Below are 142340 nucleotides of genomic sequence, written 5' to 3'. Positions count from 1 at the left end.
ACGCTCTACCGCTGAGCCAACCAGCCAGGGCTACATCCTTTATGTATTGAACTTCCAGATATAAAGGAAAAAAAAATTGAAAATCACTGTGACACACACGCTTCAACAACAATGTACAATTATTTATTTTTAAAGAGGTAAGCTCATGTGCCAAATGTATGGAATGAAATGCTATAAAGCAGAAGTATCTAGTAGATGACCTAAGTAACCTTGATTAGCTAGAACACAGAAGCGTTTCAAGGGCTATCTCTGCCAGCAAGGAATTTGAGAAATGAGGTATAAACATGGATATTTGCTGTAGGGTTGGGGGGGAGTGTCCAGCAGTGAAAGAAGGGGAAATACTTCAATACTAATAATTCAAAACAAAAGAGAAGTCTGATGCTCCTGGCATCAGGCCAGTTTGTGATTCTAGCTGAGTAAGATTCTTATCCTCATGTAAGAATGGAAGTTAGTGTGGTTATCAACGTTTTCCATGCCTGTGCCGCTTACCATCACCAGATTGGACAAAGACAAAGCAGTGTGTGCAGTTTGGGTTTATTTTAATGTAGTCTAAATTATGAGGACTTGTTTGAGAGAATTTTATTGTTGTTTGTTTGTTTGTTTTGTTGAAGAGATGTTTGAAGTCAGGGGTTTGGGAGGTTAAAAGGCTTTCAGAAGCCCAATTTACTAAACACACGGGGGCCTAAGAGATTGTGCTTTCTTGCTGGTCCGATGAAACCTCTGAATAGACTAAGCTTGAAATCCTAGGGGAAAGGAACTTTTGTTGCAGGAAGTGAACATTTCAGGCTTGTACCAGGCACATGAATGGAGTTCATAGCAATTTCTTTAAGCTTAATGGAGTTAAAGATTTTGAGGAGTTGCCATACTGTTTTGGTAGAAATAAAGTCTAAATTTCAAAAGACATATTTTGATGAATATGAAGCATACTTTTAAGTTTCTGAGGCTACTTTTGGTGTGCAAAACTCAAGATATGTTTTAATTACCAAAAATCTCTTCTACCTGTGCAGCTTGGTTAATTTCAAAGACCTGAAAGGAATCTGTGCCATTAAAAAAGACACAATTTTGCACAACTAAATAGAACAACTAAGTGAAACAACGAGTTGATGCTTCTCTCTCTCCTTTTTCTTCCCTTGCTCTCTCCTTTCATTTCCCTTTCTCTCTCAAATCAATAAAATTAAAAAACAAAAAAAAGACACAATTTAATTAGAATTTGAGAAGTGTCATATGAATCACAAAATTGTCCTAAATTTCATCCACACTGCCTCGCTTTCACGGAGCTGCTTAAATACAGGCTGATGGCAACTGTCAATAACAAAAATTTGGAGCAGAAATTCAGCTATTTACTGCTTGAATACAATCCAGCTGTCTCAAGAATTGCTCAGTTGAATATGTAACTGTTTTGTCATTGACAATCAAAATTAATCAATGAGTTTTTGCTTTAGATAAGTACCTTTCAGGACCAGAAATACTCTGACATCATCTGCATGTGAAATCTTGCCAGACAGGCAGACACTTTTGGCTGCAAGGAATGGGCATCTGTCCCCAATTCAATGCCAGCAATGCCAGCTCAAAGCCCAGCTGATTCAGATAATTGTAGAATCTGACATTGAAGCAAAGAACTGGAAGCAGTGTGGGAAATATCTAAATATTGCTTAGCATAATATTTTATAAGGATTAAATGAACAATACAAACTTTTAATTATTAGTCTGTCCCTTAGGACCTTGAAATTTCTAGCATATTATAACAACAAGGCCTTTGAGTTAAGCCTAACCAAAAGATATGAGTCTTCCCGACTTTTGGTAGGCTATATGTGCATTTTTTTTTTAATTTTTTTTAATTTATTTATTCACTTTAGAGGAGAGAGAGAAAGAGAGAGAGAGAGAGAGAGAGAAGGGGGGAGGAGCAGGAAGCATCAACTCCCATATGTGCCGTGACCAGGCAAGCCCAGGGTTTCGAACCGGCGACCTCAGCATTTCCAGGTCGACACTTTATCCACTGCACCACCACAGGTCAGGCTATATGTGCATTTTTTATTTATAGTTGAATAAATTATTTTGAAGAACTATGTATGTTATTCTAAAAAAAAATTCATAGTTTGGAATATCACTAGGAGAGTATTCAGACTGTATACATATGGGATTCTGATTACCCATAAAATGTGGACATCACTATTAAGAAGAATTAGGAAAGACTTCTCATGTGAACATGACTAGCTATAGTAGTATTTTTTCTTTTTGTCTTTAAAATTATTTAAGAGCTACAAGAATAAAAACACAACCTACATCCTCAACCCCACCCCCCAAATCACAAACTATTTTCTTTTTTTTGAAAACTAGGATACAAATATGCTTCTCAGATTCTAAAACATCCATAAAATTTGCCAAAAGTAGCAGAGATGGAATAGAAATTGTGTGGGAGAAAGAAGAAATAGAGATAGAACTGAATAGCAAGAAGGCCCAGCTAGACAGTGTTAGCAAAAGGATAACTCCTGAAGGTAAGGAACACACTCTGAGTTACAAAAACTTTATTCTTTGTTTGTAAAAGAGGATGTGGAAATGGGGCAAGCAAGCCATGCTGGCAACAAGAGACCCTGTATCCCATTTGATTCAAAAAGACAGTGTAAAAGAGGTTGCACAAAGGGCACACAGGAGAAGCAGATCTGCTTCTCCACTCCTCCCCCTCTCCTTTCTCTTACTCTCTCTCTCTCTCTCTTCTTCTCCCACAGCCATGGCTGGATTGAAGCAAGTTGGCCCCAGGTGTTGGGGATGGTTCATGGCCTTGCCTCAGGTGCTAAAATAGCTCAGTTGCCAAGCAATGGAGCAACGCCCCAGATGGGTGGAGCATCGCCCCCTAGTGGGCCTGCTGGGTGGATTCCTATCAGGATGCATGCGGGAGTCTGTCTCTCTGCCTCCCCACTTCTCACTTAAGGGGAAAATAAAGAATTACACAGATAATCCATATCTGCAAGAAGCGATCTATTCTGTGGCAGCAGAGAAGAGACCCCTGATCTTGGTGAAAACTAGCTCCTTCCCACCTATGCTAGAGCAGGGCCAGGAAAACACACTCCATTCAGTGATGAGATATAAGAAAGGAAGTAGGTAGCACAGCACCAATATAAAACAACCACAAGAGAAATTTTGGGGGAAAGGGGACAAAATTTAGCATATAAAGAACACTTTCTTTACCAATAAAATGTTGCTATGGCAGATAAATTTTTTGAAAAGTCTATTTCCTTGAATTGGGGGGTGGTGGTGGATGAGGCAATCACCTGTATAAAAAGAAAATTATAAAACAAATGCAGTAATTTAAGGAAGATACAGTAAGATAACTGGAGGTAGTGAAATGAAAGAAGAATTCAGAAGAGAAGCAGTAGAAAAAAAAAACCCATCATGGAAATGAATACAAAATTAGAAGGAAAGTGAGAAAGAAAAGACACTTGAGGAAAAATAGTAATGTGGAGAAAAGAAATGAGAAAAACAAGCAAAATAAAATGAAAAATCAAGTAAAACAGGTAAGAAACAAAATAATATAGAAAACAGGCAAAGGAGGATTTTTTTTCCAACTTATAATTGGTGCCCCTAAAAAAAAGATGCAAAATAATGGAATAAAACAAATATTTAAAAATATAATTGAAAAAAACTTTGCTCAATTAGAAGAAAACCTACTTCTCTTTATTGAAAGAACATATTCTATGCCAGGGACATTTTACCAGGTATAGCTACTAACTACAAAGAGAAGAAAATAATCTTTGGGAGAAGGTTACAAATAATAAGTTACTTATGGCCCTAGCTGGTTGGCTCAGTTGTAGAACATTGACCCGGCATGTGGATGTCCCAGGTTGGATTCCTGGTCATGGCACATAGGTGAAGTGCCCATCTGCTTCTCCCCCACCCCTTCTCTCTCTCTCTCTCTCTCTCTCTCTCTCTCTCTCTTTCTCCTCCCAGTCATGGATGGATTGATTCGAACACATTGCCCTGGGCTCTAAGGATGACTCTGTGGAGCCTTTACCTCAGGTGCTAAAAATAGTTCAGTTGCACACATGGACCCCCAGAAGGACAGAGTACTGGCCCCAAATGGAGGTTGCTAGATAGATCACCGTCAGGGCACATGCAAGAATCTGTCTCTGTATCTCCCCTCCTCTGACTTAATTTTTTAAAAAATCACCTATGAAGGGGAAATGGGCTCTCAGATTTTCGCACAGCAACACTCATTACAAGGAGACCCTGGAGTAACATATACAAGATACTCAAATAAAAAAAAAACGAACACAAAGACTTTATGTCTAGCCAACTGGCTTTCAATATAATTCAACAGACAGATTTTAATATGCAAAACCCCAGGTAACATTGTACCTATTAGCTTTTCTTAAGAAAACTACTAAAAGATGAACTTTAGACTAAAAAAATGGCAAAGCTACAGCAAAAGGATTGCAAGTGAACGTTGTAAAGTCAAATGGAACCCTTCCATTGAGCCCTCTGAAATTCATCCACAGTCAGCCAAATTCCCTATATCCTCAACCCGAATATTTCATTCACCTTCTTGCTCTAGAAACCTGGCTCTCTCCCCTGAGGATACTGCTTCCCCTGCAACCATGTTGTGTAGTGGCTATTTCTTCTCCCAGAGTCCTCATGCACCTGGGCCCATGGGTGGGGTAGGTCACCTCCTTGCTCTTAAACTGTCACTTTCAGACTTTTCTCACTCTCCCCTCAAAATTCTCCACCTTTAAATCTCATGTTATCAGATTAGTTCACCCAGTGATACTCATTTATGCTGCCTTCTATTGGCCTTGGTTCATGCTCTCTTGTTTTTTGTGGGGTTTTTTTTTTGGCATATGTTTATTTTTATTAATAATTATTAATTCCATCACTTAAATTTTTTCTTTAATTTACTTTTCAATTACAGTTGACATAAAATATTATGTTAGTTTCAAGTGTATTAAATAGTGATTAGACATTTACATACCTTACAAAGTGATCACCCCAATAAGTCTACCATACATAGTTATTACAGCATTATTGACTATATTCCTTATGGTGTTTTTTAAATTTTTTAATTTTTAAAATTAATTTTAGAAGTGAGAGGGTTGGGGGAGACCAGAAGGGAGAAAGAAAAGGAAAAAGAAACAGTGAGAAACGTCACTTTAGTTGTTCATTGATTGCTTCTCATATGTGCCTTGACCAGGGATCTAAGCTGAGCCAGTGAGTGATTCCTTGCTCAAGCCAGAGACCTTGGGCTCAAGCCAGTGACCTTACAATCTTGTTAACGATCTCACGCTCAAGCCAACAAACCCACAAGCTTAGCACCAGCAACCTTGGGGTTTCAAACTAGGGCCCTCAGCATTCTGGATTGACGCATAATCCACTGTGCCACCACTGGTCAGACCCCATGACTATTTTTATAACTGGCAATTTGTACTTCTAAATCCCTTTCACCCTTTCACCCATCCCTCCAGTACCTCTCCCATCTGGATACTGTCAGTTTGTTTTCTTCATCTATGAGTTTGTTTCTGTTTTGTTTATTTGCTTTGTTTTTTAGATTTACATATAGGTGAAATCATATGGTACTTGCCTTTGTCTTATTTCACTTAGCATAATACCCTCTAGGTCCATTTGTTGTCACAAATGGTGAGTTTTCATTCTTTTTTATGGCTAATAATCCATTGTGTGTATGTACCAATCTTCTTTACGCATTTGTCTATCGATAGACACTTAGACTGCTTCCATATCTTGACTATTGTAAATAATGCTGCCTTGTTTTTTAATGATATTAAATCCAGTCTAATTATCTCACTTTAGTCTTAATTATTGGTGATTGCAATAAATATTTTAGGTAATACTTCCAACACCATACTCTCTCAGTTTTTTTTAACTCCTCTACTCAAATGATGTTCTTCAGGATATGTCGGTCACTCACCCCATAGTCACGATCTAGACCTTGTCATTATCAATAACTTCATAATCTTAATTTCATCATTCTATTCTTTTGTGTGTGTGTGTGTGTGTGTGTGTGTGTGTGTGTGTGTGTAAGAGAGAGAGAGAGAGACAGGAAAGGAGAGAGATGAGAAGCATCAATTCATAGTTGTGGTACTTTAGTTATTCCTGATTGCTTCTCATATGAGTCTTGACTGGGGGTGGGGGTGGGTCCAGCCAAACCAGTGACCCCTTGCTCTTCATGCTAGTGACCTTGGGCTCAAGCCAGTGACCTTGGGCTTCAAGCCAGCAACCTTTGGGCTCAAGCCAGTAACCATTGGGTCATGTTGATGACCTCACATTCAAGCCGGCACCCTCAGGGTTTTGAACCTGGATCCTCAGTATCCCAGGTCAATGCTCTATCCACTGCACCACCACCAGTCAGGCATCATCATGCTATTTTCAGACATCTCACTTATTATCTTTCAAATTTACTTTCTTTCATAGCCCAACTCCAACAATCCTTTGATCCCTAATCAAGGGAAAAAATGACACATATAAACAGTTATTCATTTTGGCATTGTTCTCAACAGATAAATATTAGAAACAAACTACATGTACATCTTTAAAGGTCTGGTTCAACAAGTTATTTCAGGAAAGGGGCAGTTACTGGAAACAGGAAACAGGTAACTGTATGGAGAGGACTGTCTGATGAGAGCTGCCACCTTCAGACCGGAGGCAACCAGCCTCTGCAGACTCAGCATTAGGGAACCGTGGGAATAAGTTCCAAATCTCTCTTTCTACTCTCTCCTGTGTTGGATAAGAAAATGGCAAAAATAAGTTGTGGCAGATCTAATCTCTAGAACAGGGGTCGGGAACATTTTTGGCTGAGAGAGCCATGAACGCCACATATTGTAAATGTAATTCCGTGAGAGCCATACAATGACCCGTGTACGTTACACATTATCCAATAAAAATTTGGTGTTGTCCCGAGTACAGCTGTGATTGGCTCCGGCCACCCACAACCATGAACACGAGCAGTGGGAAATGAACAGATTGTAATACATGAGAATATTTTATATTTTTAACATTTTTTTTTATTAAAGATTTGTCTGCGAGTCAGATGCAGCCATCAAAAGAGCCCCATCTGGCTCATGAGCCATAGGTTTCCGACCCCTGCTCTAGACTCTTCAACATTTGTTATAAAGAATAAATTTGATCTCAAAATGCTTACAGGGAAAAATGGCTACATTTTTGTTTTGTCTTGTTCTTTTGTTCTAGGGGTTTATTTTGTTTTGTTTTTACAGAACAATGTGTATACTATTCCATTTTGCAAAGCAACTGTATTGGATGAAATCTTTGAGCACCTTCTCAGACTACGACCACTCCTTTGATGAGCTCCTTGAGTTGGCCAAAGTTGAAACCCTGGGCCTACATGGCCTTTACTCCCTCCACAATGAGCCTTATTGGCAGTGAACCATCACTCTAGAGTTGGATGGAATGCCACACTGTGGAGCATGGGATCAGCGTCCTGAGTGGCTTCTAAGGGCTGAAAATATAGGGAGTTTCTGCCTGTGGGGTGAAACTTAGCCAGAGGGAAATGAGTGGCAGGAGGGATCTGAGCAGAAAAATTCCCTCCTTCCCCTCCTTCCTACTCTGGGTGTGGGTTCTTTGTTCAGCCTTTCCAGAAGAACCTTGCATGCCAAGTGGGCACACTTGCCTTGCCAATCCAGCTGTGAAATGGTGGCCAGTACGGTGACACATCACATTGCACATTGCTTTGCCTCTTTATTACCTTTCATCAATTGTTTCCTCGTTGTCAGTATCTGCAGCTTGCACTTCCCAAATAAAGTGGCTACACTTTAATCCTTGTGTCTGGTTCTCCTGTCTAGAGGATCCAAGCCAAGGACATGAGAAAACTAGATATTGAGGCTATATCTGCATTTTTGGTGAATGTGTATACACCTAAGCCAGTGGTAGTCAACCTGGTCCCTACTGCCCACTAGTGGGCATTCCAGCTTTCACGGTGGGTGGTAGTGGAGCAACCAAAGTATAAATAAAAAAATAGATTTAACTATAGTAAGTTGTTTAATAAAGATTTATTCTGCCAAACTTAGCGAAAATCCAACATAAAGTACTTGGTAAGTAATTATTATTATATGCTTTAACTTGCTGTAACTCTGCTTTATAAATTTTATAAAGTAAAGTTACTTCCCTACTTTATAAATCACCATTACTATGGAACCAGTGGGTGGTTAGAAAATTTTACTACTAACAGAGATACAAAAGTGGGCGGTAGGTATAAAAAGGTTGACTACCCCTGCCCTAAGCCCTTGTTTGAAAATGCATAGAAATGTAGCAAAGATACACATCAGACCTTAAACAGTGGTCTGCTTCGGCAGCTTACATTTTTTACTGATCATGTGTTACTTTTGTATATTGAACTATATACCATAAAATCATGAAATATCAATATATTACCAACCCTAGCGTTTGCTCCCCTGCTTTGCTCTTTTGCAGGCTTTAGTGTATTAACAAATCATTGTATTTCTCAGGCAAAATTAGTCTATAACAGTCCTAAATTTTTCAATCTGGGTGTGACAGTTGATCACTCCCCCTACTCAGAGACTGTCAGACACAGCCACCGCCACCACGCCAGCACCCCCTCACACTTCCTCCTTGCTGGCAGACCCCATTATGTCTGTATTTACCCTTCCAGTGGTTTCCCTTGTCATCTTGGGAGTGTGAGGAGCAGCCCTCTCTGCACTCAAAAACGTACAGAGAAGCCAATCAGAGCTATGATATCATCAAGGCGACCGTGAGATCCCCCCGCAAAGTCTTGATCTGTAAATAAAAAATGAGCTCACTGTTTGACATTTTTAATTAGGTATTTCATTGATTGTCTTCAAAAGCATCGTTGGCTGACTGTATGTATATGTATGTATGTGTGTGTGTATCTAATTTTATACACACTACTGTATACATACATACATGTATAATCTGGTGTCGTGTATCTCACTAGAGGCTGAGGTAGTATTTATCTTATTTCTCTCCCTACTCTCAGCCCCTAACATGATACTTGCTCATGGTAGGCACTCAACAAACATTTCTAGAATTGAACTGATTAGATCCATTCATCTCAATCTACAATTTACATATTACACATCTGGTAGTAATTTAAGTAATAGCAGAGAAGGGAAGGTACACAAAATAAAATTCAAATCACTTCTTATCCAAAAAGTTTAAGGCTATCCATAAAGTTACTGTCAGAAACCATCATCGAACTGCATTATTTAAATCCTTATCATATTGCCTTGGATATTCTAGAAGATAGCAACAAACTTGAATGCAAATTGAAAGATTACACTCCTGTTTCCATAATATTTCCAGAAATCACCAATTAAATACAACTTTAAAAAGAATTCTCTTCTTAATATGGTAATCTTAGTGTGTGAAGTGTGTAAGGCAGATATTACAACAACAGAAACTAACAAGTCACCAACAAAGAATGAAGGTTGGTGGTGGAAGTAGCAGTTGCCACATGTGAGAGCCATGACCTAAATCAAGGCTTTCCTCCTAACCCTGGTCCGACAGCCTCCCCCTGTAGGAGCCCCAGACTGCAGTGACAAACCGCCAGCTGTAAATTACAGGCATGAATGGGTCGACACAGCCAGATGACGTTCATTTACACAATTTCTTTTGTCTTGGGACCTGTGTGCCAGGATATGTTCTATGTGCTTGGAATTCAGCAGTGAATCAAAGGGATCAAGACCTCCAGCCACATGGAGTTTATGTTCTAGAACTGGGGGAAGTGGCTGGGAGGGGCAGTTACCAAAATTTTCAAAAATTCATTTTAGCCTTTAGTTTTCTAGCAAGACTAACTCTGAAAAATAAATAAATAAATAAATAAAAAGAGCTTGTCAAAGCAACAAAGTTCTGTTATTTCCTTCCCCCATCACTCTTTCTAGTCCTGCCTAGTCCTGTTTCCATTGTACGTGACAGGTTTCTCACCCTCCACCCCTTCAAACGACTAGCACTGGGCGCTGTGTATAGTCCACCGAACGAATCTCAAGCTCTTGGGATGGAGCCCTCTAATCTGTTTTCTTTTTGTTGTTGTTATTTCCTTTTTTTAAAAAAAAATTATTGGTTGATTTTAGAGAGAAAGAGAAATATTAATCCCTTCCTGTAAGTGCCCTGACCAGGCGGCCGGGGGGTGGGGGTGTACTGGCACCTCTGTGCATTGGAATGATACTCTAACCAACTGAGCTATCTGGCCAGGACCGCTGTTGTTATTTTCTAAAAAACGAAAGGCAGAAACCGTGGGCCAAACTGAAAACATGAGGTTAGTGTGTTCCAAAAGGAAAATTTATTTTAAAAGTGCCTGGGTGCAGGGAGGCTGAGACCAGCAAAGGGTGTCAGCCCCGAGGGATGGATTGAGAAGGGTTTATAGGGATTAGTCAAAGGGAATTTGGCAAAGGCAGCTGCATCTGACTCAACCGTCCCTTATCAGCATCCAGCTGCAAGGGAGGTAGGTCTGAGTCGGATTACTGAGTAAGCAAGTCCTTCTTCCTCCTTCAGGCCTGCATTGTTCTTAAGAAAGATGGTGGCTAAGTAGCCTATTTATCTATGAAAAAGCTCTTCAGATGGTTCAGATAATTAGCCAGCCTGCTTTGGTCCTTTCTCTCTTCCTTGTTCCCGCCTATCAAAATCTAACTGATTTGTGTCTGTCTCCGGAACATGCTCACTGCTAATGTGTTACCTTATTGTAATAACTTCATAATACTAGTACTCTCTCATATTTGCAGAGTGCTTTTGTGCTAACAGTTTCAGATGTATTAACAGAGTGTGTTCACATACAGTAACAATTTTGTTTACATCGCTACCTCAGGAGACAGGGAGAGCAGGTTTTATTTTCCTTTTTGTACTCCTAAAGAGACTGAACCTCAGTGCAGTTGAATTCTTTGCCCAGGGTTGCTCAGCCGAGTCTGGCACGCGAATCCTTCCAGCTTCTTAACTGGGCTATTTCCCCTGTCTTTTTGTGCTGCTCTCTTCAGATAAGAGTTGGGATTGTTTTTATAACATTTCATTATAACTCTAATATTGGAAATGCCAGGTACCAGAGTGGGCTGATGGAAAAGATTCCTGTACTGAGTCCATCTTTAGTGTCTTAAGTCAACTAGATAGATTTTCTGTTCCACCTTAAGGTAGAGCCAGTGCCACCAGACTTATTATCAAGTAATTGAGGACTAATTTCAGCTAACTGATACAGCCTGTGGGCCAGTGCACCTGGGCTAGTTCTGTCCCAGTGCTGCTGCTGGCTCCCATCTGAACATTCTAGCTGTGGTGAGCCAATTGCTCCTCCCACATGCAGCCCTCCATGCAAAAGTCAGCATCCAGATGGTCCCACTCCTTCCTCCCCTCTTCTCATATCTGATATTGGTAGGGCGACCATATAACATATTGTCCGAGCCAGAGCAATTTTGAGAGAAAACGAGGACATTGTTAATAGTTATGGCAGCACAGCTGCTGTAAGCCAGGACTGCGCTGCGTAACGCAGGACCCTGCTTATCACTCCCAAGTAAAAGGGGAAGACTTTTAAAGAAACAATTGACCGAATTAAACTCTGTTGTTCTTCCTTGGTCTGTTCCTAATAAAGGTTCCAGCACATACAAGTGTCTCCTTACATCACACCAAAAGCAAATATTCCCGAGAAGTCGCATGCTGTCGAATGCACAGGAACATTTGCTAATTAAGAAAACTGAATTTTTTGGAAACATTAAAAAAAAAAACACCTTCTCATCTCTTATGTAAGGTTGTAGAATTCAAATTTTCTCTAACAGTTTCTTACTAGATAGTAATCTACACTGGTCCTGGTTGCAGGTAGTAGAATATTGCATTCTCACAGAACCCTGTGGGTGGAGCCAAGTCACACAGAGACACCTGATGGGATTCCGCCTCCTTAAGGCAGGGAACTACACAGAATGATGCTCACTCTGGCAAGAAACCCATACAGAACATTTACCTTGTGTTTTAATATTATAAAATGACATACACTCATTGTGGAAAAAAAATGGAAAAATATAAAAAAGTTAAAAGCAGGAATGCAAATCATCCATAATCATCAGCTCAAAAATAACTATTACTAAAATTCTGATATATTTATTTGAAAATATCTGTACTTATATAGCTTTGTTTACTTCTTGTGGTCATAATATAATGAAATATATTTTGCCTTTCACAAATTATATTCATGTATTTCCTCGTGTTATAAAAGGTTTTCAGCGTAATTTTAAGTAACTGCGCAGTTATCCATAATGTAGAGAACATCTTGTTTATGTAACTATTACCAACTTGTAGGCCATTGAGGTTGTTTCCAACATCTTTTATAAATAATGCTACAATGATCACTTTATATTACAAGTTTTTCTGTACTTCATGTTATTTCTTGAAGCAAGAAATTATCTTAAAATATATTAACGTTTATAAGATTCTTCTTAAATATTACAAAATGCCTTCCAGCAGGTTTTTGGCCAGTTTATACATCTATAAACAATGAACATGACCTTCACCAGCACAGAATATTTTTATATGTGAAACATCATATGTTTTTCTTATTGCATTTTCTTGTTTTTTATTCATATACTGGATAACTGATTATATTTTTATTCCATAAATTATTTGTTTGTATCACTTTTACACCACAATTTTTACTAATAACACAAGTTAGAAATATGTATAGCATACTTCAGAAAGTTCTTGATGTTCATATTTTATAAAACTTACAAAATGGTACACTAAGAATTATTTCATGAATTATGGAATAAGAACAATATACAATTTTCTACAGAAAGAATTTAAAACATAAGTATATAAGCAACAAAATAGTGAAAACCAGTGTGATCCTAATATCAATTTCCATTCTAGGCAAGAATTGGCAAAACGGAGTAAGGGAGGCAGCTAAGTCAGTGCTCTCGGTCCTCGTGTGTGTGTGTCAAATTCTGTAGTCACTGGTTAGTTTTCTAAATGTCTTCCTCAGTGTACGAATATTTAATCATTATGCCTCCTGCTGTCAGAGCTGAAGCAGGTATTATTGTGATCTTTACTGATAAGAAAACGAGTTTAGTAAGACACATAACTTGCTCAAGATCACAAATCTGGTAAGGAATCAAGCCCTTTTCTGATTCAAAACTTCACGTTCTTAACTAAGAGACATTGATAAGAGTGTGGTGGTTACGAGGGGAGGGGGGAATGGGAGAGGGAAAGGGGGTGGGGAGGGGCACAAAGAAAACAAGATAGAAGGTGACAGAGGACAATCTGACTTTAGGTGGTGGGTATGCAACATAATTGAACGACAAAATAACCTGGACTTGTTATCTTTGAATATATGTATCCTGATTTATTGATGTCACTCCATTAAAAAAATAAAATTATTAAAAAAAAACAAACAAAAAAAAAAACTTCACATTCTTTCCATTAACATGCTTTTTACCTGAATCAGATGTTTAAAAAGCATTCAGGAAAAGGAGGAAGCAAGAGACCTGAAAATTTTACTAAATTAGCAGCCATTAAGTATTAGAGATGCTTTAGCCAGACTACGCTATGTGTCAGTAACATGAAAATGTTCATTTCATATGCTCTAGATTATAATTTTCAATTTTTATAAAAATTCCCACCCATCCACAGCCTGATTCTTTTAGCTACTGTTTTACCTGAAAAGCAGTAGAGCACAATGGTTAGGAGTGCAGGTTCTGGAATCCATCTTCCTGAGCTTTAATCCCAGCTCTTCTGTTTGCCACCCTGTAACCAAGGAACATTACTCAAATGTTCGGTGCCCTCAGTTTTATCATTTATATAAAAATAAAAGAGGGGGGATATGATCATAGTACCGCATAGAGTTGTAGGGAGGAATAGGTGAGATAATACAGATAAAGCACTTGAAGCGCTGCATGGCACAAAATAATCAAGTAATGCTGGTTGTTGTCGTCATTATATGTATTCATTTGTTTAAATTCTTGAAAACCCTGTGACCCAATGACAGTCCTACTGTGATTCCCCTTTATGATGAAAAAAAAACCCACAAAAAAGTGATACTGATTATGAAAACATGACATATGATACTGTTCAAACCTAAAATAGAAAAATAGATTTCTGGCTATAGGTGTTAACCGGATTTGGAAAACATAAAACAATGTGTTTCCACATCAGTGAAATATAAAAATATAAAAAGTTAATAAAAATAAATTACATGTCACTGTCAAAGTACAAAAATAAGTAACATCAGACACTAACATGAAGTTTTTGTCAACATGAAATGTGAAAGAAATATTGTAGAGATCTTTAATGGTTTTCTTTGTATCGTAAAGTCTCAGGAAAAAGACTGTCACCAAACCTAGAGGAGTGACAGGGATGCTGACAAGTTGCAGTCATTGTCTTTTGTGCTATTTAAATACAATTCATCTCTATTCTTAACAGGCCTGAATGGTTGATCTCAGATACCTGTCACTCGTATTGGTAAATAATAAATACATTTAAAACATTTTCTGCAACAATATACATCTTCAAAAGTGCACACACATCCACTTTTTTTTTAATCAATCTTTATCCTGAGAACAGCATACATCAAAATCCTAGAGGAAGTCAGTATAACTAAATTATTTTTATGAGTGCTGTCTTTAAGAAATAAGACATTGGGGGAAATAGTAGTTACACTCATCTTCTTCCACCTCCTTCCCTAAGATAGGGAAGACCTTAGCTAAGCCCTGTCCTTGGAACCCCCAGACCTGGCTCAGGAAGGAAAGTGAGTGGGAGCTAAAGACTGTTGCAATGTGGAGAACTAGAAGAACTTACCAATGAATGGCAATCCATCTGTGAGATGCCTAGAGAAAGAGGAGATGGTGGTCAATGAGGGAAGAGAAAAAATGCAGATGTTGGGGGGAGAAATACAAGGGATGGATATAAATAGAGGGCTAAAATTTATGCAAGCCACAGCAGATAGGTAAGATACACCTATTTCAAAAGGAAATTATACTACTGAAGATCTCTGGGTTATGTTGGAAACAAATAAAATGGCTTTTTTTTTTTTTTAGCATGAGAGAGACAGAGACAGAGAGAAAGAGAGGAAAGGAGAGAGATGAGAAGCATCAACTTGTAGTTGCAGCACTTTTGTTGTTTATTGATTGCTTCTCATACATGCCTTGACCAGAAGGTTCCAACTAAGCCAGTGACACCCTTGCTTAAGCCAGCAACCCTGAGCTCCAGCCAGCAACCTTGGGTTTCAAGCCAGTGACCATGGGGTCATGACAATGATCCCAGGCTCAAGCTGGTGACCCCATGCTCAAGATGATGATGCTGCACTCAAGCTGGCAACCTTAAGGTTTCAAACTTAGGACCTCAGCATCCCAGATTGACTCTCTATCCACTGCACCAGCACAAGTCAGGCTCTTATTTTTTTTAAGAGAGAGTAAGAAGCATCAACTAATATTTGCTTCACTTTAGTTTCCTTTTGATTGCTTCTCTCATGTGCCTTGACCAAGGGGTTCAAGTCAGCAACCCCTTGCTCAAGCCAGTGACCTTGGGCTCAAGCCAGCAATCCAGGGCTTTGAGTCAGAGACCTTGGGATTATGATGATTCCATGCTCAAACCAATGAGCCTGTGTTCAAGCTGGTGTCCTTGGGGTTTTGAACTGGGAACTTCAGCATCCTGGGTGGATGCCCTATCCACTGTAACACCACTGGCCAGGATGAAATGGCTTATTTCTAAAAGCACTGAACTATTAAGTATGAGACAAGAGAAATAGAGTATAGCAAAAAATACAAAAGTGAGATTCTTAGATAACTTATTGTTTTGTGCTTCAATAATTACATGCTGCACAGCAAGCAATCTACTTATCTATATATATGAACTTGACCTGTGGTTTCTCCTGCTTATGATCTACAGGAGTGATTTAAGAGCTAGGACATCTATAGTTGCAATCTGGAGAGGTGAGTGTTACCATCAAACAGCTTAGCTACTGTTCTTGGATGTGACCTCCATGTATCTAGAGGACCATTTCACTTCCTAAATTCACTTCAGCTGTCTTAAAGATTGTTGAATTTCAAGTTTGCATTGAGTCTCCCTGAGAAGTGAAATATTGTCTATAGAGAAGGAAAGAAGATGTGATGGGTGAGGATGAAGAATGGACCATGTGAGAGAGTAGATTTGCTAATACAGTTTAGAGAGACTGACTTGTTCCTCCTGATGGAGACTCGTCAGTGACCTGACCCCCGGAAGTGCCCTGAGTACCACACGATTTCACACTTTCAGATATAGCACAGTGTAATAGCTCCCTGCATAGCAAGAACTTGTTTGTCTCCCCTTCCAGACAGTGAACTGCTGTTTTGTGTGCACGAGAGAGAGAGAGACAGAGAACAAGAGACAGAACGAGAGAGAGAGAGAGAGAGAGAGAGGAAAGATGAGAAGTATCACCTCGTTGTTGCTTGACTTTAGTTGTTCATTGGTTGCTTCTCCAGACAGTGAATTTCCTGAAGGAAGTAATAGAGTCTTCTCTGTCTTGTATTCCTAGCTCCTAGCACCGAGCCTGGTACATCGCCCTTAACATCTATTTACTAAATAAAGGAACAAAATGCTCAGATATATTTTTTTAATGTATGAAATTATTTTGCTTATGAAACTTTCTGAAGACCTATAAGTAAAGTGAAATGCACTTTTTTGTGCTCAAAATCTCTTCCACCCCCATTGTCAGTCAGAGGAAATTTATGTAATCTGATTATTTACTATGTCACCAAATCTCCAAAGTTGGACACAGACTGGAGGGTTGAATCCATTAAAAGAGACAGAAGGGGATTGTAATACTTTACACAAGTGATAAACTAATACAAATAAAGGTAAAGGCTATTAAAAAGTCACATCTTGGAATTAACCCTGAAGTAGGCATTCTTAACTGGGGTGCATGAATTAGCAAGTCTGAGGATGGACATGAGGGTGCATATCTGTGAACCACGGAAAAAATCACAGTCAAAATGAAGTATATGAATACAGGGGTAGGCAAAAGTAAGTTTACAGTTGTTCACATGGAAAAAGACATGTAAGTTATGATTGTTACAATAGCTTTATTAACTCTATTTTGCATAGTTACAACTCTAAACCTACTTTTGCTCACCCGTATATGCATTTTGAAAGGTAGGCAGTCCATATCTCTCAGTAGATTCTCAAAGGTGTTATGACCCAAAAATAATACAGTTCATTAATGCAGGGAAACACTGGCAGAAACATGAAAAGAAATGAACACACAGATGTCCACCACAGCATTGTTTGAAAGTGAAAAATTGGAAACAGTCTAAATGGACTTCAATTAAGGGAGTGTCGGGCGTGTACATAAAACATGTGATATGCAGCATACATTGCACAGCATATTGTCTAGGGGAAGAGCAGATGAACACACAGCATGTATCATATGTTCTCATTTATAGAAAATAATATACATCTATCCAGGCACGAAAAATGTCTGGAAAGACAGTCACCAGATGATAACAGTTATTGTTGATAGTGAATGTTTTTGTTTTTTGTTTTTACACGATCTGAATTGTTTAATATTTTAGAGTGAGGCTGTTGTCATTTTAACAAACCAATAATACTGTTTTCAAGAATTGGATGGGTTAGTCAGAGTAGCAAGTTTCAATCTTTTTCAACTCATGGCACACATAAACTAATTACTAAAATTCTGTGCAACACCAAAAAAATATATTTTTTGTAGATCTGACCAAAAAGAAAAAATATATAATTTTTATTCATTGACACCAGATGGCTATGTTGTCTTGGCTGTTTTTTTGTCATCCTTTTATTTGACACTCTAAGGTAGGGGTCTCAAACTCAACTCAGCATGTGGGCCGCAGAGCAAGATCACAGCCGTTCGGCGGGCCGCACTAGGTCTACAAAAGGCAACTGTTATGCAACACTTTTCTCACTGCAGTTGAAAACAAAAAAAAAATCAGTACAACAAGCACAATCGTACATGCAGTTTACTCAGTGTCACAAAACGACCAGAAACTGTAGTTCGCATCACAACTGCTGTTAACTAAGCTAATATCTAGCTAAGATGCTAGAGAAATGAAAAATACAAGTAGGCCCCTAGGTTTACTTAATTTTATCCAAAATATTTTGAACTTCGTGGATTAGTCTGTGGGCTGCACAAAATTGTTTGGCGGGTCGCATGCGGCCCGCGGGCCGAGAGTTTGAGACCCATGCTCTAAGGGAAAAGAAGTCAGTGTTTCTGACTAAATAGTCAGGTATTGCATGTTTTTAAAACTCTTGTTCCTGGCCAATGGCTCAGTCGATAGAGTTTTGGTCCAGCATATGGACGTCCCAGGTTCAATTCCCAGTCAGGGCACACAGGAGAAGTGACCATCTGCTTCTCCCACCTCCCTCTCTCCCTTCTCTCCCTCTCCCCCTCCTGCAGCCAGTGACTCAATATGTTTGAGCATGGCTCCAGGCACTGAGGATAACTCCATTGGAGCACATCAGCCTCAGGTACTAAAAATAGCTCAGTATTTGAGCATCAACCCCGGATGGGGTTGGTGGGTGGATCCTGATCAGGACACATGCCGGAGTCTGCATCACTATCTCCCCTCCTCTCATCTAAAAAAAAAAAAAAAAAAAAAAAAATTTCTTGCAGTACAATGGTAAAAAATCACTGAGTTAGAGAAATGTAAGAAAGGCAGAAGCATGATTGGCAACTAACAGAAACTTGGAAATTATTCATCTTAAAGTCAGCTTCAGAGAGGTCCCTGCTGCCCTCCAAGTAGACGACAGAGTGGGAGGAATCATAAGACTGACGCAGCATGACAATTCCTATGGCTGGGTTCAGGCACATTCAAAAGAAGTAGCGACTGGCCTTGGAAGTTCCCAACTCTGTACAGCTCACTGTGAGCTGGTCTTCCTGTGAAGACACAAGAGCTCCATACAAGAATTAAATAAACCATGTGTGTCAGAGTTAGAGACAATTGCGTATCATCACACGTGGCCGTGCCAGTCAGCCTGGCACGTGGCATAACCAGTTCCTGCAAGGACTCTCGCTGCTCATCTTCTGAAGCAGGTTAGGCTCTTCTTTCCTCCTAAGTGGACAAAGACCTGCTTTCAACCTTATGTTTGAAGGTTCACTGTGAGTGAGATTCAAACTCTTCTCAGAAAGTCTACCTACGGATGTATATTTGCCAGAACTAGGTGCGACCCTCTCAATGTCTCTCATTGAAGCTCTCTGGTTTGCTGTCACAGGAATCTGCCCCCAAAGCTATGCATTTTTAAAATGTTCCTTTGCTTGGTGTGTCCAAGCTTGTACATCCTGGAGTAATATTTGAGATGGGTGAGAAAAATGCTTTTCTTTTGCCAAGTGATAGTACAATTATGAAAGGGAAAACAGTTTGAGGAGAAAATCTATATTAGGAAGTTGTGGATCTGGAAAAATTATTCAGTTAATCTCTTTACTTCCTTTAACTCTCATTTGTACTCCAGTTTGAAGAATGCTTTAGCCTACCTCATTCATTCATAGATATGGAAACTAAGACCCAGTGCAGCAGCCCAGCCAAGACTAGAACCTAAGTCTTCCAACGTGTAGACCAATGGGTTTTTAGCTCTACCACACTGTCTTTTATTGTAACCTTGGATAAATCCATTCTCTCATCAATGCTTATTTTTCTCATGTGCAAATGAGAGGGACAGACTAGTTGATTTCAATGCTGTATACCTTTCCTTTTCTCTTCCTGATCGACTCTCCAGGCTTCACTCTGTTCTGGGCCCCTCAAGGTAGATATGTTTAAACTTCATCACACTGGGGCCCTAGACCTCTAGCTTCTGGTTGGGTGCAGCCAAAGGGAGGACCTGGCAGGACCTTTGAAAGAAGATGGGGAGTAAGATTGGACCATTTGTTCACCTAGCCCCTTGCTTGTTACTGTGAGATGCCTGTGACCTGCTCTTGATGGCCACAAACCCGATCCAGCATTCTTTTCATTCAGTTACCCTCTCCAGGTGCTGCTACCTTCTCCCTCCCCTCTCTCATTCAGGCATAGGGACAGTAACATTTTCTCAGGTCATTCCACCCTCTGGTCCCCTCACTCACATCCTGTCCCAACAATTTCCTGTGTAGATTAAATCGTTTATGCAAGAAGGGAGAGGGACCAGAGGCAACTTAATATTCTCAATTTCCTTCCTTAATTCTTTAAAAGTTTTTTTTTTTTTTTTTTACAGAGACAGAGAGTGAATCAGAGAGAGGGATAGACAGGGACAGACAGACAGGAACGGAGAGCGATGAGAAGCATCAATCATTAGTTTTTCATTGCGCGTTGTAACACCTTAGTTGTTCATTGATTGCTTTCTCATATGTGCCTTGACCGTGGGCCTTCAGCAGACTGAGTAACCCCTTGCTGGAGCCAGTGACCTTGGGTTCAAGCTGGTGGGCTTTTGCTCAAACCAGATGAGCCCACACTCAAGCTGGTGAGCTGGGGTCTCGAACCTGGGTCTTCCGCATCCCAGTCCGACGCTCTATCCACTGCGCCACTGCCTGATCAGGCTCTTTAAAAGTTTTTTGAAAGGGCAAATCAATGATGTCACTCTGCACATATTTTCAAAATCTTGACCAAGCTAAATGTAAAAGCAAGCTATAAACAAAACAAAAAAAAATTTTTAAGTGAGGAAGGATTTTTTTTAACTTGTTCTTTTGAAAAATTTTAGACTTAGAGAAAAGTTGCAACAATAGTATAGAGTCCCCACATACTCTTCACTTAGCTTCTCATAACATCAACATCTTACCTAACCGCACGCAGTTCATGGTCAAAACCAGAAAGTGAGCATTGATACAATACAATTAACTATTAATATGTTCAGGCCTTATCCAAATCTTACCAGTTGTCCCATTAAATGCCCGTTTTCTGATCCAAGATCCAGTTATCATGTTTCCTTATTTTCATCCAATGTGTGACAGTTCCTCAATCTTTATCTTTTATGACCTTGACACTTTTGAAGAGTATTTGGTCAATTGTTTTTTAGAATGTCCCTCAATGTATGTTTGTCTGTTTTCTCATGATTAGTTCAGGTTGTGCATTTGGAGCAAGAATATCATAGAAGTGAGGTTACGCTCTTCTCAGTGCATCATTGTAAGAGTCCTGATGTCACTATGACTTATTACTGGGGAATTTGATTTTGATCATTTGGTCGTACAGTGTTGGCCAGGTTTCCGCTCTATAAAGTTACTATTTTTCTCTTTGTAACTGAAACTATCTTGTGAGGAGATACTTTGAGACAATTGTAGATATCCTATTTCTCAACATTTTTACCCTCACTACTTTTAGTGCCTTTTACTGATCCTTGTCTTTGCCTTATGGTGATAATTTTATTATTTATTTATTGATTGATTGATTGAGAGAAAGAGGGGGAGAAGTGGAAAGCATTCACTTGTAGTAGCAAGGATAAATACAGAAAAACCCCCACAATTAAACTTCTTCTAAAAGGATTTGCAGAAGGGAAGCCCAAGACAAAGAAACAACCACTTAGTTTTCTACCATAAGGGAAAGAAAATTTGTATAAAACTTAATTTTTTCTTTTATCTTTTTATAAAAAGATGATGCTATCTAAGGAATAGTAACCTTGTCAGCACACAAATACCCCTGTTACTAAAGGCAGGATTTATGTTTTTATAGCATGCCATGAGGCCTACTAGAAGTTGAGTGCTATGTGTGCTTTTTACAATGCAATTTTGTGTCTAATTAAGAATCTGGGTGAAAGACAGCATGAGAGAGAACATGAGTCATCCCAAAACTATCAGGTAAGCAGGGGGTGGTAAGGAGTGAGGAAAGCATATGCTCAATTCTCAATTTACGTCAACTCTTATGTCGCAGAAATATTAAAGTATATCAGAATCGGCTCTATGATACTACCTTAACAATGGATCTGAAGAGCCACATCTCTCATGTACAACGCTACTGGGATTTAGTCATTAGAATGCCTTTTCAGGACTTTCATAATTTAATTTTTACCAAGAATCATATCCCCTATTTCAGAAGGGCATTCGAGGGCAAGAGCCCCAAGGCACCTTCTGAGACACAAAAGTAATATCATTTCCAAGATCATCACCCATAAACATTTCCTGTAGTCATCCTTTCCTTACACTGTTATTTTAAGGGTTGTGCAGTAAATGTGTTGCTAGCCAACTGAGTGCTCAGCACCATGTCTGGAACAATGTGATGCTTTGGAGTAGTCAACAGGAAGTAGAAGAAATCCATTTATAGCTGTCTCTATCCATTTTCAAGTATTTTGTTGCTATTTAATGTGCCATAATCTCCTACTCTAGATTTCCTTGAGATCAGTATAATAAAATAAAATGTGGGAGGTAATGTTACAGATAGATTGCCTGAAAGAACCATTCAAACCCTTACTCCAAGTCCTGAGTTAGTTAGCTACTGAAACTCAGAAGAGGGGCGACCACACAGAATGCAAATGTAGCATTCCACACTACAGACAGAATGCAAAGTTGGTACTCAGGGCTCCCTAAATGATATCTGTGCTCAGCTTTCTGGAATATTGAAAAAACTAAACCTCCCTAAGAATAATATGGAGCCCTTTTTTTTATTTTTTTACTCTATAAAAACCATTTATATAAAAAAAAGATGGGCTAAACCTCTGAATCAAAAAACATGTTCACTAACCTACTCCACAAATATTCGTAGGGTACCAGATTCTTCTCTAGGCATTGGGTCCAGAGCAATGAACAAAACAGTCATGGAAGCTGTCTTCATGACATTTATAATCATGAGAAAACGCGGAAGTCTCCATGGTTTCTTATCAAATATATTCATTCAATATACAGTATATTTATTGAACTGGCAGTCCTCTGTTTTCACCAGTGAACAAAACAGACAACCCCCTGCCCTCATGAAACTTCTAGTAAAGATAAATAGACAATGCACACAATAATTGTGTGAACAATATGATCTGCACGGTGGGACAAAAGTAGGTTTACCATTATGAATACATTAAACAGTTTTTTCTTGTATTACTTATTCATTATTGTATTATTTTCCACACGAACAACTGTGAACCTCCTTTGCCCCACCCTGCATTCAAAGGAGATAAGTGATGCAGATGAAAAGCAGAAGTAGAGCAGAGTGTAGGGCTGGGTGTGCTATGGGGAGGGAGCACTCCATAAACGCAGAGTCAGCAGCAATTTTAAGTGGGGCAATCAGTTCATCCAGAAGATATTTGAGGAAGATGTGAAAGAGATGAGGGAGACAGCCCCTCAGAGACCTGGAGCAACAGCATTCCAGGCAGAAAGACTGGCTATTCTTAAGGCTTTGAAATGGGGCCATGTCTGATATATTCAAGGGAGGAAAGGAGACAAGTGTGGCTGCAATGGGGTCCATAGGTTTGGCGAGAAGAGAAGGAAATGAGCCCAGAGATGAAATGGGCACAGGTCCTGAAAGAGCTTGCAGACGTGAGCTCTTACTCTGAGAGAAATCAAGAGCCATTGAGGGGTTTTGAGCGGAGGAGTGACTTGAGTCACCTGACTCACCTTTAATAGGACCATTCTGCCTTTTTGTCAGACAGACTGGAGGGAGCAAGTGGAGAAGCAGGGAGAGGCGCTTGGAGAAGAGGGGATGGTGGCTCTGACACAGTGGGAGCCGGGAGACAGGATGAGAGATGAACTTGAGGGCCCAGGGTCTGAGTGTGCTTTGAAGGGGACAGCCAACAGGATTTGCTGAAAGAGTGAGCTGTGGTATGAGAGAAAGAGTTGCTGGGGCTGACTCCAAAGCGTTCGGCCTTGTGGAAGGAAGGAGTGTTCAACTGAGATGAAAGATCGCAGGTAGAGCAGATTCTAGGGAAAGGATCTGGAGCTGTAGGCATGTTGGGTTTGAGATGTTTCTGTGAATATCAAGTGTTAGGTCTGTATTTGGGTAAATTATCTGAGCAGGGGCCTTAAATTTGGAAGTGACGTCAAATATAATTTTTATTGTGTGTGATTAATATGAAAATATACATATTATTTTTAAAAAGAAAACATTATATAGAATAAAACTGAAGTTCTCCTTCACTCTCTTACTCCAAACCCACTACTGTCCCCAGTAGTAATCACTGTTAAGGAGCAATTGTGCATTAAGAAACTAAAAAGACTCGATGCACCATACCTGAGAACCAGAACCAACCACTGTTTTTCATTTCCATGTGTATTTTACCACATAAGAAAAAGTGTTTTAGAATTGCCTAAGTATTTATGAATAGGATTTTTCCTGTTTACCTGTATTCCCTTTACCTACATAGTACTGCAGTAGTTTTCAGAATGGCTACTTTCTACCATGATGGTGGTGAACAGTGGTGGGATTCAAATACCGTAATTTAACAACTAGTTCTCTGCCTTAATGACCGTTCTAAGTATAAAAAAATATACACCAAAAGGTAGTTTATTATTTCATGCGTTTAATACTTAAATAAGAATAAAAGAGGTACACAATACTAGATTATGCTATAAGAGTTTTAAAATATTAATAAAAAAATCTTAAATAATATCTGACAAAAAAAACAATAAAACTGTTATTTAAGATATTTCCAATGACAGTTTGTCACCCCCTGGTTGTTTGGCACCTTTTCTCTTTATGTTATATGTTTGTTTACTGAGGTAACAAATGCGAGGGAATTAAAATGTAGTAGTATTTCATCAAAGGTATAATGAGCTTTATTAAATGAATAAATAAACATTACAAACATAGTTCCATCATATTTTGTTTACCTATGAATGGAATGAACTTTACTATTAGTGCTTACGCTGTTGTGCAGATGAATGTTAAACAGAGAGTAAAGAATGTAAATTTGTGATTTCCACATTGGGCTGCTTCCCAGGTGCCCACCTTAGAGAGAACCTTGATTACAAGTGCCATTTTAACAACTGGTTTCCCGAACTTAACAAAAAATTAGCTATCGGCTCTGCCGAACCAGTGCAAACCGGCTGAATCCCACCATTGTTGGTGAAGTAACAATATTATACAGCTGTTTGGAATAAACAATATACTTAGATTTGCATGCCTTTACGTGTGAGATTAAACTGATCTTTAATTAGTTTTATATTGCATATTTTTAGAAATCTGGAATGTATCTGAGCTAAGCAGTACTCTCTATTTAAGGACTATTATTGATTATATAGTACAGGATACATTTTAAATGCCATAGTAATAATTTTCTAGCTCTAAGCTTTCATCCTAAAATAGCACAAAGTTTCTACACCTTCCATTAGAAAAAGATAACCTTCAGAATTTGAACTAATGCATTTCTGTTTTGTTGAGTTGGCAATTACTCTATGGAAGGAAAGTTATGATGACTCCTCAAATATCCATTTTCTTATGAGTTTAGAGCTTCAGCAGTAATAAAATGCAGTCTTCTTCCTAGGAGTTCACTATTTCTCCTCTGAAATCACAGAGAAAAAAAGTGAGGAGCTTTTCTATCATTTTGTTTGATTTTTGGCAGAGTTCTTTCTGTACCTCCACACGTCTGGATAGACAAATGACTTACCCCAGTCAGCTGCTGGTTATGCGGTCACTGAGCCATTAGGGAAACCAGTAAACAGGAAAAATCAGGAGAGAGTACAGCATGCATTCTCAAGAAACTTACAGTCCCACTGAGCTAATAAAAATTTACCTGTAGGAAAAAAAATATCACTGTGAGTTGTTCTCAGACCAACAGAACCAAGGTATTTTGCTGTGAAAAAAAGAAATAATGAATGAATGTTCTCAACTGAAAGTTTACTCTATGAATTTTTCTTGAAACTTTCGTACTAACTACTGTCTTTTTTTCTACAGAGATCCAGCACATAGCAAAGTAAATAAGTCCCAGAAACAAGTATTAACAGAAAAACTGAGGATTAGCTCATCATACTTAGTTCAACAACTTGATTTCACAGGGCACATGAGTTCCTACTTGTGATTTTACTTTGCATCTATTTTTGCTGATAAAATGTTCTTATTCACAAGATCAAATAAAATATATTAAGCCTGAGTGGTGGTGGTGCAGTGGATAGAATGTTGACCTGGACTGCTGAGGACTCAGGTTCGAGACATTGAGGTCACTGGCCTGAGCACAGGCTCACCAGCTTGAGTGCAGGCTCACCAGCTTGAATAAGGGATCATAGACATGACCATGGTTGCAGGCTTGAGCCCAAAGGTCACTGGCTTGCAGCCTAAGGAAGGCACTGGCTTGAGCCAGGGGGTCACTGGCTCAGCTGGAACCCCCCATCAAGCACATAGAGAAAGCAATCAATGAACAACTAAAGTGCCAAAACTGCTCGTTAATGCTTCTCATCTCTATCCCTTCTTGTCTGTCTGTCCCTGTGTGTCTGTCTGTCTCTCTCAATAAATAAATAAAGTATATTAAAATGATGTGGCACATAACTGACCTGTGCTGGCTCAGTGGATAGAGCATTGACCTGGAATGCTGAGGTTGCTGGTTCAAGGAAGCCTGGTCAAGACACATGCAAGCCTGACCAGGCAGTAGTGCAGTGGATAGAGCATCAGACTGGGATGCGGAGACCCAGGTTTGAGACTCCGAGGTCGCCAGCTTGAGCACAGGCTCATCTGGCGTGAGCAAAAAAGCTCACCAGCTTGGACCCAAGATCGCTGGCTTGAGCAAGGGGTTACTCGGTCTGCTGTAGCCCCACAGTCAAGGTACATATGAGAAAGCAATCAATGAACAACTAAGGTGTCACAACAAAAAACTGATTGATGCTTCTCATCTCTCTCTGCTCCTGTCTGTTTGTCCCTGTCTCTGACTCTCTCTCTGTCTCTGTAGATTAAAAAAAAAAGACACATGCAAGAAGCAACTACTATGAGTTTATGCTTCCCACTACTTCCCCACTGCCTCTTTCTCTCTCTCTCTCCTCTCTAAGAAAAAATAAAATGTATGTGGCACAGTCCAAAAAACTGTGTCACTTGAAAAATTTGAAATCATATTCTGGAATTCTTGTTTTCATAAGCAAATGGGCTCAAAGAGCAAAGCAAAGGTTATATCTAATGTCTCTTTCCTCCTCCTTCTCTCTCTCCCCCAACTTCCTCTTCTCCTCCACCCTCCAGTGGCAGTTTCCCTCTGGGTTCTCTTTCTCTCCATCCTTCTTCTGCATTCCACCCAGTCACCACCCCAGTTCATACCAGAGCAACCCTAATAACCATCATACTGATTCTCTTCTTATAGTTCCTGCGCACTCAAATCTATCGGTCACCCTTCTCACAGACTCGCCTTTCTGCAACACAGATCTTTTTCAAGCCCTTTTCCTGTTCAAAATATTTACTGATTTCTTATTTCATTTAATAATGTCCAAAAGTCAGAATCAAATTCTTTAAAATACAATAATGTCTGGTCTTTGGTTAAATTTAAATACAAAGTTTTGTATATACATAACTATGTACAACCAAGCACTCAAAAGAAATTTGGCAAAAGATCTCTCACATTAATGGCATCAGTAGATCACTTTAAAATGAACGTGGGCTTTTAAAATAATAGGCTCTCCTTTTGGAAATGGTGGGTGGTACTTACTTAAACTTGTTTTCTGTTCCCTTAAGAAACAAAGGTTGATTTATCTTGACATCTATAGATTGAATGTCAGTATTCCCATCACTTAGAAATGATCAGCTTTTATTTTTTATGAATTGTCCTGCCACTGTAGGTTTACTAGAATCAAAAACAAATGTGTTTTAAAAGTGTATTTGTTTATCAGGACTGTTGAAAATCAGAGCAATCAGGATCACATAACTTGATGCTTGCTGTCAAAAGAAAATATGACTGGTAGTGTTATTTCAAAGAGCCCTGAAATGGCCTAAGTGTTTATCATATTGTCTTGTTGTTAATTATAGAAGTTAAAATATGTTCTGCAGAAGTCAATAAAGATGAACTTCATACCAAATAATTATCACCCCTTTAGGGTAGCATGATAGAGAACCGCTCCATTCTGTATATGTTGTTCTACTCGTTTTTTAATAAGCATGGATACTTTTAGAATCTGGAAACACATCTATTTTAAAAAATCAACTTCAAAGCATTCTTCTAAGAGTCATATGAACAGCTAACTTTGCAATTTGGTGTTTGTTAAATATTTTGAAAAAGGACTATACTGGCTTGTCCCTGCTAATGAGTTAGTTTCTTTATTTATTTTAGAGAGAGAGGGAGGGAGAGAGAGAAAGAGACAGGAAAATCTGTCCCTGTATGTGCCCTGATGGGATCAAACGGGCAACCTCTGCGCTTCAGGATGATGCTCTAACCCAGGGATCCCCAAACTATGCCTGCGGGCCGCATGCGGCCCCCTGAGGCCATTTATCCACCCCCCTCCGCACTTCCGGAAGGGGCACCTCTTTCATTGGTGGTCAGTGAGAGGAGCATAGTTCCCATTGAAATACGGGTCAGTTTGTTGATTTAAATTTACTTGTTCTTTATTTTACATATTGTATTTGTTCCCGTTTTGTTTTTTTACTTTAAAATAAGATATGTGCAGTGTGCATAGGGATTTGTTCATAGTTTTTTTTTTTATAGTCCGGCCCTCCAATGGTCTGAGGGACAGTGAACTGGCCCCCCTGTGTAAAAAGTTTGGGGACCCCTGCTCTAACCAACTGAGCTATCTGGCTAAGGCATGAGTTAATTTCTAAATGACATTTTTCAGTACCTGTTTGAAATAGTCACCAGGCTCAGAGCTCAACAATGGAGAAGTTCATTCATTCAATCTAATGATGGTTGAATAATTTGAATTTAGAATATTATCTCAACCATTAATTAATCATTCCTCAAAACAGCCTGATGGGAGAGGTGAACACAATCACCCCTGTCTCAAAGTGAAGCCAGCCCCAGTGCTCCATAGAAGAGTCAGATCTCCAGTTACACGGTTTATGACTGCCACATTTTCAGGGCTACGGCACGTCCAATAAAAGACGCAAGCATGAAAATTGAAAACAGAAACAGAAACAAAAAACCCAATGGTTCCATCTCATAAGCATTTGAGTTTAGATTTACTAAAATTGTATAGTATTGATAAGTCTTGAAAATCTTTATAAATGCAACATCAGGTCTATTGTACCACTTTTCATGGCAACCGAAATATAAAATACACAGCATTGTATCTATTCTTTTAAAATGTTCACAAGTCCCCCCAAATGTACTAACAGGAGTGTCATAGAGAATATGTATTATGCCCAGGGCTCCGTGCTGGAGCCATAAACTGGGGTGAGGCAAGAAATCAGACACCTGCAACTGACTTTGCTCTGAGGGACGTACAGTTGGATAAAGAAGCCAGCCCGATGCGTGTGAAACTTAAGAATACTATAGGAAAACGTTTAAATGTGTATATTCCCAACTTTAGAAGAAGCATTTTCTCTTACATCTTTCTCCACAAAAACACGTTTTATATAGTCATTTTATTTAAACTTAAGGTACACGGTACACATGTTACTTTAGAAGGTTGGAAATCGGTCCTGAAATTATTTCATTATTTAAAGAACATTCTCTCGAACTCTCCCTTTCAAGAAGAAAAATTTGGAGGCATAATCTAAGAGAAAACATCTTGAATGATTAAAAAATGTTCCTAGCTGACCACGGAAAGCTAACAAAGGTAATGAATCCGTGTGTAATCATTTTGCACTACACTAAGCCATCTCACATAATATTCTCTATGCTCTCCTAGAAGACTCTCTCAAACATGCACGGGTGCTGCTTTTAATGGGAAAGCATTCTCAATACCTCTCCAATGAGTGTAAATCCCGTTCACATTCTTGTCTGCCCCAGTTTATGACTTCATAAGAATTTATTCTGCGTTTTAAGCACACACAGACTGTCCTGATTTCCTTTTTTGGCTGGTAGAGCCTCTTCAGAACTCTTTAGGGGGGAAATGGCTGTTTCTGTCTTGATCCCAGGGCAAAGTCAAAATGAAAATAACAAACATAAATGGCCCAACCTCCTTCACGTCACCTCCGACTTCTCATTCAAAGGGGTACTTGGGGCGGCAGGTGGAGTTATAATTATAGATTAGAAAAAAGCCACGTCAGCAGCTGCTGCCTCTGTCTGTTCCCAGCTATAACCGTCACCAGTGGGCAAACTGGCATAAACAGGCTTCCACAAGTGGAAAATCATTTAACCCCTGTACTTGTCTGGGTCCGCCCAGTAGCCAGAGAACAGAAAGAAAATCTGACTGTGCATGAGCAAAGGGTGAAACCGGGAGTGCACCCCAACCTGTCAGGGAAAGCCTGAAGATTTTCTTTCCTGTCGGAGACTCCAAATCAAACAAATAGGTTAGTACACAAAGAGTGTACCTCTGCGTTTTCATTCTGACCTCTCATCTATCCGGTCTTTGTTTTTCTGACAGAGCTTAACGAGGAGGCTGAACTGTTGTTCCATGATAGAAAGCTATTTGAGGATTGTTGTTTAAAACTACTATGAGAACAAATTATGAAATGCACTAAATTTATTATGGTTCTCTTGCAATTTTGGCTGTATTCACATTAGACAAATAGACAAGGTAAAGATGGAAATATGAAACCGGTTTTGTGGCATGAGTCCCATCCTTTCGTAATTCCACTTACTCATGCCAAGAGGCCTTGAATTTTGTTTTTTTTTTTTTTAATTAAAATCAGTAATGTTGAAGGCTTAAGTTTGTGATTACAAAAAAATAATAATAATACTGTGAATATAGTTCCAGAATTTTATTTCCTTGGGGAAATGTGCAAATTAGAGTTGGATTGTTTTCCAAGCTCTGAATAAAAGCAGAACATTTTCTTATTTTTAGTAAAATGTGTCCTGTCGGCTACTTTATACAAGAAAATTGGCTAGAGGATTTATTCCTTGTGCCTCACACAATGCTATCTAAATCTCTATAATTTCCATCTACATTGCTCCATAAGACGCTCCTCATAAATCCCTTTGAGAAAACCGGAAGGTTTCAAAAAGAATATCTTATTCTGTCTGTGTGTGCTCCATATTAGAGAGTGGTTGAGCAGGATTTTCAAACAAAAATTAGCTTTGAGTCATCTTCTCAAAACTTAAATGTTTAATTTCTCAGTGGAAAGCAATGGAATTCCCGAGAACTCACTGAAAACTGACCGATGGGGCCCAGCTCTCATCCCCACATCCATGGAACAGATCCAAGTGGAAAGAGTCCTAAATAATGGCCTCATTTTCTTTTGTTCGGCTCCAAACTGAAAGCGAACCATCCCTAAGCATTCTGTGCTACACTCTTCAATGGGAAAGAGCACCTTTCTTAGAACCACTGCGGCCCAACATCCTGTCCACCTTTTGAAGTACCTAGAGTGTTAACTATGCCCTGGGTGCTCCATTTGAGAGGCACTCACATCCAACTAAAACCAGCAAAAATAACCCATCCATTAAGTTCTCACAAGGGGCATGCTTCTTTCTAACAATATCTCCTGATTTCTGAGAGCCATAAATTCCCTTTAGGAAGTTTAAGGGTGAAATAAATACCTCTTTACATTCTTTAGCAAATAAAGACCCAAAGAATAAGTTTAGCCAATGCTTTTGAAAATGTCAGTCACTATAGCATATTAATACCCTAAATCTTCCTGTGGGTTAAGAAAGGAGAAAGTCTATGATAAGAAACATTATAACATATCCATATATCTCATTTACTCATTCAAATATTTACGGAGCAATGGCTATATAATCTAAAAATAATACTTAGAAATTAAGGCAAGCTTACAATATCTAATGTTACTCTTTCCAGAGGTGCTTTCCCTCTTTTATTTCACTAAACAATTTAGCACCAAAGTGGTAGTTATCTCTAAATCCAAATTGTACAAACCGAGAAAGGCATAAAAAGGGGAGATGGCTGACTGGTGGTTGGTGTGGGTTTCCTTTAAGATGCAGATTTATGCTGGGTCTTAAACATGGCTTCTTACTTGTATTTTGTCTTCTTGCTCTTCTAGAAAAACATTATCCAAGATGACTGTCACTTACTCCAGTAAAGTAGCCAATGCGACTTTTTTTGGATTTCATAGGTTACTCCTCAAATGGAGAGGCAGCATCTACAAACTACTATACAGGGAATTCATTGTTTTTGCTGTTTTTTACACAGCGATAAGTTTGGTGTACAGGTACTTTGCTTTGCATGCCTCCTACAGTGGCCATAAAATGTCACGTGAGAAGAATACAGTCTCAAAAATCTGAGCCCTGTGGTTACTGCTGACTTTTGCATATGTAACTTCCTTGGCAAGATTCTTTCTGTTGCCTTCTCCCTGGAGTAAGGTATTTTAATCCACACCAACCATTTTTAGGATGTTAAATAGACTCTAACCATCATGTTCAGGGGGTTCTCATTCGAGCCCCACACAAAGTGATCATGATGAGGTATTAGCCGTGTGTCAAGAATGTTGATATGGGCACAAAATGGAAGATTTATACTTAGATCCTTGCTACATAATGATTTAGAATGACAAAGCCCAAACATGAATAATTATGTGTGCCTCTCTCAACTATGTCGCTCATAATTTGAATTAAGAGCTTGTACCAACTACCTATGTAATTAACATGTTTGTGAATAGTGCCTACCAGGCATAGACACCTGGTACAGGAACTTTCCTTCCTTTTGCCTGGAATGCCTAGATCTTATCCACGATGGTGCACACCAACCTTACCAATACCTCAACCAAAGAAAAGACCTGGAAATAATTTATTTTCTTTATATCTTCTCATTTTGGAGCATGTTATATTTATAAAAGATGTTTATTCCTTTTAACTTCACAAACTATGTCAGATTGACAAAATTTGAGCACTATTACGTCCAAGAAATACTTTTATGACTAAAAATTATAGTCTTAATAAAATTTTATCAGCATTATAAAAGAGAAGTTTTATGAGTTTCTTTTTAATTTTTATTTATTGTTTTTAGCAAGAGAGAAATGGAGAGAGAGAGAGGAAGAAAAAGAGAGAAAGAGAGAGAGAGACAGGAACATCATTCTGTTCCTGTATGTGCCCTGACTGGGGATCGAACTGGCAACCTCTGTACTTAGGGACGATGACACCCGAGCTATCCAGCCAGGGAGTGAGATTTTTAAAAATTAAATTGATCACATACATTTTTTCTCTGAAGAGAATTAAAACTTAAAATAAAAATGCTAAAGGTTTTTGAGGCTGTATTTCCACCTTTTCTATGTATATCAGTTTGTTATTTTCCTTCTGCATACAAATGAACAAATTTGTATAGCATTGCTCTCACCTACGTTCTTCCTTGCAGCAATAGGACCCCATTTGAAGAGGAGGGATATTAATTTGGTTGGCTGATAATTATCAAAAGTAGAATAAGAAGATCTATTTAGCTAAATATCCAACTTACTATTCCAAATAAACGTATATATTGGTATACATTTTGGAAAAATGTCTTTAAAGGGAATGTTTTATTTAAAATCTCTAAAATTTTTTAGATGTGTCTTATAATATTTTGACAAGTTATTTATGTGTCATCTAATCTTTTAGAATATGAGGTGGTGGAAGACACATGACGTTAATTGTCTCTGTTCATTTTTACTAATGTGAATTTATTGCTGCTACTGCTGCTTAGAATAGAACAGCCCTTAGAACAGTTGCATTGTAGCCAGAAATGCTCCATTATCTTATTTATACAAAATTGTATGCATATATTTTCTTCTAAACACCAAAGAATTCTTACACTTATAACAATAAACATTGGTTCAGGCATTATTTAATTTTTGAAGTCCAACTATAAATGTTTGTTAAAATAGATCCTTTTATCTTGATCAAAGGTATACCAAGAACTATAGGCTGAATTTGTTAAGAAAGTCATATATTCATGTAGAAAAATATAGACATAGTTTTCTACTCATGTCTACTAATGACACTGTTTTTTTATCTTATTAGAAACAAATAAATATACTTAGCAAAAATCATAAGACAGAACCAAAATTCATTAATTATATTATATCTCTTCCTATTTTTGTATGAATTTGACAAAATAATCACTGTTCTACTTTCTAACTAATAAAAGTTCTAAGTGTCTATTACTTAAATATTTTTTCCTTTGGCCAATTATTAATATTAACAATTACTTTGTTATTGATGAAGTACAACACCATGTTATGTTGTCTTATATAATAGATATTCTTTAATCCTCATAATATCCTGATGCATAGATTTTATTATCCCCATTTGCAAATGAGGAAACGGAGACTCAGAGAGATTTAAAAATATGCTCAAAGTCCAAACTTATAAATGGCAGATCTGGAATTCATAGCCGGCTTTCCCTGACCCTATGGTCTGTGTTTTGCTCAATTAAATCCTTTTCTACCATTTCTATTTGAGTATCAGAAACCATTCTGGCTGTACCTTTCCATCAGCATGACCTTGATAGGACTGTGTAAACAGGTGATGCCTCTCTTGTCAGCTTTTCCTGACTTCAGAATTTCTGATACCTCCTCCAAAGCTGAGGCAAGAACTCCAGGCCCAGCCCACACCCCATACTCCACACCCCCTTTTTGTCAGCACCACCTCCCAGTTCTTCATCTGCAATCAATTGGTGACTCACTGTTACCTCATTAGTCCTCTGCATCCTTTATCGATATTCTACTGACCCAAACAGGCCTTTGAAGCATGTTAACATGGACGTTTCCAAGGGACTTCTTTCTTCTTTGGAACAGCTACACTCATTCATTGCCGCAAATTCATTCCTGTTGCTTCTCTTCCCAGGTTTTGATCCTTATTATTAACCTGCCTTGAGACATTTCTTCTGACTCTGATTCTCCTCCCTACAACACAAATATTAAGAATAGTTCTATTAAATGAATTATTTGTTTAATGATACTCTAAAATGGATTTGGGTCAGATCTATAATATAAATTTTGATATTTAAATCATATATAATATAATGTATTATATAATATAATAAACCCACCAAATATAATAATAAAAATTCTACTTCTAATTGTTAATTTTATTATTTTATATTTTATTTATATTTTAAATAATTGCAGACTTTAAAATAAAATTATGATATCCCTTAAATTACAACAGAGAAAATCAAGAATGTTCTGAGTAGCATATGCAGGAGAAAGTAAAATCAAGATGTCAAATTCAGGGTTATTATTTAATAAAAACTTAAAAACTATAATCCTCTTAATCAAGACATTCTTTTTTTTCTCTTTGAGAACACCTGATAAATAGTTGAAAAACAATCTCTTTTATGAGTTATTGTGCTCCAAATCCAATGAATAAATCATATAAAAGTTTAAAAATATAAAGTATTTAAAAATGAAGTGTTTAATAAATCTAATGGCCAATAACATTTATGTACATTAGCACTTGAAATATTCAGCTTTTGAGGTACATCATCAGCTCAGGTAGTAAAGAAAAAGTTATTACTCCTTTTTAAAAAAATTGATTATTTGTGCTTAATTGTTTGCACTGAATATCACTTGCAAAGCAGGTGCAGAAGTATAATATCATAAAGGGCTGTGCATTTTATTTTTGCTCCAGATTGTTACTTACAGGAGCCCAAAAACGTTACTTTGAAAAATTATCAATTTACTGTGACAGATATGCTGAACAAATCCCAGTAACCTTTGTGCTTGGTAAGTATAGGTCACACGCAGAATGCAGCCACACAGCTGTCTCCGTTAGGATGACACCAATGACTCTGCATGGGAGTGTTTCCAAGCTGAGAGGCATGCCTGAAAAGCCACCGCTTGCAATAGAAGGAGAATCTTCCATAAGGGTCGCCTCCAGGGCTGCTTTCGCTAAATTAACACCAAACAAGTGTGAGGTAATGATCTGCTATTGGACATTGAAGCTTCCTGTTCACTAACCTTCCATTTTTGCTGTCAATATTGGAGTTCTAATACCCACTTACTGGGTGCTACAGCATTGCCAGGCACAAATTATATATTTTTTTTTCTGGAGGGCAAAATCATAAGGTATGGAATAGCAACATATAGTATTTTTATACCGCAGCCCCTAAAAAGGCTAAAATTCTGCTTAAAGCATCAGTGTTGACGTGTCTGCTCTGAGCAATTGCTTTATAGTTTCCTGTTATTCTACAGGGTTTTACGTTACTCTGGTAGTGAACCGATGGTGGAACCAGTTTGTGAATCTGCCCTGGCCAGACAGGCTGATGTTCCTCATCTCCAGCAGTGTTCATGGCAGCGACGAGCACGGGCGCCTGCTCAGACGGACGCTGATGCGCTATGTCAATCTCACATCCCTGCTCATCTTCCGCTCCGTGAGCACCGCCGTGTACAAACGCTTTCCGACCATGGACCACGTGGTGGAAGCAGGTATTGTGAATGGCTTTTCCTTCCGTGCGCTCCTCTGAACCTAGATGGGAACCTTCAAAATTCCTTTGAAAATCCCTTTTATTTATTTACTCATTCAAGAAACATTTATTAACTACTATGTGTCAGAAAGAGTTTTTAGAGGCAAAAATGAATAAGACATGGTTCTTGCCCTCAAAGAGTTTCCTTGGGGGGGGGGGGTAGAAGCAGCAATCACATGGCCTTCAAGTAAATATAATAATTATAATCATATTTATTTAGACCATATATAATATTACCTTACATTTTCTACCCCTTTACAGTTTATTCATTTTCATAAATACTATTTCCCCTTGGACCTTAAAAAGAGAGAGAGAGAGAAAGATAAGGAACAGATCCAGAGAGATTATGACCTGCTCTGGATCACACAGCTCACAGTTCTAATTCCAGCTCCGAACTCCTAAGTTAATACTTTTCCTAAAACATAAGGAGATTCTGGTAGGAACCAGCAATGGGTTTTTCCATCTAAGCAGACCCTGAGAGGCGGCAGTAAAAGGCCACCTCAGTGTGCATCTGTTATCTCTCCTGTTCCTCAGAGTAGAAGCAATTATTCTGTCTGGGCTCCTAGCCATACTATGCTGAGTACAAATTATGTTGGAAGGATGGTTCTCCTTGGTGTGTTAATATTTAGCAAAAAAGTTGTTAGTTAAACCAGCTTTCAATGAAATGGGAATTCAATGAGATAATTCTTGGTACGTGCTACATAAATATTGGTTGTTGTGCTGCGTTCTTAATAGAACTAATAGGTTGTTAGAATGGATTAATGAATGTATAGAAGATAAAAGAATCATGAGATGACTCTATCCTTATATTGAGTAGGCTCTCAAATTAGGTTGCTGCGTCTATTCTCCTTCTCTGAAATGTCCTTGAAAATCAATTTTTCCAAGTGAGAGTAGGGGAGATACAGAGACAGACTTCTCTGCATGTGTGCCCACCAGGATCCACCCAGCAACCCCTGTCTGGGGCAGATGCTCTGCCCATCTGGAGCCGTGCTCGCAACTGAGCTATCTTTAGTGCCTGAAGTGGAGGCTCCGCGGAGACATCCTCAGCACCCGGGGCCTATGCTCTCAAACCAATTGATCCATAACTGCAAAAGGGGAAGAGAGGAGAGAAGAGGGAGGGGGAAAAGTAGAGAAGCAGATGGCCACTTCTCTTCTGTGCCTTGACCAGAAATCGAACCTGGGACATCCACACGCTGGGCTGGTGCTTTACCACTGAGCCAACCAGCCAGGGCTTGAAAAATAGATTTTAAAAAATTTTTATTATTGATTTTAGAGAAAGAGAGAGAGGAAGGGAGAGAGACAGAAAGAGAAACATCAATTTGTTGTTTCACTTATTTATGTATTCATTGGTTGATTTTTTTTTTTAATGTGCTCTCCCAGAATATAGAACCTGCAACCTTGGCATATCGGGTCAATACTCTAACCAACTAAGCTACCCAGCCAGGGTGAGAATTTTTTTTTTTAAGAATAGTATTTTTTGGCCCTGGCTGGTTGGCTCAGTGGTAGAGCGTCGGCCTGGCATGCAGAAGTCCCAGGTTCGATTCCCGGCCAGGGCACACAGGAGAAGTGCCCATCTGCTTCTCCACCCCTCCCTCTCTCCTTCCTCTCTGTCTCTCTCTTCCCCTCCCGCAGCCAGGGCTCCATTGGAGCAAAGATGGCCCAGGCGCTGGGGATGGCTCCTTGGCCTCTGCCCCAGGCTCTAGAGTGGCTCTGGTCGCGACAGAGCGCCGCCCCGGAGGGGCAGAGCATTGCCCCCTGGTGGGCAGAGCGTCGCCCCTGGTGGGCGTGCCGGGTGGATCCCGGTCAGGCGCATGCGGGAGTCTGTCTGACTGTCTCTCCCCATTTCCAGGTTCAGAAAAATAAAAAATTAAAATAAAAAAAAATAGTATTTTTTGTTTGCTTTTAAAGGGGTTTTGTTTGTTTGTTTGTTTTGGCTTTGACTACTTGGATGGGCGGTGGCGCAGTGGATAGAGCGTCGGACTGGGATGTGGGGGACCCAGGTTCAAGACCCCGAGGTTCCCAGCTTGAGCCCGGGCTCATCTGGTTTGAGCAAAGCTCACCAGCTTGGACCCAAAGTCACTGGCTTGAGTAAGGGGTTACTCGGTCTGCTGAAGGCCCATGGTCAAGGCACATATGAGAAAGCAATCAATGAACAACTAAGGTGTCGCAATGCGCAACGAAAAACTAATGATTGATGCTTCTCATCTGTCTCCATTCCTGTCTATCTGTCCCTATCTATCCTTCTTTCTGACTCTCTCTGTCTTTATGTAAAAAAAAAAAAGAACACAGAGTAAGAGTTCAAATTCTTACCCCTCCACTTACTTACTAGCTATATGATCTTGTGTGGCATATTTGCTCTGCTTCAGTTTTATAATCTACAAAATAAGTTTTTATTACTTTATAATACCACCTATCTTATATACCTCATTGGCTTGTTGTGAGGAGTAACCAACTTAACAGCTGCAAAGTGTTTAGAGCAATATCTGGTACATGGTAAATGTTACATGAGTTCTTGCTAGTAATGAAATAATTCTAGTATAACATTATAACATAGCCCTTTGGTAACTTCAGAAGACTCATTGATATGACAGCCCAAGTATTCCTGAACTAAATGACCAGGAGGTTGAGAAAGTCAAGGTAGAAATAAAGAAACAGTGGTGCAGAAGATACTGGAGTTAGAGATGTGAGAAAGTAACAGAATGCAATGAGCTCATTAAGAATTCAGGTGGATGTTACTAATGGCCTGGCCAATGCACGAGTATATGTATTATGATGTAAAGCCAGTAGAAACTTCAAAAAACTTAACTGCCACACCTCTTCCAAATTTAAAAGTTGAGTGCTGCTTCAAAATAACCAAGTTGAAATTGCTAGTTGATAACTTAATTTTCTTAGCTTAATATTTATAGGGTCAAATGTAATAAGAATGACCATATTTGAAGAAAGACCTAAAAATAAACAAGAAAAGTTTGATTCATTCCAATTTGATGAGTAAGAGCTAACGTTTACTTAGATGAATAAAGGTGATATTTCTGTAGTCCTGATGATCCTTGAAATGAAGAGAGTACATTCTGACAGGAACCAGATGGCAGGCCCAATTCTCAAAGCAAATCCCATCCTTTTAGCATCATCTTCTTATTAAAAGCAAATCAAGAGGAAGCCAGGATGGCTGGCAATGGAGAGGTGGGAGGGCCTCTGGTCAGACCTGAGAGCTTAAGAAGGTTGAGTTGGGCTCAGGTCTGAGGAGCAGGTAGACAGGAAGAAGTGAGTAAGAGAATGACAAGATTTCATTTCCTCTGGGTGGAGTTTTCATAATCCCAAAGCTTACTCCTTGTCAGATTTGTGCAAATGCTTGTCACCTACTTGTGTCCACCCTTTTTTTGCTTTCTAAGGCATTGGGAATATTAGAATATTAGAATACCCCAACCCTTTTGAGGGAGTCTGAAAATTAGTCATTCCCTTTTTGAAGTGTATTTGAAGAACGGTGTCTCAAGGGGTGAGCCACAGACCCACAGGCCCTTCACATCTTGACTAACTTGAGTTGTTTTTTAAAATGCATATTCCTGGGCCCCAGCTCAGACTGACTGAATCAGAACCTTTGGGTTTAAGGCCTAGGAAACCTGCCTTTAAACATGCTCTTGTGCTGCTTTTTTATACACTGAAGTCTGAAAAGTACTGAGCCTTTTCTGGGATGCTTAGTTTTAAAAATCTTTTCTCACCCCTAGGGTAAAAAGATCTTGGCAACCATCAAGTAATTCATTACTGTTAACAAAGTAGCAGCGATCAGGAATTCAAGGGTTGGGCCATGCTAGAGGCTCCAGAATTATAGAAGGGCTTGGGGTCAGCAATCTGGTCAGAGGCTACTGTCTGGGGAATTTGCATTAGACCTGATTAAACATACGAATATCATTCTGACTTGGTTTTGTTGGTTTGTGGGGAGCTGCTGAAGGAGGAAGAGAACTGAGGGAGGTAGGAGGGAGCCAAAGCCTTTGCAAGCGCCCTCTGGGGGTACCCCTGATTACTGCAGGAAAAGGGCCCTAACTGCTCTCATTTCGTTCGTAAATGTTTTTTGAAATAGCGGGAAAAGTGATAGTGAAACAGCTTGTGCTCCCAGGAGCAGAAGTTGTGTACTATGTAGTGGGGCAAAAGACCCAAGCCTTGGTTCCCGAATCTGGGGGAGACACTTCAGAGATGGGGTCCTTTCTGGCTGCCCCGGACAGCCACATGGGTGGGCACCTCTCTGTCCTCAGGCAGCAGTGACTCATTTCTCCATCAGAGAAGGCTGACTCAGTCTGCACGTGGGGTCAGTTTCCAAGCTCTCCCAACTGGACACATGCCTCCGCCACTCTCTGACTGTCTTTTGCCTGTGCCAATGTTTCTGGGAAGGACAGGAAGTTCAAAGATGGCGGGAAATGTTTGGCAGGTCCCCTGAGCCCAGAGCCAGGGCACCTGCTCCGCGGGAGGGCAGAGAGAGCAGGGAAACAAAGCACAGGGGCCCAAAGGGGTGGGGCAAAGGCAGGACGCTATGCTAAGGGCTCGAAAAACACCTCTTGTCAAGTGACTCCCTCACAAAACAGCACCCGTCTCAGAAAGGACCTGTTCTCAAACTTCAGTGTGCATTAGATATTATTAAAAATCAATACTGCTAAAAATGCTGATTCCAAAATGCCCCCAACCCCCATAGAGATTCTGATTGAGTAGGTCCAGGAATGAGTAGTTAACACGCTTCTGGAGACTCTTGAAGCAGGTGGTCCCTGGATCCAGCTCTGAGAAACACTGGGCTTTCACATAATCAGGGTTTCCTTCTAACCTCTTCTGCTTGCTCCAGGGAGGGTACCGGCCACAAAGGTTCAGGGCTGCCTGGGAGGAGGTGACTAGGGAGGTGGGGAGAAGGAGGATCAGCATCTCCTTCTGAAGCATCGAGCAACTGCCTGACTAAAGCCTGATGAGCGAGGCCACTCACCTGCTAATCCCTGAATTTACTTTGATTGTAAGTTGGAGAGTCATGTTATATCATTCTGGAAAATGGAAAGGACCAAAATGCATATGACTGGAGAAATACCTATGCTTTAGTATTATTTTTGAAAAGTATTTTTTATTAATTTTAATGGGGTGTCATTGATAAATCAGGGTACATATGTTCAGAGAAAACATCTCCAGATTATTTTGACATTTGATTATGTTGCATACCCCTCTCCCAAAGTCAAATTGTCTTCCGTCACCTTCTATCTGGTTTTCTTTGTGCCCCTCCCCTCCCTCCACGTTCTCCCTCTCCTTCCACCCCCCCTACGCCCCCCCAGGTTACCATCACATTCTTGTCCATGTTTCTAAGTCTCATTTTTATGTCCCATCTATGTATGGAATCATATAGTTCTTACTTTTTTCTGATTTATTTATTTCACTCAATATAATGTTATCAGGTCCATCCATGTTATTGTTAATGATCCGATGTCATCATTTCTTGTGGCTGAGTAGTATTCCATAGTATATATGTACCAAAGCTTTTTAATCCACTTGTCCACTGACAGACACCTGGGCTGTTTCCAGATCTTTGCTATTGTGAACAATGCTGCCATAAACATGGGGGTGCATTTCTCCTTTTGGACCAGTGCTATGGTGTTCTTAGGGTATATTCCTAAAAGTGGTATAGCTGGGTCAAAAGGCAGTTCGATTTTTAATTTTTTGAGGAATCTCCATACTGTTTTCCACAGTGGCTGCACCAGTCTGCATTCTCACCAGCAGTGGGGGGTTCCCTTTTCTCCACATCCTCGCCAGCACTTATTCTGTGTTGTTTTGTTGATGAGCACCATTCTGACTGGTGTGAGGTGATATCTCATTGTGGTTTTAATTTGCATTTCTCTAATGATTAGTGATGTTGAGAATTTTTTCATATGCCTATTGGCCATTTGTATGTCCTCTTTGGACAAGTGTCTATTCATTTCTTTTGCCCATTTTTGGATTGGATTGTTTGTCTTCCTGGTGTTGAGTTTTACAAGTTCTTTAAAAATTTTGGTTATTAACCCCTTATCAGATGTATTGTCAAATATGTTCTCCCATTGTGTAGTTTGTCTTTTTATTCTGTGCTTATTGTCTTTAGCTGTGCAAAAGCTTTTTAGTTTGACATAGTCCCATTTGTTTATCTTGTCTTTTATTTCATTTGCACGTGGAGATAAATCGGCAAATATATCACTGCGAGAGATGTCAGAGAGCTTACTGCCTATGTTTTCTTCTAAGATGCTTATGGTTTCATGGCTTACATTTAAGTCTTTTATCCATTTTGAGTTTATTTTTGTGAATGATGGAAGTTGGTGATCTAGTTTCATTTTTTTGCAGGTAGATGTCCAATTTTCCCAACACCATTCATTAAAGAGGCTGTCTTTACTCCATTGTATGCTCTTATCTCCTTTGTCAAATATCAGTTGTCCATAGAGCTGTGGGTTTATTTCTGGGTTCTCTGTTCTGTTCCATTGATCTATATGCCTGTTCTTATGCCAGTACCAGGCTGTTTTGAGTACAATGGCCTTGTAGTATAACTTGATATCAGGAAGTGTGATACCTCCCACTTTATTCTTCCTTTTCAAGATTGCTGAGGCTATTCGTGTTCTTTTTTGGTTCCATATAAATTTTTGGAATATGTGTTCTATATCTTTGAAGTATGTCATTGGTTTTTTAATTGGTATTGCATTGAATTTATAAATTGCTTTGGGTAATATAGATATTTTAATGATGTTTATTCTTCCTAACCATGAGCACAGTATATGCTTCCACTTGTTTGTATCTTCCCTGATTTCTTTTATCAATGTTTTATAATTTTCCGAGTATAAGTCTTTTTTTTTTTTCGTTTTTTTTTTGTTTTTTTTTTTCTGAAGCTGGAAACAGGGAGAGACAGTCAGACTCCCGCATGCGCCCGACCGGGATCCACCCGGCACGCCCACCATGGGGCGATGCTCTGCCCACCAGGGGGCGATGCTCTGCCCATCCTGGGCTTCGCCATGTTGCGACCAGAGCCACTCTAGCGCCTGAGGCAGAGGCCACAGAGCCATCCCCAGCGCCCGGGCCATCTTTGCTCCAATGGAGCCTTGGCTGCGGAAGGGGAAGGGAGAGACAGAGAGGAAAGCGCGGCGGAGGGGTGGAGAAGCAAATGGGCGCTTCTCCTGTGTGCCCTGGCCGGGAATCAAACCCGGGTCCTCCGCACGCTAGGCCGACGCTCTACCGCTGAGCCAACCGGCCAAGGCCCCGAGTATAAGTCTTTAATCTCCTTGGTTAAATTTACTCCTAGGTACTTTATTTTTTTGGTTGTAATAGTGAAGGGGATTGTTTCCTTAATTTCTCTTTCTGACAGTTCATTGTTGGTGTATAAAAATGCCTCTGATTTCTGAGTATTAATTTTATATCCTGCCACCTTGCTGAATTCATTTATCAGGTCCAGTAGTTTTTTGACTGAGACTTTAGGGTTTTCTATATACAATATCATATCATCTGCAAATAATGATAGTTTTACTTCTTTTCCAATTTGGATGCCTTTTATTTTTTCTTCTTGTCTGATTGTTGTGGCTAGAACTTCCAGAACTATGTTGAATAGAGTGGTGAAAGGGGGCACCCCTGCCTTGTTCCTGATCTTAAGGGGATTGCTTTTAATTTTTGCCCATTGAGTAGGATATTGGATATGGGTTTGTCATAGATGGCCTTTATCATGTTGAGGTATGTTCCCTGTATTCTCACTGTGCTGAGAGTTTTGATCATGAAAGGGTGCTGGATTTTATCAAATGCTTTTTCTGCATCTATTGAAATTATCATGTGGTTTTTCTCCTTCCCTTTGTTTATGTGATGAATCACATTGATTGATTTGTAAATATTGAACCAGCTTTGCCTCCCCAGAATAAATCCCACTTGATCATGGTGTATGATTTTTTTCATATATTGCTGGATACAGTTTGCTAATATTTTGTTGAGGATTTTAGTTAGCATCTATATTCATCAGGGATATTGGCCTATAATTTTCTTTCTTTGTGTTCTCTTTGCCTGGTTTTATGCTTCAGTATTACAAGTTAAGTTTCTCAATTTTGCTTTTAAAGCAAGAGAGAGAGACAGAGACAGGGACGGAAAAGGAGAGAGGTGAGATGCATCAACTCATAGTGGCATCACTTTAGTTGCTCATTTCTTTTCTCATATATGCTTGGACTGGGGGGCTCAGGCAAAGCTAGTGGCCCCTTGTTGAGACTGGTAAGCTTGGGCTCAAGCTGCAACCTTGGGCTTCAAGCCAGTGACCTCTGGGCTCAAGCCAGTGACCATAGGATCATGTCGATGATCCCAAGCTCAGGCTGGCGACCCTGCTCTCAGGCTGAAGAGCCTGTGCTTAAGCCAGCAACCTCAGTTTTTCAAACCTGGGGCCTCAGTGCACCACCACTGGTCAGACTAAATTTCTCAATTTAAAAATAAAGTTTTTCATTTCTGCTCACACAAAAATAGAAATAATACAATTGAACACTAAATAATGTCTAGTATGATGAAAATTCCTTGAATTGGTCTGTTATCAAACAGTTATTTACCAGAGGAATGGCAATATAGTGTCTGTTATTTTTTCCATTGGCTACAAACCTGCCCTGGAAAAATCTGATAATTCCAGTCACCTGCCCTAGAAGGTGTCACTCATCCAAGTCAAGTCAGGTGCACAATTCCAGATCTTCACTGGTGCAATGTATGGACTTAACTGGTGCTTACATTGTGGCATGGTGCTAAATTCAAATATTTTATCTAGTGTTTCACAGTGATCAGGAGATAAAAATATTTCTCTTCCAAATTTACTCACCAGAGCACAAAGATAGACAATAGGGAATTATATCCATTCCTCTAAAAAAAAAAAGTTACTAAAGCTGTTTCTAAATCTATCATATGTTTGCTCGTTCAACAAAAGTTAGTGAGTGTATCCTGCATACCAGACACTGTGTTGAGCGCTGGGGCAGAGCTGTACGTGAGGATGGGTGGTGTGGCCTCGTCCTTGGAGGATCAGTAAAAAGTTTTACAAATCTTTTCTTACATGAATCATTCTCAGAGACAAACACAAGTATAGTTACAGCTGAATTTCAAGTCTCTCGATTGCATTTCTATTTCTCTAAAATAATTTTCTTCTGTGCCCGTAAGACTGGCTGGAAGACAGTACAATCTGAGGGTAGGGCACCCTGTCGTTCTCTTAAAGCCCTGGAACCTCTGCATCCAAAGACAGCTTGATGAGACCCCTTGAGAATTTTTATTGGTGCTTATTGTTAACAGACACTAATACAACTAAGCAAGCTCCCAATTGTCAAGTGGCTACTGAGATAAAGACTCTCATTTTCGAGGCACTGATTGGATGGCTAGCCCCATTGAGTTTCTGGCATATTGAGATCATTTCGTCTGTGATCTTCTCTCACTAAGAAAAACCAAACGGATTTTGTGTAATATGGACGTTCTGCCCTGTGGTCTTCTGTTCAAGTTTTCCCTGGCACATTACATGGCTCAGGGGCTTCTGGGTCTCTTTGGAACCTCCAACTGCTCTGTGTTACAGGAGAGAGGATGAGGGACAGTGTATTCACAGCTGCGCCAGTTTGTCCTCTGTTGGCTGAACTTTTACAGGCTGAGTCACTTTCCCTATAGTCTCACATGATGAGCCCAGAAGAGACAGAATGTCATCCTGTGAGTGAAACTCGACTCACCTCAACACTCTTGCATTACGTAAGTGAGAAAGTGCACAGTAGAACCAGCCTCGATGTGATGCCACGCGTGGGCAGTCTCAGCTGGTCAGTGTTGGGAGGTTCCCCGCGGTTCTGTTTTAAGAGTTAAATCAAGGCTATCCTCTCGGTGTTTCTCAAAGTGTGACAGAAGACCATATTCACTGAATCATCAAAGCTACTTATTCCCATTGCAGGTTCCCAGGCAACCTATGAAATCAGAATCTCTGGGCTTTAGGACCTGGGCTTTGATCCAGAATCCACATTTTAAACAAGCTCCCCGGCAATACTGCCGGATTTTGGCCAGGACAAAAATGCTGACATGGCCAACTTGCCTGTGAGTCTATGCACAGGGTCATTGTTCCCAAACAAGTTGGAATCATTAGAGATCTTAAAAACACTAATGTCTGGCTCTCACTCCCAGAAAGTAGGTTCAATAAGAACAAGGTGCGTCATGGTTTTTAAAGGTCCCCAAACCATTCTAATATGCAGCAAGATTTAGGAACCACTGACTAGGTGCATCTATTAAACCTTCAGCTTTCTTTGCAAATTGACTCAGATCTATTCACCAAGGATAAATGAAATTCCCGACACCCTGGGCAGGTGAGGCATTAAGAGCACTGATTTTGTGTATGGTGTTTCCTGTGTGTCTTGTGCAGAAAGCAATGAAGTGCCAAATAGGATGCCCTTTAGGAATGAATTATGACTGATTAGAGATATTCTACTCACGTCAGGAAAATGGTGGCGTTTCCGTTTGTTCAGCACTGCTATTCCGAAAACTGATTTTACTCAACCATATCCTATTTTGAGCTTTTCAAACTGTGAGTTGTAACTTATTCTTGGTCTTTTACATCATTTTAATGGCTTAACCAGCATTTTTAAATTGATTGATTTTAGAGAGACAGAGAGAAGAAGGGAGAGAGACAGAAAAAGGGAAGCATTTACTTGTTGTTCCACTTAGTTGTGGCGTTCATAGGTCACTTCGCATTATGTGCCCTGACCAGGGATCAAACCTGCAACCTTGATGTTTCGGGACAATGCTGTAGTCTAACTGACTGAACTCACCAGTATTTTTAATGGGAGGGAATGGAATGGAGTGGAACAGAACACATCAGAAAGAACAACGTGTAGAAGAACCAGTCACTCTTTTGTGAGCCCCAGATATCTCACTGTGGTGCGTAGTAAAAACTGACATACAGCCCTACACCAAGCCTCACAATGTGATTTTATCTCTCAGTCTCATTTTGCCTCTTGATTTTCCCACCAGGCAGGGATTTCTAAATCTCTACCATTGACTTTAAGGGACAGCTGTAGTTGAATCCAGTGGCTTCATTCCATTCATTTGGAAAATACAAAGATGAAAATGATCCAGGCACAGTGCAGTGTTCCTGAAAACGTCATCTCTCTGAGAAGGGCTCAGTGGCTGAACGCACAACTTTCCCTTTCAGAGAGAACTGGCAGCAAACCCATTCTGCCTCCAGATTTTGAGCTGCAGAGCTTTTAGTTCTTCTGGTAATAGAGCCTCATTTGCACACTCTGCTTTAAAGGCAAAAGACATCTGCCTTGGCTTCAGCTGAGAAAAAACAGATCAACTGCATAGACAAAATCTATGAGAAATGAAATATTATTTATCAATGGACTTAATTGGTCCTTTGGTTTACAGACAATAAAATTGCTCCATGAGGTAGCAGACCTCAAACCACAATTCATATTGCAAGTAAATGCAAACATATGTATTGTGTGTGTGCATATATTTTTTTATTTATCTTGATTTGAAATATTAAGGAAGGTTTTTTGGGATGAGCTGTAGGAAACTTGCTGAGCAGAGCTGAACCAGCCAGAAAGCCAGAAGGAAAGATATAACAAGAGAAAGTCTAAGCAAAGGCAATGACAAGATACAGTAGCAATGTTAGGGGTACGGACAGGGCCAGCGGGAGTGTGGCATGAAGACAGACATGTGAAGGAGACAGGGCAATGTGAGGACCAGCCTACGGCTAGTGCTGCCAAACTGTGGTTAACATAGCCTTAGAGATGAGGGTAATAACCACATTCCGAGAAAGATCACCGGTCTCTGGTTAAAATGGCCTGAAGTGCTGATGAGGATAACATTTTATTTGATAGCAAACACTCTTTGAATTGATTTCACCTACAAGCTAGAGGTTTCCTTTCAATCAACCAAAAACTTGATTTCCAAAGATGGGGTTACTTTGGATAAGAGGTGCGACTCTGCAGGGATATCAAAAAATATTTTGCCTATACACTCTGGGAGGACATATTGCTGCCTAGTTAATCGCTCATCTTTCACAGCAAGGTGCTCAATAAATCTGGGCTAAAATTAAAAACCACCAGCTTTCCTTGCTCTGCACTGGTGAGTGTGCTACGTGGTGGGGAAGACCTAACTCTAGCTTTGGTGTTTGCATGAAATAAACCCTGACTTTTCATATTCGCCTTTGGTTAAGGAGCCAAGAGAGGACTTGCCAACACAATCTGATCCATACTCCTGAATAAAAAATAACCAGAGGTAAAGTTATTCTTTGGACAAAGATTTCAGCCAGTATATAAATGGGGTTATTTTTGAAAGTTGCACTGTAATTCCAAGAATATTACTGTTAGGTAATTTATATGAAATGCCCCAGAATAGGTTTCCTGGTAAAGAATGATGCGCTACAACAAGTCTTAAGCGTAGAGCCAAAAAAGGTAAAGTTTATCTATTAACTTCTCGTAATAAGAATTAATCATACTCTGCAAGTCTTTTTTTTTTTTTTTTTTTTTTACAGAAACAGAGAGAGAGAGTCAGAGAGAGAGATAGACAGGAATGGAGAGAGATGAGAAGCATCAATCATCAGTTTTTTTGTTGCGACACCTTAGTTGTTCATTGATTGCTTTCTCATATGTGCCTTGACCGTGGGCCTTCAGCAGACCGAGTAACCCCTTGCTTGAGCCAGCGATCTTGGGTCCAAGTTGGTGAGCTTTGCTCAAACCAGATGAGCCCGCCCTGAAGCTGGCGACCTCAGGGTCTCGAACCTGGATCCTCCGCATCCCAGTCAGACGCTCTACCCACTATGCCACCGCCTGGTCAGGCATACTCTGCAAGTCTTTAAAAAATAAATACAATTATCTGACTCATACAACAATTTTGAGGTGCACTGAGAAACGAGAAAAATATTGTCAGGCTCATTTTCATTTTTGACCTCCAAAGAAAGTCCCATTCGCCAGACAAGGGCAGAACCCCAACAAGCTAATATAAATAATATGACTATTATCTAAAACTAGTCTCCTGTCAGTAAATATTGGCTTCGTAGTTGCTAACTCTATTTACTTCTAATACAAATAAACAGAATCTTCAGTGGGCAGGGCAGTGGTTTTCAAGCATTGCTGAAGGTCAGAATTTCCTGCAGAGCTTGGTAAACAAGCAACTTCCTGAGCCCAGTTCCCCTAAATCACCCAAGAAGATTGAAAGGAATGCTGATGCCTAGACCTCACTGAGTCTAGACCAAGTGAATCAGTCTCTGGGGATAAGGTCAATGTATTGGTATTTTCTAAAAGTATCCACACGAGGCCCTAGGTGCAGGCCTGGGGTCAAAAGTCCTGCTCTATTGAGTGACTTGGTAGGTGAGGGTGGGGCCCAGCCTTCTCCGGGTATATGTGTCACATGTGATTCTGATACTCATGATCCTTTGACCTCATTCTCAAACACACTGGCCTACATGGTGTGAAAAATCTAGGTAACGCCAAAGCTCTATGGGTTGGTGGCTTTCCAAAGGAGCAAGCTCGCGTCTCTTTCGGCTTCTTCATGCCGTAGCAACACCTCTAAAGTAAAATTCAGTCTCCATGGTTAGGAGGGAGGATCACTTCCAACAAGATGGCCAGATTCATAAGCTGATTAAGATGCTTAAGAATAAAAAATGTGTTACCTTTGGACAAAAGTAGATTTTTATCTAAATATGTTCTCAGAGTTTTATAAATAAGTGATTGCTTTGCAAAGACAAAAGTAAGTCAAAATTATTATCTCATAAAAATTCAGTTTTAGAAATAATTTTTAATTCATAAAATATTATGTATACTAAATCATAATGAACATTTAAAAGTCCACTTAAAAAGTCAAAGGGGTAAGTATAAGTATAGTCATGGCATCATTATTTTTAATAACAAAAATTTTAAAACAGGTTAAATGTCTATTCCAAAGAGGGCCTAGTTAAATAAATATTGTACACAATTAACTAGTATGCAGCCATTAGGAAGAATGGTACTGCTCTCTACATATTTTAAAAAATAATATCTCCAAGATGTAATTAAAAATAGAAGCAAATGATAGATAGGTATGTACTATAAAGCCATTTGTGTTTTTAAAAACTGGGCTGTATGAAATTTGTGATACTTTTCTAGAGAGATAACAATTGACTGGTTGTAGTGATTTCCCTCAGCGAGGGAAAAAATGAGCCTCATTTTCCCCATTCATATTCCTTGGGCCCTTTTGGATTTTTGTACCATTTGAATTACTCAATCAAATTTTTTTAAATAAAAGGTTAAATGTAAACTGTAAGCTTTTTAAGTGAATCTTTGTAGGAACAAACCCTGGTACATACTAGTAGATATTCAATAAATGTTTGTTTATCAAATACACCTGCTACATTATTCCTTCTATTATCCTTTACTTGGTATGCAGGTGGGAGGGGGTGTAGATAGCTAAAGTTCCACATAATACATTATGCCTTAGCACTTATTGAGTGCTAAGAATGTGCTAGGCATTGTTTTTTGTTTGTTTGTTTGTTTTTGTTTTTTTTGTATTTTTCTGAAGCTGGAAATGGGGAGGCAGTCAGACAGACTCCTGCATGCCCCCGACCGAGATCCACCCAACACGCCCACCAGAGGATGATGCTCTGCCCATCTGGGGCGTCGCTCTGTTGTGACCAGAGCCACTCTAGCACCTGAGGCAGAGGCCATGGAGCCATCCTCAGCACCCGGGGCCATCTTTGCTCCAATGGAGCCTTGGGTGCTGGAGGGGAAGAGAGAGACAGAGAGGAAGGAGAGGAGGAGGGGTGGAGAAGCAGATGGGCGCTTCTCCTGTGTGCCCTGGCCGGGAATCAAACCTGGGACTTCTGCACGCCAGGCCGACGCTCTACCACTGAGCCAACCAGCCAGGGCCAGCATTGTTAATCTCTTGACAGGCGTCCATCATCTCAGGTAATTCTGTAACATTCCTGGAAAGTACATATTATCATCTCTCTTCTACACACAAGAAAATGAGGCTTAGAAAGATCTCTATAAACTCAAGAAAATTATGTTATATGCACAAACAAATATGTATCCACACAGACTCACAAAAGTAAGGCAGCACCTTTCAAGTAGATGCAGAGTGTTGTGAGGGCTTTTAAAATAATGTGCTCTTTATCCTCCCCAAGGAACTTGGCAGGGGAAACATTTATGTATAATATACCATAATACAAAAGAAAACTCCATGGTGGGGACTTTGAAGGAGAGAAATCTCAGGAAGGAAGGCTTCGCAGATGAGGAGCTGGTTGATTAGAACTTTGAAGGTGGTGGTCAGGAGAAAAGCCATGTTCTGGTTCCTGTGTTTCACTCTATACCACGTGCTTTCTATACATTCTCATTTTTATTCTTGTAATGCTAACAGTTCTAAGTATTCTTGTTCCCAATTGTAGATGAATAAATCAAAACCTAAAAATGAAACCTTCCTCCGATGTTCTAGTCCACACTTAATGTCGCCTTCCTCCCTACCGGCCATCTCTATTAAGGATTGCCAACATGCATTGCCTCGTATAGTGATATATCAGTTGTGTGTTTATGCACTGTGTTTGTGTTTGTATGTGTGTGCTCGTGTATACACATTCCTTATCTCTAATACAAGTATAAACTACTTGTCATGGGAATCTCAATACTTTTCCAATATTCCCCTATTAGTCACTGACATAGTAGACAACGAATTATTCATGATAATGTATCAGTGCTTACCTAAGTCTGTACCATCCAGCTATTTTTATTGTGTGTAAAGGTTTTATGACATCAGATGAAAGAAAATTATTCGACCATCTCAAATCTCCTCACTTGAAATACTGGGTTCCCTTCGTCTGGTTTGGAAATCTGGCAGCTAAAGCCCGGAAGGAAGGTAGAATCAGAGACAGTGTTGATCTGCAATCACTGATGACTGTAAGTACATTGTAACTTGTCAAAAAAATAAGATGCTAATCAGAAACCAAGAGGGACCTGGAGTGACAGATTGCACCAGGATGAATCTGTTTTGTTTAATTCAGAACCTTCAACATGCAGGACAAGGACAGCACTCAGTTTTTAACTCAAATTGATTGGCAGTGGTTGCTTGGAAACTGTATTAAACAGAATTAGGTTTGTAATATGCTCTGTAAGAAAGTGTCCCTTGATTGATTAGCAATGTCTGCCAAGGGCTCTGAAGGATCTGGTGCACACACGGAGAATTTGCATCCCTGGCTCCGAGACCTCCCCGGTCACTTCCCCAGATTGAAACATTTCAAGGTTAAGCCAGCTTTTCAGATGCTCCAGGAAACAAAATTGTGTATTCATTCAACAAAATAACTCTAAATTCACCTGAGAAACAAATTAGTGTAGGGGCTAGGTTGCTTTGTGCCATGAAAGCCTCCTGCCTGGATTAAGCTAAGAGAATGAATGATATAAAAATAGCTCCTAAATGAATGTGAACTCTTCTTCCCAGTCTCAGAAAATAATTTATGTGAAAAATAAGTCAATGGATTCCAGTCCTTCCTGCTCCAAAGAAAGATAGACTTTCTGTCAATAGAAGCATCCTCATTTGGAGTGGATTGGGGTTGGTTTACATTGATTGATTTCTTTTTTCTAAGATCTATAGCAAGCATGTTTTCAAAAGAGAGATACAAACAAAAATATCTACTCTCCTAATAATTTCTCAAAATGGCTAGAAATGACTTATTTAAAATATTAACCACTGCCTTCCCATCACCACTTTGGACTAATGTCATGTTGGAAATTATGGATTCAATAAAGTAAGAGTTACTTCTATAAAGTCCTGATTTATCTTAATATGAAAATATATATTCAAATATAATATCATTATTGAATGATAAATATTTATTGCTTATTATTTTCTGAATTTTCCTTTTGGAGTGGCCTTCAGAACCAATTTATTAGCCTTACAAAGTCAGACTCAGCATTTTACAGACATAGTCATAAAAGACATGGCCACATTCTTAACTCTAGTAAACACTGGTTATCACACTTCATCTTAGTTACATGGTTTATCTGTTTCCGGTTTAGGAAATGAACCGATACCGCTCTTGGTGCAGCCTCTTGTTCGGTTATGACTGGGTTGGAATCCCGCTGGTTTACACCCAGGTATCACATACTGTGTGCATGACTTCCTTCTTCTTGCCCACGTTGGCACCTCCTGTGGGCAGCCAGTGCTGTGTTCTCACTTGAGTTTCTCTCTATTCCAGGTTGTCACTCTGGCTGTCTACACCTTCTTCTTTGCGTGCCTGATCGGACGCCAGTTTTTGGATCCCACCGTAGGCTACGCGGGGCATGACTTAGATCTTTACATTCCAATCTTTACTCTCCTCCAATTCTTCTTCTATGCGGGATGGCTCAAGGTAGCTACCAGTCTCAGTGTCATGAGACCCACTCTGTAATCTCTGCCATGTTCCAAACTCTGCATGCTGATCCCTCACTCAGTGCAGAAAGTCATTTTTGAGTGAGTCAAAGGTAGATTTAATGTTTAGTAGCCCAGAGATACTATTGCTTTTAAACCAGGGATTAACCTGTCAGGGATGTGGTGAGTACCGTATTGCAGCAACTAAAGCCGCTCATTTATGCAAGGAGATTACAAGAAGACTCTTTGATGGCTATTGATTTTTTAAACCTTGGTGTGCTCCCATTAGGATTACAATAGTGTAAGTAAAGTAATGACTGTACCTGCACTGATGTTATACCAGCTTATACCACAATAAGCAACTCAGTGGGAAAAGAGAGTAAATAAGAAGTCTTGCTTATTAGACTTAAGCATCAGTATTGTATGATCATTCTGGTTCTGCTCGACTCTCTCGTAGCTGCTAGTGCCTGAAACCCCAGTAGCTGTCCCACAACATTAAACACAGCCCATTTTCAAAACCAGGATGAGACTCAGAAAAGAATTTATGAAACTCAAAACCAGAAACACCAGAACTAATGATAATACCTAGTTCACCAGTAAATTAAAACCAGGTTACAACAGTGAGGATGACTTGTCCAATGGTCAGTGTAAAATTTTATTTTTTCCCACCACCACCTCCTCTCATCACTCCCTAGATGTAAGTATTCAATATAAATCAGAGGTCTGATTCTTCCATTGGGAACTTCCAAAAGGGAAGTACAGTCTGTAATAAAAAATAAATAAATAAAAGGGATGGGGCCTTTGGCTCTATGAGATTAATTGAAATCTAATGACAGTTTGAAGATGATAGTAATAACATAGAATTTCCAAATGTTTGACCTTCCAAACAGCTGCATGTTAGAGTGCACCTACCTGGAGGTTGTGGCATTTCCTCCGTAAATGCTTTCACTTTCATTGGTTTGATCTTAACCAGAAAAAAATAAATTATGTTAGAATTTCAAACTATGCTCCAAAGAGTAAAGGCATATCTTTTTCTTTTTCTTTTCTTTTCTTTTTTTTGTAACAGAGACAGAGAGAGGGACAGTAAGAAGGGAGAGAGATGAGAAGCATCAATTCTTTATTGTGGCACCTTAGTTGTTCATTGATTGCTTTCTCATATTCATTGTGACTGGGGGGCTACAGCAGACCGACTGACCCTTTGCTCAAACCAGATGAGCCCGTGCTCAAGCCAGTGACCTCGGGGTTTTGAACCTGGGTCCTCTGCATCCCAGTCCAACACTCTATCCACTGCACCACCGCCTGATCAGACTAAAGGAATATCTTTTACCAATGGTAAAAATACTTTTAACCAAGTGACAGTGATTCTTATTTTTGCCCAATGTTTAAGACAGAGAAAGAGCAAGAGAGACTAATGACTCTCATTTCCCATTAAAGAGCAAACTCAATTTTTATAAACAGGAAACTAAATCACCAAAATTGGCCCAAACACTTAATCATTCTGGTCTTTTATTGCCCTTTGTCCTGACTCATGCTGAGCTTTCTTGTTTTTGCTTTGTGTCCACATGGGGTACTAGGCCAGCCTGTACGGAGCAGTTTGTTCCTGCCTTCTGACATGTACCCTAACTATTAATGGTTTTTTCTTTTGTACAATACTTTTAGAGAAAAAATATGAAAACATCATCTTTGCTCTGTTAAGAGATAGGCAACCCCTAAGAGAAGTGAGTTTGTTTTACCATGGATTGTATCTCAATTTCTAAACAACTGTTTTATCTTGAGAATTATATTGTTTATAACTCTTTTCTTTTCCTATTTTTTTTTTTTTTTTTAGCAAGAGAGAAAGGTACAGACAGAGAGACAGAGACAGACAGACAGGAAGGAAAAAAGTTAAAAAGCATCAACGCATAGTTTTGGCACCTTAGTTGTTCTTTGATTGCTTTCTCATACGTGCCTTGACCAGGGGCTCCAGCCAAGCCAGTGACCCTTTGCTCAAGCCAGCAACCTTGGGCTTCAAGCCAATAACCTTTAGGCTCAAGCCATCAACAATGGGGTCATGTCCATGATCCCATACTCAAGTTGGTGAGCCCATGCTCAAGCCAGCAACCTCGGGGTTTCCAATCTGAGTCTTCAGCATTCCAGACCAATGCTCTGTGCACTGCGCCACCCCTGGTCGGGCTTTTTTTTTTAGGTAAGAGGGGGGGAGATAGTGAGGCAGACTTCCACATGCACTCCTACCAGGATCCAACCAGCAACTCCGTTTAGGGCCGATGCTCAAGTACTGGGTTATTTTTAGCACCTGAGGCTGCCATGCTTGGACCAACTGAGCTATTCTCAGTGCCCAGGGCCAGTACTCAAACCAATCAAGCCACTTGCTACAGAAGGGGAAGAGGAAAAGAAGAAGGAGAGAGAAGGAGAGAAAGGAAGGGAGAAGCAGATAGTCACTTCTCCTGTGTGCCCTGACTGGAACTGAACCCAGGATCTCCATATACCAGGCTAACCTTCTATCCACTGAACCACTGGCCAGGGCCTATAACTCTTTACAAAGTGCAGGAAATCCATCTAACCCTATGAACAGTATATTACTCAATTATTTGCTGGAAATGGAGCCTCCAAGAAAGTGAAAAAAAATTTTTTTGAGATAGTTAATTCAAAGACATAAATATCATTTTAGTAGTTACATGTAGACTCTACTACTATATGCCATAAAAGTGAAATTCTGGATATAACAAAAATATTAACAAGCCCCATCCAGTGGCCCATATAATTTAAGGAAAACCCCAGGCAGGAAAGGATAGATGGCCCCTTGGAGCTTGCAGTAAAGGACTTTGACTGGACGTCACTGTGAAGCTGGTTCATTTAGGCCCTGACTAGAACTGTTTCTTAGAATAAGGGAGACGGTGGTTCTCAACCCTGGCCACTCACTAAAACTTCCACTACCCAACAGTAAGGCCTGGGTTAAAAATCACACCCTTTAAATCAGAATTTCTGGGGAAGGGATACAGGTATCACTTACTTTAAAAACTCCCCAGGTGATTTTGATATTTGGCCAAAGTTAAAAAGAACTGCTTTAAGTGGTCAGACTGAAATCCTAAAAAAATAAATAGGTAGATTTTCTACCAAATAGTCTCAGAATCTAGAAACCACGAATCAATGGTGCCTTTATGTTATACATTTGTAAGATTTTCCCATTTAAGCCCAATGAAAAACCACACACACACACACACACACACACACACACACACACAAAGGGAATGACTCAAAAATGAGAACAACAGGTGAGTCATATTTGGCATAAAAACCTCTCATCAAGAAGGCTATTCGGACCTGTGGTGGTGCAGTGGATAAAGCGTCGACCTGGAAATGCTGAGGTCGCTGGTTCAAAACCCTGGGCTTGCCTGGTCAAGGCACATATGGGAGTTGATGCTTCCTGCTCCTCCCCCCTTCTCTCTCTCTCTCCTTTCTAAAATAAATAAAAAAACAAAAAGAAGCCTATTCGATTCAGGAACATGGTAAGAACACAGAATATTGACCAACTCTTAGAAGATATTTGATAAAAAAGCTCCCTAAACTTTTCCCAGTGGGAAAACTAACTCATTAGATGACAGTAACTCTTTTAGGGTAAAACTAAAGACAAACTCCAGCTTTATAACTAACGAGCTCTTTGATTCATTCATTTAACAGTTGTGTCAAATACTTATGAAAACTCTTTGTATTATTTTCTTTAATTGTGATTTAAGTCTTCCTTTGATGTTTCAGCCTTTCCCACACTTACATTTTGTCTGGTCAGCTGGGCCTTTGTAAATTCCTTAGGAGCACAGAGTGTGTACTCCTCAAAATGCCTAGAGCAATGCCCTGTACATTGTCAGTGTGTCTTCAGTGTACATTGGTTTGATGTGTTCCTGAAAGTCAACTATTTGACTCCTAACAGTACATGGCTTCTCTAGCATTGAAACTGCATTGTCACCAGCTAAAGAGATAGATCTCCCGGAAAGCCTGCCCGTGCAGGTGTATCACTCATGGCCTGAGAGTCGAGTCTGGTTTGCTGATCAATATCCGTGTCCACAGAACAACCCGCTCCCCTCTAGGCTTCATATTATGAAAGTGACAAAAGAAAGCAGAGAGTGAGGCAGGAATCATCTTCAACCTCAGTCTTTGTCCGCACAAGCCTCGTGACCGACTGATTCTGCATTCTCCACTGCAGGTAGCTGAGCAACTCATCAACCCTTTTGGAGAAGATGATGACGATTTTGAAACTAACTGGTGCATTGACAGAAATTTGCAGGTGAGATGAGATTTTCTTTCCTTTACAAATATTAGTAATCGATTACGTGTGATGCTTTAAATCTAAACAGACTCTGAATGCAGGGCCCTGAACTTCAGAGCTTTAGCTACAAATAAAGGAGGTTTGGCTCTGCTGTACATTGTCTATGGTCCTTTTGTAACCTCACAAGTCCTGGATCTTAGTTCCAGTGAAATTTAGCCCCTTTTAAGTAGAACTTCAAGCCAATTTTTTTGTGTGTGTGTATTTTTCTTAAGCTGGAAATGGGGAGAGACAGTCAGACTCCCGCATGCGCCCGACCGGGATCCACCCAGCACGCCCGCCAGGGGTGACGCTCTGCCCACCGGGGGGCGATGTTCTGCCCCTCCGGGGTGTCGCTCTGCGGCGACCAGAGCCACTCTAGTGCCTGGGACAGAGGCCAAGGAGCCATCCCCAGCGCCCGGGCCATCTTTGCTCCAATGAAGCCTTGGCTGCGGGAGGGGAAGAGAGAGACAGAGAGGAAGGAGGGGGGGTGGAGAAGCAAATGGGCACTTCTCCTATGTGCCCTGGCCGGGAATCGAACCCGGGTCCCCCGCACGCCAGGCCGACGCTCTACCGCTGAGCCAACTGGCCAGGGCCAAGCCAATTTTTTTTTTGTAAGTCTTATTAGTAGTGTTATACTAATAGACTCTTCCATCTCAGAACAAGACGATATTTTAATTCAGTCTTTTTTTTTTTTTGATGGAGACAGAGAGAGAGAGGGACAAATAGGAACAAACAGGAAGGGAGAGAGATGAGAAGCATTAATTCTTTGTTACAGCTTCTTAGTTGTTCATTGATTGCATTCTCGTATGTGCCTTGACTGGGCGGCTACTGCAGAGCAGAGTGACCCCCTTGCACAAGCCAGCAACCTTGGGCTCAAGTCAGCGACCTTAGGCTTCAAACCAGCGACCTTTGGGCTCAAGCCAGCCACCCTGCACTCAAGCTGGTGAGCCCACGCTCAAACCGGTGACCTCAGGGTTTCGAACCTGGGTCCTTCACGTCCTAATTCAATGCTCTATCCACTGTGCCACCTCCTGGTGAGGCTAATTCAGTCTTTAATCTTGTTTTCCATTGCCACCCAGAGTGGTTAACAATGATAGAAAATGATAGTAAGACATTATGTGATGTGAGTTCCCAAACTTATATCATATAGGTTCCTGCAGTCAGATGTCCGATAGCTGGACACTGGGAGCATGGGCCACATTGGCCTATATCTCAATTCTGCCTGAATTGCACCAAATGGACCTGAGACCCTCACCCTGAGAGGATTTCCATTAAGAACCAGCATAATTTTCCTTTTAGGCAGGACTCTCCTCCGATCATTCTCTACCCTGAGAACCACAGACTGTGCAAAGGCCCCAGCTTGTCCATCTCTTTCAAGCCCTCACTCAGCTCTTAAACAGGTTCAAACATTTCACCCTTGGTCACTATTGGTTCACAACCTGGTCTGCCTACCCAGGGGGCAAGGAGAGACTGAAAAAAGAGGCGGTCCACTCCAGATTGATAAGAGGCAGGTTTAATAAGCAAGGGAACAACAGTATAAGGTGTGTGCTGGGCGACCACAAGGTGAGTAGATCGCTGTAACCACCTACCAGAAGCTTAAAAGTTTATATCAAGGCCTTCACTGGTGGGTTGAGTCATGTACAGTGTATCATATCATTCCAATGGTCTCAACAACACATTGCTCTCTCAAGCCTGCGTCTGGGAAAATGACTCCCACTCTGCCCAGAGTATACGTTCTAAGGACAGGGCAGCGGGGCGAGCAACCTCCAATTGCCCAGACCCAGCTCCTGGATCAGCTGGCAGTCATACCCTCTCCACACCTCCCTCAATAATCACACTGCCAGTCTGCTAGGGAGGAAGCATGACGCCTAGGCCACTCACTCTTCGTAAAAACTTAATTCCTGGGGGATTAATGATTCACTCATGCATCAGTTTGTCAAAGCCGAGAGAAGAGACCACTATAGCCCCAAGCAGGATAGGGTATTGTAAACTTTCCAAGCAAACAAAAGCTCAAAGTACATAAGAAATTATATGAAATATAAATGTGTTTATGAAAGCAACAGAATGGGATACTGAGAACCTTCAGCTCCCCACACTATCTGGGATTTGTGGCTGCTGTCAGGGTAGCCACTAGACGATAAGGTAACTTTGAGCAAAGAAGGAAAAGGTGTTTCTCACGCCTCCAGGTAAGAAGCAGCTCCACTTCGAGGCATGTGGCTTGATGAACCCAGTCTGGGCAGTTTTACAGCCCCACTGACCCTCCCCCCCATTGTCAAGTGCTCTCATGCAGTCAATGGCAAGTACAATTCTCTGCAGCGGCCCTGCTTGCAGCAAATAAGAACTACAGACATTTGTATATTCGCTCATCAGTCATTCCATCCTACTCCAAACTCCACCCACCCTCCAGAACTCAGTCTCTTCCTTTATACAGTTCACATCTGAATTATTCTAACACTGTAACAATGAGTTTAGGTCTCTCTTTTGGCTGTGGATGAAATGCACATGAGCTTACCCAAGATGAAGAAGGATATTTACTGGGACGATTCTGCTGCTCGGCCACCATATACACTGGCAGCTGCTGACTACTGCATACCCTCATTTCTGGGGTCGACAGTCCAGATGGCGTAAGTGCATTTTTTTTTTAAATCATCTATATTTTAAAAATAATTAAGGCTGTTCTTGAAGTGACTTTCATTACAACTTTCAATTATTAATATCTCATACATTTCAGATATAATTAATATGCCCAAGGGAGTTAGTAAAAAGATGTAGTTTCTGATTTAAATATGGTGTGTGTGTGTGTGTGCTTGTGTGTGTGTATGCATGCACACATGTGAGCGTGTTTGTTTTGGGGTAATTTGCATTATATATTGCTTTATACCACAACAAACTTTTCCAATATTTATGAAACTATTCTCTTTATTTTACTTGCAATTTGAAGAGTAGTTTAATTACTTAATTATGCAGTCATTTATTGTTTAATTCTGGCTATTATAATTGAATGTATTTTTTAACAAGTATTTATTGGGTATGTGCCATGTGCAGGCACTGTGTTAGACTACTTGAAGACAAGAGAATCTTAAGGAATAAAATGAGTTTTATCAAAAGTTTTCCCTAAAATTATAATTCAATCCAGCTATGTTTAGCATACAAATAAGTCTCTGTTCCGTGATTTTAACATAACAGTCTGTCCCTATGTACAGCAAGCTTTAAATAAATGGGCAGAGGCCTGAAGTAAATCATGCACAATTCTTGAATAATTTTATTAAATCTGATCATGTATTTGATTTTGGAGAAATGTGTGAATATGGGGGAAGTTTAAGTATATCTCCTGAAGGCAGATGCTACAGTTTCCAAGTAATTTATAAAGAATATAGACAAATTTAGAAAAGTAAAAAGATGTCTTCCCCAAAATTACAGAAAAAGGAAAAACTGGTTCAATTTTTTTTATAGCTTTCAGAAAAACAATGGCTTGTTGTTCCCTGAGCTCCACTCTTAGCAGATTTGTGAAACAAGTTGATATCCTGTAGTTGCTACTTGTGGCCCTTCTTTCCCTTCCCCCATAGTTTCCATCATCTTTCTCTACTGTTTAAAAAAAAATTCAACTGAGTACATTTTAAAGATCTTATGTCTTTACTCAGTGATTCATGAATCAGGCAACATTTAATCTTAGCAGAGAGAAAGAAACTCCAAGGAGCTGTACAAATTATAGGCAGAAGAGAGCAGGAACAAGGAAGTTGTACTGGGCAAATAAGCAGGTTCATTAGTGCAAGGTTACTTCCCTTTACGGAATAGCAGGGACCTATCAGCAGATTATCTAACTAGTGCTGTTTAGGTGATTCCTGATTGACTGGTTTAAGATTACATTCCTGGGAGAGCTAAAACAGTATTTAGTGCCTCCATTTGGTGATGTAGGGTTTAGCATAAGCTCCCCTATTCGGCACTTGTTGTCTTGTTTTACAGTACTATCAGGATATCTACCCTCAATCCCATTTCTGTAAGGCTTGACTCTTAGCTGAGTGTCTCCTATGCCTCCTAAACAGCAATCTGTGGTGCTCATCTTCCAAAGGAGCCCCTGAGGCTGAAAAAACCCTTCAAGACCCAAAGAAAAGGATGACAAAGTACACTTGCAGGAGCTGTGGTATATAATAGGACAGTTTAGGAGCCAGGAAATTTGCCCTGTCCTCAAAAAAACCTTAGAGAACATCGCCTATTACAATCTAGACTTGCTTCTGCATCTAGAGACTGCTGAGCCTGGACCTTCTTGTCCAGGGCTTCTTCCAGGCTAGGGAGCTCATACCCACCCTGCCCCACCTCCAGCTGCTTGGTCAGTCTTCATGAACAGTAATTTCTGCTGTTTGTACTACTCAGCATTTTTAATGCATTCTGCAGTAGCAGTTTCATGGATGTCTGGCAACCTTCACAATTTTGAAAATTAATAGATGCTTCTCTGTGAATTTGTTTTATGCTTTAACCTTACCCTCCACTCCCATCGTTGATTAATGTGAAGTATTTGAAGATCTTACTTGTTAAAGAAGAGAGACCAGCACCATTGATAGGGTCACGGGATTATTGTGATCTCTGTTTAGTCTGCAATGCTACGTGCGGTCCATTTCTAGTTCCGCTCAGTTGTTTTTGTGTAATGGTTAACATGATTTTTTTTTTTTGGTCTCAAGATTTTTATCTTGATCCACATATTCACCCTAATTATCATAATTTTACATTCCTATGTAAGTGTTCACTTTCTTTAGTAAATATTAAAATGTGTATTTCTCTTATTTCTAAATATAGAAACATAAGAATTAGGGCTTTACAAGACTTTAGAGAAAATATATACCCCAAAAGGTTATTGGGAAAACTAAACAAGATTATAATTACAAATACACTCTAGATATAACTATAGGGCATTATTACTGTCAACTAGTACAGGCCTCTTAATTGTGAATGTCAAACTTAGGTACAGAAAGATTAAACAAAGATAAGCTATTTTTAAAGAAGGAAATCTTTTTATTTATTTATTTTTTTCAGAGGCAGAGATAGACAGGGACAGACAGACAGGAACGGAGAGAGATGAGAAGCATCAATCATCAGTTTCTCATTGTGCGTTGCGACTTCTTAGTTGTTCATTGATTGCTTTCTCACATGTGCCTTGACCGTGGGCCTTCAGCAGACCGAGTAACCCCCTGCTGGAGCCAGCAACCTTGGGTCCAAGCTGGTGAGCTGTTTGCTCAAACCAGATGAGTCTGCGCTCAAGCTGGCGACCTCGGGGTCTCGAACCTGGGTCCTTCTGCATCCCAGTCCGACGCTCTATCCACTGCGCCACCACCTGGTCAGGCGATAAGCTATTTTTTATATTAAACTGTAACTCTGGAAATTTGGGACAGAAAATAAATGCTTGAGAGAAAATCAAGAGATACAGTATTTAAGAATGCAACAGCCTGACCAGGCAGTGGCGCATTGGACTAGGACACGGAAGACCCAGGTTCGAAAGCCTGAGGTCACCAGCTTGAGCACGAGCTCATCCAGCCTGAACGCGGGCTCACCAGCTTGAGTGCGGGTTTACTGGCTTGAGCATGGGATCATAGACATGACCCATGGTTGCTGGCTTGAAACCCAAGGCCACTGGCTTGAGCCCAAGGTCACTGGCTTGAGCAAGGGGTCACTCAGTCTGCTGTAGCCCCCCAGTCAAGGCACATATGAGAAAGCAATCAATGAACAACTAAGGTGCCACAACTATGAGCTGATGTTTCTCATCTCTCTCCCTTCCTGTCTGTCTGTCTCTATCTGTCCCTCTCACTGACTCTTTCTCTGTCTCTGTCAAAAAAGAAAAGAATGCAACAAAAAGTTGTCAGTTGTCAGAGGGAGTCTTTTAATTAAGATGGCCTATTTGCTAGCATGAGAGAGACAGGCACAGGCAAAGACCAGAGCCTATTAAGAGAGGTTTTCATAAGACATTTAAATGAACTTCATTAAGTCCAATTGATCAAAGAAACCATTCGGCAAAAGCTCACTTGATCTCGACTTTTCTGTGTGAATGAGAACCACTGAAGGGCAGCCTTACAACCCAGGAAAAGTCCCTGCAGGAATATAGGCATTTGGAAGGCAGTGTTCACAGGAATGCCCTCTTTGATCTATTAATGTCAATTCTTTCCATGTTTGTGGTATTAGACAGAATGTCTCTGGTTGCCTGTGATGGAAAACCAACTCAAACTAACCTTAGCAAAAGGGGTTTCTTGACACATCCAGAGACTAACTTAGCTTTGAGTGGGGCTGAATCCAAAGGAAAGGATGTCACCAGGGCTTACTATTACCATCTCTGTCCCTCAGTTCTGCTAGTCTCTTTACTGGGTTAGCTTTCAGGCAGCTGTCCCCTCTAGCTGGTAAAATGACATGGTGGCAGCCAGCAGTCCAGGTGTATACCTATCTTCTCAGCAAATCTTATGGAAACGCATAGCTCTTTTCCAACTCTCAAAACTAAAGTACTGGGTTCGCTGTGATTGGCTGGGCTTGGCTAACATGCTCATTCCTGAACCAATCACTATGGAGAGGGAGACTCAGGATTCTGATTAGCCAAGGCTGGCTTTACTGTCCATCTTAGGACCAAAGGGTGTCATCAGCCCTAACCAACTATATGGAATAGATAATGTCTTAAGAAAAATCAGGGTGCTGTTACCAGGAAGGGGATGAATGGTTTGCTGGGCTAGCAAAACAATAAATATCTTCTAAAATCGTAAAAGATAATTCCCTAAGCATTGAATTTTTCACTCACCAAATACAAGGTCAATATCAAGTGATCCATCTGACTGAGGTTCAGGTGGAAGGGAAGGTAAAAGTAAGGATTATGGTAGCACAGGTGGTTTTGCTGATGATGGCTGAGCCCCTGAGCTCTTCACATCAAGTGAAGACCAGGTGTCAGCACAGTGGATGCAGACATTTCAGAGAGGTATTTTTTCTGCTTGGTGAACATATAAAATCCTTTCTTAGGTAAGATTTTTTTTTATTATTATTATTCTCTTCAAGGTGTGTGTTCCCAGCATATTTAATTCAGAAATCAAATTTCTCTTATCTTTTCATACCAACATTTCAGGTTCGTAATTACAATTCCTATGACCCAGAAATCCTACCACCATGGCAATGCCCTTCAATAGCTGAGCAAATGTACTATCAAGGTCAACCTGAGAAATTACTCTGCCTCATTTTCTTTCACATTCAGTGCACTACTTATTTCCACATAACAAGGAAACTCCTTGGAGATAATATTTTTGTTCTCTGTGTTCAGGAACATGTTCAAAATATTGCCCTATTTTCTGTGCATATACCAAATATACATTACTAAATAAGTTTAAGTATTTTTTTCCCTTTATCATCTCAAGTACAAATTTAATACATCATATTTTCCCTTATACCTTCCCATAATGAAATGCACTCATTCATTTAGACAAGTAAAAAAAATTTTCAAGGTCTGTGATATGTTAGGTTCTATGCCAGATGTTCATGACAGACCAAAAATGAAGCTGCCTCTTAAGCTTACAGACATAACAAGGAGACGAGTTATAATGTGGGAAATGAGAAATGCACAGAGCTCTATGGGAGAATGAAGATACATTTCACCCAGCCACGCGGGTCAGCGAAGGCTTTTTGGATCGTGTGTGTGTGTTGGGGGTGTGTGTGTCTAATATGCATCTATAAGAATTAATAAGGAGCTGACACACAAGTAGGAGTGTAGGCACTTAGCAGAGGGTACATTCCAGACCAATGTGATCCAAGACAGAAAGGAATGATAAATGATGTTTTTAGAGTAACAATTTTTTTTTCATTTCATTTATTGGAGCATTGTGGATAGATAACCTATAAGATATTTAAAGTATACCTTGTGGTAGTTTAATATTCATCTACACTGTGAAAGCATTTCCCCCATCTAGTTAACTAATACATCTATCACCTCATATATTTAACTTTTTTTAGGGCAGGGTGAGAAAATTTACGTTCTACTCTCAGCATATTTCAATTATACAATAAAATGTTTTCAACTATAGTCATGTTTTACATTAGATCATCAGGCCCTATTCATCTCATAGCTAAATTCTTATACAAATGTCTCCTTATTTCCCCACCCCTCACCCCAGGCCCTGGCAACTATTTTTCTACTCTCTGTTTTTATTAGAGTAACAATTTGATAGCAAAGCAGAAGAGCTGAGAGATGACTCTGGAGAGGGAGGTAAGGGCTGATTATGGAGGGTTTAATAGTCTGAATAAGCACTCCAACCTTTTCCCAAAACTATGAAGAGACATGGTCACATTTGTGTTTTAGATAGGTTAGCCTGGTAGACGGCTACAAAATGGGTCACTAGAGGTAAGACGACAGCCAGAGAGACCTATCAGCAGACTGTGCGTATAGTTTTGATGGGAGCCGATAAGGGCCTGAACCAGGCTGGCCTTACAAGGGATATAGACAATGGAGATGGCATAAAGGGAGGATTCAAGGAAGGAGTTCAGAACAACTGGGTGACTGGTAGTGTCAAAGGATGAGCGAGAGAAGGAAATTAGGAGCTGCTCAGAGGAAAAGATAATGAGCTCCCTTGTGTGTGTTTTGAACTTGAGGCATCTCTGGGCAATTCACGGATGGCCAGCAGGGAATGCATTTGAGTGTTGTCAGTACATGGGTGTCATCAGAACCATCAGAGTGAGTGGGAGCACCCAGGAACAGTGTCGAGTACAAAAGGTAGATTAATACCACTTAATGGGTGGTCAGAAAATAAGGAGTCCTTGAAAGAGTCAGTGTAGAAATGGTCAGTACGGATATAAGAGAAGAACCCAGGAATCCCTTTTTCTAGAGCAGGGGTCTCAAACTTGCGGCCGGCCCGCCGAACAATTTTGTGCGGCCCGCAGACTAATCCACGAAGTCCAAAATATTTTGGATAAAATTAAGTAAGCCTAGGGGCCTACTTGTATTTTTCATTTCTCTAGCATCCTAGCTAGATATTAGCTTAGTTAACAGCAGTTGTGATGCGAACTACAGTTTCTGGTCGTTTTGTGACACTGAGTAAACTGCATGTACGATTGTGCTTGTTGTACTGATTTTTTTTGTTTTCAACTGCAGTGAGAAAAGTGTTGCGTAACAGTTGCCTTTTGTAGACCTAGTGCGGCCCGCCAAACGGCTGTGATCTTGCTCTGCGGCCCACATGCTGAGTTGAGTTTGAGACCCCTGTTCTAGAGGGAAAGAGTGTGAAGTTTCAACATAAAACCTGAAAAACATCATAGGAATTTGCATTGTAAGGTCATGAGAGAGTTAAGTAGAGTTTTGAGCAGAAGCTAAACTGCAGTAAGGTGAGGAGTGATTAGGGGGTGAGGAGATCAAGACTGCCAGTGTAAATTAGTCTTTAAAAATAATCCTGCCTGATCAGGCGGTGGCGCAGTGGATGGAGCATCAGACTGGGACGCGGAGGACCCAGGTGAGAGACCCCGAGGTCGCCAGCTTGAGCCCAAGGTCACTGGCTCAAGCAAGGGGTCACTCAGTCTGCTGTAGCCCCCCAGTCAAGGCACTTATGAGAAAGCAATCAATGAACAACTAAGGTGCTGCAACAAGGAATTGATGCTTCTCATCTCTCTCCCTTCCTGTCTGTTCCTATCTGTCCCTCTCTCTGTCTGTGTCACACACACACAAAAAAATCTGATTGCGCCTGGCCTGTGCTGGTGCAGTGGATAGAACGTCGGCCTGGAACGCTGAGGTCTCCTGTTCAAAGCCCTGGGCTTGCCCTGTGAAGGCACATACGAGAAGCAATCAATGAACAACTAAAGTGAAGCAACTATGAATTGATACTTCTCACTCCCCCACCCTTCTCTTTCCTCTCTCTGTAAAATCAATAAATGAAATCTTTAGAAAATATATAATTCTATTGTGGAAACGTTCAAACATATATAAAAGTAGAGAACACACAAGTCATCATAAACCTTCATAGACCCAACTTCTATTTTCAAATTACGGCCAACCTTGTTCTAGCCATACTCCCACCCACCTTGACCCTCTCTGCCGCTGGATCATGGTGAAGTAAATATAACCACAATTTCATTCACTAGAAGATAAAAATAAGACAAAATTTCAACCTCACAATAATTCCTTTATTCATTAAATACCATGTATTACTTTTTTTGAGAAGCCTCATTGTGGGAGGAGACAAATGACACAGTATCCAGTATAAGACATGAAGTAAAGGACAATGGCATATTTTTTATTTGTTTTATCACATTTAAGAATGGGAGCACCGAAAACATTTTTAAAGGGTAAGCTTCCCCGTCCACCCTGCTACCATTTCTTAGAATGACTTGAACCCTCTCTGCTGAATTTCACTGTATGCCCCGGTCTTGTTTGGACAGACCCACGAAGACTCCTTATGATACTTGCTGGACAACTGTCCACTGCATGATTTGGCATAGCTTTCATCAGGGAAAAATTTATCTCAGACATCAGTGGTAAAAATAGAAAGATTTGCCTCTTCTGAGCAACTCTTACGCTATTTATCTTACAGACTGTGAGTTGTATCATTGCTGGTGATCTTCTTTTAATTGTGGCTGCTGAAAGCTAAAAATCAAATTTGGAGCCCACCTTTAGTAGGTCTGTTGAATTTGGGGGCATGTATTTCTAGATACTGTGTCTGCTGGGCCTCATCTTGTCATTGTTTCTTATTGCAGCTCTCCTATAGTAGTTTAATTTTACATATTATTGCACTGTGTGTATTTTTATAAGCCACCTCAAATCCTTTATAAGGTGAAGCAAGATGTAATAAACAAAATGATAAATCTTCTTGCTCTGGAAAAGGAAGGGAAAAAGGCAGGCTGAGCAGAAGGAGCCCACTGAGGGTGAGAAAGGCACAGGAGCCAGAGAGGTTGACAGAGGGAGGTCCCAGAGACAACAGGGGAAGGCAGGGCTGGGCTGATGGCCAGGAGGGGTGCTCAGCACCTGCGCGGGAGGGCAGGCGTTGGGGAGGGAGGTGGTCAGGGGCAGGGGGAGATGGGACCTGAGCAGCTCGTGAGGCAGGCGGTGTTCACACCACATCTGTCATCACCATGCCTTAATCCAGAGGAAGCTCTAACCAGTCCTATCCTTATCTGTCCAATCTGAGACTAAAAAGCTTCTCTTTTAAAGCTATAGTTTATCTTTTTAACAATGAATGAGTGCTGAATTTCTATCTCCCAATCTTTGTATGGGGCATATTAAAAATCAACTTTCAAATGAACACTTTGAATGAAAAAGAAGGCCAGTTGAAAATCTGAATTGAGCACTCAAAATAGAAAATTATTTATAAAAGTAAATATATACCTGTCTTGAGCATTTAATAAATAGTGTTGATTATTGTATGGCCAGTCCTCTCCCCTTAAAAAACCATCCTATGGCCTGACCGGGTGGTGGCACAGTGGATAGAGCATCAGTCTGGGATGTGGAGGAACCACGTTCGAGACCCCGAGGTCACCAGCTTGAGCGTGGGCTCATCTGGTTTGAGCAAAAGCTCACCAGCTTGGACCCAAGGTCGCTGGCTTGAGCAAGGGGTTACTCGGTCTGCTGAAAGCCCACGGTCAAAGCACATATGAGAAAGCAATCAATGAACAACTAGAGTGTCACAACAAAAACCTAATGATTGATGCTTCTCATCTCTCTCTGTTCCTGTCTGTCTTTCCCTATCTATCCCTCTCTCTGAGTCTCTCTCTGTCACTGTAAAAAAACAAAAACAAAAAAAACACCATTCTATGAATTAACTGAGCAATGAAAAAAAAATATTTTCTATTTGAGTTCTTTTCCCATTACACGACTGAGATTATTCCATTTGCATCTGATCAGTGTGTTCTTTTATCAAACTGTGAAACATTTTCTGATCTGTTGTTGTTGTTGTTTTAAGATTTTATTTATTGACTTAAGAGAGAGTAAGGCCAGGCAGAGGGTCAGCAGGAAGCATCAACTCATAGTTGCTTCTTATATGTGCACTGGCCAGGCGAGCCCAGGGTTTTGAACTGGCAACCTCAGCATTCCAGGTCAGCGTTTTATCCACTGTGCCACCACAGGTCAGGCCTGATCTGCTGTTTTAATTAAGGCATCTTTTCATTTCTTTAACAATGAAGACACTGTCAACCAAAGTTAAAAAAGAAAAATACCTAAAAACAATCAATAGAAGAGTTGTTTATAACAGTGGTCCCCAACCCCCGGGCCGTGGACTGGTACTGGTCCGTGGGTCATTTGGTACCGGTCCACAGAGAAAGAATAAATAACTTACATTATTTCCGTTTTATTTATATTTAAGTCTGAACGATGTTTTATTTTTAAAAAATGACCAGATTCCCTCTGTTATATCTGTCTAAGACTCACTCTTTTTTTTTTTTTTTTTTTTTTTTTTATAAGATTTTATTGATTGATTTCACAGAGATGGGGGAGAATGAGAAGTATCAATTCATAGTTGCTTCACTTTAGTTGTCCATTAGTGCTTGTCATATGTGCCTTGACCGGGCAAGCCCAGGGTTTCGAACCAGCGACCTCAGCGTTCCAGGTTGAGGCTTTATCCACTCAGGCCAGGCCAGGCCACCCACAGGCCAGGCCACCACAGGCACAGGCCAGGCCACTCACATTTCCACACATCATTTTGGTAACATGTAAAACCATACTGCAGGCTGCTAGTGGGCCCGGTATATAGTAAAATTGTGAAAACATGCTCTTAAGAATGCATCAATTTCAAGTTAGTAGCCTCCTCTGAAGGGGGAGGAAGGAGATGGGTTGGACCTTTGGGGTCTGTTGCCAGCATTTAACTTTTGACCGAAGGAGTCCTTCCTGCTCTGCCTGTCCAGGAATCCAAGTGTTAAATTGACCAAGGATTAGGACCAGCGACAAGCATTGATTATACCAAGGTCACCTTGCTGGGCTGGGCATGGCTGGAGGTGGAGGGTTGTGGGAAGGCAGCCATTTACCAGGTGCAGTGAGGTTATTTCATCCCTAAGACTCACTCTTGACGCTTGTCTCGGTCACATGATACATTTATCCGTCCCACCCTAAAGGCCGGTCCGTGAAAATATTTTCTGACATTAAACTGGTCCATGGCCCAAAAAAGGTTAGGAACCACTGGTCTATAAGATGCACAAGAAAACACTCCCAAACTCTAAAATGAAAATGGATCTTCTTTGGGAAACAGTAAACACTTAAGCTTTATAAACCTCACTTCACCGAAACAAACTTAGAATGGTTAGACACAAACTATTATTGCTGACAATAAGTTTCTGTTTGAAACAAACAGCAAAAAATAATGTCCAGCCCTAGCCGACCACACACTGCAAGCTTGAGATAGAACACTTGTCTTCATATTATACTGTCCTGAGTCACTCCAAGATTCTTACAATTTTTTAAGTTCTTGGAATTATTCATTAGCACAATTTGGTAAGTCTCTAAGTAATAGAATACATGGAAATTAAATACCTGAAGTCTCATAACTCCCTTTAATCCTGACTTGAAAATCAAAACAATCAACTGTAAAAAAAAAAAAAAGAAGAGCAATAACCTTGAAAAGCACTAGAAACCCCCAATAACATGTCCATACATAGCTACTGAAGAATTCCGGATTCTGGAAAAGAAAGGCTGTAGCTGGTTATGAAGTGGATCACTCAAGCCTGTCATGAGGGTGTAGGTACACACGTGGACTGCGCTCATTCTAACTGGACTAATCTGAAGGCACGCCTCTGCCTGTGAAACTGACACTGTTGACTACAACCCTGTTTAAAGAACACTGTTTTCTTGGGCCTTCTGCCATGATACAAACATGTCAAAATTTCCTCACACTTATAGTGATCTTAAGGAATGTGTCCATGAAGTCAGTTAGGAACTCACTTAGTAAAGAGAAGAAATATTCAAATTTTTACAAGAGTTCCTTCTAGTTAGGAGTTGAGGAATTTATCTCGGAGTTATATGTTACTGTGAAACTATAGCCACTTACCCAGAAATAATAACTTTTACCTGTCTATCTTCATTCCAAAAATTCAAAGACTAATAGCAATTATACAAAATATGTACTTAATGTGCACAAACATTTGAAATTATATAGATCAGAAGCATTCTTAGTGATATTAGTTAAAATATCCAAAAATATGTATTTTAGCAAGAAAACTTTATTAAAATTTGGTTAGATATACTTCTAGATGAATTCAGTAATCCTTTCTTAGCCAACTATATTCAAATATTTTCACTTTACAAGACATAATATTGCATGTTTGTGCCATAAACAACCAAAAATGTCTTGAATTCTGAATTACTAACTTGAACAGAAATTTATTCTGGAAACATTGATTTTCACTTAATGTACCAGAAAGGAAGGAGAGACTAAACCTCCCAAAAAGATGAAAGTGCACTAAGTTTATAATTTTAGAACTTACTCAGGGGTTCTCTCGCCTGCCGACATGGGCTCAACGGTGGGGCTCTCCTTCTGAATGGTATGAGAGGTAGAGATGGCTTAATTTTCTTTTCTAACTAAACTATAGAACACAACAGTATTGAAAAGTGGGGGACATTGAGTGAACCCCTGTTTGGGCCACAGTTTCTCTTCCCACCAGCCAGCGGAGTCCAGAGGAGCATCCCCAGAGTGGGAACGGGAGGCTAGATTTGCCTGTATAAACCAGATTTGCCATAGTGCTTGCTCCAAAGCAGCAGAGAGGTAACAAAGAGGCAGCATTAGGGCTGCCAGCTCTGAGCCAAGCACTCCTCTTACAATGCTCCACTGGCTTGACAGTGTCCCCGGCAAGGGAGTAGAGAGGAGGGGTGGGAGGATACAACCTTCTGTCCACTAGGATTTTCCTCACAACACTTGGTCCCGTGCCTTCCGGCTCAGTGTGAGGGTTACCTTGACTATCTCATAATCCTTGACCACAGTTTTGATAGTGATTCTGCAGTGCAGAAAGTTAAAAAAGTGTTTGCCTGTAATGGGTTTGAAGAGTACAGTTTGCTTTGCCCATGAATACATGCTCCTCCACGCATAGTGCCTTTTTGCTCTGATAGTAGATTTCCAGGCAAAATATCGGCTCCCTCCAAGGCAGTTGCCTAACTTGGAATACACTAGCAATTTGCAAACAATAAATCTGATGTGAGAATTTATATTAAATATAATTTTCCTAAATTTATCATTTTAATCCTGTTAAAATGACCTCTTATTATTTGAATTTAAATTGTCAAAACACCACTTTCAAAGAGAAAAATGGAGCCCTGGCCGGTTGGCTCAGCGGTAGAGCGTCGGCCTAGCGTGCGGAGGACCCGGGTTCAATTCCCGGCCAGGGCACACAAGAGAAGCGCCCATTTGCTTCTCCACCCCTCCGCCACGCTTTCCTCTCTGTCTCTCTCTTCCCCTCCCGCAGTCAAGGCTCCATTGGAGCAAAGATGGCCCGGGCGCTGGGGATGGCTCTGTGGCCTCTGCCTCAGGCGCTAGAGTGGCTCTGGTCGCAATATGGCGACGCCCAGGATGGGCAGAGCATCGCCCCCTGGTGGGCAGAGCGTCGCCCCTGGTGGGCGTGCCGGGTGGATCCCGGTCGGGCGCATGCGGGAGTCTGTCTGACTGTCTCTCCCTGTTTCCAGCTTCAGAAAAATGGAAAAAAAAAAAAAAAAGAGAAAAATGGCAAACATCATCCGGTTTTATCCCTAAATCTTTTGAAGCTCTATATTTATCTAATCACACTAGAGAAGACAGTTGCTTTGCAAAAAGCTTGCTTTGAAAAATATGCATTCGGTCTGTGAGTGTCATCCGAGCTGTTTTGGTCTTTCCGTATTAGGCACACCCCAGGAAGTCTAAAAGTGGGCCACCATCTTCAGCCATCCTATCGCCTGCCTTCATTGTCATGGCAACAGGAGGCAAAAAGTATTCTTCAGCACCCCTTACCAGCCCAAGCATCTTTGCAAGAGCCCTTAATTTAATCATTGTGGCTGCTGCTCTGAGATGTATCATTGGCAAGGAAGACTGTGAGGCTGATGGTTTTGTAGGTGCTCAACAGATCATTTGAAAAATTGGGCAGTTGTTTTTTTTAACACTTGAGATTAAATAAGAACACAGACGCCAGTCCAGACAGTAAGATGACCTGTAGAAATAATTCATGCTTTCTCTCCTTCTACACTAAACTATAACCAGCTAGCCTGACAAGCTTAACATAACCTATTCTCTCTCCTGCACCTACCCTTCTCCCTTTCAAAAATAGCCCAATGCATAACACAGCCTTTCTCGTGCTCACTTTTTCTATATCTTTGTTGTGGCTGGTTTATAATGTGCAATAAATGTATACTACAAGGTTTTGTTATGTCTGCAAATGGCACAAGATACAATATTGAGAGGCAAGGTCAAGGCAGTCCCACCACCTGATCAGCCCTATCTTTCTTCCCTCAAGTAATCCAGCTGCCTGTCACCCTTCTATTTCCTCTGCACTCACCCAGTGCCCTAGCCTTACATTAAATGGCTGTCAAAGTCAACCCTTCTAATGTGTCAGTTGTTAGGTGACAGCTCCAAGATGTAGTAAGTTTTTAAAGAACACTCCTGCAGGAGAGCAGGGAGTGACCTGGAGGCCAACCATGTGTAAGAAGTCAATGGTGATGTGAAAACCACCTCTGAAAGTTTGCCAGTCACTGAAAGAGTTCTTTTTATAGCCTTTCTGCTCTTCAAAGCTTTTCCACATAAAGATTACTCCCTTTGAACTCCCAAAAAACGTGTAAGGCAGATAAAGGAAACTTGTCACCAGCTTACCAAGTATGATGCTAAGTCACAGAGAGGTTAAGTGGGCCTCCTAAGGTCACACAGCTGGTCAAGGTCAGCCTGGGCAGCAGTTCTAGATCCACAAGCTCCCAAAATAAATCATTTTTCTTACCACAGAGGTGATTCTCAAGTTCCATCACTAATGGCTGCTTGGCACTTTCCATGAATGTCCCCCTAGCTCTAATTACCTGACTGTCTCAGTCCAAGTGAATCCCAGAATGTAAGACCCAGCTTTTCTGGCTGACCTTCTCTAATAGGTAGCAAGATAATGAGGGTGCTGGCATTCTATCATATAATATTTCTGCTATCATTGTTTGGGGGCATTTTAAGTGGTATTATATTTGGTCCTCAAAACCGTACTAACACTATATACTAAAGGTACACTTTTAAAGTCAACTAAGGAGAAGTAGAAAGTCTAAAAGGACCTAAAAGGTACACCCAAGCCTTCCAACTGGGAAATAAACAATCTTTTCAAGTACAGTAAGTCCTTGGGTAATGTCATCCCACTCAATCACATCATTTTATTTTAACACTTATGAGATGCTGTAAGAACTTAACTCTTGTTTATATCAATTAGCCTGTAGTAAAATTTGTTTTCTTATCTGTCATTTCACTTAAAGTCACAGAACCTATGATGGCATTAAGTAACTTAACTTACTGTCTCCCATTCAGTATGCTCCAAGCCAGGGGTAGTCAACCTTTTTATACCCACCACCCACTTTTGTATCTCTGTTAGTAGTAAAATTTTCTAACCGCCCACCAGTTTCACAGTAATGGTGATTTATAAAGTAGGGAAGTAACTTTACTTTATAAAATTTATAAAGCAGAGTTACAGCAAGTTAAAGCATATAATAATAATTACTTACCAAGTACTTTATGTCAGATTTTTGCTAAGTTTGGAAGAATAAATCTTTATAAAACAACTTACTATAGTTAAATCTATCTTTTTATTTATACTTTGATTGCTCTGCTACCGCCCACCATGAAAGTTGAAACACCCACTAGTGGGCGGTAGGGACCAGGTTGACTACCACTGCTCTAAGCCTTAAAATATTTTGTTCTAAAACCACAGTTCTGCTGTCGTATTGGGAACCAAGACTATCAGAGGAAAGAGATGGGCATGGTGGGTTGGCGAAGAGTCCTTCACAAAGGTTTCATTTAGGAGGAAGTTCATTGGGTTCATCATGGGGGCCGGGTTTGCACTGCTCTCTGGCAGCACAAAGACCAGAAGGCTTCCTTCAGCACTGCAGCATGGGATTCAGGAAACTGCTTCCCGATCACAGACCACTAAGTATTCTTCTAGAACCCTATTTTCTGACTAACAGTGTGGAAAGTATCCAAGTCAAGTATCTTATTCTAAACATTTCTGTTTGACAGTACTCATTAATGTTGCTTTCCATGTAGCTCTTCCCTCTTGGACACTGCTCCCAGATGACACAACTCTAGCTATGCTCTCCATTCTCAAAGACGACCCAGAGCTCTCCACTGCCTCCAGGACAGGGTCCAAACTGCTCAACCTGGCACATAAGACTTTTTGTACCATGGTCTGAGGCTACCTTTCTAGCCTCCCGCCTGACACTAGCCTGTGTGTTTCATACAGACTCCAGTATTTTCTATTCCCCACAGACAACCCTAAACCATCTGCTTCCTTATTTGTTCAAATCATGTCTTTCACCTGGAGGACTCTGTCCTTTACCCATCCGACTCCTACTCAGTATCAGAGTCCAGCTCAAAAACTGTCTTTGTTCCAAATTTAGCTGTTTATATGCCATTGACCCTCTTGAGCAGCCCAGGTTTAAATTGCGTAAGTCCACTTACATGGCAATTGTATTTTCCTTATGATTTTCTTCATATTCTCTTTTCTCTAGCTTACTTTATTGTAAGAATAACGTACATAATACACATAACATACAAAATATGTGTTAATGGAGTGTTTGTTACCAGTAAGGTTTCTGGTCAACAGCAGACTATTAGTAGTTAAGTTTTAGTGATAGGAGGCTTTTCAGTGCCCCCAACCCCACGCTGTTCAAGGGTCAGCGGCACATGCCTTCTCCTTCCGTCTAAGTTGTGTTACACAGTACTTAACACAACAGATTGTTCGGGGCAGATGCTCAATACATTTGGTTGGGCAAGTGGATAGACATCCTGCACCCACACCACTGTCTCACGAGGCGGGAAGATGCCACAGGGTTCAACGTCAGGTGGTGAACTGGTAGGTCATCGGCAAGGGCACTGGCCTTTTAGCAGTTCACTCTTTGCACCTGGTCTATTTTTGTCCAATGTGTGGCCCAGGGCATCACTGTTTTGCCTCAGTTGAATGTACACTGCTCACAAAAATTAGGGGATCAAGGAACGTGCAGATACTCCAGTACTTTCAGCCTTTTGTACAGTGCATTTTCACCAATGAAATAAAAGTTGGTTTTGCATCTCATCTGCATAACTGAACAACTTACTTTGACCTGTCATTTGCTTTTTTGATGTTGTTTAAAAAAAATGCTTCTTTTTTTTTATCGTTTCATATTCATTTTGAAATATCCTCTAATTTGTGAGCATTATAAACATCGACCCCATCAATGCATAGTGAGAAAGGTTTTTTTTGTTTTGGTTTGTTGTTTTTTTATTCCTGAAGTTTTGAAGTAATACATTCTTCCTAGAAGGTTTTGTCGTTCTTACAAGCTGTGTGGTTTAGAAGGAGCTAAGGAAAACACAGGATCCCAAATGGAGGGCAGAGGCCCGGCCCCCTGGGTTCCCAGAGCGCCTCCAGGGAGACTATCTTAGTGAACCCCTGCGCCTTCGCTCCTCGGTGTCCTCCCTAACTAACCACATAGGCTCCTGAAGTGTGATTGCAGACCTGACCTAGTGAAACCCAACCAGCAGGGTCACCAGGGCCGCTGAAGCCTGAGTCTGCGTTTCTCACGTCCGTGTAACCGAGTCCGAGCAGTGCCGAGCGGAGAGTGGGCCAGCAGGCTATCTGGTAGCCAAGGGCACTGCTGGGGCTTTAGAATAGCAGCACGAGGTTGTAATCGGACGCCATCCCAGGAAATTTAGCCAGTTAATCATCTCAATCACCCATCTTTTATTTATTAACACGAACACGAGGAACAACGTTTTCTTTTGATGGCTCCCACTGCCCTTCCCAGTTAACACCAGTATTACGCAGTCCTTACTTTTTCCTTATGTCATATAAAATGCACCTGGCCTAGTTAAAGCATTGTGTCACCGTGGATGTCAGTGTGAAAGTTGGACTGGGTCAGCCGGATCACTGTTGCTCCCAGAGCCAACAAGAGCGCTTGTAGTTTAAGAGCGAGGCCTCGAGTAGCTTTTCAAACTTCATTATGGCTATAACTCCGCAGAGGTGAGACAAGTAACCGTGTAATCTGAGGCAGGAGTGACCTCACTACCCCATAGCCCTTCTCATTATCTCAAGTAGACATTTTATTCCAGCCTTAAAGGAGGAGATTAAAAATGGTAGGATATTTTTGTGTCTGAAATGTTAAAGATTCTCAGCAATAGCAGATCCATCAAACTTAATCACACTGGGAGCCCAACCATAGTGTGAGTCCACACCACCTCGATGTGTGTCCTTGTTCCACAAAGTTCACACTTAATATTTTAAACATTTTTTTATTGATTTCAGAGAGAGAGAAAAAAAACATCAGTTTGTTATTCCACTTATTTATGCATTCACTGGATGATTCTTGTATGTGCCCTGACCGGGGATCAAACCTGCAACCTTGGTGTGTCAGGATGATGCTCTAACCCAGTGGTCCCCAACCTTTTTGGGGCCACGGACTGGTTTAATGTCAGAAAATATTTTCACGGACCGGCCTTTAGGGTGGGACGGATAAATGTATCACGTGACCGAGACAAGCGTCAAGAATGAGTCTTTGACGGATGTAACAGAGGGAATCTGGTCATTTTTTAAAAAACAAAACATCATTCAGACTTAAATATAAATAAAACGGAAATAATGTAAGTTATTTATTCTTTCTCTGCGGACTGGTACCAAATGGCCCACGGACCGGTACTGGTCTGTGGCCCAGGGGTTGGGAACCACTGATCTAACCAACTGAGCTACTCAGCCAAGGCCAGGGTTCATGCTTCTTTTTCAGGCTTTGTATCAAGGTAATTAAAGACAAAGGGCTTTGGATTCAGACATCTGGGTTTGGCTCTCACTAGCTACATAGCCTTAATAAGTTTCTCTGGACCTCAGTTTTCCCCATCTGTAAGATGTGCACAATAATAACAATACCAACTCATATGATCACTGTGATCTTTAGATGAATTTAATGCATGGAAGGTCAGTAAATGTCAGCTCTTATTTGCACTGTCTTGAATTTAAGTATGATCCACTGTTTTGGCAGTTTTCTGTTTTTGTCCTCCATCCCGTCCTTCCCCCAAATGAATCATGCCCCTTCCCTGACCTGTTTTGGGAGTGTTATGGGTCCTGAAATACTACAACCTTAATTTATCTGTAATAAGGGGAAAATAACACTACTCTCTTATTAGATATGAAGAATACTTTATCTTTTCTTTTTTAATGTTCAAATCTCTAGATCAGTGAGTCTGAAAGGGGGGTCTGGAGACCACTACAGATCCCAAGACCCGAGTCCTTAAGGTCAAAACTATTATATTTTTATTGAGAAACAATTGGTATATATTACTGTGTAACTTCAAAGCAGACAGCAGGATGGTCTGGTTTATATTGTGAAATGACTACCACAACAGGTACAGCTGACAGTCACCTTCTCATATAAATAAAAAGAAAAAGAAAAGAAGAAAAGAATAAAGGAAAAGAAACTTTCTCCTTGTGATGAGAACTCTCAGGAGTCACTCTCTTAACAGCCTCCCTGTGTGTCAGACAGCAGTGCCGGCTGTTGCAAAGCCATTTAAAAATGTTATTTTCTTTTTTCACTCGTTCTTTCCTGAGTGTAGAGGGGAATTTCCCAGAGGCTACCTGCTATGTGATGATGGCATCACTGAACAGTTAACGGAATGTGTGCTTGTACATGCTTGTGTTATCTTATATCCCTGTTATCATTCATTTCTATTAGAGTAAATAGCAACAGCAGTAACCCACACAAAGATCTCTTTGGGATGCTCAATAATATTTTTAAGAGTTTAAAATGATCTGCCCTGGCCGGTTGGCTCAGTGGTGGAGCGTCGGCCTGGCGTGCAGAAGTCCCAGGTTCGATTCCTGGCTAGGGCACACAGGAGAGGCGCCCATCTGCTTCTCCACGCCCCCTCCTTCCTCTCTGTCTCTCTCTTCCCCTTCTGCAGCTAAGGCTCCATTGGAGCAAAGATGGCCCGGGCTCTGGGGATGGCTCTGTGGCCTCTGCCCCAGGCGCTAGAGTGGCTCTGGTCGCAACATAGCGACGCCCAGGATGGGCAGAGCATCGCCCCCTGGTGGGCAGAGCATCACCCCTGGTGGGCGTGCCGGGTGGATACCGGTCGGGCGCATGCAGGAGTCTGTCTGACTGTCTCTCCCCGTTTCTAGCATCAGAAAATTACAAAAAAAAAAAAAAGAGCTTAAAATGATTCTGTGACCAATAACTTTGAGAACCTCTGCTAGACTATTTCAGTCAAAGTGAACCTCCTTACCCATCTCAAAATCTGGAATGCAAACAATCCAAACCTTGAGACTCTGCTTCCAAAGACAGGCAGGCCCCTGAGCTGCTCCGCCTACCGCTTGTCCTTCTGTGTTCCAGGTTGTCTGAGTCCGACTTCCCCGGCGAGGAGTGGCTGTGGGACTCCGAGAAACACGGCCACCGCCATTCCATGATTAGACGAGTCAAGAGGTTCCTGAGCGCCCACGAGCACCCGTCCAGCCCGCGGGGCCGGCGCTTCGGGAGGCAGGCCAGCGAGAGCTCCACGCTCTTCCCCCCGTACGACCTCAGCCCGACCAGGGACCTGCTGGACGTGCCCGCCCGAAGCCCCCGCCGCGCCGCCGCCTCCCGCAGGCAGTTCTCCCCAGAGGGGAGCCTCAAGCTGCACTCCAGTCTGGGAGAACTGTCCACGATCAGGGAGACCAGCCGGACAAGCACCTTACAGAGCCTGAGCCCACAGTCCAGTGTGAGGACTTCCCCCGTCAAAATGCCGCAGGTCCCCGAGGTACGGATCACAGCACCCGGGCCCACGTCAGATGACCACCATGATTCCACTGCCTCCATCCAGAGCTATGAGTTCACTGGGGTCCAGCCAAGCAGCGCTGGGCAGCAAGAAGACCCCGTGGGACTGATTCTGTTCCCCTCAGGGGCGGGGACACCTCCTCAAGGCCCCAGCCGCCAGACTCTTTCAGCCAAAGCTGAGACCGACATCTTCAGGTTTGCTTCTGAGCAAGACCCTTTTGAGGATGACACGTTCCCGAAAAGGTGGAGCCTCCCGGGGTTCCTGGAGTCCAGCCATGCCTCCCTGGCGGGCCAAGGTCTGGAGCCCACGAACCCTGAGCCAACTCTGTTACTTGACACAGAAACATCCTCAGAGGCCAGTGGAATCAACTTTGTGGCCGGCTCGCAAGCCTCTCCTGATGTGCTGTATTTAATGAAAACCCTAGACACCAAGGAAACGGATATCATAGAGTTCACCAATGAGCAAACAAAGGAATCGCCCAGAGGAAAGCCAGAAAGTTCTAGGAACTCGTTCTAGTCTAAATTCTTTCCCAAAAGTTCAACATTGGTCCCAGAACATACTTGAGTGCTGGTCAATTTTTTAGGAAACAATTCTACTGTATAAGCTATTTAAGACTTTGAAGGTCATAAGCATTATGACCCGGACATTTTCGGAACTAAGAAAATCAAGCACATTTACAAAGTGGCTTTTGTGGACATTACACAGACGTCAGTGATGTATCTTTACCAAATAAGGAATCTTAAACATATGTATGGTTTATCAATTCATAGAGTGCTGGCTTTGAAAAGCACCTTATGGATCATAATTCAGTCTCCTAGTTTTGCCAGTAGGGAGACAAAGGATACCCTATTTGTTTCTTCTTTTCTTTTTCCTTCTTCAATTATAAAGACAGGAAGGTGGATCATAAAATGCCTCAACTCAAAAGCCGCATTCTAATTATGATTTTTGTTTGCGACGTACTAACCACTTCCCTCCCACTTTCTAAACTGCCACTTCCATCTTCTTCAGCTTCGTCCACATCAGAAAGCTGCATCTCTCTCCAATTTCCTGTTCTACTATCATGACTTCATTTTTCTCTCTTCCCCCTATATTCTCCCATCCGCTCCTCCTTCCCTTCTTCCTAGCCTTGCTCCTTCTCTAATGACTCTAATCTATCCCACCTTGAAGGTTATAATATTTTCTCTTACAAACTCTGTTGCTTACTTTCCATGGTGATTTTCAACATCTGAGGGATTGGCAAAGCCTCCTATAAAGTAACCAAAGATGTCAACAAATCCAACCTGGCACACTTGACCTCCCGATGGGAAGGAGGTAGGAGTTGCTAGTGCCCGCCACACCCTCGACAGCCTTGGTCATTTCTTTCTGCATCTATTCCTAGGTCTTGAGCACTGGGGAAAACTAAAGCCAGAAGGGCATGAAAGTTAAATAATCAAATGCTGTGGAACCAAAGAATAACAAAGCTTGAATGTGTTTAACTCAAACTCTTAAAGCAAAAGAATCACAACATGGGACCAGTCACTCTGTCTACCAGGTTGTTTGGGATGAGGTAGGCTATTGGAGCTGGAAGGCTAAGGGGGTCCAGGACTGCACACTGAGGGTGAAACATGGACTAGCTCACTGCAAAGTGCTCTTGGGGTGGCTGTTTGTTGGGGGTTCCCATATCGTCTGGGAGGCCATGTCTTATGAGTACTGGTGTCACTATTTCTGTCATGCAGTGAAGCTAGGCTGCATGTGGTTTAAGAGATAAAATAACTCTAATAGCTACTATTTAAGTGCTCACAGTGTTCCAGGCAGCAGCGTGGAAGTTCACAGATGACCTCACTAATCCTCACAGGATCTTTTTTTTGTTTATTTTGTTTCTTTGTTTTTTGTGTGTGTGTATGTGACAGAGACAGAGAGAGGGACAAATAAGGACAGACAGACAGGAATGTAGAGAGATAAGAAGCATCAATTCTTCATTGCGGCACCTTAGTTGTTCATTGATTGCCTTCTCATATGGGCCTTGACGGGGGGTAGGGGGGCTACAGCAGACCGAGTGACCCCTTGCTCAAGCTACCAACCTTAGGCTTCATCTGGTGAGCCTTGCTCAAACCAGATGAGCCCATGCTCAAGCCAGCGACCTCAGGATTTCAAACCTGGGTCCTCTGCATCCCAGTCCAACACTCTATCCACTACGCCACCGCCTGGTCAGGCTCTTCACAGGATGCTATGAGTTGATATACTATTGTCTCTTATTCAAGAGGAAGAAAACAGAGGCTTTGGAGAGGTAAAGCAACTTAACTAAAACCACATCACCAAGAGGTAACAGGGTTCAGATTCAAACGCAGGTTTATCTGACTCCAGAGCCCATACTCTTGGTCATATACTTCCTCACCATCTGTAAGGTCCTGAAGCTGCCAGCGATTTGCCTAGAATTCTGGAGAACGCCCTAGAGAACTATGCCTAAATTGTTCAGCTTTGGAGGCTTCCCTGGGTCCTCCTGTTAAAGTCCACCTGCAGCCTTTATGCATTCAGACAGAAGGGCATCGCTCTACCTTTGAACCCCGGCCAGCCTTGATCTTCTTCATTTTTCTGAAAGAAGAAAATTAGCAGGACCCTCCTTTCCCCTCCCCAACTCCTCCTGATATGCAATGTCATAATTAGCATATCCAAATGGACCACCCCAGCTGCTTGACAGCAATGGCACTTACTTTAATTAGCCTTTCTGCAAGGACTGAAAGGAAATAGTATCGGAAGAAATGCTATACATTGATGGGTTTCTATGTTGGTCAATACTTTTACTACCTGGGAAAGCCCTGCTAGTCCCAAAGCATCACATACAGACCATGGGCTCAAACCCCAATATGCACTTCTAAAAGGCCAGAACCTTAACCCTCTCCCAGCCTCTCACTGATTCTCTTAGATGTTTCAACTTAAGTCCCTCTCCTCTCTTCTCTTCTCTTTGGCTTCTCTTTATCTATTGCTCAAATGCAAATGTTTCTACTGCGCTGCTTTTGAAATGTAATCAGTGTTTGTGCTAAATCCAAGGTGATAAATTATACACAAATAGAATATACATTTTGTGGAGGGCTAAGGGAGTGTTTGCTTATTTTTGCTTCTGTCCACCCCTCATGCACCTTTGTCTAGAGAATTATTTAATTTCTTTGATATCTCATCAAAAATCCATGGTGGCCTCCCATCTCTTCCTTGCGCTGAAAACTGAATGATTCTCTCAATGAGCCTATCACCTAGATTTCTAATTTTTCCACTGGAACAAGTGTAAAGTGACATGTAATTACTGTTTAATTTGCATTTATTTGCCAATTAAACATTACTGATTACTGTAGAAGGACATTATCTGATTTCTTAATGACACTTAGCATCCCCTTCATATACTTCTTAATTGTGTCGGGACTCTGCTTTTGATAATGCCTTTTCAAGTTCTTTGCCCTTTTTTATAGGTTCCTCCTGTTGGTTTTCAGGAGTCCCCTCTATATTTTAGAGTAAGAATAGACCCTTGGCCCTGCCGGTTGGCTCAGTGGTAGAGTGTTGGCCTGGCGTGCGGAAGTCCCGGGTTCGATTCCCGGCCAGGGCACACAGGAGAGGCGCCCATCTGCTTCTCCACCCCTCCTCCTCTCCTTCCTCTCTGTCTCTCTCTTCCCCTCCCACAGCTGAGGCTCCATTGGAGCAAAGATGGCCCGGGTTCTGGGGATGGCTCTCTGGCGTTAGAGTGGCTCTGGTCACAACATAGCAACGCCCAGGATGGGCAGAGCATCGCCCCCTGGTGGGTAGAGCTGGGTGGATCCCGGTCGGGCGCATGCGGGAGTCTGTCTGTCTCTCCCCGTTTCCAGCTTCAGAAAAATACAAAAAAAAAAAAAAGAATAGACCCTTGATGGTTTTGACGTTGCATCAGTCTTTCCCAATCTTTTGTGTGCCTGGTAAATGTGTCCCTGGTGTTCTTTACTGAATAGGAATCCTTAATTTTTATATAATCAAGAGAAGTGGGGTAAGGAAGGGCAGTACTAATGGCCCTTGGGTACTTGGGTGTGCAGGCATTTCCATATATAACTTTAATCAATTTTCACAAAGTACTATCACTCATTGTATAGAAGGAAAGAGAGAAGTTTTGCTGAAAGTTTCACAACAGTTAAAATTTCAATCTGGGATTTGAACCCAGGTCTCCTATGTTCATTGCTGATTCTATGATTCCACACTGCATACAAAAACAACAACAACACAATGAACAACAGACTGGTCCCACCGCCTTAGCCTTGCGAGGCTGGTGGGGAAGCTCAGGAAGCCAGCATTTATTGGGCATTGATCGTGTGCCAAGTGCTATGATAAGTGCTATGCACACAAGATCACACTTACTTCTCGTAACAAAGTGTGAGGTGTCATTACGTCCATTTTACAGACAGGAAAACTAAGGTTCAGGGAAATGAAATAGTGTGCTCATGTCACAGAGCTGGTAACTGACAGAATTGGGATTCAAAATCAGACCTGGACCTGACCTGTAGTGGCACAATGGATGGGGCATTGACCTGGAACACTGAGGTCGCTGGTTCAAACTCCGCGCTTGCCCAGTCAAGGCACATACAAGAAGCAATCAATGAACAACTAGAGTTAAGCAACTATGAGTTGATACTTCTCTCTTTCCCACTCTCCCTTTCTCTATAAAATCAATAAGTAAAAATCTTAAAAAAAAATTTTTTTTGGATAAAAAAAAAATCAGGCCTGCACATAAACCATGAGGCAAATGCATCATTTCCCTAAAGGAAAGCCAAACACTAGAGGTTATTTCTCTATAAACACCTTCCTTGCCATTACACCTGTTCTCCTGACCCCTTCCTTCATCAGAGACAGCTTAAACTCTTGGATATAACATAGGGTTGCATTCTGTCATTAGTCAAAGCATGTTCGGGTGCCTGAAGCAAGTCTGTGGACCCAGTGCAAGAACACCAATTCCTTTTCCTCTGTGCACTTATGAGGTACAGCCATGCATTCCTCAGGCCACTCGAGTCTTATTAAATGTGTGTCACCTGTATGAATTCAACTGTGAGCTTGACGAAGGAAAGAGAAGCACTTACATACGTGCGTAAAGAGAAGCACTTACATACGTGCGTAAAGGAAAGACTCCCACGTCTACCCTTCTCCGAGGGAATATATACCTGAGTGAATGGGGGGTGGAAAGTGGAAATCCCACTCGGTCAGCCTCGATTCGGAGGTGCTGAGAGTGATTCTGGTGTTTAAAGCTACAACACTAGAATTTCTCAAACAACTTAGTTCTTAAACACAAGCCCACTACTTCCACTGCAGCTCCACTGAAAAGTCTTCACTGATTTTCAGCATCTAAGCTTGTGGACTTCCTGAGAAGTGCCCAACATAGTTCCTTTCTAAGAGACTTGCAATGGTAATTTTCACTCTATTAATTTTCTCATTATGTGTGAATGTTGGGGCTAACTTTTACATAAGGTCACTGATATGCTCATAACCCCAGAGTTTGTAGGGGGGCATTCCAGAAGTACCAGCTTCCATGAAGAAAAAGTATAACAGTAGAAGTAATTAAAGCAATTTTACTGAATCTGTTTCTTTTGTCTTTTTTTTTTACATTGAGCAGAATAATGTTTAGTTCAGAATAAGTTCCTTTACTTAGCAATCAGAGACAAAATTAGAGCTAAAACTTTGGTCTGCAGCAGGAAACTACTGGCTGGTATTTTGAATCTGATTTTCTGAATGTTCTTGCCTAGCCAGAATTCCACAATATGCCACAATATCTCCCTACTCTCCTCCATAAGGCCTGCTTTACTCAGTTGTGGCCTACTTGATCCTGGTGGGTCTCTTGAGTTTTCGATTTGTTTACTAAAGCATCACCAGCTCCATGGAGACCCCAACCACTGTCTGTTCTGTAAACTGTGTAAGGAGGGAACGAAGGGGAGGCAAAGCCAAAGCCTCAGGTCACCTTTCCACTTCCTATTCTGATCTCCCAGCAGCCCCTGCTGCCACTCAGGCTGTGAGAGCTGGATTCTCTTCTCTTTCTGACCTGCCTGTCTGGGTAAATGGTACAGTCTCAGTACTCGCCCTGGCTCAGTGACAGTGCAAATCATGCAAGACGCAGGGACTCCCGGCACTGATCAACCTCGCTTGACCAGGCCCCATTGGCAGCAGGCCTTGCAGGGATGTCAGATCCCAGACGACCCAGAAACAGCCTGTCGTTTCTGTGTCATTCCCAGTGGAGTAACTTGAGCCTCTGCCATCGGGTTCACGCCGCCACAGCTGCTGTTTGCAGTAGCTGGCACCTGGTTGTCTCTTGCCATGGGTAAAGGCAGCCTGGAGCCTGCTATTTCCAGACGTCACCCTCGGGATCCAGCAGTCACTCTGAGGTCAGCTCCAGAGCAAGTGGCATGAAGCTCTGAATAGCACGGCCAGCTGCACAGAGTGGGGAGATGAAAAATATACGTTAGTAAGTAGAGGACGAAGAAACAGCTAAGAGTTGGTGTAGGGAGGAGACAGCTGGGAAGGAGATCCAACTTGCTCAGTGCTTGGGAAACAAAATATCTAAAAGCCACAAAGGATCAGAAGTTGATAAGAGACAGGATCTCAGGAGGAGCACCAAGCACAAGAGGCAAGGACACTCTTGTGTGGATGGACACTGGCTTTGTGTGGAGCCAACAGCAAGTCCAGAGTCACTTTCCTCAGGATACACATCCAGGGATACTCAGCCTGTGGGAGAAACCCTATGAAGTCTGAACACACAGAGGAGGAAGCCTAGCCTCAGCCCAGAAATGACCCTCTCCTTCCTGACCAGGTGGTGGCACAGTGAATAGAGAGTCAGCCTGGGGCGCCGAGGACTCAGGTTCAAAACCCTGAGGTTGCCGGCTTGAGTGCAGGCTCACCAGTTTGAGCGTGGGATCATAGACATGACCCCATGGTCACTGGCTTGAGCCCAAAGGTCACCGAGTTGAGCAAGGGGTCACCAGCTCAGCTGCAGTCCCCCAGTCGAGGCACATATGAGAAAGCAGTCAATGAGCAACTAAGGTACCACACAAAGATTTGATGCTTCTCATCTCTCTCCCTTCCTGTCCCTGTCTTTCTGTCTCTCTCTCTCTCTTAAAAAAAAATAAAAATAAAGGAAATACACTCTCCCTCAGCTTCCCATTGGCCTCTGTGGGGTCTGGCCGCAGCCACCAGGGCATTTCTCTGCAACTGCTTTGCCTCTGTCACCTGAAGCCAATGGATCAATGTGACCTCCGTGCACAGCCTTTGCAAACGCCACTCTGTTGTCACCCCATCAAACACACAGTAAAACTTGGATATGAACAGAGTTCCTAAGATCTGGAGCTGTCTGTAATGGATGGCAACCTCTAGAACTTGGAACTACTGATTCACACAATTCCATCCCTCCTGGAATCAAAAAAGAGCAGATGAGCATCACGTGGGCATTTCGCCCCCCTGTGTGATGCCAGCCGGGTGCCAGGAACACACCTTTCTAGGGAGTTTTTCAGTGATAGCATGTACTCTGTGGGTCAGTGGGGAAGGTTATGTAAGATACACCAACCACCTTCTGGTCCCCACAGTGCACCAGGGGTGCAAAGGGCAGAGTGAGCCTACTTTCACTTTCTATCCCACTCACAAAGCCACACTTCAAACATGTCCTGGTCAACTGTTCTTAGGAAGAGACATCGCTGAACATAACGGGTAAAAATGTGAGCTCTTGGAATGAGATGGTTGTCTGAAAATTCTGGCACCACCACAGCTTCTGACAAGTTCCTTAAACTTTCTGTGACTTGGTTTCCTTGCAGATAAAGTGGAGATAATAATAATAGCTGTTACTGGCAGTATTTAATGAGCCATTCACACAAAACTCTTAGTACATTGCCTGTCATATAGTAAGCACTTCATGTCTGTTGTTGTTAGTAAATCACTACGTTATTCAATGGAATGGTGATTCCAACGCAGGCACTGGGTTCTACTCAGGCTCAGACACTTGCAAGCCGTGGCACCCAGGACGAGTTACCTGATGTGCCTCAGCCTCAATTTTATCAACAATAAAATTAATTGCCTGACCAAGCAGTGGCACAGTGGATAGAACATTGGACTGGTATGCAGAGGACCCAAATTTGAAACCCCAAGGTCGCTGGCTTGAGCTCGGGCTCATCTGGTTTGAGCAAAGCTCGCCATCTTGAGCCCAAGGTCGCTGGCTCAAGCAAGGTGTCACTCAGTCTGCTGTAGCCGCCCCCAATAAGGCACATATCAAAAAGCAATCAATGAACAACTAAGCTGCTGCAACGAAGAATTGATGCTTCTCATCTCTCTCCCTTCCTGTCTGTCTATCTGTCCCTATCTGTCCCTCTCTCTGACTCTCTCTGTCTCTGTCACAAAAAGAAAAAACAACACACAGACAAAAAAATAAATAAAATTCATTTATGCTAGTTCCTTCTTCATCAGGTTGTTTTAAAGATTAAGTGAAATAGTGGGTATAAAGCAATTAGCACTGTCTGATGCAAACTTGTAACTGCATAATTGTTAATTATCTTTATTATTAGTTGTTGAGATGAGCCTGACTTTAGAGCAAAAGTAAATTTTGAGAATGTTTAATGCTGCTTCTTTGAAGGTATAAAAATGACTCCTTGCTGAACCAAGGATCTAGGTACAGAATTTCTTCAATATCCTGCTTTAGACCAATTTGACAAAACAGAATATAGCAAACTCTACTTGCAGAAGCAGAGGCCAAGGAGGAGAACAGAAATGGGGGAGGGGCTCCTCAAATGGTTCAGCCCCACCCTCCTGGTGACAGCACTTGAGCATGTGGAGCAGAGAAAGCCCCAGGTCGGACATCCGGCTCCATCCATCTAAAACTGTGGGTGTCGTGATGTTCATCCTGCAGGGCTTCCAGATGGACTTGAAATTGCCTCCGAGGGGGAGGTTTGGGTCATAGGCAGGGCTGGGGAGTAATCAGGACCACACCTACACTGAGTGGGGACCCTGTCTATGTAAACAATTTGTGACTTCAAATCAGCATGCCCTTTCTGGAGGCCCAATCTCTCTCTCTCTCTCTCTCTCTCTCTCTCTCTCTCTCTCACACACACACACACACACACATACACACATACACACACACACACACACATAAATAAATAACCACACTGGTCCCCTGTTGTGATCCGCTCACCAGACAGGCCCCGCCTAGAATGAGGGCATGGTACAAGCTAAAGGACAACACTGTAAGCCTCAGAACATTCTGCTGGCATGGCACTGCCAGCCTCCATGAGTCCCAGTACCGGGGAGGGACCTGAATGTGTGAAACTTTAAAGGAAGGTGCTCCAAGAATGGAGGGGCTTGAGGGATGGGAGCAAAGCTTGCTAGAGCTCTGAGTCTTACATCTAGGATGATAACAGGGAAAGTAAGAGAGGGAAGTATGGGTGGAGTAGGGGAGAGGTGGGAGGGTGTCCCACATAACCTCTGGTCTGAGCACAGCTGGGGAGTTTCAGCCTCACCACATCTGGGGGCCCCTCAGTGCCAGCTGTCCTCTTGTTGAATCAACGTGAGATTATGGAGTAGAGAGTCTCTTCCCCAGCAGGACACTAGAAACAGACCTCAGAGGCTGCTGAGAGCCCCCCAGGCCGGTTACAGTAAATGTGTTCACATTGGGTCTCCATGTCACTGATCAGCCAGTTCCTAGAACCTTGGGGTGGGAAGGAAATGTTGGTGTCACTTAGTCCAGTGTCCCATCTTGTGAAAGAATTCTCTCTACGCTATCCCTGCCGAGACCCATCTAGCAGGACTCCCTCCAGTGAAAGGCCGTTCACCTGTCCCAAGGGGGCCCACTGGGAGCTGGAACATCACACTCCAGACTGAGCTGAAAGCTGCCTTCTGGCAACCAGACCCCACTGGCTCTCGTTCTGCCTCGAAAGCTGCCTTTTGGCAACCAGACCCCACTGGCTCTTGTTCCGCCTGGGGGCCCAGCCTTCGTAGCTCTTCCTTTCCCATGCTCGGGACCAGCCTCGGACAATTGAAAAATGCCATTATGCTGCTTCTAAAACACACACACACACACACACACACACACACGCACACACACATTTTCTTGAGACCAAATCTTGCCAAACCAAGACCCAAATCATATAAAGATCATGAGATTCTCTACATCTCATGATCTTGAAACTCTTCCCCAGCTGGATCTCGCTCTGCTGGGAGTGTCATGACTTCACAAAGGCCCTACTCAATGTGTATCCAGAAGCAAGCACAAGGCTCCCCACGTTTTTGTGTTTTGTTTTCGCCAGCGCACAGTGGAGCAGCATCACCAGCTTCCTTGTAAGGACACTCAGTTTCTACTCCTGTCTCCCCATCAGGAGGGACCCGTGCCTGCTCCCGCACCGCTGTTCCCCAGGGACTGGTCCACTGCCTGGCACTGCAGTACTTGTTTTACAAATGAGTGGCATTTTGAGAGTACAGGTTTATTTTTTTATTTGTTTTGGTTGTAATAGTTAATATTGATGGAGAAATAGTTTTATTTTGGGTATATTAAACCCCATCCACATAGAGATATCAAATAGACAACTGGATATTCAAACAAGTCGGGCTGAGAGGAAAGGTCAGGGCTCGAGAGAGATCACCAACCCACAGAGAATAAAGTCATGCTACTGCACGAACTTGCCTAGGAATTCACCTCTTTTCATGTGGCCTACCAGACAGAGCCAGCAACAGTGGAACAGAGAACATGGCCCCTCCTGCACCCCTACCTCCCACCCCAAGCAGCAGAGACCTCAGGCTCACTCACCTTCCTCTTCTCTCTCCCCACCTGGGAGAGTCCCCATCCCACACCCAAGGGAGAATGCCTGTTCTCCTTGCCCACGGGAACTCCAGAAGAAAGATTTGAATCAAATGTGCATTCCTGGTAACAACAAAGTCATTTCTGCACTCTCTCCCCACATCTGTCTACCTGGAACACGAATCCTGCTGTCCCAAGGAATGGCAGACTCCCGGGGCCAGGAGTGCCCTCTGGTGGTCATGATAACACTGATGTTTGTGAGAATAACTAACACCATCAGCGAGTTAGTGATCATGATAACTAACACCGTGAGCATTTACCATGGACCAGACTTGTCACAAAATTTCCCCCCAGATTATCCCATGTGGCGCTCATCCTAACTCTATAAAGTCCTGCTGTTCTTCTATTCTCCCCATTTTACAAATGAGGAACGTGATCAAAGTAGTAATGTGACACTCAAAATCACAAAGGAGAGAGGAGATTGGCTGGTCTCCTCCTTCTGGTCATCTGTCCCTGTCTAACTCCTCAACGTAGACTAAGAATTCCCAGAAGGAAAAGGGGAGTTTAAATATACATGTTTTTCATTATAAAAGTAAACCCTTCAGAAAAATTGGAAAGAAAAATTACGTGCCCATTATCAAAACCACTGTTAGCATTTTTACATGCTTCCTTCCAATCCTTTTTTTATCCTTTCTCTTTTTCATAATTGCAATCCAAGTATCATATATATTCTCCATTGAAGAATATTTTTAAAGATGGTTTCCCTTTAAGAATTTTCTATTCTTAGATGTGATTTCCACATTCCTTTTTTAAGTCAAAACGACAGGAGTTTGTTTGCTTTGGGGACATCCAGGAAGAGTGTGACCCATAGTTCCATGCCAGATTTGCAGACTCTCAGCCTGCCTCTGTGTGCTTCCCAGAGAGCCAGGGCTGTATGGTGGCTGAGTGTAGACCGAAGCCTCAGGACAGGTCACAGGGCCAGTTGAGTACACTGCCCTCGGGGCAGGTGTCCCAGAGAGAACGTCTGTGGCTGACTCACTTCCAACAGAGGTTAGAACAGAGGCTCAAAGCAGGGAGGCCCCGGAGCGGCCACCCACAAGGCCTAGGATTCTGGGGAGGCTTTCCTGTGACGGCCACAGGGACATGTCTATGTGGCAGCCCTCTCCATGAATGGGTCGCTTTTCTGCACTCTCTCCTGGAAGACTGCCTCCCCTGCCAGAAGCCTCTGGCCCTCAACCTTAGCACTGAGACATCCGCCACCGATGCAATCCCTGCAGGGCTGCAGCCTCAGGACTCAGACTCCCAACCTTGCCTCTCACAGCTCTGTGGAGTTGTTAGGAGAGGTAAATGGACATTTAGGTGAGTACTGAGCACTTAGTAAGAGCTCGAAAATGGTGGCTGTTGTTCTAGAAACCACCTGCATATAGAATGTTCTTGAAGAAAAGTGCGGAGCAGCCGTCCATGCGGCACGTAGCTAGAGGCCGTATGTAAACCACTGATCACCCCTCTGAAATGACTGAATTCCTGCATCCTCTGAGTTCTGAGCAGGTGCCAGGGGAGCAGAGAGACAGTCTGACTTCTCCTGCTCCTCTGCCTCTCCTCTGTTCCCTGTGCTATTATTCCCCAAGAACACAAGAAGGACTATACCAGGCGTAGTACTCCAATTGTGTAAAGACTTGAACTGAAGCAATACGATGCCAGCTATAGTACTGAAATAGGGCTCTGGCAGCTTCCTGTTGTACCAGGTGTTACCACCTTATTCCTGGACTGTGGAGAGGTCAGAAGTCCTAGGAGTGGGGCCAGGGAAGCTGGAGCAATGAGAAGCATACCCAGCAGTCTCTGGACAAGAGTTCTCACCAACTGGTGTGGAAGCATGTTGACATTTGAACAACCAATATGGCAAAACCACCATGTATCTCGGATTTATCAGCAGTTCAGACCCTGAGAAAGTCACTGTGGGACCCCCATGAAGAATACAAAGGACCACAGAATGAATTAAATTTATTTGGTGCTCATGCCCTGTTCATAGGGTGATTGAGTTGAGCCTTAGAGCCCAGGAAGCTACTCAAGTGTTAAAACATCCCTATCCACATCATTCCTTACTGCTTGCCTTACTGGTGCAATAGGAGAAAAGGACCCAGAAATCGAACGATCCCAAGTTAAACACCATGGTGAATTCCTGAGATTAGAGCCAATACTGAGATAGACACAGTACTGAGCTCAGAAATGCACCAAACCCATTGTCACAGCCCAGCACTAGCCTTTCATGCCCAGTCATTCAGCCATTCATTCCAGTAATATCTGTTAAGCCCACATAGGTGCCAGGTGCTATTCTATGGGTTGGGCATACAACAGTGTGCAAGACCAAGGTTTCTGCACTCATGCGGCTCGGCCTAGTGAGAAGCCAGACATAAAGTCACAATAAAGGGTGCTTGAGAAAAACGTTGTTTTGTTTTAGCGTGAATTCTGGTGTATTAAGTTGGCAAAGACCTTGACCTGGCCTTCCTTTTGTGCAGCCCCCCGAGACTGTGAGAGGGGCCAGCATGACAAATGGAAAGAGAATGCATGGGCTCTGGAAAGGCTGAGGTTGCACATCAGGTCTGCCATTCACTAGGGCAACAATTTCTCTAAGCCTCAGTTCACTTACTTGCAAAATGGCGATAATAACACCCAATGGCTGGGTTGTCCTGCGGCCTATAGGATACTGAGCTGAAAGTATCTTGCATGCAAAACGTGCTTGAAAAATGGTTGCTATTATTATCCTTCTGTTATTGATGTTATTATTAGGTACTGGGCTGGGATTATTCCAGGGAGTCCTACTGGCTGCTCAAGTGAGTTGAGCCCTGAGCCAACTCTGGGGCTGTTTCTCTCAATTCCTGGGGCCCATCTGGTCTCCTGGTTGGGTGTTGGGAGGGCTTAAAGCTGGCTGGGCCAACCCTATATCCTCTGGTTCACTGTCCTAACTCTCCTCCACCTTGATGGATTAAGACAGAATTTAATCCTGTGGAGGATCCCTCCCGTACAGGGATTTGCTTCCTTACAACAAAAAATGGCTTTTTTTTTAATGGCTTTTTACTGACCTTGAATGGTATTCTTTGACATGCTGGCAAGATGTTCTTGTTTGAGCATGACAATGTCTCATGTTTTCTCTTCCAGCGAAGAGAGCAATCCCCTCACACTGGGTACCCCCAGCCGGGGAATGAACTAACACTTTATAAATCCTTTGGTCAAATGCATTGGTATATTCATCCACAAACCCACAGAAAATGAACTGTAAGTCAGGCAAATGAGCAGAGTGGCTAGGTATGCACAGGCTGTGCCTTGGGACGGAGCTGGCTTGCTCCTTTGTCAAACTCAGGGCCTTAGAAAGAAAGAATGCTTCTCTAAAAATAGGACAGCTGGAGGCTGGCCACATCAGCAGATAGTCCTCCCAGCTTTGGGGCAGGCCAGCTGACGAAGCTTTCATCTGGCAGCCCCAGATTTCTTACAGCTGTTTTCCAGACCAAAGGCCCCTGGGGATGCTGGCCTCACGCCACACGTCAAGTGCTTTTCACTGAACACTGCACATGAGGCAGGAGTCGGCATAATCAGCCTCAGTCAAAGCCTTGCTGGGCTCCAGAAAGGATCAGCAAGGCTTGCAGGCCATAACTGTAAGCACATGCCAATACCCAGCAATTTCCTCACTTCACTTTGCATGTACATAAGTCTTTTCCTTTTTTATTTCTATTAAAAGTTGGATTTTCTCTCCCATTAGAAGCTAGGAATAGTATAGCATAGTGGTTAAAGGGGTGTGCTCTGGAACCCAACTTCTTGGGTTTAAAGCCTGGTGGGGTTTTTTTTGTAATTAATAAATTTTGTTTTTTAGGAGCAGTTCTACTTCCATAGAAAAATTGAGCCGAAAATACAGAGTTTCCATATAATCCCCCCACAACCTGTCCTACCATCGCCATCCGGTGCCACGGTGATACATTGTTACAATCAAACCAACATTCCCCCAGCAGGATAGCTTGGTTGGTTGGAGCATCATCCAGAAGTGCAGAGGTTGAGGGTTTGATCCCTGGTCAGGGCATGTACAAGAAGAGGTCAATGTTCCTATCTTTTCTCTCTCTCGCCCTTCCTCTCTCTCACTAAAATCGAGAAATAAAAAATTAAAAACCTACATTGACACATTGTTTTCTCCCAAAGTCCATGGTTTACTTTGCAGTTCACTCTTGGTGTTGTACACCTAAGACTAAGACTTTGAACAAATGTATAATGACATGTATCCACCGTTGCAGTATTTTACAGAGTAGCTTTAGTGCCTGAAAAATCCCCCGCGCTCTGCCTAATCATCTCTCCCTTTTCCCTTACAGGTAGTCGTGATCTTCTTACTGTCTCCATAGTTTTTTACTTTGCAGAATGTCATACTGTTGGAATCAGACAGTGTGTAGCCTTTTCAGATTGGCTCCTTTTACTTAGAAACAGGCATTTATGCTTCTTCCATGTCTTTTCATAGCTTACTTGCTAATTTCATTTTCTCATGCCGAATAATATTCCATTGTTTCGATGTACTACAGTTTATCCACTCACCTACTGAAAGACAACTTGGTTGCTTCCAAGTTTTGGCAATTATGAATAAAGCGGCTATACATATCTATGCTCAGACTTTTGTGGGCACATAAGTGTTAAACTCCTTTGGGTAAATACAAAGGAGCACAATTGCTGGATCCAATGGAAGAGAATGTGTAGCTTTTAACAGACTGCCTTTCCAAGTAGCTGTGCCATTTACAGTCCCACCAGGAATGAGTGAGAGTTCCTGCTGCCTCCCAGCCTCATCAGCATTTGGTGTGGTCAGGGCACTGGATTTTGAAGACTACTTTTGCTTTCTCTTAGCTTTTGATGACCTGAGGCAAGTCACTAAACCTCTCCACCTTGGTTTTCTAGTTTGTGAAACCTGGAGAATAGTAGCACTTCCATTACTAGGTTGTTGTGAGCATTAAATAAAGTAACCCATGTAAGGTATGCAGGACAGAGCCAGCATGTGCAAATTCTCAATATGCATTAGCTATGCTGTTTGGAGTAGGTTGGATTTCTTTTCTAAAAACACAATTCTTGGGTACCAAATGATGTTTAGGTTGGGGGTGGATTCCACAAATTTATTTTTTACTAAGAGTTGAGCCCACGCCATTTACCATCTTGATGACTTTATATAATTGTCTCATTTGAATATCACTATGGTGCTACAGGGTTGATACCAGAATTAGTATCGATTTTAAGATAAGAAAATAACAGGCCCTGGCCGGTTGGTTCAGTGGTAGAGCGTCGGCCTGGTGTGCGGAGGTCCCAGGTTTGATTCCCGGCCAGGGCACACAGGAGAAGCGCCTATCTGCTTCTCCACCCCCTCCCCCTCTCCTTCCTCTCTGTCTCTCTCTTCCCCTCCCTCAGCCAAGGCTCCATTGGAGCAAAAGATGGCCCCGGCGCTGGGGATGGCTCCTTGGCCTTTGCCCCAGGTGCTAGAGTGGCTCTGGTTGCGACAGAGCGATGCCCCGAATGGGCAGAGCATCGCCCCCTGGTGGGCATGCCGGGTGGATCCCGGTCGGGCGCATGCGGGAGTCTGTCTGACTGCTTCCCTGTTTCCAGCTTCAGGAAAAAAAAAAAGGAAATAACAGCCCAGAGAGGCTGAATGGACTTATCCAAGGTCACCCAGCTCAGAAGAGGCTGAGTTGGGACTTGAACCTGAGTTTATGTGATATGGAAGTCCAACACTTAGCCCCCTAGGACACTGCCAACCGGCACCTTGTGCTTGGGAATGTAGATTCACAGGGTTAGAGTCTTTCCAAGCCATTCTCTAACTAAGCAAGAAGCCAGGCCTGTGTGCTAGTATTAATTGCACTTCACAGTTGCCATATCAAAATGATTATGTTAAAGTTCATGTCAACTGTTTTGTTCTTCTGACGGCTCAGCCACCCTCTGTCTTTGCATATGTCGCTCCACACTTCTTACCCCTTTTCACCTGGCCAGCTCACACAGAGCCTTCAGTTCTTGGCTTAGACATTATTTCCCGTGGTAAGACTTCTGGGTTGGGTGCCCTCCTTTGCTCACTTACACCTTGTTTTTCCCCACATTAGCCCAGTACCTAATAATAACATCAATAACAGAAGGATAATAATAGCAACCATTTTTCAAGCACGTTTTGCATGCAAGATACTTTCAGCTCAGTATCCTATAGGCCGCAGGACAACCCAGCCATTGGGTGTTATTATCGCCGTTTTGCAAGTAAGTGAACTGAGGCTTAGAGAAATTGTTGCCCTAGTGAATGGCAGACCTGATGTGCAACCTCAGCCTTTCCAGAGCCCATGCATTCTCTTTCCATTTGTCATGCTGGCCCCTCTCACAGTCTCAGGGGACTGCACAAAAGGAAGGCCAGGTCAAGGTCTTTGCCAACTTAGTACTCCAGAATTCACGCTAAAACAAAACATTTTTCTCAAGCACGGCCCTCCCCACCCATGTCTTCACCCTCACATACATTTGTAGCTGAGTGACAGTCTCACAGTGGGAGGTCCTGTTGCAGGTCTGAGAACCCGAGGACTACCAAGTTGTGGGGCACACAGCCCTGTTAGGCTTGCTCGCTGGCTTACCAGCTGCAAGCACTTTGTACAATTAGTGCATGAGCACATGACAGCACTCTTTTTTTTTTTAATTTATTGATAATTAGATAGATGAGACAGAGGAGAAATGGGGAAACATCAATTTATAGTAGCTGCTTCCCATACGTGCTTTGGGCAAGCCCAGGGTTTCAAACCGGCAACCTCAGCATTCCAGGTCGACACTTTGTCCACTGCGCCTCCACAGGCCAGGCCGACAGCACTCTTATAAGGATATGCATGCTTCCCCTCAGGGCGATGAGAGCAGATAGCGCCCCCGCCCCTCCGCCCCCAGCTAGGCGCGGTTTGTTTCCTGATCCCTTGCCCTCCATTGCAAAAAACAGAGTTTTCCTTTGTTTTCTTTTATTTTGTTTTCTTCTTTTGACTTGCCTGTTTTTGCAAGCCTCCAATGAATGGAAAGGCCCACCGTCCTCCAGCTCCACAGTTCCTTTACCATCTGCCCAAATTCAATGCAAATCTGCATGGCCACAACCACCAGCCTTACACAAGTCCAACCCTCCTGTCTCCAGATGAGGGAAAGGGGAGCTGGAGAAGTTCAGCATCTGGCCCGAGGTCACACTGCAATTAGAGAAAGTCAAACACAGACCTTCAGAATCTAAATCTGGGACACTTCCCACAATACCACCCCACTCATCAATATGACTCAATCTAAGCAAGATTCAGCACAGTGTTCAAACGGGACCCTACTGTCAGAAAGATACGTAAGATAAGGAAGTGTTGAAGCAATTCCACTCCTTCAAAAAGCAGATGTGAGAAACTTTCCAACAAGAGAAAAACACAGATCACATTGGACTTCTGGGGAGTCTGGTGGGTTTGTGGCCTTTCAGATCCCCGATCTACTCACATAATTCCATAACTTCTCTGTTGTCATTCTTTCCTATAAATCACTTCCTGAGGGAGCATCGCAGATGTTTACAAGCAAAACCTGCAGCTGGTGGTCTTTCATAAATTGCTCCAGAGCCCCGACTTCTCTAAGATGGCGCCTGCTAGACTGAACTTGGATCAGAGAAATCCTGAAGATAGAGAGGGGTGAATGAGGGAATGTATAGTGTCAGTCCCACCCCCAGTTTCAATTCATCTCATTCTGCTGTCAGCTCAGCAGTAGGTGGGGAATGAGAGATGATGTCAAAGAGAGACGATGTCACAACCTCCGGCAAAGCCAAGGTACCCTTACCTCGTTTTGGTCTGAAGGCACACTAGGGCCACCAAGATAAACTTCACTGTCCTTGCTCAGTGGCTGCTCACTGCTCACCAGGCTTTCTGAAGGTTAATTAGCTATTGAAGGTGTGAGGTTGCTCCATCAATCCAAGAAGGTTCTAATTTGGCAGCAGTTTAATGGTGTGCCCTGGGCAAATAGTGACATTCGTTAAAGATGTGAGTTGGTACCAAGCAACTACTGATGAGAGGAAGTTTGCAATGGAGGGAGGAAATGTTGACACTATTGGTTTCCACGGTGTTCTGGGTATTTATTGTCATTTAATCCTCACCATGACATTGCTATTATCATCACTTGACAAATGTCAAAAGACTTTCTAAGAAATTCAGCAACATCACCCCAAGGTCATACCGGCAGGAGAGAGTAGCACTAAAATGCCACCTCAGCTCCACCTCCTGCCAGCCTGCGCACACCACATGTTGCTGGGCGGAACGGCTGGTTTTCCACAAGCCTGTCCTGTCTTCCTTGCTGGCAGAACCCTGGTGGCATCGAGGCAGCAATGTGCTCAGCTCCTGGTGGCCCCCGAGTTTGGTAGCATCTACCATCTGCTGAAATCACCTGCAGCTACTGGGCCTGATGCTTGAGCTGCAGTTCAGAATCTGTTATCTCGTAGAAACCATCTTACACACAGCAGTCCGTCCGCAAGACTGTGATCACTGTTTATCACTGTTCCTCTGTTGTTCTCCAGGATATGCCAACTCTTACAGATTATTAACCTGAGATACCACCAACAGCACTGTTTCTACTGAGAAATGTGCTATAAGACCCACCCGCCCCCTGCTCCCTACCACTCCCCCCACCAACAAAACCAGCAACTTCCAAGAGACTTCATGAGTCCTTTATAAGGTTTATAGTCAATTCAAATTTCACAGATTCAAACCCAAAGCTGCATTCACATTTATTATAATTATATATAATAACCATTTATTTGAAAGATCCAAGACTATCAAGAATCCCAAAGCAGCTTGATCAGGCGGTGGAGCAGTGGATAGAGCGTCGGACTGGGACACGGAGGACCCAGGTTCGAAACCCCGAGGTTGCCGGCTTTAATGTGAGCACATCTGGCTTGAGCACGGGGTCACTGGCTTGAGCTGGGTCACATGGTTGCTGGCTTGAGCCCAAAGGTTGCTGGTTTGAGCAAGGGGTCACTCAGTCTGCTGTAGTCCCCCAGTCAAGGCACATATGAGAAAGCAATCAATGAACATAAGGTGTCGCAATGAAGAATTGATGCTCCTCATTTCTCTCCCTTCCTGTCTGTCTGTCCCTATCTGTCCCTCTCTCTGACTCTCTCTGTCTCTGTCAAAAAAAAGTCTTAAAAGTATAGTTAATATGAGGTATTTCTATATTATCCAATCTACTTTATCAAATTGAAAAAAATTTCCCTACAACTGAAAAAATTTGTATTCCAGCCAAGAAGATAAAACAGTAGCTGTAGCCACTTGACACGGACAGTGCTGATCTTCCCAGAGGGGACTGCCAGGTGTCACAAGAGCCCAGACTTTCTCGACCTCGGCACTATTGACATTTTGGGCCAAATAATTTGCTGTGGGGTCTGTCCTGGGCACTACAGGGAGATAGTAGCATCCAGGCCCTACCCATAAGATGCCAGGGGCACTCCTAGTGTGACAACCAGAAACGTCTTCAGACATGGCCAACCGTCCCTGGGGGCCAGCCCCCGCCCCCCCCCCCCCCCCCCCCAGTGAAGTACTGCGACAAAGGCTGGTGAGCTGGATAACCACTTACTGACGGGGCTCACTGCACCTGACAAAGCCATGACCCACTCCCGCGAAGTAAGTGGCATTGACCCGTGTTCTATGAGCAATCCTACCCGCCCATTGCAGGGAGCAAACCGTCACTGAGATGGCCTTTGGCTGCAGTCATGGGCAAGGCCTATTCTCCGTGCCATGAAGAAGCTCAGCCTCCGAGAGGAGATCTTTCATTGCTGGGTGCTAGAGGTTGTGAGGCCGTGCCCCTGAAGGCCTTCTCCTGCCCGGGCTTGCTCTCCCTCTCACGCGGGCTACGGAAGGCTGCCAGCAGTCCCACTCCCGTCCGCCTTTCCCAGGCTCCCTGCGACGGCGCGAGAGTCAGTGGAGCTCCTGCAGGGTTTGTGTTTCATTTTGCTGCTCACTTTTGAAGCCCCTTCTCAGAATGACTGTCTTAGCACAGCTGTTGCTATTGAACAGTTTCCTGCAGTTCGGCATGAAAGAGAATCTAACTTCACAGAGCACTTTGGGAGACTTCTCTGGAATCCAGCTTGGGGCATGCTGAGAGAGCAGACTCGGACCATTTCATAGTCTTAGGGTGAACTGGCATTGTGCCCTGGAAAGCACAAAATTGGAGCTTATCCTACAGGTTACCAAGCAGAGCAACTGCGAGTTTTTTTCTGGGTTCTTCCAACCAGATTAGATGTAGATATAGATATAGATGATATAGATATGGATAGATATAGATGATATAGTTATAGATGTAGACAGATAGATATAGATATATAGATATAGATAGATAGATCTAGATCTAAATCTAGATATAGATATAGATATAGATATAGATATAGATATACATAGATAGAGGGGTGAGCAAAAGTAAGTTTACAGTAGTTTGTATGGAAAATAATATCACAGCCTGACCAGGTGGTGGCGCAGTGGATAGAGCATCAGACTGGGATGCAGAGGACCCAGATTCGAAACCCCAAGGTCACCAGCTTGAGCACAGGTTCATCTGGTTTGAGCAAGGCTCACCAACTTGAGCCCAAGGTCGCTGGCTTGAGCAAGGGGTCATTTAGTCTGCTGTAGCCCCCCGGCCAAGGCACATATGAGAAAGCAATCAATAAACAATTAAGTAACCGCAACAAAGAATTGATGCTTCTCATTTCTCTCCCTTCTGGTCTGTCTGTTCCTATCTGTCCCTCTCTCTGTCTCTCTCTGTCTCTGTCACAAAGAAAAAAAAAGAAAGAAAATAATATAACAAACTTTGACGTACTCACAACTGTAAACCTACTTTTGCACATGCCTGTATACATATTTTGAGTCTTAGAACCACTCATTCTCTCTTTTTTTAAAATAAAGACATTATTTATTCATTTTAGAGACAGTAGGGAGAGAGAAAGGGGAGGAGGAGCGGGAAACAGCAACTCGTAGTTGCTTCCTGTATGTGCCTTGACCAGGCAAGCCCAGGGCTTCGAACCAGTGACCTCAGGGTTCCAGGTCGATGCTTTATCCACTGCGCCACCACAGGTCAGGCCCCACTCATTCTCTGACCTCAATGATAATCAACAGTAGAAGAAAAATCTATATACTCATAAGTAATAAGTCACTGGTTACCAGCAATTTGAGTTTCTCAAACTGAGAAAATCATTCATTCATCCATCCATCCATCCATCCATCCATCCATTCATTCATTCAAATGCTCCAGAAGATCAGGTACCTTTGTTTGTTGTTCACCACTTATTTGTTGAATAAATTAATGCCCACTTTGTTTGAGGTGATATCACTAATGCTAAAAATACAGCAGTGAGCAGGAGTGATATAATCCCTGGCCTCAGGGTCATGTTTATTGTCCATCAGGGGAGCAAGAGAAAAAAGAAATAAATAAAGCAATCACACATTGTGGAAAGAGCTAAAATGGAAAGAAGCTGGAGAATAGAAGGGGGCGAGCAGACCTCTGAGCAAACACCCGTTTAGCAGGGACTTGAAGATGAGGAGCTGGCCTGAGAAAATGTGCAGAGCCCCCCCAACACACACACTGCACGCACACACCGCACACGAGCACACACTGCACACACATGCACACACATACACACACCTCATATGCACGCATACATGTATGCACGCATACACCCTCTGCTTCAAGGGAACATCTCAGAGCTGAGGGAAGACTTTAGTGAGAGGTTCTGAGACTTAATTGTTTACATTACTCTGTAAAAAGAAGGTAAGAAAACACTCTATTTCCCATAACAACTGTATCTGCATAACACTGGGGGATACATACGTCAGAAGACCTGAACTACGGAGGATACTGGAGGTGATTGAGAAAGAAAAGCCTTCCGGGGCCTAACCCTGGGCTTACTCCCAAAAGTGCAGATTTTATGATGATGGGTATAGACATATTTTTTTAGATAGGAAGACAAAGAGCTTCATGATTAAAATACCATCTAGAAAGGTAACTTTATTATTGCTGATTCTATATCTGAAATTGTTCATCTCTACCACTGTGCTTTTTCCCAATGAAAGACAACTTTTCTGTGCAAAACTACATACATACCATATGTCATATAGTAAATACATTATAAGTGCAATCATCTACGTAACACTCCGGGTTTTTACACAAGGTACTATCTGTAGCAGTACTAATAGAGGGTAAGTTAAATGTGTGTTCTTTCCTATATGTAGTGTGCTATCTTTAAATATTTTTAAAAAATAATTGTACGTGTGCAAATAAATGCCTACTTCACTGGCCAACTAGCATCAGCTCATTTATTTCTGCTCACTGAACACCTATCAGGAGCCAAGCACTGAGGCAGAGACCAACAGCCCAGCAGGGAGCAGGGCCCAGGTGACCTCTGCCCTCATGGAGATGCTAGTCCAGTGGCGGGGGGGGGGGGGGGGGGGGGAGATGGACAGCAAACAAATGTTTACAGCGAGGAGTACTGACAGCACATTATGAAATCACTAACCCCATCTGAGAGGTCAGGAAACGACGTGTGAAGTGGGATGGCACAAATGAGTAAGAGTGAGAGAAGTTGGTGGTGGCGGTCAAGGGGGCTGGCTCCATGTGGGAAGGCCCTGATGGGGAGGCAGGTTGGCACGCTGGGTGACACAGCAGGAACCAGAGGAGGAGGACAGATCCCCTGGGGGTCCTGTAAGGCTCGCTGAGGAGTCTGGGCTTCATTGTATGGGGAGTGACAACGCTTGCATGGCCCCAGAGGAGGCGCTGAAGCTGACAAGTGAGAAATGAATAGAGCGGGGCCAGTGAGAGCACAATGGAGATGAAGAGGCCACTGCTCTTTTCCTGAAGCCTCAAGGTCTCAGCCCTGTGCTGCCTGGATAGCTCGGTTGGTTAAAGCATTGTCATCATATGCCAAGCTTGTGGGTTCAATCCTCGGTCAGGGTACATGCAGGAACAGATCAAAGTTTCTGTCTCTCTCGTTTCCTTCTTTTCTCTCTAAAATCAAATAAATATTAAAAAAATAAATCTCAACCTTAGGAACCATGAACAAAGGAGGGGGTAGGGAGGGTGATGGGCACAGAGTCCTTTGGAAACCTAGCCGCTAGGGGCTCCATCTTTCATGTAAAAGGCCTTTCTCAACTCTGGTTCTCTTAGCTACCTGCTCCTATTTTAGGGGCTGGCATTAAAGTGCTAAATGAAAACTCAGTGCGCGAGGGCAAAGTTTATCAACTGGTGTGACCTAACTCCAGGAAGAGTGCCCACTACACATATACCCACACCCTGATAGGATTGCACGCTCTTGTGAGATCAGGGTTCTATGTTCTTAGCTACCAGATTACTTGAACCTAGAACATACTAGGTGCTCAATCAGTGCTTGATGTTATTATTAAACCTCTCTGAGCCTCCATTTTTCTCATCTGTAAACCAGGGATGAAAATACTATTACCTGGCATGTGTTGTGAGAAGAAAGAGTATATGTAAAGTAAAGCACCTGGCACAGTGCTTAGTTTCAGCAGACTAGTTATAAATAATGGGTAGCAATAATGATCATCATTATCATTTCTAGAGATGACAGTGGGGCAGTTGCTTCATAACCATTTGTGGTCACTACTGGCCACACTAAATATAGAGGCAAAGCACAGTGCCTTTTGAGAGGCTGGTTATTATAGTACAAATCAACAAAGCAAGGAGAGGATTCAAGATAATAGTCCTTGACATTCACTGCGTAGAAAGCCCAAGGACACTGGCTTCAATGTGACTGACTAGGAAGAAGGCAGGTAGTGACACTGCACCAAACAGCTCTGTAGGACAGCCATTCTCGTGGAATGTTCTTCTGCTGCTGGTCAGTAAAGGCAGCCGAGGACATTAGATGGTGTGCCACGCCTCCCCCCAAAACCGGACACTATCCGGAGAGCAAGCAGGCTAATGGGTTGTTTCTTTTGGACTAGAGCTTTTACATTTAAAGAAACGTATGTCTATTATTTTTTAAAAACAGTATAAGGGGGTGTAAATAGAAAAGACAGTTTTCCTATCACCCCCAAGCCTTCGAGCAGATTCCCAAGAGATAATCACTGTTATTTCTTAGATACTTTTATGCATATACAAGAACATAGGCACATTTTCTACAGATGGGATTATAAACTGCTCTGAAACTTGTCCCCCCACCATTTTATCTTAAATATCTTTGCATATTAACATGTAGTTTTCCCTTCTGATTTTTTTAGTGAGAGAGACAGAGAGGAGGACAGACAGAAAGGAAGAGAGATGAGAAGCATCAACTCATAGTTGTGACACCTTAATTGTTCATTGATTGCTTTCTCATATGTATCTGGACCAGGGGGCTCCAGCCAAGCCAGTGACCCCTTGCTCAAGCCAGCAACCTTTGGGCTCAACGACCAAAGCATCATGTCTATGATCCCACACTCAAGCTGGTGAACCTGTGCGCAAGTGGATGAGCCTGTGCTCAAGCCAGTAACCTCAGGGTTTTGAACCTGGGTCCTCAGCATCTCAGGCTGATGCTCTATCTACTGCGCCACCACCTGGTCAGGCTTATCTCCTAATTTTTAACAACTGCTCAATAAAGATAATGTAATAAGCCATCAGATATGGATGGCTTAACATAATTTAATTTTATTTCTCACTTACCTAAATCCAATTGGTGCTAGGGAGTGTTTTGGGAGGCAAGAGGTGTTCTGATCCTAGCATTTATTCAGGAATCCAGGACCTGCCAGTTTCCACATGTGACTTCCACATACTTGATGATTTCTAAGGTCACTGTGGGTGTCGATATCCAGCTAGCAGATGGGAACAGAGTGTACAGGAAGGTGAGGTTTGTTTTAAATGAGCGAGGCCTAGAAGTGACTTATATCACCTCTGCCCACATCCCACTGGCCAGAATTAGACACCCTGCCTGAGATAGGTCCTAGAAAAGGTCCCAGCTGGGCAGCTGCTTCTGGCAATTCCAAACTGTGACCAGGAAACACAAGCCTTTGGCGTGGCAGCTACCTCTATCTGCCACAGATGCACTGAAGGGACTTGTCAGTCATTGAAGCTTTAGGAAGCTGGCTTTCCTCCTTTTTCTGCTTTTCTACTTGTCTTTTTTCAAAGGCAATTTTTTTATATCTTGTGACAGATACAGAGAAGGACAGATAGGGAAAGATAGACAGGAAGGGAGAGAGATGAGAAGCATCAGTTCTTTGTTGCGGCTCCTTAGTTGTTCATTGATTGCTTGTTCATTGATTGCTTTCTCATATCTGCCTTGACCAGGGGGCTACAGCAAAGGGAGTGAACCCTTGCTCAAGCCAGCGACCATGGGGTCATGTCTATGATCCCATGCTCAAGCCAGTGACCCTGCTTTCAAGCCAGCAACCTTGGGGTTTCAAATCTGAGTCGTTTGTGTCCCAGTCCAATGCTCTAACCACTGCGCAGCCACCTGATCAGGCTATTACCTACCCCTTTGTTATATAAGTAAAAATACCTTTTGTAATTCTGGTTTTATTGAGACACAGTATAGGGCAGAGACTAAGGATAAGGGAAAACAATATAGATTTATCCCACTCAAATATGAGCAACACAGCATTCCACAGATGATCATTTAGTCAAACATTCCCCTATTAATGGACAGTAAGGTATGTTCCCATTATTTTGTCATTACAACTGATGGAGAAATAAGCAAATATATATTTATACACTACTATTTTTTTTCTTCTTTTCCAAGTGAGAGGAGGGAAGACAGAGAGACAGACTCCTGCATGCACTCAAACCAGCATCCACCAAGCAACCCCCATCTGGGGCCATGCTTGGAACCGAGCGATTTTTAGTGCCTGAGGTAGAGGCTCCACGGAGCCATCCTCAGTGCCCAGGGTCAATGCTCTCGAACCAGTCGAGCCATGGCTGCGAAAGGGGAAGACAGACAGACAGAGAAGAGGGAGGAGGAGGGGTGGAGAAGCAGATGGTCACTTCTTCTGTGTGCCCTGCCTAGGAATCGAACCTGGGACATACACATGCCAGGCTGACACTGTACCACTGAGCCCACTGGCCAGGGCCAGTGTTATTATTTTTATAAGAGAGTGTCTCCAAAGTTGAATTTCCAAGTCTACATGGAGGAATGTGGTATGGTGTGTGTGTGTGTGTGTGTGTGTGTGCGCGTGTGTGTGTGTGTGCGTGCGTGTGTGTGTTTTATTTATTTTTAAAGTTTTTATTAAGTGTATTGGAGTGCATTTGTTAATAAACTTACATAGGTTTCAGGTGTCAAAGGCAAATTGTAAAAGTATAGAGAACCATTACTGAGTAAGAATGAAGAAATGAAGAAATGGACAGCTGTAGAGTATGTACACTGGTTCAGACTTGAACCAGACCTGGGGGGAGGGAGGAAATGAAAAGCCTTAAAAGGATACATGTCTTTGACCCAGAAATGCTTGTAAGGACATTTTTTAAAGAAATTAGTGGATTACTGCTCACATTGCATGCATGAGGATATTTCCAATAGTGACACACTGTAAGCAACCTAGATACCCAGCAATAGAGAACTGTTTGAATTATGGTGCATCCATGTAACGGACTCTGCATATGTTTATAATTGTGTAGTACCTGCGAAAATAAAAAATATATCCATGCATTATGATAAAACATAATAATCCTAAACAGTATAAGTAAATTTATTTAAAAAACAAATTGATTACTTGTAGCAAAAAGGCTAGACGACATAGATTAGATTGTTTACAGTAGTTATCCTTGAGTAGTGTGACTATAAATTTTCCCCCTTCTTCTTTTACACCTTTTATGTAAGGTTTCACTGTTTTATCATTAGGAAAACAACAACAACAATAAAGCTATTTTCAGCTTGAAACAAACAAAAAATATAGATAAAGGAGATTGGGTTCTAAGGGATTGAAAGCAAGTATGTGAGTCAGACCTGGCCTCCTGGGCCCTGCCCGTCTGTTGCGCCTGTCACCCGACACTCAAGTTGCTATCAGCAGCACTTTTCTCTGTTGAAGTGAGTGGCTTTTGTCACGCCCTCCCCAGGTTATAACTGGAGGGGAGGAGAGGCCTCAGGGCAGTTAGCAGCAGCCCCATCAGTTGGTGGACTGGGGCTCTCCATGCCTCCAGCCTCCTCATGGGGAACACCATCAGGGCCCTCCTGGCCTTCATTCCTGCTGACTGCTGCCAGAGCTATGTAGTCGGACACTTGCGGGAGATGCCACTGGACAAGATGGTGGATCTGAGTGGGAACCAGCTGTGGCGCTTCCCCGTGCACGTATGCTCCTTCCGGGAGCTGGTCAAGCTCTACCTGAGTGACAACCACCTCAGCAGCCTGCCCCTGGAGCTGGGGCAGCTACAAAATCTGCAGATCTTAGCCCTGGATTTCAACAACTTCAAGGCTCTGCCCCAGGTGGTGTGTACTCTGAAACAGCTCTGCATCCTCTACCTGGGCAACAACAAACTCTGCTATCTCCCCAGTGAACTGAGCCTGCTCCAGAACCTCCGGACCCTGTGGATCGAGGCCAACTGCCTCACCGAGCTGCCAGATGTGGTCTGCGAGCTCAGTCTCCTGAAGACTCTGCATGCCGGCTCCAATGCCCTGCGTCTGCTCCCAGGCCAGCTCCAGCGCCTCCGTGAGCTGAGGACCATCTGGCTCTCGGGCAACCTTCTGAGTGACTTCCCCCCTGTGCTTCTTCACATGCCCTTCCTGGAGGTGATCGATGTGGACCGGAACAGCATCCGCTATTTCCCCAGCCTGGCCCACCTGTCAAGTCTGAAGCTAGTTATCTATGACCACAATCCTTGCAGGAACGCACCCAAGGTGGCCAAAGGTGTACGCCGCGTGGGAAGATGGGCCGAGGAGACGCCAGAGCCTGACCGCAGGAAAATGAGGCGCTATGCTTTGGTCGAGGAAAGTCAGGACGCGCCAGCACCTGCCTTGCCTCCTCCACTTCCTCCTACCGACTTCTGAGCACCTTCAGCGGTAGGTCAATACCACCTCCAGCATCTTCTGGAGACTTCTCCAGTAGAGTGCCAACGATTGCTGTGGGACATTTAGGGTAGCTCTGCCAGTGGGGGCTTATAAAGTCAAATGAAATCCTTAAATCACCCCAATAAGAAACAATTTCTTAAAAACATCTCTCCCAAAGACAATTTGTGATTTATGAGCAGCATAACAACTCACTTGCCAAAAAATCAGTCTCTCTGAGCAGGTGTTTTGACACAGTAAAGAACAAGGACTGAGACACTGTGGCCTCCTCCCCTCTCCAGAAAGGGCTGGTCATGAGGCTCGGAGCTGCTCAAATCAGGTATTTGTTATAGAACTCACCTAAAAGGACTGTCTCCAGGCCTTTGCAGGACTTGCTAGCTATGAGTGACCATAAACAGTATGAAAATGTTACTAATTCAGGTCACTTTAAAAGGACATTTCTCCCTCATCAGTCAGACTCACAGAAAGACCTTGTTGCTGCAAAGGCTCGAAGAGCTTTCTCCCTTCAGTGAAGGCTGTTGTAGATCCCGGATGGAGAATGCCTCCTGGTGGAGCCTGGCTGCCACTTTAACCTTGACTGTGGTTCATGCTGACTCAGTTCATTTTCCCTAAAAGGTCTGACCCAAGGTTTGCTCTCAACTGTTGACTATCACTGACAATGCTAGAAGTCATCTAGAAAGTGGAACCTCTCTGTGTCAATATAGTCTCATTAAAATCAAGCTTAGTTTTACCTGACCTGTGGTGGCGCAGTGGATAGAGTGCTGACCTGGAACACTGAGGACACGGAGATTGCTTGGTTCAGAACCTGATCAAGGCACATACGAATGCTTCTCGCTCCCCCTCTCTCTCTCCTCCCTGCCTCTCTAAAGTCAACAAATAAAATCTTTAAAAAAAGAATTGTAACCCTGGCTAAACAAGCTCTTGGAAATCTGAATTGTAGGTTGTGGTGTATATAGGAAGTGTCTGCCTCTTTAGCCTCAGTATCTCTGCCTTTGTTCTGATTTGTTTTGATTTTTGTAGATAGCACCTTTAATGATCAATGTAAAAACCTAGAAATTTTGGCCATTTTTAAAATTATGTAAATTGTGACCTTCTTCCCATGAATACATCAGCTTTAAAGAAATTGCTGTCAAGTGGGTGTTTTGATAATAGTTCTTTATGTAAACTTTTTCAGCAATCAAGGACACAAAGTATCGTATTAACTAAAACATACTATATAGTAATATTTAAAACATTACTTTTGCCATAAAAGCATCTTAACCCAGCCAAGTTTGGTCGTTTTTTTTTACAGAGTCAGAGAGAGGAATAGACAGGGACAGACAGACAGGAACGGAGAGAGATGAGAATCATCAATCATTAGTTTTTCATTGCGAGATCTTAGTTGTTCATTGATTGCTTTCTCATATGTGCCTTGACCACGGGGGCCTTCAGCAGACTGAGTAACCCCTTGCTCAAGCCAGCGACCTTGGGTCCAAGCTGGTGAGCTTTTGCTCAAACCAGGTGAACCCGTGCTCAAGCTGGAGACCTTGGGGTCTCGAACCTGGGTCCTTCCGCATCCCAGTCCGGCGCTGTATCCACTGTGCCACCTCCTGGTCAGGCCAAGTTTGGTTCTTAAATGGCATTACTGCCCTGGCAAGGTAGCTCAGTTTGTTAGAGCATTGTCCTGATATGCCAAGGTTGCAGGTTCAGTTCCCGGTCAGGGTTCATCAACCAAGAGCCTGACTGGTGGTGGCACAGTAGATAATCAACCTGGTACGCTAAGGTGCCAAGTTCAAAAGCCCAAGGTCACTGGCTTAAGCAAGGGGTTACTTTACCTGGCTCAGCTGGAGCACCCCTGTCAAGGCAATCAATGAACAACTGAAGTGATGCAACTATGAGTTGATGCTTCTCATCTCTCTCTCTGCCTCCCTCAAAAAAAAAAATCAACCAACAAATGCATATATCAGTGAAACAACAAATCAATGTTTCTCTCTCTCTCTCCCTTTTCCCTACTTCTCTTCCTCCCTTCTTCTCTAAAATCAATAAAAAAAAGAAATCAAGCCCTGGCTGGATAGCTCAGTTGGTTAGAGCAGTGATCCCCCACCCCCGGGCCACAGACCAGTACTGGTCCATGGGCCAATTGGTACCAGTCCGCAGAGAAAGAATAAATAACTTACGTTATTTCCATTTTATTTATATTTAAGTCTGAACAATGTTTTGTTTTTAAAAAATGACCAGGTTCCCTCTGTTACATCAGTCTAAGACACACTCTTGACACTTGTCACGGTCACATGATACATTTATCCTGTTCCACCCTAAAGGCCGGTCCGTGAAAATATTTTCTGACATTAAACTGGTCCGTGGCCGGCCCTGGCCGGTTGGCTCAGCGGTAGAGCGTCGGCCTGGCGTGCGGGGGACCCGGGTTCAATTCCCGGCCAGGGCACATAGGAGAAGCGCCCATTTGCTTCTCCACCTCCACCCCCCCCCCTTCCTCTCTGTCTCTCTCTTCCCCTCCCCGCAGCCAAGGCTCCATTGGAGCAAAGATGGCCCGGGCGCTGGGGATGGCTCCTTGGCCTCTGCCCCAGGCACTAGAGTGGCTCTGGTCGCGGCAGAGCGACGCCCCGGAGGGGCAGAGCGTCGCCCCTGATGGGTGTGCCTGGTAGATCCCGATCGGGCGCATGAGGGAGTCTGTCTGACTGTCTTTTCCCGGTTCCAGCTTCAGAAAAAAGAAAAAAAAAAAAAAAAACTGGTCCGTGGCCCAAAAAAGGTTGGGGACCACTGGGTTAGAGCATCATCCAGACATGCAAAGGTTGTGGGCTCAATCCCGTTAGAGCACATACAGGAACAGATCGATGTTTCTATCTCACTCTCTTCCTTCTTCACTCTCTAAAGTCAATTAAAAAATATTTTTCAATCAAATGACATTACACTGCAGACTATTTTCATGTTTTCCTACCACAAATATTTCTTGCTAAACCAGAGAAACTTTAATAACACATAATCGTGGGTTTTTTTTTTAGATTTTATTGATTTTAGAGAGAGGAGAGAGGAGTGAGAAGCATCAACTCATAGTTGCTTCTCGTATGTGCCTTGATCAGGCAAGCCAAGGTTTTGAACTGTCAACCTCAGCATTCCAGGTCAACATTCAACCCACTGCACCTCCACTATCTCCCAGTCTATAGAGTATCCGCAACCCATAGATTAGATTTTAATCATTAAATGTAATAGGTTGTCAAACATTTAACTCCTTTAGTGATGAGTCCAGATTTCTATTAGCTAGGATTTAGAGTCTATTTTCTCCTTCCTAATGATTGAAACTAAACTATACTCAGTTGATGCTAGAAACTTTATGCCAGCAGAACGGCCTTCTGCCCTGTATCAAAACCAGCCTTGCCTGACCAGGTGGTGGCACAATAGATAGAGCATCAGACTGGGATGCGGAAGACCCAAGTTCAAGACCCGCAGGTCGCTAGCTTGAGCACTGGCTCATCTGGTTTGAGCAAAGCTCACCAGCTTGGACTCAAGGTCGCTGGCTTGAGCAAGGGGTTTCTCGGTCTGTTGAAGGCCCATGGTCAAGGCACATATGCGAAAGCAATCAATGAACAACTAAGGTGTTGCCAATGAAAAACTGATGATTGATGCTTCTCATCTCTCTCCATTCCTGTCTGTCTGTCCCTATTTATCCCTCTCTCTGACTCTGTCTCTGTAAAAAAAATAAAATAAAAAAATAAAGAAAAACCAGCCTTATGATGGCTTTAACTTTCTTTTGATCCTGTCTTCCTCCTCCCAAGATGAACGGGGCCCACCTTCTCCAGGATAGCCACAAGCTACAGCCACAAAGCAAAGTGAAGCCACGTGATTTACGGAGTTCTCATCTAATGAGCTGTCTGAATCAAATGTCAAATTATAAACATTCTGGCACACAGTCAAGCTGTTTTCTTCTCAAATAATCAATACATAATAAACATTTCTCAAACAATATGGTTAAGAATTCACCATAGATTTTGCTGCCCCAAAATGTTTGCACTATAGGGTTTCAATTTTATCAAGTAACTATGTAAATGCACTTACATTTCTATTACCCTCTGATGTTTTCTTGAAATTCTGACAATTATAAAGTTAAAAAGGGGAAAATGTTGAAGCACCAAATGTAGATTTACTTATAATTTTAAGTCCTAAAACTCAAAGTATTATGCATCAGAGGAAAATCTTTCATAAGTTTGAATCGAATTTGAGCTTCCATAAATATGAATGGTGGGAACTAAAACCTTTAATATGCATTCTATGTAAATGAAGTAAGTTGTTTTTTCTCTTTTGTTAAAAAGCAGTATCACTGTAATTTCACACTTAAAAAGTGGGCTTGAAAAATAAATAAAAAGTGGGCTTGTGCCCTAAAAATTAACTAGACTCAAATTTTAACTAAAAGCAGTGTGGTGTGATAGTTATGACAACGGCCTTCAAACTACCTGAGTTCAAATCCCAGGTTTGCCACTTAATGGTTAGTTACTGTTTGTGTACCTCAGTTTTCTCATCAATAAAATGGTAAGCTTCAACCTCTCAGGGTAATGATTAAACAAATTACTGTGTATAAAGTACATAGAACAGTGTCTAGCAGGTGATAGTTGATGTTTACATACAATGGTCTTTTATACCATGCAGCACAATACTTATATCTATCCTACAATCAGTATAATTCCTTGCTTGAAGAAGCATAAATGCACTAGAATGAAAAAGCTTTTTTTTTTCAATAAAATTCTCAACATTATTCCTTGGCACTACCCCCTTATGAGTCTCAAAGGGCAGGAGCCATAAGACTAAAGTCATATGTGTGTATCTGATTGACACTTTACTCTGGCTTTTGTCACTGTAAAAAGAAAAAATGCATACACCTTATAATCTCATACCATAGAAAGGATATTAATACTATTAAAAAACAACCAAATTTACATCTTCTTTCCTTCTGGACTGTCTACTTTTGGAGAACAGGAAGCAGGTGGTACTCATCTTTGAATCCCCAGTGCTTGGTACAATTCTATCAATTTACCTTAGTTTTGGAGATTTTTATCACGCACTCAGCCCACAGGCATAGTGCTATCCTCAGGGTCTTGTGTAAATTAATTCATACATTTTCAATATTCGTTAATACTGTAGAGCTCACAATTTAAAATTGAGGAATCAGACCTGTGTTCTGCCTCCCAGGAGCATGCCTTCGCCTTCCCCTGCCCACCTTTACCAAGGACATGCATCTCCTAAGCTCTAGGGACCCCACGAGACTCGCAACAGATGCTTGCAACTGGGGAGCAACAAGCAGCAGCTCCTCCTCCCAGGCTAACCCCCTGAGCCTGTCTCCAAGGCCCCCTTTTCTCAAACCTTCCTGTGAGCTGACTTCAGCCCCGCCCTAGCTTCTTTCCTTTAACAAATCTAGCGAGCCAAAGCAGCCCTGCCTAGCCTCTCCTGTTGCTTCTTCTAATCTAAACCCTTCCTTATTTCAGTCCCCAGCTTTAGTAAGCATACTCTCAAAATAAACAAAAACTGTGAGTAATCTGAAATCAGGTTTGCTTTCTTTTTATTGAGAATCTGAAATGTTCTATAGTGATTCTAATTTTTAAAAAGGTTAAGTCCTCTCTACACTTCTGTTCTATGGATATTCTAACACACTGGAGCAGGTACAAGACAAGGCTGACTTTTAGAAAATAATTCTATATGGAGAGCATTCTGTTGACTTTTTATCAGTCAGGGTCCTCTCTCACTAAAATCAATAGAAAGCTAGCCTGGCCTGCGGTGGCCCTGTGGACAGAGCATCGACCTGGACTGCCCAGTCAAGGCACATATGACAGACAAGCAACGAACAACTGAGGTGCAGCAACTATGAGTTGATACTTCTCACTCCCCACCCACTTTCTCTCTCCGTAAAATCAATAAATTGTGACCTTTAAAAACAGATAAAATTCATAGGAATTGGGCCTAGGTTAGAATTTCACCTCTGAATCTAAAGATTTTAAAACTTGGTAACTTGTAATACTCTTTGGCCATGACACAATAAAATCTGTAAGGGCTTCAAAGGATATGACTTCAAAGAGAGAAAGGAGCATGGTTGTATTGCTGGATGTAACAATCAAGCTTCCAGGTTTTCTATCTTTAGATAAATTTTAATTGGTGTAACCGGTTTAAGACCTTTGGAGAAAATGTGTCCAAGTAAACTTTTAGATTAAAATTCTACTGCAGGCCATCTGGCCCCCCAGAGAGGTTTAAACTTACCTCTCCCACTGAAACATCTGCAGGTTTTCTTGGGTCAGGATATGCTCACCTGCTCCACATGAGTTGTGGGATATAAATTTATGTTATGTGTGAGAAAGTACTGCTATTTTTTAAAAATTACACAGCGCCCTGGCCGAGTAGCTCAGTAAGTAGAGCACTGTCCTAGTGTGCCAAGGTCGTGGGTTTGATCCTCATAGGTTAGGATACATACAAGAAGCAACTAATGAATGCACAACTAAATGGAACTAAGTGGAAGGAGTTGATTCTTCTTTCTCTTCCTTCTCCCCCATCAAATCAATGGGGGAATTTTTTTTTTAATTACACAGCAAACAATATTATTAATGTTCCTAAAAGTAAAAAAATAAAAAATCAGTATGTCTCTCTTTAATGACCTCAACACTTTTCTCCATGTGAATGTTGGAAGACAAAAACTAGTATCACAACAAAGAACACCAATTTTTTCCTTTTTAATAGCTTCTACAAAGTGTATTAAAATGTTGAAACAAACTTTCTGACAAAAACAAAACAAAAAAATGTTGGCTTATCCATGTTTCTTTGAAAATCCTTTTGCTCCTCTCTGGGAATAAAATTCCTTCCATATTGCTAACACAGCGAGTAAAAACTTGTAACCTATTGCTGTGCTTCTCATTTTATTACTTGCACATTCTGCTATATACTGATATAAATAACCTTCAAATCTAAATTAATCATTAAACTCAATACATACTTACACCCATTCTCATTCTTTCTCTACATTCCATTTGCCAAAAACAAAAACCCTAACAAAAACAATGCTTAAGTTTAACAATACCCATTTTCTTTAAAAGAACATTAACTTATAAAGCATCAGAGGTAAAAAGCAACTTGCAACATTAAAACTATGACTTTCAAACTTAAAAGTAACAGGAACAATCTTAACTTTTTCCTACGTTAGTACTAAAACTATACAAAATTAAATGAATACTAGACTGTATGTTCACTAATAGGTTAAAAGTTACATATAATTAAGACCATAAGATTAGTGTATGTTTATCACACCTGACTTGGATTTAGATTAATCAACATAATTATTTCAACCTGACCAAGCAGTGGCACAATGGATAGAAGCGTTGGCCTGGGATGCTGAGGACCCCAAGGTTGCCGGCTTGAGTGCAGGCTCACTCAGCTTGAGCGCAGAGTCACCAGCTTGAGCATGGGATCATAGGCTCAGCTGCAGCCCCCCAGTCAAGGCATGTAGGAGAAAGCAATCAATGAACAACTAAGGTGCCACAATGAAGAGCTGATGCTTCTCATCTCTCTCCCTTCCTGTCTATCTGTCCCTGTCTGTCCCTCTTGCTCTTGCTTAAAAAAAAAAAAAAAAAAATCATAAATTTTTAAGGATAAGTAGTTAAGCTGAAACAACTCTATACTAAAGTACAATCATTCATACCCATTATGTTACAAGTAACAAGTCAATAAGAAAGGTATTGTTCAAATTTTTATTCTGATGCAGTATGAGAAGTGGTCTTTTAAATCACTGAATCTTATGGAAAATAAACAGCAAATAAATTAGCCCCATTAAAGTAAAAGGTCAGCTAATGTCCAAACTTAAGGATAGAAGAACCACAAATAAACTTCGATTCTATAATCTTCTTTAAGAAGTCGAAGTCTTTCAAACAACTGCAATGAACTGGTCCAGAGCATAACAGCATAAGGAATGCTTAACAGGGATGGTGATCAGGGACACGTTTCCTGCAAGAATTACACAACACAAACTTAAGAAAAAATCAATGGTAAAAATGAAAAGCATGTTTATAATCAAAAGTTTACATTAAATACAAACACAGCTAGAATCCTACCTAATTTCATTAAGACCATACAACCCAACTCTCTTTAAGAGGTTTCTACCCCAGAATAACCCTTAATATCATTTTATTAATCTGTAAATTTGAGGATCTGCAGTAATTTAGCAGTTCTTGACTTCTTATCCAATCTATTTAACAAGTATGTTATTTCCCAGAAAATGGTTAAAATTCATGTTTCCAACTAGTAAGTTGTTAGGAAATTTTGTGTTAGGGCGTTTTACTAACTCAAAGACGGTTACTCCCAACCAAAAGTTGTAAAATGACAAGGCTTTGGGGCCTCCAGTTGAAAATCTCTGGATCACTCTTCTAAATGAAGGAGGCCAATGCCAAACAGGTAAGGTGGTGAGGGGGTCAAGTATTTTGCCGACAGTCTCTTGCATCTTAGGTGTTAAAACTTTTATCCCCTGGTAATCATACAGTCAATGGCTCAGGAATGTGGCATGGTAGGAATACTAGTGCCATTTTTTACTTGATGTCTGTTAAAGAGGCTAGGGCCTGAAAAACACTGCTTCTAGAGGCAAGCACAACAGTTAAGAGAAGCAGGAAAGCATAAAAATAGACCCAAGGAGTACAGTACACTGGATTATATAAAGAAATAAACCATACCAACCTCAGTAGCTTATGGGAGTATGACTAGGATGCTAAAAGGTGTCAAAACAGAAAAAGTAATCAAGTAACTGTCAAAGGGCACTGATCTGGAAGAGGTGTCCTCTGGATACCATTAATTAGTATAAAAAGAAATCCACAGCCTAGTATATCAGAATTTCTAATACATTTAATACTTAAAACCTCTAAAATAAGTGTTACCAGATCAAGTAAGGTATTACAGTGTGTACTTCAAAGGTGTTTGAGGGAACTGAAATATTGTGAATATTTCTGAGTGAATGTGATTATGTAACCTTGACCCCAAGTCAGAAAGTTAAACTGAACTGCTTCCTCTTGCTATCATTCTGCTTAAAAGACAACAGAATACATAACTTCATTTAGCCATCTTTGGTGGCACTATTTCCAAAAAGACTGTCAACTTCTCGTTCCCTCACCAATTTTCCATTTCAAAATATGGAAAGCTTGTAAGGGAAGTGCTCCTCATTATCCTATTCTCCCAACACCAGAAGCAGAGAATCTCTAGATTTTTTAGCCCAGTCCTCTTTCCACTACATTGCAAAAGACTTAATTACCATTTTATCTGTTCTCTCTATATCCAAATCACTATTTTCTACTCTTCTTCCTTTAATAGTATTAGGATAGCAGCCACTCATAGAAACCCATGAAGAAGAGTACTGCAGGGTCCTGCCCCAAAACATCCTTTGTAACCAAGTGCATTTAAGGCACAATTTCCTGGTGACATTCCTACTTCCCTCTTGTTACTACAGATGAACTTCCTATGCTCCTATCTAAAACCAACTCTGGGTCCTGTCCCTTCTTGCAGATACTCAGTGAACAGCTTCCCCTCGTCTGCATCAGTCATTTCCTCACTCTAGGAAATTGCTCCACTTAAACAAACTGAAGTTTCAAAGTAAAGATCCATACTCTTCTAGCTACTATCCCTCTTTTCTGCTTCCATTCAAAAGACTCCTCCAAAAAGCAGTCTACATACATATCCTCCAATTCCTCTTTCCCACCCCCCTCCACTATACTAAAACTGCTTGTCAAGATTACCAATGGCCTGTTATTAAAGCTAAATTTTAAGGTCAATTTTATCTTACTTGACTTTTTTGCATCATCTTGGTAGTTGATCTTTCCTCCTCCCTAAATCCTTCCTTCATTTGGCTCCTGAACACACATTCCCTTAGTTTTCCTCCCACCTCAGTAGCAACCCCCTACAGCACCCCAACCTTTAGTTTATTATAGAAAACTTCAAATGTATATAAAAGCAGAGATTTCATCATGAATCCTCATGTAGCCATCACCTAGTTCAAGTAATTACCCAACTTTACATTCCAGTGTCCTTCGCTGGTTGCTTTAAATCCTCCCAAACTTGCAAGTGGAATTCTCCAGTGCTCAGTCCTTGAAACCGTTCTCCTCCTTTAGCTGCTACATTCACTCTCTTGGGGACTGGACTAGTCTAATGGCTATAAATACCACAGAGAGGCTGACAACTCCTAAATTTATAACTACAGCTCCAACTTCTCTGCCAAACTAGACTCAACTACCCAACTCAATCATTAAAAGGCATCTTGAAATCCCAAATTGAAATCCCCTTCTTCCCTACAAAAACCTTCCCCATCTCAGATAAGAGAAACTCATTATTTCCCCCTAAAAAAACCTTGAATTATTCATAATTCTCTTTCCTCTCATACCCTGTATCCAACCCATAATCAAATCCTGCTGGCTCTACCTTCAAAATACTCTCTTATCAACTACTTCTCATCACCTTTACTTCCATCCCTGGTCCAAGCCACCATACTCTGCCATCTCCCTACACCACCACTAACAGGTAAAATAAACAGTTTTGCTACCTACTAGTAGGAACAATTAAAATTATTAACTGAATTTTTAAAAGTTAAGATTTTCTGGCCACTTGACTACTTTCATATGAGTTTTAAAAAGAATTTTACACCTTAGAAAAACTGCTGGTATTGTCAGAATATGTAAGGAACTCTGCTCATTATGTGCTTAAGAATGTCAATATGGAAAAGTGTACCCAGGACAGAAAATGACTGGGGCTAACCCATCATGGTAAAAAGATATCAGTTCTTACTACTACACACCCACAAGCTCTCAGGTTCTTGATCTTTCCAAGCCTAGCTCTTTCTGTGCCTTTTCAATCCTGAGAGCTACTCTATCAAATATATGGTAATGGACAATGATTTGACTTTGGGTGATGGGTAAATAATGCAATCAATAGTCACAGGCTATAGAGATGTATACCTGAAACCTATGTACTTTTGCTGATGGATGCCATCCCATTAATTTCTAAAAAAAGGGGAAAAATAACTTGCATAATACTTTTATCTAGGCAAAAAATGGCTCCACTTCCATCAACTACCACTATTAAATATACGCAGCTATTTTCTGTTTCCATGTTAATAATTTCTTCTAAGCAATGTTTTATAAAGTACTATAATACCTGGGTGCTGCTTTGATAATGTTGTCAACACGTAGAATCACCTCTGCTGCTTCAGCTGCACTCAGAAGAACTTGCCGCTTCACTTGGAAACTTTCTGTTATACCCAGTATTGCCATATCGCCAATCGTACCTTCCTTCATATCTGAAGAGAAAAAGCATTTACTAAATAAACAACTACAGTTTTAGCAAGTATCAAAACATCACTAATAACTTATAAAATTAATCCTGTGACGAAAATAAAATTACACCTACTCAACTCCATTACTCAAAAAAAGCCTTAAAAAAAAAAAATCAAAACCCTAAATATACCAAATACAGATTATTTGTATTAATGGTGAGCAACTATGTCAAATTAAAAAATTTATAGAAAATACTAGATCACTTATCTTAATGTACATATATATTAAAATTATTACAGAAAAATTTACTCATCACTAATTACCATGAATTCTTAAGAACGTGCAGAGAATTTATTAAGTCATCTATTTCTCTTCTTGTAAGAATTCTACTTTATCATCATACAGACCATTATTCTTCAGCTCTCTTGTCCAGTGGCAAGATTATCTACTCTCTAAGACTGCTCCTGTAAGAATAGTTTGTTGGGATATTTTTCAATCTGAATTAAATCTGCCCTTTTGGCCACTTTTATCTATATATCAGAGACCTGCACTTAAAAATGTCTCAGAAAAAGTTTACTGTGAGATTAGGAGTCAATGCTGATTTTAAGAGATACAGGAAAGTTTACATTTATTTCAGAATGTAAGTACTGTTTATGTACTTAAATTCTACAGTTAAAATACAACAAACTAGTTACAACTCTTCTAACTAGATTTATATACCCTTTATGGAATAACAAAGTTTTGCAGTGTTGAGAATATGAAGTAAAACATTTTCCTAGAATATGTAATGCTTACAAAAGGGCCACAGGAGTCTTTAATTTGGTTATCATGAGAATTCATCTTCGGGAAAAAAAAAAGGGATAAAGAGTCACTCTAACTACAAGGTCTCCACTGATTCCTTACCTAGCCCGGCGGTCGTGTTGCCTTCGCTGTGGGCTGCTCGGAGCTGCGCCACCAGGTCTGCACTGTCATAGCCTGCGTTGTCAGCTATAATCGTTGGCAACTATGAGGTGAAGAAAACAAAGGGTTAAGGTCTATTCTAATATAGCTCATTTATGCGTAACTAAAATAGCTTTTCAAAATTATGTATTTGGAAAAATAAAACTCTACACTTCCTTTTAATTACTGCTCGTAAAGAAAATAAACTCCAGAATCAAATTTAAAAGCAGTGTGAACCAACCAGTTCTTCTCAAATCCAAAACAAACATATTCTATCCACGTTAGAAAAATATACTTTTTTTTCCCCCCTGTATTTTTCTGAAGCCGGAAATGGGGAGAGACAGTCAGACAGACTCCAGCATGCGCCCGACCAGGATCCACCTGGCACGCCCACCAGGGGGGGATGCTCTCCCCTCGGGGGGGGGGGGGGGGGGGTCGCTCTGTTGTGACCAGAGCCACTCTAGCGCCTGGGGCAGAGGCCAAGGAGCCATCCCCAGCGCCCGGGCCATCTTTGCTCCAGTGGAGCCTCGGCTGGGCTGCGGGAGGGGAAAAGAGAAACAGAGAGGAAGGAGAGGGGGAGGGGTGGAGAAGCAGATGGGCGCTTCTCCTGTGTGCCCTGGCCGGGAATCGAACCTGGGACTTCTTCACGCCAGGCCAACGCTCTACCACTGAGCCAACCGGCCAGGGTTAGAAAAATATACTTACTTAAAAACCATCAATGCCAAGAAAATATAACTTCAGATTTCTTATTTTAAACTTACCATTCTCAGCGCTTTAGCGTAAGACTCCATTGCAACAGCTTCTTTACCTGGTGTTCTACTGGCCAGCTGTGTCACAGCATGAGCCATCAGCATCTCAGAACAGCCTATGGATGAAAAATCCAGTAAAATAGCATTATGCTTAGTTATCTCCAAAACTCTAAACCACTGACTTCCCTTAAATGTCAACCATTTTAAGTGCAAAGGCAAAATATACTTTTTATTAAAACCACTTATAATTTATACTATACTTTTCAAAAATAAAATGTTTTACCTCCTCCATAAACTGTTCTAGAATCCTTCACAGTTTGGGCAAGAACACAAAGAGCATCATGCAAAGATCTTTCCGCTTCATCTAAAATTTGTTGCGTGGCTCCACGAAGAACAATAGTACAAGCCTCACCTGATGTTAAAAAATAACATTCGTATGTCACAATGAACACTTAATTATAAAACATAAAATCTGCCTTCTATTATTTATGTAGATGTTAGTTTTATAACTTTGTTTTGAAAGGTGATGTCTTCCACTGGTGCATAAATTTTTCTAACGATCCATGTTCATAATAGTTCTAAGTTATCAAAAAATCAATTATGTTGAAAATACACTGGTTGCAAAGGTATGATTAATATAAGGTTGACGTCAAAAGATATCAAAATCAACATATATTGTACTTCACAATAACTAAAACCTACCATTTCCTAGTAACTATGTAACTGTTTGTTTCACTTCAACAGTGCCTAGCAAAGAGTTAGGAGCCTAAATAACCAGGACTCACACGATCACTCACCAAGGGCTACCCCAGAAAAGTGAATGAGCTTGTCTTCCCCAATCATGACTTCCTCAATAAGCTTACAACTTCCAAGCTTCACTAGTTCTGGGTGGTCAAAGGTAGAGGCAATTTCACCACCTACAAACAAAAATTAAATGCACAACTGGTTTAAAATTTGTTTTTTAATAAGCAGTAATGAACAGATAACATTTTTTTAGGTTGATTGCTTATTATATGCCAAACACTCTTTGAAGCACCTCATATAAATTGGATGATTAGTCTTCATAGCAATCCTAATGAGACAGGTCCCATTATTATCCCACTTAGAAATGATGGCTTTGGCTGAATAGCTCAATTGGTTCAAGCGTCATCCCGATACACCAAGGCTGCAAGTTCGATCCCCCTAGTCAGAGCATACATACAAGAACCAACCAATAAATGCATAAGTGGAAAAACAAATCAGTTCCCCTCTCTCTAGAACCAGTCAAAGAAGAAACAGTAAAACTAAAGCAAAGAGTTTAGTTTCCCATCCAAAGTTACACAGATTGAACAAATACAGTAAAGCTGGGATTCAAATTCAAGCAGTCTATAGCTTCATATCCTTATGTATACATTGTGTACTACTAACCCCCAAAGGTTAAATTGAAACTTTAAAATTTACTTGTAAGTCTGAGTTTAAATAGATTCTCTTCTGAATCTAATCCAGAAGACCAGCATTCTTATGACACAATTTCCCAAAACAAAAATGAAAATATCTGACTAGTCCTATTATGTCAACAGATGTACACACTCTAGGAACAGCTTAAACAGTGAGCACTTGATATTGCTAATTATCACAGCAACTAAAATATCAGAAAACCCCAGTAACGCCTAGAAAAGGGGGAAATGTATATTGGGACTTTCCTAGAGCAAACTTAACTGAGGTGTCAGAAAGTAAATTCATTTTATTCCATGTCTTATTTCTATTCCTATTTTCCATCTTCCATGCCATAAACTGAAAGGACCAGCAATTTCCTTTCCGGGTTAATTAAACAAAAGGTAGAGATTCCCATTTTAAAACTCTCCAAACAGAATTCAACATTCTCAGTGGATTTACATCTCAAATCCCACTCTCCTTAATTCTCATTGCCAGATTCCAAACCAACTTTCCAACCTATTCACATTCATTTTCAAGGAACTGAAAATTAAGAGAATAAAGGTCTTTAATACTTAAGTTTCTCCAAGGCTACTTAAGAGGTTCCTTTAAAAACCACTACTACAGCCTGGCCTGTGGTTGCACAGTGAATAGAACAGCAACCTGAAATGCTGAGGATGCTGGTCCTAAACCTTGGGCTTGCCTGGTCAAGGCATATACAGCAAGCAATCAATGAACTACTAGCCTGACCAGGTGGTGGCGCAGTCAATAGAGCATCAGACTGGGATGCCGAGGACCCAGGTACAAAACCCCAAGGTCGCTGCCTTGAGCAAGGGGTCACCCACTCTGCTGTAGTCTCCCCAGCCCCCATCAAGGCACATATGAGAAAGCAATCAATGAACAACTAAGAAGCTGCAATGAAGTATTGATGCTTCTCATCTCTCTCCCTTCCTGTCTGTCTGTCCCTATCTTTATGTCACTAAAAAAAAGTGAACAAGTGAAGCAACTATGAGTTGACACTTCTTGCTTCACCTACCCTCCTCTCTAAAATCAATCAAGTCTTTAACCCCCCTCAAAAAAACCCTACCACAATACAAAGGACAAGTTGCACTCTACATCATTTTGATTTAGATACCTTTTCTGTAAACATAATTTTTATTCCACACAACTGGGATTGATTACATCACTCATACCTCCTCTGAAGGGTGTTGGAGTATACTAACTTTTCATCATACGTTGCTGGACTGTTTCATTTATTTCAATATTTATTACTTTCAGAAATTTTTAAAAATTAACAAAAGCAATGTTTAAGTACTTGACTCACTCTCTAGGATATAGTTAACTGTTCAGTGAAGGTTATTATCATAACTGTACTACAATACATAATAAACTAGGTAAGACATAAGATTCTTTTAAGCTCTATAGACTTTATGAATAACACAAACTAGTGGATTTGTGAGAAATAATGTAGTGTGTACCTTTAAAACACAAAAAGGAATCTACGCCAACAGTAAGTAAATCTGGCATATAATGTATAAAAATAATGAGCAAGATATGCAAAAAGCATAAATCAGATTTCAGAATAACTGTTTAAAGTCTAAATTCCTTAAAGGGATGTCTCTGTACACTCAGCAATGAATTACATATCCAGTTGACACTTCAACATGGTTTGAACTGCATGGGTCCACTTTTAAGTGGGCTTAAAAGAACCTGTGCAGTTCAAACCTGTTATTCAGAGTCAACTTTTTCCACTGCAGTTGGGTATGAAGGGCCAACTCTAAGTTATTAGAGTCAAAAGTTATATGTGGATATTCAACTGCCCAGAGTTGGGACTTGCCACCCCAACCAGCCCCATGTAGTTCAAGAGGCAACTGTACTAAAACTCAGGAAATGCAAGAGTGATTATTACATTTGTTAGAAATTCATGACTTATTTCACCTGACCTGTGGTGGCGCAATGGATGAAGCATCAACATGAACAAAGGTCCCTGGTTTGAAAATCCCAGGCTTGCCCAGTAAAGGCACACACAAGAAGCAATGAATTGATGCTTCCTACTCCTCTCCCCCCGCCCTCCTCTCTCTAAAATTCAGTAAAATCTTTTTTTTTTTTTAAAGGACTAATTTTTTTTTTAATTTTTATTTATTCATTTTAGAGAGGAGAGAGAGAGAGACAGAGAGAGACAGAGAGGAGAGAGAGACAAGGGGGAGGAGCTGGAAGCATCAACTCCCATATGTGCCTTGACCAGGCAAGCCCAGGGTTTTGAACCGGCGACCTCAGCATTTCCAGGTTGATGCTTTATCCACTGCGCCACCACAGGTCAGGCAAAATTCAGTAAAATCTTAAAATAAAAATTAATGCTTGTCCTCCATACCTGTGACAAGAGCCAGGCGTTCCACACCTGCAAAATCTGCATGTTCAATAGCCATAACACCAGCAGCACCAAAGAGCTGTTCAGGATAATTATAAATTAACTGCCTATAAATAAAATACATAAATACATTGTTACTTCACAAGATAAAATAATTAGACTAAAAAAAGGGAAGTTTATCTAAACAATAATCAAAGAAATGCAAATCAGAACAAGATACAATTTCTTACCCATACAATAACTTATAAATTGCAACACTAGTGCATCCATGCTAATACTAATTTTTTTTTCTTTTTCCTAATTTAGTGAGAAGGGGCGGCAGAGACAGACTCCCGCATGAGCCCCAACTGGGATAAACCCAGTAAACCCACTAGGGGGTGATGCTCTGACCATCTGGGGCCCTTGCTCCTTTGCAACTGGAACCATTTTTTAGCGCCTGAGACAGAGGCCATGGAGCCATCCTCAGCGCCCAGGGCCAACTTGTCCCAATCGAGCAATGGCTGTAGAAGGAGAGAGAGGGAGAGAGGGAGGGAGGGAGAGGGAGAGATGGGCGCTCCTCCTGTGTACCCTGACTGGGAATCGAACCTGGGACATCCATATGCCAGGCTGATGCTCTACCACTGAGCAAACCAGCCAGGGAGCTTTTCATTTTTTTATAATGCTATTGGTAGTATAAACTGGAAAACAAACAGTAACACATTCAAACTTTATCAATTTTCATATGCTTTAATTCCACTCATGAAATCTACAGCAAGAATTCTGTTATACAAAATAACAAAATTTGCCAGTGACCTCAATGCTCACTAGGAATATGTGTACAAGTTACAATTTTTAAATCATAAAAGTTTGTAATTTTAAGCAAAAATACTATACACTGCTAAATTTAAAAAGTGAATTACAAGTTTATAGCATATGATCACAACTAAGAGAAAAAGTGAAACTAGAACCACACACACACAAGTCAAAGGAAAGAATTCCTAAGGTAAGACCCTAGATCAGGGGTCCCCAAACTTTTTACACAGGGGGGCCAGTTCACTGTCCCTCAGTCTGTTGGAAGGCCGTACTATAAAAAATACTATGAACGGCCCTGGCCGGTTGGTTCAGTGGTAGAGCGTTGGCCTGGCGTGCGGGGGACCCGGGTTCGATTCCCGGCCAGGACACATAGGAGAAGCGCCCATTTGCTTCTCCACTCACCCCCCCCCCCCCCCCCCCCGCCTTCCTCTCTGTCTCTCTCTTCCCCTCCAGCAGCCGAGGCTCCATTGGAGCAAAGATGGCCCGGGTGCTGGGGATGGCTCCTTGGCCTCTGCCCCAGGCACTAGAGTGGCTCTGGTGGCAGCAGAGCGACGCCCCGGAGGGGCAGAGCATCCGCCCCTGGGGGGCGTGCCGGGTGGATCCCGGTCGGGCGCATGCGGGAGTCTGTCTGTCTCTCCCCGTTTCCAGCTTCAGAAAAAATACAAAAAAACCCCCCAAAAACTATGAACAAATCCCTATGCACACTGCACATATCTTATTTTAAAGTAAAAAAACAAAACGGGAACAAATACAATATTTAAAATAAAGAACAAGTAAATTTAAATCAACAAACTGACCAGTATTTCAATGGGAACTATGCTCCTCTCACTGACCACCAATGAAAGAGGTACCCCTTCCAGAAGTGCAGCGGGGGCCGGATAAATGGCCTCAGGGGGCCGCATGTGGCCCGTGGGCCGTAGTTTGGGGACCCCTGCCCTAGATTCTGTTTCTCCTTAATATTTTTCTATTTTCCCAAATAAGTATGTTACTTTCACAGTAGGAGTAAACAGAACATCTGTTTTCAAGTTTGTAAATTTAAAAAAAGAAATTATAATCAGAATAATGTACTGCTAGGTAAAATGTGTCTTATCAGATTCATAGATTAAAGAGAAGATTAGAAACTTAACTTTAAAGAGCCCACATTTGACTTAAACAATTATTTCTCACCAAACATTATCTCTCAAGAGTTAACGGCAGCCATTTCACTGAAATGTGCTGTTCCTCTTGGTCTTTTCCCCAGACAATCCATAAAAGTCTTAAATACTGACACTTAACAATACATGAGAAAGGTTTACACACACTTTTTCATACAAATTAAAAGCCTTAAGTCTTAATATTGTCATCTCTTCATTCTTGTTTTATTTTTATGCTATTAGTTTTTAGCTATTTCAAATCCCATCATTTAATTCAAAATTAACTCTCTCCTCCAAATATATGTAACTATAGCCAAATCTAATAACATAATGCCAAATCAAAAGACTGTTACTGTTAACGTAAAATGGTTTGGTAAAATATAATTACAAAATATCACTAAAATTATTGTAATACAAATGCCTTGCTGCACAATTTTATCTGGAATAAACAGTAGTTCCTAAATAAATCACTAACTCAATAAGGTATTTCCATAAGCCTTTTCAGGAAAAAATCCTTTCTTAGACTGTTACAAATATTGTTACCACAAGAACATACAGACCTGTTAATAAAGCAATTTATCCCATGTTTAAGAATTCGTTCAACTTTCTCCTTCATTTTTTCCTTTTCTGCATGTTCTATTTCAGCAACCTTTGCTGTAGAATCGACTCTTACACGGGAACCAAATATCTAAGACAGAGGAAAGCAGCAAAACAACATCACTTTCATTACTCTCCAGAGTCCGATAGCATGTGTAAATATTGTTCTGTAAAGACACCAAAAAATGTGTGTGTACACATCCATATATAGTCTAAGCCAGGGGTCCCCAAACTTTTTACAAAGGGGGCCAGTTCACTGTCCCTCAGACCGTCGGAGGGCTGGACTATAAAAAAAACTATGAACAAATTCCTATGCACACTGCACATATCTTATTTTAAAGTAAAAAAACAAAACGGGAACAAATACAATATTTAAAATAAAGAACAAGTAAACTTAAATCAAGAAATTGACCAATATTTCAATGGGAACTATGCTCCTCTCACTGACCACCAATGAAAGAGATGCCCTTCCAGAAGTGCGGCGGGGGCCAGATAAATGGTCTCAGGGGGCCGCATGTGGCCCGCAGGCCGTAGTTTGGGGACCCCTGGTCTAAGCTTTGTGGTGCAACTGATTCCCAGCCCAAGTTTATATAGCAGCTAACCATCAGTTTCAAGAAATATAAACATACCTTTATTTTGTCTGTATCCATACCGGTATTTGCAATAAGAATCTTAGCATTTTCAATTCGCTTTGGTTGATTTACTCCAATTTTTTTATCCAACAGGAACCCTAAAATATAAGGATAGAATTGTATTAAATAAAGGTTGAATTAATAATTCTTACAAAGTTGTTCACTTTATCAAATTACTTTCAAAGAACACATTTAGGTCTAATTTAAAACTTTAATGCTTAGACTTGACTTAGGGTGGTGAACAAACAATAGTGTCACACAATAGTGTACAGATGATGTGTTGTAGAACTATGCACCTGAAGCCTGTATAATTTTGTTAACCAGTGTGATCCAAAAATTCAGTGAAAAGAAAAAAAAAGACTTTAGTGCTTAAACTAAGCCTAAGCTCCTAGACCCTATAAAGCATTCCATTTGAACAGTATCACAAAAATCAATTTAGCATGTCATTTAAAAACAATGTGAAACAAAAAAATAAAATAAAAACGCATGAAACAAAAATTTAAGAGCAGAGCACAAATATTAAAAGTATGGTATTCTGGGCCCTGGCCGGTTGGCTCAGCAGTAGAGCGTCCGCCTGGCGTGAGGGGGACCCTGGTTCGATTCCCGGCCAGGGCACATAGGAGAAGCGCCCATTTGCTTCTCCACCCCCACCCTTCCTCTCTGTCTCTCTCTTCCCCTCCCGCAGCCAAGGTTCCACTGGAGCAAAGATGGCCTGGGCGCTGGGGATGGCTCCTTGGCCTCTGCCTCAGGCGCTAGAGTGGCTCTGGTCACGGCAGAGCGACGCCCCGGAGGGGCAGAGCATCGCCCCTGGTGGGCGTGCCGGGTGGATCCCGGTCAGGCGTATGCAGGAGTCTATCTGACTGTCTCTCCCCGTTTCCAGCTTCAGAATAAAAAAAAAAAAAAAAAAAAAAGTATGGTATTCTGAAATGCTTATTTCAGATATAAAGTATACTATGTACATACAGAAGGATATAGGTTGCAATGTACAGATATTAAGTCCACTATCATTAGCTTAAACCAATGCAAGACAAAACAAGCTGTGAAGCTTCAGATACACAGGATATTGCTAGAGATTACTGAAATTTTTAAAGAACTGAGGCTGGTGATAAAAATGACAAAGTCATGGATAATGGAGTCAGACAAACTTGGCCCCAATCATGTCCCTGATGCATATAGGCTGTGTACAAAACCTTGGACACCTTAAACCTTCCTCATCTGTAAAATGAGAATATAACCAGTGGCATAGATATTAATTACCTTCCTAGGGCCCTGCAGATTTACACCTATCACCTGAACACAGTACTGCGTCTCCCCCCAGGCTTCCTTTAGATGCACATATAACTTATTTTACTAAACCATTATGATCTTGGGTTTTCTGCTCTATTTTAAGTAAAATTACTGTTAGAATGCTGGCACAGAGCAGACAAACAAAGAATGGTAGCTATCCTTGTTTTATCTTTCCCTACCACTAGGAACTATGAGAAATGCTACAGAGCCCTTGCAGATAAAGTCAATCAAGAATATTTTCAGAATTGTTACTCCCTTGGAAGACACAAATAACATGCAGCAACACCGGGAATCTAAATAATTGGCAAAGCAGAAATTTTAAGTATAACTTACTCCTTTCTTTTATTCCCTACAGAAGAGAATGCCTACACCATCTTCTATAGGCCATTTTGTTACATAAATACAATGTAAAGGTATTTGGAAAATTCCTACTTTATAAACATATACTAGTACTAGGGAAATAGCTATTGCCAAGACTCACTTATCACTCTTTAAGAACACCAAGAACTATATCTCAACATCTACCAACTAAATCAGGGGTCGGGAACCTTTTTGGTTGAGAGCCATGAACGCCACATATTTTAAAATGTAATTCCATGAGAGCCATACAACAACCCGTGTACATTAGGCATTATCCAATAAAAATTTGGTGTTGTCCCGGAGGACAGCTGTGATTGGCTCCAGCCACCCACAACCATGAACATGAGCGGTAGGAAATGAATGGATTGTAATACATGAGAATGTTTTATATTTTTAACATTGTTATTTTTATTAAAGATCTGTCTGCGAGCCAGATGCAGCCATCAAAAGAGCCACATCTGGCTCACGAGCCATAGGTTCCCGACCCCTGAACTAAATGATTTAACACAGATTCTTCCTGGAAAACACACGCAATCCTGAAAAAGCACCATTTGAAAATAGCAGATTTCTAATAAAAGAAACTATAACTTTTATTAGTGAAAATATCCTCAAAATATAAAGCAAAATCTAGATACCATCAAAGAAATGCTGGGATGGTGTGAGATGAAGGACATTGTCAATTTAACAAATAGATGATAAAAATGGGTGCTCCCCACCCCAGGTCCATGTTTTTCCTCTCCCTTACTTCCTCCCCTCAAGACACAGTATCTTTGACTCTTTCTCCTAGGCGCCAAAGGCCCTTCTTTAACTTCTGTAACGTGGTTCCTGAGCCCATTTCCTCTACCTTTATGACTTTCTAAATACAATGTTACAATTAAAGAAAAAAATTACTAAAATGGTTGCAATATAATTCCTGTCCTAAAGACAACTTTCCTGGCTTTGTCAAATATTATGTCTTTTTTTTTTTTTTTTCGTATTTTTTTTCTGAAGTTGGAAACGGGGAGGCAGTCAGACAGACTCCCGCATGCGCCAACCAGGATCCACCCGGCACGCCCACCAGGGGGCGATGCTCTGCCCTTCTGGGGCTTCCCTCTGCCGCAATCAGAGCCATTCTAGCGCCTGAGGCAGAGGCCACAGGCCATCCTCAGCGCCCGGGCAAACTTTGCTCCAATGGAGTCTTGGCTGTGGGAGGGGAAGAGAGAGACAGAGAGGAGGGGGGGGGGGTGGAGAAGCAGATGGGCGCCTCTCCTGTGTGCCCTGGCTGGGAATCGAACCTGGGACTCCCGCACGCCAGGCCAACGCTCTACCACTAAGCCAACCGGCCAGGGCCTTCAAATATTATGTCTTGACTAGATAAAACAGGATTCATTATTTAGTTCTCAACATCTCATCAAAGCTTGTTTCCCCATATTCAACATACACACATACCTTCATCTAAATAGGAATCCGCCAGACTTCCTCCTAGCTTCTTGATGATGTGAATTGCCTCCAAATTACCAGAGCCTTTCAATCTCAAAACAGCTTCTACAGCTAACTTAGTAAAGTGATCTTTGTGATGAGTAAGAAGTTTTGAGGATAATGTTGTTCCTGCAATGTTCATTAAATCTTGGCGGAATTTAACTTCATCAGAACTAAAAAACAACCAAACAAAAAAACTCATACGATTTTCTTAAAATGAAATGCTTAATTCTTAAATGTTTCTTCAATTTACCAACCCTATTTTACTTCACAAAATTTATTCAGATACTCATGTCAATAGATGATTTCACCCCAAAGAGTCAGGGCTTATGTGATAAGAATTAAACCTCACCAGTAAATCAAGAAATGCTAATTAAAGGATACTATTTTCCCCACAAAAATGACAGACTACTAAAAAAGAAAGACAAGCACACAAAAGCATACCAAATGTTGTCAAGAATGTGATGAAACAGGCACTGTTATATAGGTAGGAGTGGAAATTAGTACATTTTTTTCTGGAGAATTACTTGTAAAATACCTTAAAGCACTCATATTATCTTTGAACTCTGCAATACTTCTTTAAACCTTTTTCTGGGTAACAACTTTGTTACAACATAAAACTAAACATTGTCAAAACATGATCTCTGTGGAGGACCCGGGTTCGATTCCGGCCAGGGCACACAGGAGAAGTGCCCATTTGCTTCTCCACCCCTCTGCCGCGCTTTCTTCTCTGCCTCTCTCTTCCCCTCCCGCAGCTAAGGCTCCATTGGAGCAAAGATGGCCCGGGCGCTGGGGATGGCTCTGTGGCCTCTGCCCCAGACACTAGAGTGGCTCTGGTCGCAACATGGCGACACCCAGGATGGGCAGAGCATCGCCCCTGGTGGGCGTGCCGGGTGGATCCCGGTTGGGCGCATGCGGGAGTCTGTCTGACTGTCTCTCCCTGTTTCCAGCTTCAGAAAAATGAAAAAACAAACAAACAAAACAAAAACAAAAAAAAACATGATCTCTAACTATAAATAGGTAAATTATACTGCAGTGATATGATCAAGTGCCTATCTCAGTTAAAAATATTGTAGATAATACTTACACCCAAAAATGTGGATGTTGTTCAACTACATTAAAGAGGGCAATAACCCTATACACAACGCTACTATTTGTTTCACTTATTGTGATTATCTGGGCAAAAAATGAAAACCCAAACTTTAACTTCAGTGGCTACCTCAGGAGGTGATGTGGGGTTTTTTGCTGGGGCAGGATGAGGCAGCAAGATCATGTTTGGGTATGTCTTCCTTGTTCTCTAGACTTCGTGCATTGAGCATACTTTGAACAGAATGTCGAAACAGTAGTATTTTGGTATACCAACCCATGATCAACTGCAGAATTCAAAAGAGCCTGGCGTGCCGCCTTTGTAGCTTCTCTCCAACCCGCAATGATGGTCTGTGGATGAATCTTTTTTGCAATTAAAAATTCTGCTTCCTATTAATAAACAGTGGAAAAATGCTTGTCAATAGTAAAAATGTGGGATGGACATATTACTGACATTTAACCACAGTAGCAAAAATAACTAATAATATCAAGCTGGCCCTGGCCTGTTGGCTTAGCAGTAGAGCAACGGCTCAGCATGTGGATGTCCCAGGTTCGATTTCCAGTCAGGACACACAGACAAGTGACCATCTGCTTCTCCACCCCCTTCCATTCTCCCTTCTCTCTCTTTCATTCTCCCTCTTCTCTTCCCGCAGCCATGGCTCAGTTGGAGCAGGTTGGCTCCAGGCACTGAGAATCATTCCATGGCCTAGCCTCAGGTGCTAAAATAGCTCAGTTGCCAAGAAACGAAGCAACAGCTCCAGATGGGAAGAGCATCACACCATAGGGGGCATGCCAGGCAGATATAGGTCAGAGCACATGCAGGAGTCTGTCTCTCTGCCTCCCCACTTCTCACTTAATATAAACAAATAAATAAAGTAAAATAAAATCAAGTTGAAATAGCTCAGGTAGTCTTACCCTTAGTAATTCTGCTGCTAAAACTGTAACAGAGGTAGTGCCATCACCAACTTCATCATCCTGAACCCGTGACATATCTTAAAAAAAAAAAAAAAAAAAGAAATTATTACCTCACTTATATTTTATTCTCCCTTTTGTTTTATTTTTAATTTTTTAAATTGATTTTTAGAAAGAAAGGCAAAGACAGACAGAAACATCAAGCTGATCCTGTATATGCCACTATCAGAGTTTGAACCCACAACCTTTGTGTATTGGGACAATGCATTAACCAACAAAACAATCTGGGCAGGGCTGATTCTGCCTTTTAAATTACTTCTCTGTAGCTTACTTAATCCTCCAACTACAGTATACTCACTACTAATCAAATCTTACTTATCTAGGTTTCCTCAACTGATGAATTCTTTGGAACTATTCAGTCTGAATGCAATAGTTTTACCATCAATAACTCCATGGCTCTCCAGAAGCCTGTATTTTTATAATGACAGTAATTAAAAAGTGGACAACAGTTAATCAAAAGTACAGTAGGCCCTGGCCGGTTGGCTCAGTGGTAGAGCGTCGGCCTGGTGTGCGGGGGACCCGGGATCGATTCCCGGCCAGGGCACATAGGAGAAGCACCCATTTGCTTCTCCACCCCCCCCTTCCTCTCTGTCTCTCTCTTCCCCTCCTGCAGCCAAGGCTCCATTGGAGTAAAGATGGCCCGGGCGCTGGGGATGGCTCCTTGGCCTCTGCCCCAGGCGCTAGAGTGGCTCTGGTCGCGGCAGAGCGACGCTCCGGAGGGGCAGAGCATCGCCCCCTGGTGGGCGAAGCGTTGCCCATGGTGGGCGTGCCGGGTGGATCCCAGTCGGGTGCATGCGGGAGTCTGTCTGACTGTCTCTCCCCGTTTCCAGCTTCAGAAAAATAAAAAAAAAAAATGAAAAAAAAAAAAAGTGTTAACAAAACAGTATCCTCTTCAGACTTACCAACTAAAACTTTAGCTGCTGGATTGTCAACACCAATGTTTTTTAGAATAGTTGCACCATCATTGGTCACCATAAGAGAGGCATCTCGTCCAGTGCTTAACAAAATTTTGTCCTGAAAGAAACATGTTTGGCTCAAATTAAAATCTAAGTACCTCTTGACAGCACATGGGCAAATCAGTATTGGCATACACTGCTAATAGCTAAATATCATGAATGGCTGGCTATAAGGCAGTATTCAGTCAAATGTTTTCAATGCATACACCCCACAAGCAAATCTTGGTATCTACTCTTAAAAAAAACACTAGAACAATAGAGATATGAACAAGGTTGTTGTAGTACTGGAACAGCCAAAACAAAAGAAACAAATTGTCACTCAATACAACCATAAATGTAAACTATAAAATGATCAAGACTGAATATTACTTTACACTTAAAACAGGAGAATTTTAAGAAAGCAAGCTGCAGCCATGGCAGGTTGGCTCAATGGTAGAGCGTTGGCCCAACATGTAGAAGTGCCAGGTTTAATTCCCAGCCAGGGCACACAGGAGAAGCGCCCATCTGCTTCTCCACCCCTCCTCCTCTCCTTCCTCTCTCTCTCTTCTCCTCTCACAGCCAAGGCTCCATTGGAGCAAAGTTGGCCCAGGCGCTGAGGATGGCTCCATGGCCTCTGCCTCAGGTGCTAGAATGGCTCTGGTTGCAATGGAGCAATGCTCCAGATGGGCAGAGCATCACCCCCTAGTGAGCTTACCAGGTGGATCCCAGTTGGGCGCATCATGCAGGAGTCTCTCTGCTTCCACACTTTTCACTTCAGAAAAATACAAAAAAAACCCCCAAAAAAACAAAAACAAAACCCCCCCAGCAAACTGCAGAGAAGCTACATATAAATAAATCTATGAGCCTGACCAGGCAGTGGCGCAGTGGATAGAGTGTCGGACTGGGATGCAGAAGGACCCAGGTTCAAGACCCTGGGGTTGCCAGCTTGAGCGTGGGCTCATCTGGCTTGAGCAAAAAGCTCACCAGCTTGGACCCAAGGTCACTGGCTCGAGCGGGGGGTTACTTGGTCTGCTGAAGGCCCACGGTCAAGGCACATATGAGAAAGCAATCAATGAACAACTACGATGTTGCAACGAAAAACTGATGATTGATACTTCTCATTTCTCTCCGTTCCTGTCTGTCAGTCCCTATCTATCCCTCTAGCTGACTCTCTCTCTGTCCCAGTAAAAAAATAAAAATAAATAAAAAAAATTAAAAAAATTCTATGATAAAGTATTATGACTATATAAAAAAATACAGAAAATAAACATATTTATATAAGTGAACAAAGGTAACAAAAGATTTACATTCCACTGGTATCAGTGGTTGTCAGTGGGGACGGAAGTGGGATCTAATGGGACATCAGCCATACGGGTACTGTTTTAATTTTTAGTAAGGAAAAGATACCTATGTCTTACCTGTGTAATTAAGAGTTAAGCATCCAATATAGTACATTAATTACTATGTACATTTCCACTAAGGGCTCTAAAACAGTATCAAAACATAAAAACTCCATTTTCCTTACCATGCCCTTGGGTCCCAAGGTGCTCTTCACCAAGTCTCCAATAGCGATGGCACCAATAAAGGAAGACTGCAGTAAAAAATCAAAGAGATTATCCAAATCAGTTCTAGTCTTAAAATTGTATTAAAAGTACAACTGTACCTTTAAGAGAACGAAAACAAGGTTTACCTGACGAGCTGTCTCTGCTCTCTCTTCATCAGCTCCAGCCTTGAAGATGTTGACAGGTGCCAGGGAAAGGGACGCCTAAGGAAAATCAAGGACCAGTTTGAATGCCAACGTTCTTTTTAAATTTCATTTTTTAATTTTTCAATTAGAGGTAACATTCAATATTGTTTTTATTAATTCCAGGTGTCCAGCACAGTGGTAAAACATTTAATTTAGAAAGTGATCCCAGGGTAAGTCTAGCACCCATCTTAATGCCAATATTCTTTAATACATATTCTTAGATGCCTTTCATTAGACTTACAAGTAGGCAAAACAGAAAATATTAATTTACGGAATAGAGTGCTTTCTCAAATGGAGCTCTCCATCAGCCTGGCAGTCATTCATTTGAGGGAAAAGAAGGCGGGACTCCTAAATGCTGTATAAGAAGGCGACCCTGCATCTTGGATCTACATGTGCTCCAGAAATAAAAATTACACACTTAAGAGGCTGACTGTTCAGAATGCCAAGACTGGCGGTGACCGTAACCTAAGGGTATGGCAGGCAGGGTTTGTAGGCCGCTCGCCGGACAACCTCGGGAGGATGAGAGCGCGCGGCGGCGCGGCCGCCACCGGGCCGCTCCCTGCCCGCCGCCCCTGGCTCCGCCCCGAGGAAGGCGGGGCCTGCCTCGCCGACCCGCCCGGGGCACTAGAAATTTCCTCGCTTTAACTGAACCCCAGGCCACACAGTCCTGGACTGAGGAGAGGCCAAGTCAGAACAGGCCGCCGGCCTGGAGGTCCCCACCTCCCCCTGGCCCGCCCGGAGAGCTTAACCGGCGGGCGGGGAGCAGGCCACACTCCGCGGCCCGCACCATGTGCGGCGGTTCCGGGGGACAGACACAGGGAACCCGCGGCGCTGGAACGACAATAGGAAGCGGCGGGGCGGCAGACGCTCGCGGGGTATGGCGGTGCAGCGCCAGCAGGCTCAGGCTCACCATGGTTCCGAGGAGTTGACCACTCACGCTTCTCCCTCACAGCTAGCAGCCGGGATCCGAGGGAAGAGAAGCCGGATGTGACGACACACGCTCCACCGCCGGGGGCGGAGCCTCAGCCGGCACGCCGCTGCAATGTTGCCGCGCCCCCAGGTCGCAAACGCAGCTCTCCCCACTGGGGAGGCGGGGTCTGGACTCACGCTCCCCGCCCTGCAGCACCACCGGCTTGGGAGGAGGAAGGGGATGGTCTGACATTTTGCTGGGGCGGCCGTATTGGGAGCAGACACCCTAAGAATAAAAAAAGTTCTTGGCTGCGGGGCTTGCGCAAAACGGAGTTCCTTTATGCACGTTTTTCTTAAATTTAATCTTTAACAGCCCTGGCCGGTTGACTCAGTGGTAGAGCGTCGGTCTGGCGTGCAGGAGTCCTGGGTTCGATTTCCGATCAGGGCACACAGAAGAAGCGCCCATCTGCTTCTCCACCCCTCCCCCTCTCCTTCCTCTCAGTCTCTCTCTTCCCCTCCCGCAGCCAAGGCTCCATTTGAGCAAAGTTGGTCCTGGGCGCTGAAGAGGGCTCCATGGCCTCTGCCTCAGGCACTAGAATGGAATGGCCCTGGGTGCAACAGAGCAAGGCCCCAGACGGGCAGAGCATCGCCCCCTGGTGGGCATGCCGGGTGGATCCTGGTCGGGCGCATGCGGGAGTCTGTCTGACTGCCTCCCCGTTTCCAGCTTCAGAAAAATACAAACAAACAAAAAAAATTAATCTTTAAAAATTTTGATTTGTCCTGGCTGGATGGCTGGGTTGTTTAGAACATCCTCCTGAAGCGCCGAGGTTGCTGGTTCAATTCCCTGTCAGGGCACATACAAGGAATAGGTGTTTCTCTTTCTCACTCTCTCTCAAATTAGTAAAGTAAACATTAAAAAATTTTAAATAAAAATAAACATTATTAAATAAATTAAAATTTTGACTTAATGTACCACATGTGCACAATACGCCCAAACTGCGGTTCAATTCCAGGTCATACAAGTGGAACAAATCGATGTTTATCTTCCTCCATCCCTCTCTCTGCAATCAATAAATTTTTAAAACTTTTATTATAAAAATGAAGTATCACATATACAGATTAAAGTATTATATACTAAAAATGAAGAATATAATTTACCAATCTCATCAGTTCCTCTACCCAAAGGCCACCAGTCGACTTTTTCAGTTTTCTTGGTGGGGGCTACTTACCAAAAAAAAATTCCTAAGTAACATTTTATTGGTATTTTAATATCATTAATTGAGTTTTATGGAGGAAGACTGACATTTCTTTTACTGAGTTTTAAAACATTGTTTTTAATTGGATGTTGACTCTCCAGGACAAGGTTAGTAAGCCCTGATGGAGATGGAGACGGTTACTTGATCTTTGCCCTGCTTGCTCTTTCCCGAGGCTTTGCCATTTCATTCCTCCTTCTCCCCACTCCTAGAGATGATTAATACTCTTAAATGTCTTGGTAGAGATTAAGATCAATCCCAAACATTTTTGTTGCTCTCTAAATTGACCCTTTAAACAAAGTAAAATTTTGTGCTTAAAAAAGAATTCGGGGGTGGGAGTGAGTCAAGAGGGACAAATATAGGTGCTGGACAATGATTTGACTTTGGGCGATGGACACACAACACAATCAACAGTTCATATGCTACAGAAATGTTTACTTGAGGCCCTAGCAGCTGGTTGGCTCAGCAGTAGAGCCTTGGCTTGGCATGTGGAAATCCTGTGTTGGATTCCAGGCCAGGGCACACAGAAGTGACCATCTGCTTCTCCACCCCTCTCCCATCCCTCCCCTCCCCCACTCCTGAATCCATGGCTCCAACGGTTTGAGCAAGTTGGCCCCAGGTGCTAAAGATGGTGAGTGGCCTCCCCTCAGACACTAGGGTTGCCGAGCAACGAAGCTGCAGCCCCAGATGGGCAGAGCATCCAAGCTAGGGGGCTTGCCTGTTGGATACTGGTGGGGTGCAATGCAGTAACCTATCTCCCCTCCTACTTTATAAAAAAAAATTTACCTGAAATCTATGTACTCATATTGATCAATGTCATCACATTAAATTTAATTTTCTAAATAAAAATTTTTCAAAACTTTAAAAATTCTATTCAATTTCTATCATGTACCAATACCCTTTTCTCCCCTTGAGTGATTGATTAGAAAAGCCCTTGAATTTTTGGCAACTTGTTAATATTGGTAGATGTTTTAAATTTTTAATTGTTTCTACTATTCAGATATACTCTGGGGGTTATTTTACACTACAGACTGAGAAATTATGGAAACCAAATCCCACCCTGCCTACCATGTTTTTGTATGATAAAAGAATGATTTTTACATTTTAATTCATTTATTTATTTATTTTGATTTTTACATTTTTAAATGGTTGAAAATAAAAGACTATTTCATGATACATTAAAATTATATGAAACTTTGTTTTGGTGTCCATAGCTTGGTTGGAACACAAGCAAACTTATCTATTTTTTATACTGTGCAATACAATATTTATACAATGGCAGAGTAAGTGTTGACAGACAGTATAAACCATAAAGCCTAATGTGTTTATGATCTGATCCTTTAGGAACCAGCCTGTGTAGTGCTGACCCTGGTTTACACTATTCCCAAGGCCCATCATGAAAAGGGATGTTCAGACTGGACAAATTGTTATTTTATATCTACCAAAATTTTGTGTTTGTGGGAAAACATGCTCTTCTTTCAGGAAATGTCCTTGAACAGGTGCATCCCAAATCACACACTAGAATGAGAAGTCACAATAATGAGAAGCTAAGATTCCTGCACGATACTGAAAACTCCTATTATTATTGTGGTAGGCAAATCATATACCTGGAAATATGTCCTCTGGCAAACAAGTCTGAGACTGTGAGTGGAGAAACCAACCCTGCCTCCCTGTTGGGCTTTGGAGTGGGGACAGGGCTCCCCAGAGGCTTTTGGATGGGGACAGGGAGGCATGCTCTGCCATTTGTAGCTGAGGCAAGAGACAGCCAGGAGGAGACCCCTATGAGAGGATTCAGCAATTTATCCTATCTTCATTGCATGGTTTTTATTGTTGTTTAGCAAGAGAGACAGATAGGGACAGAAATCAATTCTTTCTTGTGGCACTTTAGTTGTTCATTGATTGCTTCTCTTATGTGCCTTGACTGTATAAGTACCACGCGCTAACCGATTGCACCACTGGAGCTCCAGTTGACTGGAAGGCTCCAGCCCAGCTGTGACCCCTTGCTTAAGCCAGCAACCTCTGGGCTCCAGCTAGCGACCATGGGGTTGTGTCTATGATCCCATGCTCAAGCCAGTGATCCCACGCTCAATCTGGTGAGCTAAGCACTGGCAACCTCTGGGTTTCAAACATGGGTCCTCTACATCCCAGGCCAACAGTCTATCCACTGTGCCACTGCCTGGCCAGGCTTCACTGCATGTTTTTGATTTGTCCTCTTACCTTCTTTGGTGTCACCCATGCCCTGTGGTTTAAAGGCTCAGCCTTCTGGAACCAGGCTGTGTATTGAATTTCAACTCTTCCATTACTAGTTTTGTAATTTGGGGTGAGTTCCACAGGCCCACCCACCCTGATCTATACCAATGTGAGAAATAACAAAATTATTTGTTTTAAGCCACAAAATTTTAGGGTGCTTTGGTACACAGCAATAAATAAAACACTCCTTTAACAACACCTTTGAATAGGCATTTACTATTTTTTTTCATTTCTATAAGAGCCTCCTCATCAGTCTCCCTGTTTTATTAAAATGTTCTCTAATATATCCTCTATTTTGATATCAGAGTAATCTTTCTAAACTATTATATCTCCAATGTTTAAAATCCTTCAAACTCTCTAACCTCAATTAAACTAAAACTCCTTAGCATTCTACAGGTTCCGATGTCTCTCATTTTTTTACTTCTCTCTCTCCTCACCCTGCCTTTGCATCCCATGCTCATCATATGGAACCCTTGCCACCACTGAACATTATGGTGTTTCCATATATCTGTGCATTCACTATTCCTTCTCCCTAAGACATCCTCTCTTCTCCTTCTCTAATCTATAGACTATCATCAAATACTTCAGGGATTATCTTTCTCATGCTTTTCTCGAAAACCTCCCTTCTCAGGCTGAGTTAGATGCCTTTTTGTGTGCCTCTATCGCACCACTCATAAGAACTGATAAAACTGTCATTTCTCCTAAGCT

At 41.9% G+C, this 142340-nt stretch overlaps 3 protein-coding genes and 1 long non-coding RNA gene across 7 annotated transcripts; 2 read left to right on the top strand and 2 right to left on the bottom strand.

Annotated features, from left to right (window-relative positions):
* Positions 1–29976: 29976 nt before the first annotated feature.
* BEST3 (bestrophin 3) lies at positions 29977–82221 on the top strand. Of its 4 annotated transcripts, XM_066257646.1 has the most exons (10): positions 29977–30200; positions 31848–32015; positions 35407–35501; positions 35970–36203; positions 51959–52113; positions 53230–53307; positions 53409–53561; positions 57759–57839; positions 60333–60484; positions 80320–82221. In XM_066257646.1, the coding sequence occupies exons 2-10, from the start codon at positions 31864–31866 to the stop codon at positions 81254–81256; spliced, it is 2037 nt and encodes a 678-aa protein (XP_066113743.1). In that variant the 5' UTR covers positions 29977–30200; positions 31848–31863; the 3' UTR covers positions 81257–82221. The 4 variants fall into 4 exon arrangements, with proteins under 4 accessions (XP_066113743.1, XP_066113746.1, XP_066113745.1 ...); XM_066257649.1 differs by lacking the exons at positions 31848–32015; positions 35407–35501 and adding an exon at positions 35512–35692; XM_066257648.1 differs by lacking the exon at positions 35407–35501 and having other exon boundaries at positions 31920–32015.
* A 4241-nt stretch (positions 82222–86462) lies between these two features.
* LOC136322918 (uncharacterized) lies at positions 86463–106311 on the bottom strand. Its single transcript, XR_010728880.1, has 3 exons — positions 106158–106311; positions 99306–99476; positions 86463–87145 (listed from the first exon to the last, which is right to left on the bottom strand). It is a non-coding gene; the product is annotated as an uncharacterized lncRNA (long non-coding RNA).
* A 2271-nt stretch (positions 106312–108582) lies between these two features.
* On the top strand, positions 108583–111941 carry LRRC10 (leucine rich repeat containing 10). Its single transcript, XM_066254772.1, has one exon. It carries the CDS (start codon positions 108628–108630, stop codon positions 109462–109464), a length of 837 nt encoding a protein of 278 aa, XP_066110869.1. The 5' UTR covers positions 108583–108627; the 3' UTR covers positions 109465–111941.
* Positions 111942–117183: 5242 nt separating this feature from the next.
* On the bottom strand, positions 117184–138244 carry CCT2 (chaperonin containing TCP1 subunit 2). Its single transcript, XM_066257645.1, has 16 exons — positions 138131–138244; positions 137164–137238; positions 136999–137064; positions 135441–135552; positions 134482–134558; positions 133844–133956; positions 132451–132653; positions 129373–129473; positions 128707–128834; positions 126225–126328; positions 123238–123357; positions 122724–122852; positions 122453–122556; positions 121656–121755; positions 120634–120775; positions 117184–117450 (listed from the first exon to the last, which is right to left on the bottom strand). The coding sequence occupies exons 1-16, from the start codon at positions 138131–138133 to the stop codon at positions 117420–117422; spliced, it is 1608 nt and encodes a 535-aa protein (XP_066113742.1). The 5' UTR covers positions 138134–138244; the 3' UTR covers positions 117184–117419.
* Positions 138245–142340: the final 4096 nt, after the last annotated feature.

The sequence above is a fragment of the Saccopteryx bilineata genome, chromosome 2, assembly GCF_036850765.1.
Source record: "Saccopteryx bilineata isolate mSacBil1 chromosome 2, mSacBil1_pri_phased_curated, whole genome shotgun sequence".
Taxonomy (NCBI): domain Eukaryota; kingdom Metazoa; phylum Chordata; class Mammalia; order Chiroptera; family Emballonuridae; genus Saccopteryx; species Saccopteryx bilineata.
Note: the sequence above shows the minus strand (reverse complement) of the source record. Positions and strands in the feature narration are given on the sequence as shown.

Excerpts from the sequence above, each read along its gene's own strand:
- BEST3 (XM_066257646.1), top strand. The coding sequence starts at position 31,864 with ATGACTGTCACTTACTCCAGTAAAGTAGCCAATGCGACTTTTTTTGGA. Across the intron at positions 52,114-53,229 it reads ATCTGCAATCACTGATGACT|GAAATGAACCGATACCGCTC; the intron begins GTAAGTACATTG and ends TTTCCGGTTTAG. Across the intron at positions 53,562-57,758 it reads TCTATGCGGGATGGCTCAAG|GTAGCTGAGCAACTCATCAA; the intron begins GTAGCTACCAGT and ends TCTCCACTGCAG.
- CCT2 (XM_066257645.1), bottom strand. Across the intron at positions 132,654-133,843 it reads AATTCTGCAGTTGATCATGG|TTCTGATGAAGTTAAATTCC; the intron begins GTTGGTATACCA and ends GTTGTTTTTTAG. Across the intron at positions 121,756-122,452 it reads ACGCTAAAGCGCTGAGAATG|TTGCCAACGATTATAGCTGA; the intron begins GTAAGTTTAAAA and ends TTCACCTCATAG.
- LRRC10 (XM_066254772.1), top strand. The coding sequence starts at position 108,628 with ATGGGGAACACCATCAGGGCCCTCCTGGCCTTCATTCCTGCTGACTGC.